This window comes from Leptodactylus fuscus, chromosome 1, assembly GCF_031893055.1.
Source record: "Leptodactylus fuscus isolate aLepFus1 chromosome 1, aLepFus1.hap2, whole genome shotgun sequence".
Classification (NCBI taxonomy): Eukaryota; Metazoa; Chordata; class Amphibia; order Anura; family Leptodactylidae; genus Leptodactylus; species Leptodactylus fuscus.
Window position 1 is genome coordinate 67,922,291 of NC_134265.1, and position 119,296 is coordinate 68,041,586.

General features: G+C 41.1%; 1 protein-coding gene across 1 annotated transcript; it reads left to right on the forward strand.

The window, feature by feature from the left end:
- Window positions 1-29,892: 29,892 nt before the first annotated feature.
- Window positions 29,893-76,858, forward strand: RGMB (repulsive guidance molecule BMP co-receptor b). Its single transcript, XM_075271939.1, has 5 exons — window positions 29,893-30,122; window positions 31,177-31,226; window positions 41,375-41,580; window positions 56,662-57,170; window positions 75,408-76,858. Coding segments are annotated over exons 2-5 (1,383 nt in total). The 5' UTR covers window positions 29,893-30,122; window positions 31,177-31,224; the 3' UTR covers window positions 76,074-76,858.
- Window positions 76,859-119,296: the final 42,438 nt, after the last annotated feature.

Below are 119,296 nucleotides of genomic sequence, written 5' to 3' on the forward strand. Positions count from 1 at the left end.
CAAATCCTGCACAACAATGAGTTTGTTGGCACCACTGCAGTTTTACCTTCAAACTCATGCTGTCATTGCCGCTGGCTTTTTGTCTACCGGTGGTGGGAACAGTGGGTGGCCATACCCAAATGAACACTAATCAATGTACAGTATATCCTCATAATAAATACATGCAATTAACCTATTTAGATGACTACAGATTATTTTACATACTACATGTTCAAAATAGTCCATTACCCAACAGATTGCTCCAGTATTTTGTTAGAAATGTTTCAATCCACTTGGCTATAGACTATAAAACATGTTCCCTTCTTCACGTGCCAAAGAAGCTGCTCGGATCTGGAACTGAATTAGTCAATCATTTTATCTGATGAATCATCGGCTTCTGGAAACAGTCATAGAAATCCTTCAGAGGCTGAACTGTCCGGGTAACAGCAAACGTAGAGGACATGAAAGCTTGTTTACAATTAATTAGGAATCTGTTTCAAGGCCAAACAAGCCGAGCTTTAAAGATCACAAATAAATTAATGGAAAGCCACATAGCCGATGACATCATAACCAGCAGGTGACTGCTAATAAAAGAGGGAAGACATGTGCTAAAAGAACATTTCTAGGTGGGAAGCCGTAGTTTTGCAGATTCCGAGGAGGCTCCAAACAGCCCTGCTGGGAAGTAAAAACAGTAAACTTCGCGGGGAACAATTCATATTCTGTGAAATTTTCAATAAAGAAAACAACTGAAGAGACAAAATTGTCAAAATTGTTGAAAATTGATGGATCTGATGATTTACGTAGCCAGACATAATAATGCAGGCAGATATCAATGTCATTTGTGAACATCTATGTAAATGGTTATAAGTGTCTTCGCAACTAAAGATATTTTTTATGAAGTTGTAGTCATGTAGTCAGACATTTTGTGATCAGTATTCTCATTGCTGTAAAAAAGGTCAATGTTAGACAGTGTTGGCTTTAGAACTAGCAAACCTAGACAGATGTCAGAGTCTAAAGTACTCAGATGACTCTGCAATAGTAGGCCTCATCACAGACAGAGATGACAGGGAATACAGAGACTTAAACCGGGATTTTGTGGTGTCAGCGGAACCACCTCAGGAATAATGCTAGGAAGACTAAGGAGATGGTGGTGGACTTTAGTATGCGGAGAAGTGTTCTGAATCCGGTGAACATCCAGGGGATGAGCATTGAGATAATCAAGACCTATAAGTACCTGGGTGTGTTCTTCAATAATAAGCTGGACTGGGCAGATCACCTGGATGTACTGCACGGAAAGGGTCACAGCTGGCTCTACCTGCTCAGGAGGCTGAGGGCCTTTGGAGTCCAGGGGCCACTTCTTAGGGCCTTTTTCAACTCTGTGGTGGCATAAGCCATCTTCTTCGGAGTGGCCTACTGGAGGAGTAGCATACCAGCTAGGGACAGAAATAGACTTGACAGGCTGGTTAGAAGGGCCAGCTTGGTCCTGCGAAGCCCCCGATCCAGTACAGCTGGTGGGTGACAGAAGGATGTTGTCTTTGGTGAATTCCATGCTGGGGAATAACTTCCATCCCATGTATGAGACCGTGATAGCACTGGGCAGTACTGTCAGTGACCGACTGCTTCACCCCAAGTGTGAGAAGTAGCGTTATCGAAGATCCTTCCTCCCAACCGCGGTCAGGCTGTATAATCAACATCAGGCTAAGCGAAGATCACTTCGCACAGAGAACTAAATGATCCTGAAGTCTTTCTTTTTCTTCTTAGTTGCTATGACTCCTAGCATCTTTTCTATCTGCTATTCTGAACTTGTATGTGTTCTTTCTTGTAATATATTACTGTATTATCCATGCTGCTGTTTTAACACACTGAATTTCCCCATGGTGGGACTATTAAAGGGGTTGTCCCATCACAAGGATCCTATCTATAATGCTTGTTAATGTGGATGTAAGACTTTTCCTAAATACACTGCTTCAGCAAAATTGCTTTGTTTGTCCACTATCTTACTTTATTAAATTTTTTGTGGCCACAGCCCTGACTTAGCTGCTCCTGAGTCAAATGATGTATCTGCCTGCTCTCAGGGGGGAGGGAGGAGGGGCTAAGTGCAGGGAGCGAGCCTGTGTATCTAGCTAATCCTGTGTCTACACCATGTGACCTAGGTCCTGCACTCAGATAGAGGAGCTGCTTTCATTTCTTCTGTTCTCCCAGTTATCAGGCTAGCTAATTCAATTGTGTTCATTATGGCAGAGACAGGCAGTCTCTGTATGTAACACAGAATGGAGTTGCTGCTGCCTGTACTTCATAGTCCAATGTGGGTGGGCGGAGCTACACGCGAATTTGGGGGCGGAGCTAAACGGCATGTTGCCTTGAAACCCCGCCCACCAAATGATGCAAGAAACCAGGAAGAAAGAAGATTTTACAAGAGTGAAGACTGCTGAGTATGTGAGGTGGGAATACCCCTTTAAGGGATTATCTTATCTTACCTTATTAGGCACGGGCGTAACTATAGGAGTTACAGTGGTAGCAGTCAATACTAGTTCCTGGAACCTGAGATTACTCCAACGTTCTCTCTGTCACATAAAATATGCCACTACAGTCCCTGACAAAAGTTCTGTCACTTATCCATGTTGTGGAATCAAAAGCTTATAACCTGACTTTAAATTCATCCATTGGTTTTAGAAATGACTCATATGAAAGCTGAAACCCTCCCAAATGTTTTTGTTTTTTTTTTTGTTAAAAAAATAGATTGGCTTCACTGCTGAAATATTGATCATTTAATGAACACAGAAAGGTCAGATTTTGGCAAGACAAAAGTTTTGTCGAACACATAAAGTAATGTGACCAATCAAACCAATAATTCAGTTCAAATACAAAGATATGTTTCCTAACATTGGTGAATAAATTGTGGTGCTATTAGAGCCATATTTAATATTTTGTGTGACTTCCATGAACTTGAAGGACGGCATCCATGCGTTTCAACAATGATTCATATAATGTTTTGATGAAGTCATCAGTAATAGCAAAGAATACAGTCTTACATGCCTCCCAGAGTTGTCTGCAAAGCTTCCTCTTTCATCCTACCCCAAACATGCCCAATGATGTTCATGTCTGGTGACTGGGCTGGCCAGTCCTGGAGCACCTTCATCTTCTTTGCCTTGAGGAACTTTAATGTAGATTAAAGTTCCTCAAGGCATGTTTGACGCCGGCATGCAAGGGGTTAAACCCTCTATCGGAGCTCGCTCTGATGGAGGATTAAGGAGCAGCATGTTAGCTGTAAGTTACAGCTAACACGGGCTCCTGATGCCGCTGCCGGCATCCACTATAGCCGGCAAACACTTAGGGTGCCGTGATCGTTATTGATCATGGCACCTTAAGGGTTAAACAGCGGGGATCAGTGCAATCACCGTCCCTGCTGTTACAGCGGGAGCCTGGCTGTCAGATACAGCCGGGCTCCCATGGTGATCACACTGGCTCTGCATCACGTACATGCACATGGGAATGCAGGAACTAACCACATTCCCTGACGTGCATGTATGTGAAATAGCGCTAAGGGGTTAATGCATAATCTGTTATTATTACAGTATTACATTTTGTGCACTTGTTCTTATATTTTTCCTTTTCATTCGTATTTGTTAACATGCCTGTTGTCTGTAAAAGAGAAAAAAAATTAAAAAAAATTAAAAGAAAATAATGTGAAACAGACAGAGATGTGTTTTCGATCTTTTCAACAAGCGTACAATGGAGTAAAATGGTACAAGAGGTTGTGCTAATTCAACCATCAGATATAGACATAAAGAAGCTGAGTGGCTCTTGTGGCAAGACAAATCAAGGATATCAATAAAATGAGAAAAAGGAATTAAATGAGTTTTTCTTTAGTAGAGACTGTAAAACTGACACCAATAAATTGAATTATTTGCTGTTTAACTATTTACATCAGTGTAAGCGGCTGCTTTATCATTACTGTACAGATAGGAGGTAAGTAAGGTCGTTTTACGGTCCCTGAAAAGTGGATGGGATGCTAGCGATTTCCATCTACACATTGCGGGAAAATATGTGCTGCAGCCATGCTCTGATTTGCAAAACTGGCGCAGTTTTGGACATTGCAGCATATCAATTATACCTATAGAAACGCCAGTGGTTTCCCTATAGGTATAATGGAAGCATAAAGTCTGTAGAGGAAACCTCTACAAACTTTCTGTGGCAAGTGCTGCAATGTGTTGCGCTGCGTTTTTTCCAGCTGTGCTTTTATTTTTATGGTGGCCCGCTACATGGGGCCTTAGCCTAAAGAATATCTAATGACGATCTGTCACCTAAATGATGTTTATGCACAAGCCATTTTAGTATAATATACCATATATACTCAAGTATAAGCTGAGTTTTTCAGCACATTTTTTGTGCGAAAAAGCCCCCCTTGGCTTATACTCGAGTCAAGCAAAAAAAAATTATTTTTTTTTGGGGGGGGAGGGGGTCTATGACCAAACACAATAGTAATGTATAGAATCTATAGAAATAGAATAGAAAAGCGTTACAGGAAAAACCATGATACATTTCCACCACAGTTTTTCCCACAGCGCTTTTTTGGCTGCGGCTCGCAACATGGGGCCTTAGTCTGAGTCTGACTTGACTTTATCTTTTAATTTAATCGACTGTTAACTGACTGAAAGTCCCCCTACATGCTTCTTGTGAATAAAGTTCCAATGTGCTTCACTACATGACCAGCCCTTCATTCACTACTATGGGGCTCAGGAGATTGCAGTTCCACCAGCCTCATAGCTGTGAATGGCACACATGTTCTCCGAATTGCTGAGAGTCCCGACATTGTGACATTTATCACTTATCCCCCCTTCTCCATGCTAATGAAAGGGGATGTGTGTGTGTAATAAGACAACCCCTTTAACATCCAAACAAAGTTTCCAGTTTTTTTTTTTTTTTTTTTTTATCACCACATTCCAGGAGCCTTAAGACTTTATTTGCGGGATAAGTTTTATTCTCCACTGGCCTCATTGTGGGGTGCATATAACTAATTAATTAAAGTGGTTTTCTCTCCCTTACAGCAATATTTATACTGATGACCTATATACAGGATAGGACATTGGCATCTGGACCAGCTGATCTGGCAGCCTCCGGGCACCAGAAGCTACTGCTGTCAATGGGACTGGAAGCAGCTCAGCCCTATTCATGTAATAGATGCAGAGCTTCAGCCCTAAAGTGATGCTCCGGGATACTGCAGTTGGGCATCTATTACTTCAAGTAGAGCTGCTTTTAATCCTGTCCACAGCAGTAGTTTTGGGGGGTCTTTTGTATCATGCGGGCCAACAGGGGTCATAGTACAACTGTCAAACCTATTAGATGCTATTGTTGCTATAGAGAATAAGAGGATCCCCATTTTCGATTTTTTTTTCAACTGTATAATCTTTTTAAATTGCTCCTTTTGCAATAAAGATGTTAATTTTGAGGTGGGGGATTTTTTGACATGCATACTTATATTTCAAGAGTGCATGTTAATTTCTCGGTTAATTAGATGCAATCTAGAAAAAAGAATCTAGAAGAAATCTTGGCGCTCCTTACATGCCAGAAATAAGCATTTTAAAGTTTTTAAAGATTAGTACGGAAACATTCCAATGGCAAGTGATTTCTCATTTGCATTTTAAAGACAGCTAGAGGTTACAATTACACACTATGGTAATTATATAACATGGGGACCCAGTTCCATCAAAGCTGAGAGATGTGGAAATGAAAGCATTATAAATTTAACTCGCTAGGAAAAATCCTTCAGATCATCAATTCAGCCTTTAACTCCTTTCATTCCAACATGTTCTGTACTTTAGAGAAGATGTTGCTTGAGTTATTTCTTGTGATTGTGATTCCATCATTAATCCCTGAGTGGACATGTGCTTAAACAATAGAACTTATTATTAGGATTAGATTGATGTATATTTTATTGACTGGTGTATTTTCTATTATGGAGCTGTACTCCCTACAATGGAGCAGCATTTTGGCTCTATAGTTAGCACTGGTTGCTGTGCAGTGTTGGTGTCCTAGGATCAAAGCTCACCAAGGACAACATCTGAAAGGAGTTTGTGTGTTCAACTTCTAAAAAACATACTGGCTAGGGATCAGAAAACTGGGTTTGTTACACATTCTCAAAAAAATTTGGCAATTAGATAAACCTGAGTTTTTTGAAGTTCGTCGACTTCTAATCATTATTGCACTCTGGGGTCTGAATAATTGGACAGGAGGTACAGAAGAGTAAAAATGAACTTATATTCATCTCTTCAGAGATCTGACAACATCCAGTCTTCATTCCCAGGTTTCCCCATTGTCTTCTAGACACCTAGGATTTTGATATCACAGAGGAGGCTGAAAGACAACAGGGACACCTGGGAATAAACACTGGACACTGTGGTAGAGCTCCAGAGAGTTGAGAAAAAAGACAGCATGAGTTTTAATTTTTCAGTGCCATCCAGGGCCTCTGAAACTTGTGGGGAAACCTTGCAAATATTCATAACTTGAATTTTGCAAGGTTTGCACATCACTAATACTAATTGGTTTGATGTAAGTGAGGAGATTCCTAGTACAGCATGTAAGAATATGTATGTGCTACATCAATGGAGGCAGGCATGTTGGAAATGGGTGTCAATTTATATGTCTATATACATGGTATTATGTTCAGGAAATATAAAAAAAATTGTCCATTATTGAATTTGCTCATTTTTTTTCTTACATGATTATAAATGTTCAGTTTTAAAGGGGATCTCCAGGATACCACATAAATACCAATTCATTGGAGAAACTGTTTGCATATATGCATTTCTCCTTGATGCTGAAGAAGATCGCTGCAAGTAGTTTTACTTATTACCTTGGATAAGTACACCTGCAAGTTACCTGTAAAAGTGGTGGATGCTACCAGTGGTCTTCACTTCATGGTGGCAGTGGCTGCCACCACCTTACCTCCATGCTCTGCCCTCTCCTCCTCTTTTCTTGCCTAGGTTGTTTTCAGCTTTTAACATCTCTTCTGTTACCTGTGTATTGACCCTGGCTTGTTTTCTGACCTCATCCTTGTTATCTGTTTTTGCTCTGTTGATTACTTGTATTTGAGCGCAGCTTGTCTCTGACCTGGCATCCTGTGCTGCCCATCCTGGCATATTGCTGACTTTGCATGAACTCTAACCAACATTGTGACCGGCTAGGCGTACCTTGATTTGAATACGTTTGCCCAAAAAGAACACTGTGCTAGAATTGACTAATAATAACTTGTTCCTTTATTGAAGACACGTAATAACACAACACTTCCCCTAGCGCAGGGGTAGGGAACCCTTGGCTCTCCAGCTGCTGTGAAACTACAACTCCCAACATGCTCCATTCACTTCCATGGCAGTTCTAAGAACAGCAGAGCAAGTATGCATGCTGGGAGTTGTAGTTTTGCAACAGCTGGAGAGCCGTACGTTCCCTACCCCTGCCCTAGCGTTTCAGGGCCAAAAATCTCCTTTCTCAAGTGATACACAGTAAAAAATTTAACGTTTATTCCGCTAAAATAAAGGAATAAAGGGTTTAATAAAGGAACAAGTTATTATTAGTCGGTTCTAGCACAGTGTTCTTTTTGGGCAAACCTTCTCAAATCAAGGTATGCCTTGCCAGTTACACTGTTGGTTAATTTCTTTTCCCCACCCGGGGTTGATGGGACAACTGCTGCTGGTATTTAACCCGACAAATCTTTTAGCACAGTCTCCTTAAGCAGAGACTCCCTTAATGGACTCTACCAACTGCTCCATTGATCAGCTCGGTGCACAAATTGCCTTAATTTTTCTGCATGAACTTTGGTAGCCCACGACTTCAGCCCATACCTACCCATTCTCTTGCCGACCCATGGTGCTCAGCACCAGCGTCTCATAGCCTTAGACCAGCCGTCATCAATACCAGGAACACTCTGGTATTGACTTGGTGGTCTCCCTGCAGAGAAGTCTAGATCCTTGTACAGGGGTGAAAGGGTGAGGACTAGGAAGGCGACTTAGACAACACACTTAGGAATGGCTGAAAGTCAAACTGGCTAGGAGACACAGTGGGGCCACATACTGCTGCTTGTTACATTACCAGTATTGATGAGCAAACACTATTCGAAAAAGCCGTTTCGAATAGCACACTCCCATAGAAATGAATGGACGTAGCCATTCATTTCTATGGGAGCATGCTGCTCGAAACGGCTGTTCTGAATAGTGTTCGCTCATCTCTAATTACCAATAGATCTATATATTATATCCATACATAGATATCTGGTACAAAATTCTGCCCCCCTCCCCCAAGGCAGCTATTTTTCATTTCTAGTTGTATAGAAAGGCTGATAACCAAGTGTACACAAGCATGTACTAAACCTTCATATCCTCTTTCCATTTTAGATTGGCAATTGAGGACCAGACTTAAGCAAACAGTTAGAGTCATAAAATATATCACAAAATTGCTTTTTGTTTAGTCACTTCAACTGGAAAGACACAATAAGTAAAATTTTTCAAAAGACTAAAACAAATAGCGGAAATTAGCATTTTTGCACAATTTAAGTCTATGCTACACACCCTGCTTCTTTCTTCTAATGCTACTTGATGACCAAGATTCCTTTGATCAATTAACTTCATCTTGCTGTCAAATACAAGCAATTAAGATTTATATCAAATTCTCACCAAGTCGAACCCCCTGTGCGCATTTCTATAATTATAACAGCTGAAGTGCTGCTCAGCATTCTTCACTCATGTCTGGATATCTGCCGAGAAAATGTGTTGCACTCATAATAATTGCTACTCCTGCAGATTCTCCATTGAGACCTATTTATCCTTTATTAAATATGAATTTGAGGCTAATTTATTTGCAAAAGGTTATTAGTCTATGAAAATAATATAAATTCACTTGTGTACCTGAGTAAGTCATCCAATGTCCCAGGAAGTTTTCTCTATGCACATGTATGTTTATGGACTTATACTGTAGTTATGTAAATGTTATTACAGACGTATGAAACATTGATTATTATATATATATATAACACAAACGATTTGGCTGCATTGAGCCCATTGATGTATAAATCCATCAACACAGATCAGTAGCAAACATATGACTTGTAGACCTCATAGGATGAGCACCTTGGCTGTTCACTTATACAACACTATACTAAGCTTACTATATATCATGCCCACCCAGTATATGAATGGGTGCCAGGTGAGTAAGAAGACCCGGAGATACATATACTAGACAGTCGAGTTCCATTCAAAGTATAAGGGACTGATAACGATAAAACTTTTTATTTTTGGACTGACCCACCAGCTTAAAGGGGTTGTCTGGGATTAAAAAATAAATTAGTAATATACTAACCCCTCCTCTCCTCCTTCCTAACTTCTAACAAAGTTACTTTGTCAAAAATGTATATTTACCCATATCTCTGGGGCAGTCATGGACCGCCCCAGGCACATTTTCTGATTTCTTGGTGATGTTCCGTTTCAGGAAATAGAACGTCTCCAATACTCCTTCCTCCACTCCATCATACTTACCTATCTTCAAGTCCTGATCTTCTAAGCACAAATTGTCAGTTCTTTCACTTCTGTTGGCACCTGCACAACAGAGTCATCAGCAGATAGCGCCAGCAGAAGTGAAGAAAGTGGAGAGAAGACGAGAAAAGGAGAAGAACAGAAGAATCTCCCATGCCCAGAAGATCCGAACAGGAAGACAGGTAAGTATGATGGCGTGGGGTGTGGACTGAGTTAGCTAGTTAGTTAAGTAGGGCTAGTAGTCCGCGGGCTAGCTAAGGAAACAGGGAGGGGGTATGAGAGAGGGAGGGTGAAAGAGGGGGATATGAATGAAAAGCAATGAATCATTGTAATTATAGGATGAGAACATGAAGCTACCCATGTAGATGCTAAGAGCTCCCAGAGAAACCCAGAAATCACTCAAAACATTGCTAAAGGTATTTGGGTGCACTTATTAACCCATTAAAAACACTAACCGACTTTTATAAAAAAAAACCCTTTAATTTGTAATCTTCAAAAACTACATGGTGCCATCCTGCATAAAAACAAGCCCTCATATATCTATTTGAATTGAACAGAAAAACCTTGTAGGTTATAGGGAGGCAGAGATGAAAAAATAAAAGGAAATAAAATGAAAAGTAGTTCTGGCACCAAGGGGTTAAACAAGAGTGAAGACTTACATACATCAGAGACAGGAGTCATAGATTTCTTTGATCTAGATTCTCTAGTTATGTAGAGCAATAGTTCTAAATAATTAAATGGCTGATTTTCATGACCTTATTGATATGTAGGGCTGTAGGGCAGGTTTCCAGCTATGTCTTACTGTAAAAACATAAGACAGGTCTACTGAGCTTCTGACATACATGAGTAAAGATAACACTGATGTGTCTGAACTGACAGATTCTTGTGGTATGCTGTGAGCTTGAAAACTGTTTGTTCTAGTTATTTTGTTCCCAAGAGTTCCCGTGAGAGCGCCCTATGAAAGTACCCTACTACTACAATCGCTGCCTCATAATACCATTCTTTTATGCTAAAAATCTTGTATCTAGGAGTTAAAGCTATACAACTGTCATAATTAAAGAGTGTGTCGCCAACACAGTATCTTCTACAAAACAATAAACTATAGACATAGAATTTACAGGTCATGAAAGTAAATTGAAAATCTCTCAATTAGAAAGATTTGGCAATAATAACATATTCAGTAAGATTGATCTGGTGATAGTCTAACTATGAGATAGCGGGCAATTTACGGGCAAGTAACCACCCTAGCAAATTCAGATGAAAAACAGAGTCAATTCCTGAATCTGTGACCCATTTCTAGGATAGGGTATATTGGATTTTAGCACTGGAGATAAGCAGCTGACTGAAAAGACTGGCCATAGCTTATTCCCCTCTCCCCACTGAATTTAACATGGAATTTCAGATACGTGTAAGGGTAGATTCACATAAAAGAGGTGCAAAATGGCTGTGAAAAACATCCATTTAACACGATTGTCTTGCATCTGAGGGTTACCCATTTTCACGGTTGCCCAAAGTTTTCAGTTTATGGAGGGATCCATGAAAATGGACAAAAGTAGGACATGACCTATATTTTGTCGATCCATGACAATGGACCATGGAAATAGTCATCATAACAATAGCCCCCATTTGCTGACAGAATCAAATTATTTTGATATTTAACAAGTTTATTTAATAATTGCAGGGATTTCAATGGTCAAGGAAATGGAAAACCATATATGTAGGTCAGTGAAGGGCATGGAGACAATACACAATATCATCCATATGCCATTTTCTCACAGACCTGTACATGCACACAAATGTAGAGTTTTGTGACTTACATATCCCAAATTTAATTACCGGGCTTTGTAAAGCTTGTTGAGCTACTAGTCGTGACACGGGAATTAAAAAAGTGTAACGAAGCTAAAATGTTTCACTATGAAGATGGTTAGATGCCAATTAACTGTGTTGATTGGACTGAGGAGATATTTTACAGGAAAGGGATTTGTATAGCAAGTGAATTTGAAGCAAGCCCCGGGATTAGAGGCACCTAGTGTTATGAATATGCAAATTGAGTCCCATTTGCTTTCCAATGCCATGTTTTAGATGCCAAAACTGAATATTACATTATGTTTGACACAGAATTAACAAAGTGCATGAGTTATTATTATTTCAATTTAAAAGCCAAATAAATGATAGCGTTTCCTCCCCCATTTGCCATCTCACAGAGAATCTCGATTAATTGCTATGGAAAGCTGTTGTTCAGACGAAAAGCTCTAGTGTCTCATAAGACATACAAGGGTCGCTAGGGAAGACATGGAGTTTGTTAGTTCCCTTGCCTCAATTTAGCCATTATTAAATTGTAAATATATCCAGTGGTCTGAAGACATAGGTGGTCTAAGCATAATATTTTACAAAATTTACAGCCCATCCTACACCCACAGTTAAAATATTGTATAGGACAACTTGGATATTTGTCCTATTCAAAGCTGGGGGCATTAGTTTGGGGAATGCTTTGTCCCAGCAGAAGTACCTATGGTAGCAGTGACTGCATAGAGACAAACCTACTAACCCCTTAAAGGGATCAATCACCAATGATATACCTTATCTCATCTGCTCAGTTACAGTGAGAATTTTGGGGTTTTGTTTATCCAAATCCATTCAGCCATTTGACAGATATAAGCCCTTTTAGTACTGAGGCACATTACAGTATTCCAGCCAAGTGGGCGGTCTTTTTTTCTAGGTGTGCTGTATGTCATGCAAAGTTACCACCCATTTGGCTAATACACATTAATATGCATCAACACTAAATGGGAGTGGCAGATCAGATATGGGGCTCAAAATCTACATAAAAAGAGAGAAAACAGTTTAAAAATAATATAAAAATAAATTAAACAGTTAAAAAAAATAATTTCCTAAGATGTGAACCCAGCCTTAGCCCCGCAAAAAATAGCTCTCACACAGCCCTATGTACCCCAAGTGCCCCAAGCAAATTTTTTTTATTTAGTGGCAAAATATAAAACCAATATAATTATGGTTTAAAAAAAACTGTCCCAGATAACCCTTGTAAGGTTATGCCAATGGAAAATAAAAATAAAAAAGTTGTAACTTTCGAAATGTTGAGATGAAAAAATGAGATTCTTGATCATTCTACTAAATAACATCATGTATTTATACCTGTACCACACGTGAATAGACATAAAGGTATGTATAAACGCTACTTTGTATAGATGTGTGAAAAGTATGGTTCCAATCAAAATCTGTAGCAGAAAGCAATTCATCATGTAACCCTTGAAGCTTAAAAACTATATTAAGTCAATATTGTGGAATGTCAAGAGTCTATTCTAGTGCTATTTGATATGTTGAACCTGTTTTGTGAGAGGGTTTCTAGTTGAACATTTAATCTCTCCTTACGTGTTCTCATTAATATCGTAAAATGTAGTCATAACACTTCTATTTCTCCAGGATTATGCCTATTAATATTGCCTAGCCTCTCATATGAAACTGTTATTTTACCATTTTGTAGTCTGCCATCATAAGAGTTACATGTGTTTAAAGGTAAGTTTTAAAGTAAGGTATATTGAAATTAAGTTTTTTTGGAATTAAGTGATTGATTAATTAATTCCTAACTTGTTAATTACTTTTTTTTTAACATCAAAGATTTAAAAAATGAGACCAATATTTAGGATTTGCATGTCTCAATGGAGAATGACCTGGAAGTAGGGTTGAGCGATCGGGATCAGAGAAGATCGAATCTCAATCGGCGATCAAGTAAATTTCACGATTGCGATCGGGTTCAGATCCTGCCTAAAAAAGATCAGGAACGGAAATCCGATCCCGATCGCTCAACCGACTTACCTGCACAGAACCACTGCTGCTCCCCGGAGCTCTGGGCCATTGTTCTCTCCTCTCCTCTCTTCGCTGTGCACGTCCCTGCCTCCCTATGCTTACTGCTTACTGCTGGGAGTAGGCGGGGCTTTTTGTGGCTTAGGAGAGTGTGGGCGGGTACAGGGAGGGGAGACACTCTCCTAAAACACAACAAACCCCGCTTTCTCCCAGCATCAGTCACACTAGCCTGGGAGGCAGGGGCGCACACAGCACTCTGCCAGTACGCGAAGAGAGAGAGGAGAGAACAACAGCCTGGAGCTCCAGGGAGCGGCATACACATCGGGAGAGGAGGCAGCAGCAGTTCTGTGCAGGTAATGGGGCGGATTAAGTAGCCGGCGGATTTTTTAATCACTACACAGCATGGAGGCTTCAATTTTTGGACTCCACACTGTGTAGTGAACAGGATCGTTTTTAAAATCCGATCTTTGATCATTAAAAAAAAATCCCATTGACTTACATTAGGATCGGAATTGGGATCAGGATTGGGTTCGAATGGAAAATGATTGGAAATCGGATTTTAAAATCGTTCCTGAAATCTCAAGATCGGCTCAACCCTACCTGGAAGACTTTAGGTGAGCCAGTAGCCTCACAGGCCTTAAGGCCAGAGCACCTTGTGGTGTAAGCGTCGCAGAAACGTTTCACAGTCACTCCAAAGTGGATAGGATTCTAGCAAATCCTATCCACACATTGCAGAAAAATATGTGCAGTGGAAATATTGTGGTTTTGGAAATCGCAAAGTGTCTATAGGTATAATGGATGCAGAAAATCTGCAGAGGAAACCATTCTGAACTTTCTGTGAAAAGCTTAGTGGGGAAGAACCGTGATGCATTGTTGCCGCAGTTTTTCCCGCAGTGCTCTTTTGCTGTGATGTGCTACGTGGAGCCTTACCCTTAGACTAAGGCCCTATGGAACAATCCGCAGCTCTAAAGCGCTGCGGGAAAAAACACAGTGGGCATGCATCGCGGATCTTCCCGCAGCGCTTTAAACAGAAAGTTTGCAGAGTTTTTCTCCGCAGACTTTCTGTTACGGGGAAGCTGCTGGTATTTGTGTAGATATATTTAACATGCAGCAATTTCCAAAACTGCGCCAGTTTTGAAAATCGCAGTATATCCGTGCTGCGGTTTTTACCGCAAAGTGGGCATTGGATTCTCAGGAATTCCATCCACTTTGCAATTACTGTAAAACGCCATGACTTTTCCAAAGGCGTTTATGCCACGGGCAAATTGCGACATTTCTGGCCCATGGGGCCCTGGCCTAAAGGAGTTTTCCTGGGATGGGGATGGTTTTTGGTACTGATGACCTATACTCAGTATAAGTAAGTGTTAGCTTGGTAAGTGTCCAACACCCAGGCCTTCAACAGATTAGGTATTCTAGGCAGCCTATACAGGGGACAGAGCTGAAAGTAGAAGGCTCTGTTCACCATAGAGCAGCTGTGCCAAAGTACCTCAACTCTGCTCCCATTCAAGTGAAGCTACCTGGAACAGCTGACCAGGTGTTGGACTTCCACTGATCTGGTACTGATATCCAAAGAAGTCACAAGTCATGTGATTTTGGTAGACAGTGTACTCCATAAATCACCACAGGATCAGGAGAATGAAATCTACAAGTTCCCGTAAGTGAGGGTGGATTCACATCTGCGCCCCATTCTCCGCTTTGCAGGTTTCCGTCTTCTGCCCGAGAAATTGAACAGGAGACGGAAAACCGGCAGTTTTCATACCCATTAACTTGAATTGGTTTGCAAATTTTCCACCCATGAGCGCCTGTGAGTGTCTTCTGCCTCTCTGCAGCGAAACGTTTTTTTTTAACCAGACACAAAATCAGACATGCAGGACTTTGTGTCTAGTTAAAAAAAATAGCGCTCACAGGCGGACAATGAATGCCAGGTTTCCATCTCCTGTTCAGTTTCTCAGGCAGAAGACAGAAACCCACAAAGCGGAGACCACGCGGAGGTGTGAAACTGCACTGAATAGAGTAGTGGTATTTAGGCACACGTTTATTCAGGGGAAACTTGCAGACAGCCATTGTTGTGAATGCCTGGAGTCTGAGGGGTGGCAGCAATCAGACATTTATCCCACATGCTATAGATAGGGGATTAGTGACTATAGTGAGACAACCCCTTTAATCAGCAAGAATATAAATCCTATATAATGGGTCACATGAGAAACATACGGACAGTTACATCACCGTTTTGCAGAGGTTGCTTCCTATCACATAACTCACTGCAATATTAACTTTTGTTTCTGATGTTAAAGAGGTCTGCTAAACTAACAAAAAAGTTGCAGCATTAAGTGGAGCACCATTAACAACCTTCTCAATGCCAGAAGCATTGGCACTGGCGCTTTGACGTCTGTCATTATTATTTTATGCACAGCACTTCTTTGTGCCGTGACGATGATGGCAGAGGGACTGAATAAACTCGGAGGATTTTATTATCAAGGCTAATGTCCTGCTTTACAGATTACTGCAGAGCTGTATTTCATAAATGAGAGCGCTGAGTAAATTACCAGCCCAAGTTAATATATACAGCAAGGAGGGATTTCTAAATCCTCCTTAATGAGAAGAACATATTCAATTGTGTGTCTCAAGCCCATCAATCCCAGGTCTGTTTAAGAAGGGCAGCGCCAGCCTATTATGTCCAGTAGCACTTGTTCATTTAACAGGGACATCATTACGAGGATAAATAAACCAAGCACTGGCTTCTCTCTGCAATGAAAACAGTTTTTTTGCTCTATGTACAGACCAGCGTTACCAATTTCTGGGGGGTTTTTACATCATGTTTATTACCTCAGATTGCAGAAATGTTAGCAAAATTGAACTGATCTGTGTCACTTTTATATGTACAGCACTAATAGGGAGAGGGGACGAGATATTGGGAGTCACATTCTGTTTCTGGAACTGAAAGCTATAAGGCCCCGCTGTTGTCTCAAGTTTTTTTAAAGATCAATAGCTCGGGTGAATGTAAGGAAGTTTGCATGTTAGCAGAAGAAAATAAGATCTCATCTGCTGGCGATACTGCTCGCTTTACTGCCAAATCTGCCTTCCCAGAAGACTAGTAGCAGATCATAGAAGTCTACAGAGAGAGTAGGGGAAGGAGGAGCAGGAGTGAGTCAGAAACAGATTATGATAAGCTATCTATATCAGCAGAGATGTATTCACTTTTATACTGTACAGTACTGCTAAAATCTGCTATATAAAGGGGCAACACGGTGGCTCAATGGTTAACACTGCAGCCTTTCAGTGCTGGAGTACTGGGTTCAAATCCCACCAGGAACAACATCTGCAAGGAGCTTGTATACTCTCTCCATGTTTGCATGGATTTCCTCCCATTCTGCAAAGACATACTGATAAGAGAAAAAATGTACATTGTGATCCCCTATATGGGGCTCACAATCTACATGAAAAAAAAAAAAAACTGCTAAATCTGCTTGTTCATTTTTCCTTCTATTCTCCTCCTCCCTCTCCTCTCTACAGAGCTCTGCATAACGTGATCTGTTTTACACTAGGTTCACACTAGCGTTTCGGCAGATCTGCTGGAGATTCCGCTTAAATCGACGGAGAGAAAAGTCCTGAAAAAAATGTACGGGGATACATAGGGTGTCTTTTTTTTTGCAGAGCCAGGTGTGCTTTTTAGTTGTACTATTTTGGTGAATGTCTATTGCTTTGATCACTTTTTTTAATCAGAGGCAAAACAGTGAAAAAACAATAGTTTGGCACTTTTTTTTTCATATTACATGTTCACTGTACGTAAAAAGTAGTTTGTAGACTGGGCATTTCCAGACACAAGGATGACTGATGTGTAATTCTAAAGTAATTCTAGGATTCTAGGGAATGAGGTGATTCAAAAATAAATTTATATATTTTTTTTACTTTTTTTATTGTATTTATTAGACCCTAATGGGTCTGATCACTAATGCAATTCACTAAAATGGTAATGCATTGAATGCATAAAGCAGCCTGTCATACAAATCATTACCAAACAATCCTGGTATCCTTCAGTAGCATCCCATCTGTCATGGCAATGGATTTCCAGCCCCAAATTTTGTTGCAGGCACCGGCGATCCTTCCCATAACACTGGAGGACTTATCTACTTGGAGGAGATATGGTATAAATGAAAACAAAATAATAAAAGATTCTAATTATTTCCCTTTCCTTGAATAAAAAGTAATCAAAGAGTTGCATTACATCATAATGTACTGATAAAAGCTACAGTTTTTTTCTGCTAATAAAAAATAAGTCCTCACCCAGATTTCTATATACTTAATATTGAATATTCAAAGGTGCCATCAAAACTACAACCCATCCAAAAGAACAAAACGCTGCGTGTCTTGCAAGGCAGGGATTAAAAAAATGTAAACTAAAAAATGAAATTTGTTTGTTTTCAAGGACTTGAAGGATTGTTTGTTAGAAACGTTGTCCAGTGCTGTGGTCTCTGGCAATGACCTGTATACTTTGTGAGAATGGGGGCCGACTGCTGGGAGCCATAGCTATCATGAGAAAGGGGTCCCTGAGTGTGACTTCTGTATGGAATGGGGTGCACATGTGTGGCCACTACTTCATTCACTTCTATGGGACTGACAGAAAGCTATACTTGGTAATCTCTGTCAATCACTCACTACAGCTCTATTCACATACTATACTGTCGACCGCCATTCTTGTGATCATTGTAGACATGTAACCATTGACCTGTGTCAATGAAAGCCATCGAGCTTACTCATTGTTTCCCAGGAGCACTGAGACATATTTCCCATTCTGTACTGTATATCCAATATCAGTAAAATTTACTTTAATGTAGCTTATACCGTATTCCGAACTCTATTATGAGAGTTGTTACATTATTGATAAGTTGTGTTCACATCATTATTTGGATCTGTTCAATTTCTACAATCCCGCCAGCTGCATATTGTTTGGAATATTGTTGGTTTTGTGAGAATTTTTCATAACTGAAAAAGTGCCAAAGTTCTGTATTGCATTCTGCTTGTATTAAGAGCATAATTTATCACAGTACCTGCGATATGACAGCTGTATGTTTACAGAATGTCAATATTTCTATTGGCAATATTCTGCTACTAAATCACTATGTCAAGAATTTAGAAAAACACGATTTGATGTAAGGAACCTGCTCAGTTGAGGTCTTAAAGTTCATGTACGTCTGTCACTACACCTGTTTTTGCATATGTGGATACGCATCAATAGCGAATAAAGATTCGTAAGCTAAACATAGAATACTTTTGTTCTAGTTTAAATCTATTTTGCACTTAGTGGCTTACATTACTGTTACATTGCTCTTTGCTGCCCTGGTTTTAGGAATGGACTAAGGCAGTGGCATAGCAAGTGTCTTGTGGGCCCGGGTGCAAACTTTCGTGCAGGCCTCCCCCCCAGAACCCCAGAGCCCCATACCCCCCTTCACCCCCCCCCCAGTAGTGCCCCCCCCCCCCCCAGTATTATATACCCACCAGTACCTATGTCTTGAATTTGGAAAAAAATCATATTTGATTTATCACTAAAGAAGGGTTCAGTGAATCTGCATATGAAATTGGTGGTTTCGGTACCTCAAACAAGTTTGAGAACCACTGACCTAGAATATAAGACATATTTTCAGTTGTTTCACACTTTTTTGTTAAGAATATAATTCCACACGTGTTAATTCATAGTTTTGATGCCTTCAGTGTGAGTCTACAATTTTCATAGTCATGAAAATACAGAAAACTCTTTGAATGAGAAGGTGTGTCCAAACTTTTGGTTTGTACTGTATATAGGAAAGACCAAGGTATAGGGACCAAGGTAGTTAAAGGGGCTCTATCACTGGGAAAAGTCATTTTTATCTAAACACATGCTTGCATAGGCCTTAGAAATGCTACTTCAAACTTACCTTTAGTATGTAGATTGCCTCAGTGGTGTCTGAATAAGTCTGTTTTTATTCATATGCTAATGAGCTTCCAGCCAGCTCAGAAAGTTCCCAGCAGCCTCCTCTCTCCTATTATCTCCTATGTGTTTGAAGTAAACAGGAAGCTGAGTCATCAGCAGCAGCAGTCTCCCATAGAAAACAATAGGAGAGGTGTGCACGATGTATCGTGCACCAGTCTAATTAGCATATGAATAAAAACGGACTTATTCAGAAACCACTGAGGCAATCTACATACTATAGGTAGGTGTGAAATAGACTTTCTAAAGGCTATGCAAAGGTGTGATTAGTTAAAAATGACTTTCCTAGTGATAGAGCCCCTTTAAGGGAATCGGTGGATAAAAGTATAAAGACAGATCAAACTTGGAGTTGTTCAGTTTGGAAAAGGACAGTTTAGGGGCAATCTAGTTACAATGTACAAATACAGTATATGAATGGACATATATACACCAATGGTCTCTTCACACCTAACCCTGTAACATGAAAAGGGGACATTCTCTACGTGTAGAGCAAAAATGATTAGTAGTCATAGATGGGGCTCATTTACAGTAAAAGCGGAAAGACTATGGAACTCATTGCTACAAGATGTGGTGATATACAAGTAGCACAAAGCACATAACTAAAAAAAAATCACTGGTTATGGGAACTTGAATTTGGGGGATAGAATGTTGGTCTAGGGAAAATTGGTATCTATCTCATGGGGGGGGTTTTGCCTTCCTCTTGATCATATTTGAAGGTTTATGGGTCGGACTGGATGGGATAATACAGTTTCGAGAAAGTAAGCATCTTTATGGCATTAGCACCTGCCTAGAAGTGAGAGTAGGAGATTTGTCCATCATTCAAGCTCTGAGTGGATTGTTCTAAACAAAGGGGAGTAGTTTAAGGTTTATGTCAGCACTGAATTCTGCCCTCCAAGTATGTGATGTGGTAGGTCTCAAACAAGTTGTATTGGTACACAGAAACACAAATTTTATTCGTACAATTGCTTCTGTAAACAAAGAACCTCACATTTCCAGAAAATAATTTTGAAGTTCGAGTTACTCCCAAAATGTTGAGTAATATTTATCACCTATAATCTATGGGGGTGTTTGAAAATGACAAAATGTCATCAGTAAAAAGAGTAACATTAATTATTCCCACTGTGGAGCAAGTAATACTCTGTGGGGCCACTATGGGGCATATTATACTTTGTGGAGGCCACTGTGGAGCATATAATACTGTCCCAGTGGCGCTGCGCTGCTCACTCACCATGTTCTTGATAACTGCAGTTGTGGGTACTAAAGCTCTATCACTTTCAAGTATCTGAGATATCAGTGCATCACCTGTAACTGGCACTTTCAAGAATTCGTTCTAGGGAGTGGATAGGGGGCCCGGACAAAATTTTGCACTAGGGCCCACAGGAGTTTAGTTACGCCATTGGCTGTAAGGCCTGTCTTTCTGATGGGGGGAGGGATATTAGTGCTGAAACTATCTGCCAAATCTGAAGAAATCCCAGAGTGTAATGTGACTGCCATTTTAGTTCGTTTGAGTCGAATCCCCCATTTGATTGGTTTTTGCAAAAAAGCTTCAACAATTTGGAATATTCAGTCGAACCCAGCTTGGTACAAACCGATTCCCCTATCTCTATGCCCTATATACACACATATGAATTGTGAACTTGTATGTCCATCACGTGACCACAGCAACTATAGCTATATTAACTGGAAGTAAATCCCAGTGAATGACAGAAACTATATTTAAAGATGAGACCACTTTACATTCTACAGACACTAACCTTTATTTGCTGCAGTGACAATACCCCAGTTGTTACTTCTAATTTGGTGTCTATGGCCTGATTTAGCCAGTCAGTCAAGGCTCTTTGCTTCTCTATTCTACTGGTGTATGTGAAATTAATTCCCAGTGGATATAGACTGGTGAAAAACAGTCAGGGTTAACAAGATCCTTACTGGCCCTTTGTACAAACTTCTCAATGTTTTAAATTAGTGTTAAAGCTACGTGCTGCCCCTGAAATGTCTGCAAATGAAAAAGCATCTATCACTCAATGGACAATTACATTGGTCCCTTGGGAAGAATTTACCATTTCATCCTATGTAACGGTACTTTTTTGTGGCAGATTTTTACATTCTAGTCCTTGCTATCACAACCTGTCTATGTCTGCAATCCCTAGCTGGAGCTTGGATCAGTGGCATTTATGTATAGATTTCAGAAAGATGGATGATGGACAGACGGACAGATAGATAGATAGATAGATAGATAGATAGATAGATAGATAGATAGATAGATAGATAGATAGACTAGACAAAATAAGACCGCACCAGTATAAGCATAGGGTGCTCACCAATGGGAAAAAGATCTGTCCCGTTCAATTCAACTCCAAAAAACAGGAGACACACCAAAGAGTATATGGTGAAAAAAAATGAAGGCAGTTTATTGCATGAGGCAATAAACCTTCATTTTTTTTTCACCATATACTCTTTGATGTGCTGCCTGTTTTTTGGAGTTAGATAGATAAATAGATAGATACAGGACTTTGCTGACTTTTATTTGAAGAAGAAAGCCACTGAGTTTTTGCCAATGCACCAAATGAGCATTTGTAATGAAAATCCATCTTAAGCATGTACTGTACATACCGACTACGTCACAATGTTACATGTAGAGTCCTCTTCTAACGCTGGTTCTGGAGCGGGCCACCTACATTCATGTAACTACATTCATCATCTTTACTGTATTTATTATTATTATTGTTTTCCATGGTGGTTTACATTTGGGGGTTACATACAATACACAAAATATACAGGTAGATATAATACTAACAGTGATCGGCTGGCACAGTAGGGTAGAGGTCATTGCCCGCAAGGGCTTACAATCTATTTCTGTTTCTCTCTGATTTTTATACTGACTGTCCTTACTGAACACTGACAGCCTGACCCTTCACTATTTCCCTAATAGTGACCGCTCCGGGAAATAGAGGATGGAGTAAAAACTGGAAGACAGAAAGTATAACAATAACAATAACAGTCCACCATGTTCATCATGTACAGTACACACTAAACACAGATTTTCCTTAGCAACATTCATTTAGAGCAGCAGTTCTATGGGTCGCGACCCACCAAATATTGCCAGGGGTCACAAGCCATCAGTAGGTTGTGCACAATAGGCTGTGCATTTCTGAGTAACAGTCCCGATATGGTGGCTGATAAAGATCAGCCGCTATATATGGAACCACAGCACTGCACAGCCTACAGAATTAAACCCAGGGGAGGTGAGTAAAATTACCAAACACTTATATTCATCTCTTCTGGGCATCATGCACTATCTTGTGATGTCACACACCCGGGAGACAGAGCTGATGCCTGTGATTGTCTCAGTGCTTACATGGGGTACACTAATGTGATAATGCTGGGTCAGTGTGTCAAGGCGTCAACCCCAGAGCCATGTGAGGTCACAAGAGGTCTGAAGATGATATGAGGTGCTAGCAGGATTCAGCCAAATGCTGAGAGGATACAAGGTGAGTATAAATGTTTGTCATACAATAATTCATTGAAACTAACCCTGGGGAGGGGGGGGGGGGACATCACAAATATTCTTCAAAACAAATATCATGAGATTCATCCATCTCTGTTAATGAAGCGACCCTTAGCATTATACTGTATGAGGCCACTGTCATGCATTATACTGTATGCGGCCCACTGGGGAGCATTATACTTTCTGGGGAGCATTTTATACTGTGCAGGGAGCTCTGTGGAACAATATATATATAGTTTGTGGGGGCCACATAACAGGAAACTATAAGATATATTATTGAGGAGGAGGGGGGCATACATATTATGCCGCTATGGAACCCAAAAATTTCTGATGGAAGAATGGAATTAAAGGGACGAATATAGTGCTAAAAGGCAGAATAAAGACTACAGAAGAATTTATTTTTCAAATGCTCCTAAGTACGGTAGAGGGGGGGTCAACACCAGAATTCTTATCCAAAAGTGAATCCCACCAAAAATACTTAAAATCACATCCTTGACACATCAAAAAATTGAAGTCGCAATTGTACTTTAATATACTTACTGGTCATAAATCCTACATTTATTACTCATTTCCCAAATACTGGTCAGCCATAAAGATACTACATGTACTGCACCTTGCAATAGTAAAATGGAATACCCTACTGTAAAATAAGACTAAATTTGAAGTTCGGAGCCTTTGGAGTTCAGCAGCCTTTGTGTTTAGACTCTGCAAGTCTATAGAATTATACTGAATTATTTTGCTTCATAGCTGCCCCCCCTGACATCAGCTCTATTCTGGGGTTTTGAGGATGCCATTAAAGCATGTCCCATGGGGAGCTTTTGACTTCTTCTGTCATTGCCGGGAAGAATGGGGCTCAGATGGAACTTAGCAAACAACGTGTATTATGTAAACCTAAGCTAACAAATCATGTGCTGATAGCATGAATCTGGTTGTATCAGCGGACAATGAAAAGTCAAACATAGCCAGAAGGAAACACAGGTAAAGTAATGACTTTCAGTCAATCCCTAGAAATTAAGACCATATGATTAAAAGATGTAGTAGAATAATGACCTTTGGGGATCAGAGAGACAGTGTATAAATATGTATAGAAGTAGATGAACATAGCAAGGATAGTAAGGTCATGGCATCTCAAGATAATGAGGAATAAAAATACAAAACAGACCAACACCTTTGTTATAAAGTGAAGTCAAGTTAATAACCAAGGATATAGAGCGTTTCATATATCTGGTTCTTCAAACTGTTATATGATGTAGATGCTCAATGACAATATCTTACAGCTGCCATCATAATCTATTTAACACATATGGTGGATGTTGAGTATTTAAAGGATCTGAGTGCCTGCCATAGCCATCTGGGCCTCCTCTGTATTATACAGCAGAGACCCAAGGACAATGCCTATGATCAGGAACTATTTTCCCAGCAGCGCCGTGGATTGCCAACTCTCATTATTAATGTACTAGAAATATAGAGTCTTTACAATATATTGCAATGCATTAGCATTGCAGGGCATTGTATCAGTGATCAGTAACCCAGCGGCAATGGCCACGATCAAGAGCCATTTTCCCATTAGCGCCATGGATTGCCAGCTATTATTACTAATGTAATAGAAATATAGAGTCTGCAAAATGCATTGCAATGCTTTAGCATTGCAGTGTATTGTATCAGTGATTACACTCCCTGGGGTTCAAGACTCCTAGGGGGGTATAAAAATGAACAGGAACATAAAGGGTATACCTGTGCTGAAAAACACCTGGTCTACAAACTTATAAAAAAAATGTTTCCTATATGGTGAACGCTGTAGCTGGAAAAAAAAAGAAATCAAAAGATCCAAGCCGCCGTTTCGTCTCCCATAAAAATTTTGAAAAAGCGACTAAAACATTAGACTTTCCCCAATATTTTATGAATGAAGAGTACATGAAGTACTGCAAAAAATGATGCCTTAATCCCCATACATAGAAATATAAAAAAAAGTTACATGTGTCAGAATATGGCCTCTCCAATAAAAATACATTTCTGCAAAATGTTTGATTTTTTTTTTAAGGGATTAAAACATTAAAAAAAATATATAAATTCAGTACTGCCAAGTATCTCACTAATCCACAGAATAGAGGCGACGTGTTATTTTAGCTGCACATTTAACACTGTAAAAACAAAGCTCATACGAAAGTTGTGCAAATACAGTTTTTCACAAATTTTACTCCGTTCTGAACTCTTTTCCAGCTTATTTCCTTGTAAACAATATTAAATGGTAACATTGCAAAGTACAGTTTGTCCCAGAAAAATGAAGCCCTCACATGGCTCTGTGAATGGAAAAATAAAAAAAAATTATGGCTTTTGGAAGGAACGGAGGAGTAAAAAACAAAAATCGATTAATGTTTGCAGCGAGAAGGGGTCAAGATTTCTATAGACATGGAGTGGACTTTTTTCTGCCCTCTTACCCTCTGGGTTCCTCTCAGCACCTTATAATGACCCAACAGTCCTCACAATTCTTTGTTTTACACAGCAGGGACCCGGCAGCCATATCTGTGATCTGAGACATTAGTTTCACTTTTACTTTTGTATGATCGGCGATGTTTGGTTGCCATGGCAACTAGCTTTCTGAAGGCTCTTATGTCTGCCACGGCTATCCTACCATTCTGCTATCATGTGGCAGGGCTCATGATAGTAGTATAGCTATTTTCCCGTAGATTACAATACTGTAGTAGTCTATAGTATAAGCAATTTAATATTAGCCAGCTTTGTGTTTGGACTTTTCAAGCCTATAGTATGGTATTATAGTATTATACTGGATTATTGTATTTCATTGCTACACCCAATGACATCAGCTCTATTCTATTCTTTATAGCCCCAAGGAGTGCTAAAAATGGGGGGGAAAAAAATCAATATAAAAATTAAGATCACCTCCTTATCCTAGAGGACATATAAAATAAAGAAATACATTAGATATCGCCATATCTGAAAATGAGTAGACTATTATAATAGAAGACTATAAAGAAGTAAAGACACAGCATGCAGTAAATATGGCAAGCCACAGCAAAAAAAAAAAAAACGCTGCAGAAAAGACTGGAAACGCGTCACGTTTTTTTCTTGCAGTATTTTTCATTGTGATCGCGCAGTTTTCCCCTGCAGAATTTCTGAACCTACTATACCCAAATGGAAAACACCAGATTAACATGCCACGATTTACAGATTTTTTTTATCGTCAGTGTGTTGTGGGATTAGCCACAATCCCATTCACTTTCCAGCTACTGTAAACATCTTCTGTATTTTGTTGGATGTCAACTATTTGCTTTGGGATTGTGAAGACGGTCTGACGGGGCTTCTGCATCTACAGTTATGCTCATATTTAATATAATTGCAATGTTTTGTTTCTTACAGTGACTAAATATAAAAATATTTATCCAAGTGGAAGTGAAAACCATAGAGGGAAAAAAAAATCTAAATGCCCAAATTGTCATTTTTGTCCAAAATGATATCAATAAAAACTACAACTTCCATACAAAAAAAAATCCTACACCGTTGTATACGCTAAAATATGAAAAATTTTAAGGGGATGAGAACGCACAGATTTTTTCCAAAAGTTTTATATTTATATTAAAACATTGAAAATTAATATAAATTTGGTATAACCATGACAGTACTGATCCAGAGAATATACATAGCATGTCATTTTTTTTGTTTGTTATGGGGAGGACCAGAGCCTCTGCAGCACTGTATGGAGGCTTCCAGCCCTCTCCCCGCTGCGCTCCCGAGTCCCTGTTTCCAGGTCTAGGGAGGCAGACCGGATCCTCCACAGCGTTGTGGTTGTCGATCTCCTCCTGAGCTGAACGGGTGATTTCCGGTTTAGGCCTAGCAGTGGACCGGAGCCTATTTAGGGAGAGCTCTGGCTCTGGACCGCCGCTGGCTATCTGTTGTACTTGTTAGTCCTGGTAGTAAATAACATGAATTTATGAAAAGTTGTTTATAACTATCGGTACGCTTTACACTATATCAGTAGATAATCTCTTAATATTTAATCAACTATTTCAACCAACAATTGGTTATAAAAAGGCAGAAAACATTCAGTGGGTTCATATGATGGCCATCTGTACTCTAGTGCAACTTAGCTTCTTTATGATGCAGCCTATTTTGGATTGAGGATAAATATGGTTATGGTGACATAACCCCTTTAAAGGCCTACAATTGGCTTATTTCTTGATCCCTATTGAGAGTAATATGCATGATGTTCCTATCATGCACATACAGTATATGGCGAAGTAAGGAGAAACTGCTATTATATGGATAGTCACACTATCCCCAGTATGGCCCATTTGGTCAGGGATATATTTATATTAATAATATTACTACCTGAAACATAAACCTAGTTTCCCCTATAAATAAACCAATCAACTGCAATGTAATGAATATGTATTTTGCAGTATGCTCTATTTCTTTTTACTCTCTTTTGTCTGTGTTAGTAAATACATGTATTCCCTGTAGGATAATAATTCTGGATCATCTTTTCTTAGAACTCTGCATTGTACTTTTCTGTTCTTAATTTTTTAAGAGTGACTCCAATTAAATAACAAATGTTCATAAATGGATAGTACAAGTGAACAGAACATTGTAATATATTTTATTAAAGGGGTCATGCCACTAAGAATATTTAGAGGATAAATGGCTGATTGGTGGGGTCTAACTGCAAAGTCCCCGAATGATCCTAAGAATGGGTAGTTGTAAGGGAATTGCTAGAGCAGCAATTGCCCAGTAGCTGTTGGTGAACCTTGGGGGGAGGGCACAATAGACAGTGAGCCCTAAGCTGAAACCCCCGCTGTCCCTTCCTGTTTGTCAGTCCTATCCTAAGTAATAGATGGCAAGTGGTCGACAGACCCTTCCTATATACAGTACAGACCAAAAGATTGGACACACCTTCTCATTCAAAGAGTTTTCTGTATTTTCATGACGATGAAAATTGTAGATTCACACTGAAGGCATCAAAACTATGAATTAACACATGTGGAATTATATGTTTAACAAAAAAGTGTGAAACAACTGAAAATATGTCTTATATTCTAGGTTCTTCAAAGTAGCCACCTTTTGCTTTGATTCCTGCTTTGCACACACTTGGCATTCTCTTGATGTGGCAACATAGAACACAGACAAGACAAACAACATAGGGAGGTCATCTAGCCAAGGGTCCAGTAACAGTTGAGCAATGCAGTACAGAATCTAAGTCCATTAGAATAGTCAAAGGGTAGAGGTCAAGAATAAGAATACAAGTAATAAACAGCAAGAGAAACGCCAGCAACACACGAGGCAATAGAAAGCACCAATGTGAATGCTAACCAAGAATAAATAGGGAGGAAAAACCTGCCCTGGACTTGATAGGAAGGTAGGCTGTCAATCACGCAGGTAAGTCTGACATTAACTATGAGGGTAAGTTCCACACAGAGTTTTTTGGTCAGGATTTTGAGGCCGTATCCGCCTTACCCTTTGGGTAAGTTCAGACGGGTTTTTTTGGACCAGAACCTGAAATGGAGGCCACCTCAGGTTCCAGTCCAAAAGACGGGTAGCCGCAACTGAATGCCGATGCACTGCACCGGAATCCAGTTGCGCACTCCGCTCCAGATTAGGTCCAATGAATAGGCCTAGTCTGGAGGGAGGGTGTGTCTTCAGGCCGAATCACGAGGCGAAACAGCCTGATGAATGAGCATCTCGCTTCTTTTTCCGGGAGCTGGCTTGTTCCTCCTGAGAGGCTCCCATTGATTTCAATGGGAGCTGTCTTATTGGTCAGGATTTTGAGGTGGATACGGTCTCAAAATCCTGACCGAAAAACTCTCTGTGAATCACAGCTGGACACCTCCTGTGCCGCAGCATTATTTTCCTCCCATTATGACTTCAGATTGACCACAGCCAGGCTGGACGCCTCGGTACTCCCATGCACTTCATCGGGAGAAGTGTCCCCCCCCCTTCGCAGGATCTGTGGGGGTCTCAATGGTCAGATCCCCACCAATCAGCTATTCATGGATAAAGAATACTTTTCATATAACAACCCTTCAATGGAGGTATCAACCTACAGAAGTCTACAGAAAGAGGAGGGGAGAGTAGCAGGCTGTAGGAAAATAACCTGATACTGCAGCTGCTAAGCACTGCTACACTTAACTCTTTTCACTCTATTATATCTTGTAAGATAATGATCTCCTACTGTACAAAATGAGACAATAAATCATTTACTAGCTGGAGACAGCCTCCTCCTCTCCTCATCCTTCTGTGTGGGAGGCTGGCTATGGATACAGGTGCTATAAGTATCAATGAAGGGAGGGAAGAGGAGAGCAACCAAGTGGAGAAGGAAACATATTTCTTTGATAAGATATATTACAAAGTTTTGTATATTAATGAAAAGCTTTTCATAAGTGAAGGTACGCTGTAAGAATACATTAACAACTGGGGGTTACCATTAACCTTCTCAAAGAGACATGTCCTTACAGTATGGCATTGGCAACACAGATTGCACATGTCAGAATATGTAGGAACATGCCCCCAAAGGGCACCCAGTTGTCAAAATTTTTTAGTAGGTTGTGAACAGAGTTATGGTACAAAGTACAGCTCTATGAAAAGAGGCAACATAATTGTATAATTGGGGGTGATGCATGGATTTACTAAAAATAGAAATGTTAGTAGAGGTGATGGGTCTGCTTTAAGCAATAACTAAACTCACAAATATGTTTTCCTTCCTAAAAATGATTCACAAGCTTTGTTTCTGTTATGCATATACAATGCACTTCCACCATATACTATTCATTCTTATATAATGTGCACAGGTTCACAGAACATTTACATCATATTAAGTTTTTTCTATCCATGTCATATATTACAGATGGTGTAACGTTTACTGCGACGGTCTTAAATACATGAAATACTAAGAGCTGAGGCTCTCGCACTGCTTTCTACGTGTAATCTGCTTTCAAAACAATAGTTGTAAATGTATTCTGCTTTCAAGCATGGTCCATCCTTTGTCTGTCTGGAAATGATACAGAGGGGTGAGTGTTACAGACATCACTGGCTTCTGTCTCTTTCTTTTTTGTGCCACCCATGCCATAATGCCACACCAGACAGTCTTTACTTCACGCTGTTAAGTGTCACAGTTTGCAGTGACAAGAACCTTCATTTTCCTCTTACAGCTGAGAAATAAAACACACACACAAAGAAGGGGAGAGCAAGGCAGGCAAAGCAGAGCAAGCACTTCCAAGTCCCAGATGAAGGCAGCAGCAACCTGACTTGTGTCTGCTATGTCTCAGCACCCCTCAACAGCTGGGCATCACACATAAAGCCCTCTTCTGTCCCCTGTTTGGTAAGTGCTTTGAATGCTCCGACTTTATTCTTTGCTTGTTTGTCCAGATGCAGATTATTATGATGGCTTAGGAGGTGGGAACACTTACATGTATTTATTCTTCTTTAGTCCATGCACCTGCCATTGCAAATAAATAAATGGGGAACATAGATGTACCCGTCATACAGTGAAGCTTTTCACTGTGCACTTATATATGACTGGAAATCTATTTGTTCATCTTGGCACATGGACATGCCAGGTAGGCTGTGTCCAAATACTGGACATAGAAATATCCTAGATACATATTGCCTAACTTGTCTATGTTATTACACCTTCCAAAAACTATCCGTACACTGGGACGAGCAATTAAGTATCATATATAGAGACTGATTCATATATTGGAACTATGTCTAGATAGAATAATTGACTTAGAAATGTCTCATGTATGGTTATAAAAATGTATGTTTTTTTCATTTATGCTTTTGTTATTTTTAATTTATACTAAAATTCAGAAAAATTCAGAAATAGATGAAACATAAAAGTAATTAAATATTCAATCAAAATTGTAACTTGAGTATATTATTTGACAAAAGGCATTGAGGTTGTGCCTGCTATGGTACTTTGCTATGGTACTGGGACAAGTAAAGATCACAAAGGCCAAAAAGCATCTGGTCCTTTTAGTAATGGACGTTACATTACTTCACCTTGAAAAGACATTATTGACTGAGTATTCTCACTGCAAAGCTTCCCTGAGTGCTTGGCTAATGGGGAGCTAAAAGTGTTTTAGGACTGGAGGCTGTGTGCAGTTTAGCAACTTACCTTAGGCAATAATAGGCTTAGAACACTTTGGATCTGAACTGAAGACGCAACATCCAAATCCTTAGCAAATTGCTATTATTGCCATTATTTATTAATGATCTGTCAAGCTCCCTGGCAGTGATCACTGGAAACCGGATGCTGGAGATGTTAGGTCTAATAATCTGCATGCTGGCCGAAGGAGCTTACAATCATATCAGCGTATAATAGCTTCAAAAAGTCAAAGCATCTCAATATTATCCCTAATATTGTTTTACAGTTTTAAGACTGAGATGACTCATTGAGTCACAGCATCCTACAGTATACCATGTAAGTATTGGCTTATGTTTGCTGTCTATCCACCTGTTACTATTGCTTGTCTGTTTAACCCTTTCATTGCACTCTTCCCTGCTCCATGTTGTATGTTCTCACATTCAGCGTCAACCCATGTTTATTGTTCCTTGTCTGGCTTTTCTTCACATATCTCCTCCCGCTTTGCTGGTCCTTACCTCCCCATTGTCTGTTTCTTGAGTCTCCTTCACCTCCACCCTGTTCCCCATGCCTCCCCCTACCCTTTCTATACTCTTTGTCTTCTCCACACTTTCTTTGTATCCAACTTTCCATTATATCTCCCTCCTTAAAATCAATTATATTGATTTTTTTTGTACTATAATAACCAGCAACATGTGAAAAGAAAACAGATTACACATTCCTCTGGAAAGATTTCTTAGGTCCTGTCGTATATATACAGTATACGTATATATATATATATATATATATATATATATATATGTATGGGATGACCTTCCTCTGAACAGGAGAAAGTCTTGGTGCTTCACACATGGCTTCCGGAAAAAAAAGAGAGAATTTATTCCCTTTAAAATCCATTAATGCATCTTGCATGTGTTTGAGCACATCCCAGCTGTATATCACTTCTGCTGTGTTCCCGACAGTCCCTAGGCAAAACTAAGGAAATGTGATGTGGCCACAAGATCATTGTTTTAACAATATCAGCCAAATGACACAGTCTAAAGATGTGTTGAACCAATAAAGGAAAATAGGAAAATATTAACATAGCTCGGGGGTCATAGAGGCTTACTGCTCGAACATGGCGAGAGTTAATCACTTAGTAGATTGTAAAATGATGGGCTTTTTTAATAACATGCCCAGAGTGTCACAAAGAGCGATAGTGTAATTGCATTGTAAAAACTGTGTAATCTTGAAGTATAGCTATGAAAATTAATATTTTGTAACAGGGCTATAAATGCATAATAATCATAAATATTCAGATGCAAGTACACTGAATTATTGCCAGACTTCCTTCTCCAGCTGCGCTCAAGCTGATTTGCTGCTTGTTACAGTTCCAGGTCTCATAACTCAACACTGCCCTCTGTTGTTTCTATATTGAACAAACATATATAGTTATCATAAAACTATATTGGGGCTTAGTTCACATTTCCGATCTTCAAATTGAAGAAAGAGCCAAAGTATAAAAATGTTACATGGAGACGAAAACTATCAATTAAAATAATATATTAGATTGTTTGTCAGGTCAAGACATCCAACCAAAGATACAGGCATGTCGCTATAATAGAATAATCTCATTTGGACATGTAGTTATACACCAGTCCACATGGAGATGTTACCCTTGGCACAATGTGGCCACAGTGAGCTATATTACAGCCTCATTTGGATATTCTCTAAAAGCTATGATAGTAGTCAATGACTAGTGACCAAATATAATGTTCGTCTTTATGGCCAAATTCAACCTCTATAACGTTTAGACCTTGTTCACATCTGCGTTAGGTATTCTGTTCAGGGAGTCTGCTTGGACCCCCCTCCCTTCCGAACGGAATACCAAATGCATTGACAAGCGGTGAGCTTATGAAAGCACACGGACCCCATAGACCAGGGGTAGGGAACGTACGGCTCTCCAGCTGTTGCAAAACTACAACTCCCGGCATGCATACTTGCTCTGCTGTTCTTGGAACTCCCATGGAAGTGAATGGAGCATGCTGGGAGTTGTAGTTTCACAGCAGCTGAGGAGCCGGAGGTTCCCTACCCCTGCTATAGACTATAATGGAGTCTGTGTGTTTACTGCGCGATGTCCACACGAATCGTGTGGAGAGAAAAGTACTCCAAGAACTACATTCCTCTCCGCATGATTCATGCCAATACCACACGGAAAACACACGGATTCCATTATAGTCTATGGGGTCTGTGGGCTTTCATTGATCACCGCTTTTTAATGTGTTCAGTATTCTGTGTCGGGGTCCCCAAGTGGACTCCCCAAACGGAATACCGAACACAGATGTGAACCAAGCCTTACAGGTTGTCCTTTTACAATTTCATTAATTTGTAATACATTAAATTGATACACTCTAGCGCTTTATTGTTAGAGTATAAACAGCCATATAAACCATAGAAACACAAGCGACCAAAATATTTACAATCAACAAATGTTTGGTTCTGCAAGTGAGAAGGCAAACAAAAAAACACACGCAGAGAGACAAATATCCCCCCCAAGATGTGGGATGTGCTTTGCTTCAGTAAGACCATAGAGAGAGTTAACAGATTTTGCAATGTGGAGATGGGTGTGGGGGAAGGGCATTGGCAATGTGTATTCAAGTGGCAGAGACCATTCATGTAGATTAGATGGCACTTCACACTTACTGATAACAAAACCCTCTAATCTGTCTTCACCACCACTTCATATGACTTGTGATTTATTGTAATGTATTATTTACAGAACATTTCCATATGAAGCAGCCTGTGCCTATACCTGAACTTGAAGCCTACAGAGAAATTTCCTAATAGTTTGCAGCAGACCAGTCTTGTGAGCCCCCTCCCCCTCCCATTACATACATGTTGTCACTACATTCCTCTCCCTTGGCTTCAACTAAAACTGTGAAGTAATTAGGTGAGGACAGGCGGCAGATAATAGGGACTAAGGAAGGGATAGCTGAGAGTGCCGAGTAAGCACCAGTGACAGGCTATGATGGTAGCCATATAACACTAGTACGGCTGATGCAAATGTGCAATTAAAGAAAATACCTCACAACTCATATGTAGTTGCGAAACTACCTAGTGATAGGACTTGGCGGCCACCTTGGATTTACAATATACAGACAGGGGAGCCATTACAAAGATGGGCATATATTTTATGGATGCACAGCGACCTAACCTGATATAAGTAGCAGACCCCATCAACATCAGTGCTTTGCAAAGCTGAACTGAGGCCCCATTCACATCTGCGTATGGGTTTTTGTTCGGGGAGTCAGCTTGGGACCCCCCCGAACGGAAACCTATACGCATTGAAAAGCAGTTACCTGGGAAACCCATGGACCCCATAGACTGTAATGATTTCCACTTGCAAGCAGCACTTTTCTCTCCACATGTTTTGTACAGAAACTGAACAGAAACCACATGGACCTCATTATAGTCTATGGGGTCCGTGTGGTTTCCTTAGGTAACTGCTTTTTAATCCATATAGGTTTCCATTCGGGGGTCCCGAAGCAGACTCTCCGAACAGAGACCCGAATGCAGATATGAACCAGGCCTGATAAACCACAAGTGCATCCTGTTGCAGGAGTCCAGCATGGCTGCAATTGCGCTACCATTCTGGTACTCTTCCCCCCATTCTGCTTAAAATATGAAACAGCATTTTTCTCTCTGCCAATTTTGGGAGGAAGCCCAGTAGACCCCATTACTGTCTATGAGGTTTTCCACGGGTAAAACACTTTTTTAAGCAGATAGGGTTTCCATTTTTCGAGTTCCCAAGCAGACCCAAAGAATAGAAATCTGAACATTACATAGAATTCACCTTTACTTAAAAAGTCCAAAAAATGATCATATTCACCAACCACAAAGTAACTATTAGGCATGAAAATATAAAAGCCATGAAATGACACTTAAGGTAAGGGCTTATTCACATGTCCGCATTTAACTCTAGATTAATATGTATAGTCACCAGTAGAGTAGCTCAGCCCCACAACATAAGGCTCTAAACCTGACGTTGCCTGACACCACTTCATCCCAACCTGGAAAAAAGGACCATGAAATGATTTATCTCTTCTTTTCCAGTCTTCTAGGGAACAGGTATTTCACATTTCCCCTGGTTTGCTAATCTTGAAGACCCTATGAAATCCTTCATATATTGAGGCTAGCCTAGACTTTAAAGGGGATCTCTGAGACTTACATATGTCATCAATATGTGAATGGTGGTGATTCGATAATTGGACCCAACTGATCAGCCAAGTGCCTCTTTCCTGTGGGTATAAAGTCATGTTCATCAGTCACATGACACAGTAGCAGCTCAGTCCCATTCAAGTGAATGGGCCTGAGCAGCAATACTAAGCACATACCCTACAATATTACTGCACTGTACTTGGTATTCAGTGAAGCAGCCTCTTCATTCAGCTGAACTCTGGGGGTCCCGAGTGTCAGATACCCACCAGCCACATATGGATGACCTAGACTAAGGACTGGTTATCAATATGTTTGTCCCAGAAAAACTGTTTAAGGCTAAGACCCCACATAGCTGGCCGCAGCAAAAAAAGCGTAACACATCACAGTTTTTCCTGCAGCAATTTTCCGTATTTATAATTGATATGTAATGATTTCCAAAACCGCAATGGTTTTGGAAATTGCAGTGAGTTTGCAGTGCTTATTTGTATGCTGTATGTGGATGGGATTCACTACAATCCCATCCACTATACAGTGACTGTAAAATGCCGTGTTTTTTCCCCGCAGACTTTCCCAGGGCGTTTACGACATGTGGGGTCCCAACTTTAATTTGTGCCACAAGATTAGAATCAGTGATACAAGTCCCTTGTAGTGCCTAAAAGTTATAAACAGATAATATAAGGTAATAATCAGACTATAATGTCCTTTTTATTAGAAAACCGTAAAGTCTATACTTTTATTTCAAGACTGTAAAGTCTTCATTATACAATATTTATAACGTATTTTACTACTGTGAGTATTCTGGGGCTTCCGAAGTCACATTCACTGAACACTGTCATATCACTCACCAAGGCGATGACAGCCAGATAATCTATTTTTAATTTATCATTTTTAGATACCAAACCTCCTGGCTATTATTCTTGCGCTCATGTCCATTATAAGGTTATTATAAGGTTATTACAGTGGGTTTATGAGGGATGACCTCTGCGCTTTAATAGTCTTGACTTAGCTATTAAATGGACATCAGAATATTGATATGAAATTCTGAACATTTGTCACAGAGCGCCTTTCAAAGCAGCAATAAAAGAGAAATTAAATGTTACTCTGCAGCATATTGGATTTTTACAAGTCAACCAAACATAATATAATATAACATAATTTATAATATAAAAATACAATAACATTGGGATTTTGTACTATATCAACACCACAAGAAAGACCGCAAGAGCTAACTGGCTGTTTGTAGACTAGAACAAGGTAAACTGGCATCTAACCAGTGTGCCATTTTTGTGTGGTAAGCTAACCACAGATAGTTCAGCCACCACATCTGTCAAAGAAGTAGATTTTGCAATAAATGGTCAACTTACAGCCACCTTGTGGTCATTGCTTCAGCCACATAAGATACCAGATCTGAATTGGGCCATTAACTGTTTCTTCTGTGCACCATAAAAAGTCTATAGTTGACCATACTGCCCAACGGCCATTGAGTCGACTTCCTTATACATATGCACACTTGGCTTGGTTGAATGGTGTACTGAATAGGAGATGGAGAGACAAAAAGGAAGTCCTACCACCCAATCCTGTTCTCCCTGGCATCTGCTGTTGGAGGAGAGTCTGGAGAACTCCATACACATTAGATGGTCCCAAAACTGGTGGGTTTGGCTATGGAATATCTATTGGGTATAGACTTCTTGACAATGGATGTATCCGGAAAGGACCACCTGATTTTAGTGAACTGACCCTGTAATGTCTATGGGCACCTGCCAACTATCCTCTAAGAGCAGATGTTGGGAGAAGAGAAGGATCAGGCTGTAGAATCTCAACATGCCTGGTCCTTTTGTTCTCAGGGAAATGAGCCTTCATTATAGTTGTCTGGAATTGACAACCTCCATTCACCCATTCAGTACATGTATATATTGGGGTTTTACTGATAGCCAGCCTCAGTTTATGGAGTTGTATCGCATAGAAAACTCTTTTGTGGATGAAGCCACCATAAATTCTGGCTATATGTTGCCCATGGAGTGGGGAGTACAAGACTGTTAGTGTTTTTCTGACCGTTAGAGTGTGTCCTAGAGGTAGAACCCATCTATGACTTCTATATACGCTAATAAACAATATGAACAGATGGTATTCTGAGAAGTAACCCCTTTAACCTGCCAAACTTGTTAAATTATAGCAAGTCTGTCAGCTCCTTTATGGCAAATAAATCAATAATGGTGAAAGGTAGGTGACTAAAACACATGATCCAACATATCTTTTAGGGATCATATAGATTTAACATTTCAAAGAAAAAGAATGTTGACTAGTTTTGGTTATATGTGCCCCAAGAGTGGTCCAAAATCAAGCAAGTGCTCTGGCTCTCCTTAGTAAACCCTACCCAATGCTGACCTCATGGTCTTGATGGCTCCACCATTTGGCTCATTTCATTGGTAACGGCACTGAAGTTTATATGGGACCAGAAAGGCATATCTGAACATGTGACTAAGCAGTTATGCCATGAAATTATCACTCTGCGCTCAGCTATCTCCGGCACTCCCAATAAATCAGTGGAGCGAGGGCACATACTTCGTATCTACCACTACATTCTCAACAGGAGTAAAACACCCCTGTTCTTGGTATCGGTAAGAGTCCCAACGGTTAGACCCCTCGATCAGCAATTTATTCCTTGTCCTAGGGATAAATAATTTTGATGGTATAGCCCCTTTATATCTCCTACCTGACACTATAAAAAGTTTAGTACTTGGCAGACTCTTGTGACCCCTAAGCAAGTGAATTGCTAGTAAGCAATCATGTATCCCCCTCTATAGTCAACATTTACAGCCAGGACATGTGTTAGGCCTGGTTCACATGTGCATTCGAGTTTTCGTTCAGGGAGTCTGCTTGGGGACCCCCCTGTACAGAAACCTATATGTATTAAAAAGCGGTTACCTTCAGGAAACCCGTATACACCATAGACTATAATGGGATTCGTGTGGTATCCGCTAGGTTTCCACACAAAACATGTGGATAGAAAAGTGCTGCTTGCTGGACTGTTCTCTCCGCATGTTTCGTGTGGAAACCAAGTGGAAAGCATCGGACCCCATTATAGTCTATGGGGTCTGCAGATTTCCCAGGTAACCACTTTTTAATCTGAGTAGGTTTCCGTTCGGTGGGTTCCCAAGCGAACTCCCCGAACGTAGATGCGAACAGGGCCTTAGCCTCATTCTTAAAAAGTGTTTCCTATGTGATTCAATCCCATTAATATCCACTGACCACACACATTAGATGACTGCAGATCCTGGTGGGTGTAGCAGTAGTTGTCGCTGAGGGGACCCCAAAGGTACTTCTTCTACATAAAATATAAAACTAGTCTAAATTGCACTAGGTTCAAATTACACCTTTGATCCTTGTTAAATATTATAGCATATGTAAAACAAATTATACAATTATAATATATACAGATTAGAGATGAGCGAGTACTCAGTAGAAAAATATTCCTTCAGCACAAGAGGTCTATAGTAAAACTTGACTTTTATTGGAAAAATATAAAAAATAGGTACCAGACATAGGAAAAAAAATGTAGAAAAACTTACATGGTCAATTCCAAGTATGCATGTATGGTTGAAGACAGAAAAGCCCAGACATGGCTTGTCTGTCTTCAACCATACATGCATATGTGAGCTGTGGACTGTGTTTTTTCTTGTGCATATGAGCGAGTACTGTTCGGATCAGCCGATCCGAACAGCACGCTCCATAGAAATGAATGGATGCACCTGGTACTTCCGCTTTGACGGCGGCCGGCCGCTTAACCCCCTGCGTGCCGGCTACGTCCATTCATTTCTATGCAAGCGTGCTGTTCGGATTGGCTGATCCGAACAGTACTCGCTCATCTCTAATACAGATGTATAATATGAAGATTATGGGCCTCAATATTAAATCTGTCACCGGTTCCCCATCTACCATACCATTTTAATGCTGGTGCTTCTTAAGTGACTTCGGCCTCCCTTAGACACCAGGGCCCAAATACACAAACATTTTACTCACTATAATATGTGTCTAACGTTAGAATTCATGTTTGCCTCAAGACAGACAAAACTAATATAAAAGCTGCAGAACATTGTGATTGCAAGCGTTCATGGCTAACAGGCTGCAGCTTTATTTTTTGCTTTCAAGCGAACATATTTTCCCTGGTTAGTAAACATGCATTTGGCAAAGTGAATATTAGTCTGTACTTGAACACATTAAAAGGAAAAGGACGCATTGTAGGTGGCAGTTGTCAACACATTCCTCCGGCAGCCCTGAATGGGGACTATTATAAGAGGTCTGGCCAGAAGAAAAAAGTGAGCACATAGCTGAGTTTACATGGTTTACTAGTGGCTTCCTCTTGGATGCAGGATAGCATGGAGAAGCATTACTCTGAGATAGCTGGAATATGCCAGAAATGTGTCAGTGTAAAATTAGATGAAGGACCACCCATAAATATTGGTGTTCACACTCCTCCACCACCACCACCCCCGGGCACTACAGAAACAAGTGGCCGCCCAACATTTCCTGTGTCTTATGTAATTCTGCCTCTTACCCTAATGTTTACAAGAACATCCAGAACGTAATACAATTTGGTATATTAATACAGTATAAAATATCTGCTTTCATCTAAAGGGGTCATTTGGAGCACAGCGTAGCCATATATTTTCCGGCTTCCTAATGTCAACTCACTTCATTTCCATTCACCAGCTCCAATTTTAGGGACAGCAGCTGCAGGGGGCTGGTTCATGTGGATCATACAAATAGACAACTGAGTGTCACCACTCCCCTTGACAACAGGGTCTTCTGACACTCACTATAGGTGTAGAATATACCACTAAATGCTGAATAAATTGGTAACGGTTCTGTTTGGACTCTCACTAATGCTGGATGCAAATGGCACAGCGTGCAGCGCTTTTTCCAGAAAGATGATAGACACCATGTCCAGAGGGGACTATAGACAAATGTAACTCCTATGATGGAACAAAAAACAATAAGTGATTAGTGCAGAAGTGACCGGAGTCTCCGGACTGATAGAGCCGATGTTCATCCATCAATAATGTCCATGAATCATTATATCTGAGTAATGGGATGGAGGACAGTGCCCAGTGCCCCTGTACCTCATGGATGTCTCACCCTAAAACCTCTATCACAAGTTTAATATGGAGATATTTTCCCTCTTATATTATATCCAGTTCCTGGATAATACAAATCTGCAGGCTCATAGATCCTTATACTGCTGTTCATTTTTATTCATTATATATTTTTATCATCAGTGTCATATATTATATTATAAAGTATACCATGATTATCAAAACCATATATTATAACGTGTATTATGATTAGTGCTGTATATGATAATGTATAATATCATCAGTACTGTATGTTATGTGTATTAATATACTATCAGTGTTGTATATTATAATATACATTATATCAGTGCTGCGCTGTATATTTTAATATATATTATCATCAGCGCTGTATATTATAATGTATATTAATATATTTTACGACCAGTGCTGAATATTATAATGTATATTATTATTAGTGCTGTGCTGTATTGTGTATTGGTCAACAGATCTGTATATACAGTACAATGTATCCTATTATCAGAGCTGTATATTACAATGTATACAATATCAGTGCTGCATATTACAATGTATACAATATCAGTGCTGCATATTACAATGTATATGATATCAGTTCTGTATATACAATGTATATGATATCAGCGATGTATATACAATGTATAGAATATTAGTGCTGTGTATTATTGAGTTCTGTATGTACAATATATAATATCAGTGCTGTATATTACAATGTATATTATTATCAGTCCTGTATATTACAATGTATATTATTATCAGTCCTGTATATTACAATGTATATGATATCAGTGCTGTATACACAATGTATATGATATCAGTGCTGCATATTACAAGCTATATGAGTTGTTAGACCGCTGTGTGTGCCCGCTGCTCTGCACTCCCCGCGTCCTCTCCTCCCCGGGACCCCAGCTGCACGGCCCGCCCAGTGCTGGGAGTGACTGCTGGGCTGGGGCGGTGGGGCTGTCAGCCAGAAGGAGGGAGCCGCCCAGTCTCAGCCTCCTCCCCCTCCTGCCTGTCCTGCTCTCAGTGTGGACGGCTCCCCGGGATCTGTACCCCCGCCGTGCCTGCCCGTCCCGTTCGCTGCCCCGTGTGCTCCGTTCTCACTATCAGTCTCATCCTCTCCGCTTTCTCTTTGTCTTCCTCCTTATTTTGCCTCCTGGAAACTTTCCCGCGATCGTTAAGGAAGAAAAGGAAGCGACTGTGCCCGGGTCCCGGCATCCTCGTCCTCCGCTGCCATCCCGCTGCTGTGCCCCCGAGCCCGGCTCTGCGACCTGGATGGATGGGTATGGGGAGAAGGGCCGCACTCTCCTGCCCCGGGGCTGACCGCCGCGGCACTCTGGGCCCCCTGCACCTCCTGCTGCTGCTGCTGGCCCTCTGGGGGGACACAGGTAAGGAGGGCTATACTGGGGTCTTGTAGGATGCTTCCAGATGTAGGGAGAAGGAAGTGTCCTGATGCTTGTCAGTGTGTCTGTGGTGCCAAGATGACTGGTTACAAATAATAGTAATAGTGTCCAGAGTACTGGAGCTAGGGGCCAACGTTACAACCTCATACCAGGAATGATGTTTATAGTACCGGGACTGGGCAATGCCAGTGATACCCCCCCATACCGTAATGATGTCTGTAGTACTAGGACTGGGCAATGCCAGTGATACCCCCCCATACTATAATGATGTCTGTAGTACTAGGACTGGGCAATGCCAGTGATACCCTTCCCCCCCCCCCCAAACCGCAATGATGTCTGTAGTACCAGGACTGGGCAATGCCAGCGATACCCCCCCCCCCCCATACCGTAATGATGTCTGTAGTACCAGGACTGGGCAATGCCAGCGATACCCCCCCCCCCCCATACCGTAATGATGTCTGTAGTACCAGGACTGGGCAATGCCAGCGATACCCCCCCCCCCCCATACCGTAATGATGTCTGTAGTACCAGGACTGGGCAATGCCAGCGATACCCCCCCCCCCCATACCGTAATGATGTCTGTAGTACCAGGACTGGGCAATGCCAGTGATACCCCCCTCCCCTATATTGTAACGATGTCTGTAGTATCGGGACTGGGCAATGCCAGTGATTCCCCCCCCCCCCCATACTGTAATGATGTCTGTAGTACCAGGACTGGACAATGCCAGTGATACACCCCATACCATAATGATGTCTGTAGTACCAAGACTGGGCAATGCCAGTGATACCCCCCAATATTGTAATGATGCCTATAGTACCAGGACTGGGCAATGCCAGTGATACCCCTGCCCCCCTCCCCCCCTCTTTAATCATGTCTGTAGTACCAGGATCGGGCAATGCTAGTGATACCCCCCTCCTCAATATTGTAATGATGTCTGTAGTACCAGGACTGGGCAGTGCCAGTGATGCAGCCCTCTCCAATATTGTAATGATGTCTGTAGTATCAGGACTTGGTAATGCCAATACTATAATGATGTCTGTAGTACCAAGACTGAGCAATACCAGTGATAAACCTCCCCTCCCAAAAATGAAGCCCCTAACAGTAATTTTTCCCATGGTACGTGGACTTCTCCATGTCAATATTGAGCCCCCCCCCCAAAAGTGATAATGCCCATGGCACCAGAACCAGATCAAGTCCATAATAAACACTTCTTGCAGTAATTTTTCCCGTGGTACCAGATCCCAATGACACCAGAACAATGCCCATAATGAGCCCTCAGTGGTAATGTCATTGTCACCATAACTTGTGGTCACTGCTGTGTCCTCTTACCATACATAATGAGAATACTATGTATGCCATGGGAGCAATGAGCTGTGACCCACATTAGTATGGAAAATGTTTGTATGATATATTGGACTTCTATAATGTTGTTATTGATCCTGAGTGTGGCCCGACAAGTGATGGGCTCGGTACTCCTAGTGCTCGCTGGGGGTGGATGGTGAAGTCTCGGCTATGCCATGGTGCATCTGTTATGGGGCTAATGAGAGAAGCTGGGATCAGTATTAGGAAGAGTTGTAAGATCTGTGGTTCCATTGTAAGATGAGGGATATAGTGTCAGCAGGGGTGATTATAGGTCATTAACCCTACTGACACTGAGGATGATACTGGAGCAGCTGGATCTCCAGTTAAAGTGATAACAAGACAGTTCTTATCTATATCCTGGATGGTCTATACAGCAGAGCTGTCAAGGATTGGAGGATGATGGTGAAGGTGCTCCTTGAGGGTCTTCTACAGACCATTCATGACATTCACTGTGTTCCTGTGGAGATGAAGACTCCATCAGCAGATGAGGATGGTGACTTCTCCTGGAGTCACATCCTTCCTCTACTTCAGGTCTCTATTGACCACTTCGCCTTTTATCTTAATTATGTATTGATGAAATGCCAGCATGCTCAACATTGTTAGGCTATATACAAAGTGGCATAGGTTAGACGTCACCTAATTCTGGGACCACCACCGTTTGCTTTTTGTAGAGGGTCTGATCGTAATGTTTTCTTTGGACAGTAGATGTGAGATTAGAACTAGTGGGACCTTGGATATGTATTTTCACATTAAGCCAGAAAGCATTGACCATGACCGACGGATGACCAGTCTGACATTAGCATTGTTCAATCTTTTATAAGAGAACATTGTATCTATGATAGTGCTGCTTGTAGTATTGTCTCAGATGATTGAGGATTGTGAACAAAAGTCCTGTCAATGCTCATCTGATAGCTTTGACAATTTGGACGTTCTGCATTACTGGGCATATAAGATAATATAGTCACTTATCACTGACCACTTACCTATAGAAATTATAGGGCTATCACATAGTAACAAACATAGCAGTTGTAACAGTAGCAGATATAGTTGTGGGAAGTACATAGGATTGATATCATTTTATAGAACGGAATTGTCTGTTGTGTGTGTGAAGATCTGACCGGCTATCCTATCCGCTATGTGTGCAAACATAAGGACGATGGCATGTCAATTAAAGGGATGTCACATTACACTCTACTATGTGAAAAAGGAAGCCAGAGGTGTCTGTAGGTGGCCAGAAATGGCATCATCTTATCATATACATGGCGCTTTTAAGCCTATTTTATGGAGTGCGGTGTGATGATACATGTGCCCCATGGTGCTCAAGTGTTGAGCATACACATCATTATTTTGATGTCTGAGCATCTGTGTCCTTTGTACTGCATATTGCGAGAGGTGTGGAAATCTGGTCCCATTGACATTCACAGCTGGTAAATAGTCCCCAATGAGGATTGTACTGCGAAGCATCTGTGATTTCCCCAAGGTGGCATTGCATCAAGAGTCCAGGGTGTAATGACTCAATGGCTAAGATTCGGTGTGTTTATTGCATTGTATTTATTTATTGTGTGTGTATATAACTATTAGGTAATCATGTTTTGTATACTTTACTTTATGGTGTTTGTGTGCGTGTCCTATATTGTTATTTATTGTATAAAAGGAGTTTTATATTAAATTTGATTTTAAGTTTTGTTGCTTTTACTTATTCCTATTTGACTATAGATGTCACTTTGTGGTGATCCTCCCTATGTGCACAGGATCAATGTTCATTATCTGACTTACCCAATAACAGATCTGATCAGTTATCCAGACTGAAATCTCTTTTGTGTACACCTAAATGTTATCTTTCTTCCCTTATACGGTATGTGCACTTTATTGCAGACATGTAAGAGTTAAGTCATCCTTGTTAGGTATATGGTGTGTAATGATCCAGATGTCTCCCCCACCCCCCCAATTCCTTTCCTGGTGTTTGCTGAGAGTCAGGCTGAGATCAGGTTTCCAGCTCCTACAAGGAGAAAGGGGAGCCTTGTGCTGATTCTGCTCTGAATGGGAGTCGGAAAAAATTAACCCCTGCAAAACTTGTGCGCTGATGCCCGCTTATCAAGTGCTAGTCAGGTATCAGTGTGGGGTATTATGGGCTGGCATTGCAGGCCACATCTAGTAGGCACTGCTGCTACTCTTGCTGTTTATTCCTAAGCTTTGTGAAGCTAATTATGGCTGTAATTGTAACAATTGATGTGTGCAATGATATGTGGTTTGCAGCAGCCATTCACAAGGAGCAGATTGGATTACATCCCCAAACTTACTTCCTCCCCTCTGGCAGTGAATGGTTAAGTTGGGGTTGCTCCGGAGAGGTTAGAATTGCATACTGGAGTTTTTGAGACATGCAGGGTCCACATATGTGATTTGACCTTTGCATAACGTCCTAATATTTGTGGCTTGTGACTAATTTGAACAGTTTGTATGGGGCTGGATGGCTGAGAGGTGCTTTTGTTCAAGATCATTACCTTGAATAATTCCTGCAGCGATTAGCCGGGGAGAGGTTGAGGCCGGCTAATCTAAATCTGATCGACAAAGCCTGATTATCTATTAAATGTTTACATCTGGATTTCTATCAGCAAGTTATTAAGTAACCACATTGGTAGCTCCAAGATTAGTAGTTTGTGACGATCAATCTGTAGATAGCGTTATTGTTATAGTGGATGTGTGACTTAATACTAAAGGACTGTCCCACTTTATTAATTGAAATTAAAATGAATTGTCCAATAAGTTATGTCTGAAGACCCCCCTACACATTAGGGCAAAGTCCTAACCTATTGGTCCTAGTTGGACTAGTAGTACTGGAGTCTCTCGACTCTCTCCCGAAAAATAATGTTGATGGATAAAATGATTGGGCATGTGGAATTTCAGTGCCCAATTCTTCTGCTGTCAGGGAGATAAAACGCCGCTGCCAGAGTTGTCTAGTTTAAGACCTTTATACACAGGCCGAGCCGGCGGGCAGTGATTGGTAACGGACATTCCTAGGAGAATGTACTCCCCATCCTTTATCACTAAAAGCAGCAGATCATTGTTGTATGGGATGAATGAATCTTTCCTCCCCATACAGTTCGCATTTGTCAGTAGCACATCGCCCTGCTGCATTGTTTAAAGGGGTGCCATCAAGATGAATGGCAGAAAGTATTTTAGAGCAAAGTTTTGTTAAAAAAAAAAAAATCCTTGTAATAGCCCCTCCTGGTGTTCAAAATGTGTTGGCCTGTACATGCCATTCCACAGAGACTCTAGTCGGTGACAGTTTCGTCCATCGTAGCCAATTATTCTTATCTCTGTCTCTGATGGAGAGCTGTATGGAGTGGTAAGAATTGTTTTTCCCCTTACTGCATGAAGTCTCTATCATGATTGTTAAATGCTGTTGCTCATGGTGGACTTTCTTTCTGCCAAGAAGGACGAAAGCTTATGTCCAGTCTAAATGATAGCCCTATTTCCTTCACTGAGAATTCCGCAGAAGCTGTACTGTATTCCACTGGGCACGAATGGCTAACAGTTCTCATGAAAATGGCATGCAGAGCTTCTCTGACAAGATGTATCTAAGCACGTTAGACGTTATTATTTCCTAAACCAACAATCAGTGGTTACTGGCTTGAAGAAAAAATACCTGATAGACATTTACATCCATACTGTCATAAACTGGACTGATAGACTGCACAATCTCTGTAGTAAACCTCTTTAATCAAATATTGTATTCTACCAATGGGCCACCAATGTCAGCCCTGAGACAAATGTTTCAGAGGGGTTTTCAATAATGGTGGCCTACTCTAGGTGAGTTGGGGTTCCTACACCTGGAATCATTCCCTTTATTCTTTACCAGGGACAGCTTTGTACTCATGGTAGTGGCTGTGTCTGGTACTGCAGCTTATTCTCATTTGTTTGAGTGCGACTGAGCTGTAGTATCCACTATAGCTGTGTATGCTGAACTAAGAGCAGATCATAGTCCCCATCAGTCATCCAATTAGTAAGCAAGCCTAGAGTTCAGCCGCATGCGCAGTGAAGCAAGATACAGTCCTCGGCTACAACAGCACAGTGTACATGCGCCCCAAGCAGCCAGACATGAATCTATGACTTTCTTCAAGAAGGTTAAACCTACCCTATTAATGGCATATTGTCAGGGCTCGATATTGGCAGGTTTGGAATCCTATACCCCACAGTCAAGTGTTTTTGGGGCCACAAACCTGGTATCAGGTTGCCTTTAAGCTAAAGAGAATGGAGCACAATGGAGATTATCTCGATTTTAGTGAAGAATCCACAATATTGTGTAGATATCAATGATAAATCCTGCCTTTATCTGCTATTAAATTTCAGTTTCCCAAGGAAGCGTTATATGGAAATGCTATTTTGTTAATGAATATAAATATGAGAAGGAAAGCTCATTTACATAGGCCATAAATATTTCTCCTTTTAACAGCCACTTCCTTTTGACTCTATTTAGTTTTGCATTATTTATTGCTAACTTCCTTTGCGGACCACAGCAGAATATCTTTCTGTTGTTAAGGCCTTGCACCCCGGCAGGAACTGACTTCTGCATCCCATCCATCATTTGTGTAGTTCTTCATGGATAAGCCTTGGTAGTGAAATCATAATACCAATGCAACTTTTGGATGCCCGTGGCCAGTGAAAAAAAACTGGGTGAAATGCCATGATACGTCTCCACAAGACTGGTGTAGATACATACAGTTTTTTTTATTTTTTTTTTAAGTTATACATACATTTTTCTTTCCCACAGAGACCATAACCAGTCATCCTAAAGCAAAAGGAAACACTCATACAAAAAAGTGCATGACTCAATGTGGAGAATGTGTTCTTCCTTTTAATGCTAAGGATATATCCATCTTCACAACCAGTTTCTTTTGTCCCAATAAATCTAAAATAAAAAATTAAGCTACTTTGCAATAGGTTTGGATTAAAATATTCCAATTGTATCGTGTTTACAGCTACCATGTGGACAATGCATCTCCATGGTAACAGACAGCAAATGTTTTCTATGTAGTCTTGATATTACTTTAGTTAGATTAGCCAAAATAACGCATAAAAATAGGTTTTTATCATCGGGTGCAAATCCCCCCCACTCTATGCTTACTAGGTCCCTTCTGGTATCTACTTCCTGGTCCTATCTTGACACACAGGGAATATCCACTTGGGCAGATACTGACTGCAGGGGTGACCCACGTTACCCAGTAATTGGCCGAACGGGCATTGCCGGAATTTTCTTTGGGCCCATTTTTAAAAAAAATATCTCCTTGCCAGACAATTCTATTAAACGCTGGTACAAAGCTTGCCTGTATAGGAACAGTATTCAGTGTCAATGAATGAGGTCTATGAAACCTACCATTGTACCATACACCCCTCGAAATGAAATGCAGTATATTAAGGTATTATTAGTTTCCCAAACACCATATGTATAAAGTTCCTGTATGACATTTTATGACACTTTTTTATTTGGAAAAGTGGCAGAAACCAACCCTAGGTCAGACCTTGCATTGTTTGAAGCCTATGGATTAGACACCACTCACCAGTGTGAATGAGTATCACCAATGCTTGTACACAGTACATCTATCGGAGCTGTGACTTGGACAAACAGGTGCTCTATTCGTTAAATTACATGACCGGACAGATTTTATCCTTTGGACGTAAACAATGAAGCTTCCTTTTAAATGTCATGTAACGGTCTTGGAAGCCATGGATATGGTAATATTAAACATTAGAGTAATATTAAAATAAAAAATAAACATTAAAGTAATATTAAACATGTTGTAACTTTGTATCACAAAATGACAACTTTAATTTGCTAAATACTGCTTTTTAGATATATTCAATACTGTGCAAAAGTTTTAGGCATATATGGACAAATTGCTGCAGAGCTCTCAATCCTACTATGCCAGTTGGTCACTGACAGTGCTGTATTTGTATATTTTGTGCATTGTATGTAAACCCTCATACGTAAAGCACCATGGAATTAATGGTGCTATATAAATAATAATAATAAATAATAATAATAACTATGTAATAATAAAAAATGGATATGTTTATTTTTGTCAACAAAAATAAATGAACAAAAGAGAAATCTAATTTATTTATTTATTTATTTTTTTGGAGATTGTGAGCCCCTTATAGGGCTCACATTGTACTTTTTTTTTTCTCCTTTCAGAATTTCTTTGGAGTATGGAAGGAAATCCACACAAACACAGGGAGAACATACTAACTCCTTGCAGATGTTTTGTCCTGGACAGAATTCGAACCCAGGACTCCAGTGCTGCAAGACTGCAGTGCTAACCACTGAGCCAAAGTGTTGCCCCTAAATGTTTGGTTTGACCAAAAAGTATACATTTTCTCAGGTAGAATTCTACACAAGTTTTGAAGGAACTCTAAGTTGTTCCAAACATCTTGGAAAACTACTGACAGATCTTTTTTGGGTATAGGCTTGACCAAATCCTGACTGGATGATGTTGCGATCAGGACTCTGTGGAGTCCAGTCCATATCATCACTTCCAGGACTCCTCTTCCAAAGGGTGGTCACACCAAATGTTGATTCAGTTTAGATACCTCTTTTGTTCACTACAAAAAAAAATTAAAAAAATTATTAACCCTTCTATTTTTTAAGGTATTTTTCCATGCCTGCTTAAAGTTTTTAGCACAGTACTGTAGATAGTGTTAAACATTACCAATGATACGTAGACACTGTGAGGAAAAGTAAATGGCACAACACCCCTTCCAGGCATAGTATCCAATACTGATTAAGATAGATAAAATAATAGAATTACTGAGCCGCTCTCAGCCATTTAGAAGCTCTTTGTGTTAGGTAATGCATGGTGTTTATTTCACATTCACCACGTTGTCACTCAGAAAATGCCCAACAAACAAACCATTAATCTCATCTCGTATGGCCAGAAAGCACATTTAAAAGCAGAATTCCATTAGTAGGTGCATCTATCTCAGGAATCATGAGCAAGTATGATATGATGTATAGCACCACAAGCTCTAGGAAGAGTGATGCCTGCCACGTCCCGATAAGACAAAATGACCATTTCACCTCCGGCAAATAAAATAAGCTATCGCTCCTTTCTGTAATACAAAGAAGGGCACAACTTGTATGACTCTTGGGATATAATTGTCTGCGGTATCACATGGGCAGGAGGCCTCTATAGTTTGTTGTCAGTAGGACTCATAGAATGGATTGCATGTGATACTTGTCTTTGGAACTGCAAAGTACAATTCAGACTCCACTAGGATTTTATTCCGAATAAGAGAATGAAAAAGATTATGCAAATTTACTGTGATGTTATAGGGAACCAACTATCCACAGGTGATTGCTGAAGGTCTTCTCCTATATGGTATGAGTGGAGATGTGATCACGCATACATTCTAAGGGTAGGTTCACATCTGCATATGGGTTTCCATTCGGGTGGTCCATAAAAAAGCGGTAGGAAATCCACTCACCCCATAGACTATAATGGGGTTTGTGTGGTTTCCATTTGGTTTCCACCCGAATGGGGGCAAAAATGCAGGGAGAAAAGTGCTGCGGAGGGGGGAACGGAATTCCCGTACAGAGTTCAAGCACTGATGTGAACTGAGCCTTACCCACTGAAAAGTTCAGGAGCGGGGTAGTGGATGGAATTTACATGGGGCCTTAAAGTAGATTTCCAGATGGGAAAAATTATTTAGAAACCATCTTAGAATGTTGTGAAAAAACATAGACAGTAGTACTTGTTTTGTGGATTCACTGCCGCTCTCGTTCCGGTGCTGGTCAGTTCATTGGTGGTCTCTTTTTGGTCTATCAATGACTTGTCGACACCAGACATGTTATTACTGAGGCTCTAGTTGGAAAACCACAGCAATTCTTTGTCCCATGACATTTTGGATAGATATGCCCTCTACATCGTGTGAGAAGACACAAAATTGCAGGAAGTTCTCATGAAACTGCTTCATTTTTTATTTTATACATTCACAGGAGCAGTAGTACATGGGTGGGGGGGGGGGGGGGTTTGGACTCGATAACACCTAGAAGGATACAATTTTTATTGGTGAAATCTCCCCGTAAATAAATCACGGATTGTCTAATTTCTAAATAATTGGCTTGCCAGTCTAATTGGAATATAATTGTAAGGTGTAAACCCGGTGTTGGCCTCCAGAAAGTATAGTATTGCCTAACTGGGTCTACGATATCTGCCTGCTTAGTAGCAACAAGGGGAAGGAAAAACCCAAACTGGAACTGTAAATCAATGCTGAGCATTACCTACGTGTAATCTTATCCAAATGCCAGGTAGAGGCTTCTGATTTCAACAAAGCAATGCATGCATTTCCTGAATGAAGATTGAATGGAGCGTAGGCTGCTTACTCATACACTTCATGGCTGTTCTTGGCCGGCTCCCCAAGCTGGTTTTACTAAGCATTGCTCTGGCATTCTGTCAAGTGTTTTTTTTTTCCTTTCCTATTAGGCACCCTGTCTAACCAAAGTGTGTGCTGTCATTATAAATTTATGAATAATGGATATTTCTGGGTGTAGGCAGAACAGGATGTTCAGAAAGCAATGAGGTAAAAACCTATTTGCAGGAATTAGAAGGGGCTTCATATGGAATGGCTTCTAATATACCTTACCTAGCTATAGTAACTTATCTTCATTGACTGTTTGGGCTATAAATGTGTAATATGCATAAAAATAAAATAAAAGTATACTGTAAATCTACTTAAAGGAACACTCCAGGTAAAATAATACACTGGTTTATGCCTGGAACAGGGATTGCGATACCTTTGGTGTTCTGTCCCTTTAGGTACATTGACATTTATCATATATGATAATAGAGATGAGCGAACACTTATCGGAACAGCCGTTCCGAACAGCACGCTCCCATAGAAATGACTGAACGTAGCTGGCACGCCGGGGGGTTAAGCGACCGGCCGCCGGCAAAGTGTACGTGCCAGCTGCTTCCATTCATTTCTATGGGAGCGTGTTGTTCGGAATGGCTGTTCCGAACAGTGTTCGCTCATCTCTAATGATAAACATTTGGACTAGTCATGTTAGTGTCTGCCATACAGGCGCTCATCCCAAAACACCCACAAGGTTCAGTTGTTTGTACAGGGAGCCAGTTTGCCATTTTTTGGAATGTGGGAGGAAACCCTCACAAACACAGGGAGAACACACAAACTCCATGCAGATGTTGCCCTTGGTCAGATTTAAACCCACGACCCCAGTGCTGAAAGGCAACAGTGCTAACCACTGAGCCACCATGGTGGCAATGCAGACATGGGAAAAGCTGCTAGGGTGCTATTCTGGGTGTAGTAGAATTGAAAAATGCCAAATAGATGCATACGTTTATACGTTCACCTGAGAGTGTTGTGCCAAGTCCAAGGCACAATTTCATGTTTGGTGCCCAGTCAGGCACCCAGCTCATGGAGAAGTAGTGGGTGAAGCAGTCAAGGAGACATAACAACAGTAATGCTTTGCAAGATAAACCAGGATGGGACCAGATCGATCCTGGGTCATTGCGAGTTCTCTGGAGCAGCACTGAGCTGCCATCATTTCTTCTTCTTTGCTTCATCCTCTATTTATTGTGTTGTGTTTTTTACTGATACATTGAATAAAGAGGAACTTTAGCAGTTACGTTTTTTTTGCAGTGATAAATAACCTAGCAGTTTCCAGCCATAAACCTGACAAGTGTTTGCTAAGAAGACACTTATCAGCATATGTTTGTCCCAGGTATAGTATGGAAATGTTACACTGTGATTTTTTGTACTTTTTTGAGGGTGATCCCAGGCTGATATCACAAGGACATGCTTATATAAAATTTTCGTAATATGTGTTTGTCAGAATCTGATTTACAGATGATACAGATAGCATCTATACTGGGATATGAATAAATCTGCCTTCGCTTGCTGGAGCCATAAAACTCTCTATGCAAATTGTGTGAGACACACCCATATAGCTATAATGAATTAATGCTGTTTGACATCCAATAAGTTATGTTCACACGTCCCAGATCTGATGAGAATTTCAGCTTGGATTCTGTTCTTAAAGGGAACCTGTCACCAGGTTCAAGACACTTAGGCTGAGGCCCCACGTTGCGGAAAAACAGTGTTTTTTTGTTACAGATTTTGCTGATTTTTTTGAGCCAAAGTCAGGAGTGGCTTGAAAAAACCACAGCAAAAACTGTAACAAAAAAGCTGCATTTCTGCAGTGTGGGGCCTTAGCCTTAAAGAGTTATCAAGTTTCTAACATTGTTGCTCAATCCTTAGGATAGGCCATCAATATTGTATCTGCCTGGTCAGACACCTGGAACCTCCACAGATCGCTAGTACCCAGACAGCTCGGCTCTCAGTATTGTTTACAAACCACAAAGCGCGCTGCTCACTTGCCGTATAGACTATAACGTCAAGTGTAGGTATCGCAGCATTGTCCCATAGATTTACTTTAAAGGGATTTTCCGAGCAAAAAAAATTGTTTGTTTGTTTTAAAAAAGGTCTGTTAGTGCACCCATAAATTCACCCGTATACCTTTAGCAGTGTTTTGAGTGACTTCTGGGTGTCTCTGGGAGATCCTGGTATCTTCTGCATTTGTTTACAGGTTCAACTTCCTGCTATGTGACTTCCATTCAAGCTACCTCTGCCTTCACTCCCCCTCTCCTCTCCCTCTCATACACCCCTCCTTGTCTCTCTAGCTATCCTGCTCACAACTACTAGCCTTTTCCTACCTACTCAGCTCAACCTCCAATCCCATTGTGTAGATACCTGTCTTCCACGTGCAGGATGCCCATCCTTCTTTTCTGACTGCTGGTGTATGCTATAGACCTAGCACTACTGTGTAGCGGACAATCTCCCTGCATAGGAGCAGCATCACAGACCTGCGCAGTAGAGGTGGATTATTCGCTGTGTAGAGCAGCGCTGGGTCTGTAGCACGTGCCCGCAGTCAGAAAACAGGGTGGAGCTGTCCCACAGGAAGAAGCCTGGTAGGAAGAAGATAGGTAAGTATGATGGAGTGGATGGGGCGGGGGAGGGGGGAGTAGTAGTGACGTTCCATTAACGTCTCGTCAATGGATAACCAGCAAATGTCCCTGTGGTGGTCATGTGGCTGTCCCAGGGATATGGGTAAATATACATTTTTGATAAATTATTTTATTTAGAAAGTAGGCGGGGGAGGGTGTTTAGATTATTGTAGGGATTTAATTTTATCCCAGATAACCCCTTTAAGGATTGATAATGTCATGTCTAAAATAGACTATCAAAAAAAGGACAAAGGCCTCAATGTGCATCCGCTGAGTTCTGGCTTCATCTCTGGCGAATATGCAGTGCTCCATTGAACCTTAGGACAATACACCTTGCTTCATCGCACATGCTCAATAGAGGGTTTTCTTCCTTCCGTAGGACGTGCTATTCTGTATACATTGTATGGGGAAATAGTTTATATAGCTTTTTCCACCAGTATACGCAATCCAATGAGATTTATTTGGCCAACCTTCAAAATGATGAAAGCAGCAGCAGATTCCTTGTTTATAAGGTTAGACATAGTAAAGGATTTTCTATATAGAAAATTCCTATGTTAAAATTGGCTGAATTATTATTTGTTTGGAGTATTAAAATTTGATTTTAAAGAATTTTTCCTAAATTTTATCAGGTCCAAGTTTATTTATTTTATGTTTCTCAGTCCCCTGGGCTGATGGCTTCCTTGTTTTCTCATATGCAAAGTGTTCATACATATTTCCGTGTATCACCTGTACTTGTAGAAATACCATGAGCTCCTGTAACCACGATGCCCAAGATTAGAAATGAGACCCCAGCGTCTACACTTTGTCTCCTAGTCTGAACCATTAGTGTAGTCTGAGAACAGATCTCGGCTAATCTGGATTTGGGCCTATATTTGTCATACAATAGATTAGCAGGAATACGGGGCCTGTAGACGCTGGATTAAAAGTTTCACTCTTCAGTGCCAGAACTAGAAATGCAGACGACAGACGCGATGGAGTTCACCGTGACCTTATTTTACTCCTGACAAATATTCTGTCAAATTTTCATTGTTTGTACGATGTGGAAATTGTGACTTTGTATATCTCGGGTTTCTGCAGACACTCTGAATGTGACAAGAGTGGAGTGAGACTTTTCAGCTCAGGGCCTATTTTAGCCAAAATGTTCAGCTCTCCCAGCGGTCCAATTTTCCAGAGGAAAGCCCTCATTTAATCAGGGGAGGCCGCTATGTGGCCAGGCTGTTTGTTTGGATTTTTGGTGACCTTTGAAGAAGTGACAGGCTACAAATTTATCTTGTCTGATTGCGGCATATGTTGTTTTTCTTCCAAGACGTCTTGTGAGAGGCAGAACAGGCTTGAAATTTGATTTGCTCCAGGCAGGAGAACGAGATTGTTCTGTCTGTGAGAAGTGGAGCTAGAATTTTCGTTTGCATAGTCTGAAATCTGATATTCATTTTTTTTCTTTCTCTGTATGTACATGGATTGGAATATTAGCTTACCACCTGTGTTTTCCTGGCAGGGTTTCCCAGGCTGTAAAGTAACATCGGGGTGGTCAAACCTAATAGCCACAAAGAATGTATGTTTAGTAGCATACTTCTCCTCCATCAGCTAGTCTGGCTTTTTCTGTTGCACCACACTCTGATGATATAAATCAGACAGGATCATAAAATATTCAATAGTGACCATGATATGGGATGTATGAATCATTTTGCCTTTGCATAGAAGTTGCAGTCATTTATATTGCAGTGCAAGCGAAAATGTAGAATTGTTCTGGTTATTAATGCAATGTGTGAACAGGAAGTTATATTTATAACTTAGATTTAGAAGACATGTGCTGTGAGAACACCCTATGTACTCATAGGGGAATGTGTATAGGCCCCCTATAATATAGGCCTAGTGACACAAATAATTAGAACTGACCACAGACATCTGTCAGATAGGATTGAATGATTCTTCTCCTCACCCCCCATACACTAGCCAGACACCTTATTTCCATCGGGAACAAAGGATATGGAAAGATGGAAAACAACCTGCCTGATCTTTCTTCATGTCAGATAGTCAGCTGGTTCCACCCAGATTGCCAAATATGTCGACTTTGACATCTAGCAGTGGATACAGGTGTTGGGGAGCAGCATAAAGCTAGTTGTCCTCTCGTTTGACCTTTAGCTATTCCTCCTGATTTTCCCATACACATGCACACTTGGCTTGGCAAAGCATGTGTGTGGTTTCAGTAAGCATCCGGTGGTGACTGTATAATATCTTAGAGGTTAAAGGGCATTTCCCATGAACATATCTATATAGAAAATTTGTAGACCTTTTAATATGTTTGTAATTATAAATCATTTTTGCTTAGTTTTAAAGATTTTCTCCAACCCCCTTAGTGCAGTCTTTTCTGTTGAGAGGTTGTCAATAGCTATGACTGTAATGCAGGAACTTTCTATGGTCTGGCACTTGTCAGAGACCCAGCGTGATTTCCTTATTATAGACAGTTTATCAGGCAGGGACAGTGCATGGACGAGGAGATAACCGGCCACAATAAGGAAACCATGGCTGCGTTTTTGACAAGTGTCAGACATTGGTGCAATGAGTATGCTTGATATTAAGATATTTTGAGTATTTTGTTCCATTGTATGAAGTCTGTCAGTTTCTGTATATAAGTTGCACACTACTAGTTTATAACGTTTCCATGTATCTCTTCTCCAACAGGTTACAGTCAGCAGCAAACACAATGTCGCATTCAGAAGTGCACAACAGACTTTGTATCCCTCACGTCACATCTGAATTCAGGGAGTGATGGCTTTGACTCTGAGTTTTGTAAAGCATTGCGGGCTTATGATGGCTGCACGCAGAGGACTTCTAAAGCTTGTCGTGGAAACTTAGTATACCATTCCGCTGTGCTGGGGATCAGTGATCTTATGACTCAACGAAACTGCTCGAAGGATGGGCCTACATCTTCTACAAACCCAGAACTCTCCAATGACCATTGTAACTTCCATAGCAAGGTGACAGCAAGAGAACCAGGGGCGGCAGAGAAGCCTCAGCCCAATTACCTCTTTTGTGGCTTGTTTGGAGATCCACATCTCAGAACTTTTAAAGATCATTTTCAGACTTGCAAGGTGGAAGGAGCTTGGCCACTGATAGACAACAACTATTTGTCTGTGCAAGTGACCAACGTGCCTGTAGTCCCCGGATCCAGCGCTACAGCTACTAACAAGGTAACTCAACAACAAGCCATGACTTGCTTTGGCTTTGTGGGAGGTGAGATGTATCAGAAATCAATGGGAGAGCTTTGTCTCAGATGTTGGTTTTGTTTCACAGCTAACAATACTTACTCAATATATTGCCAACCGTGAAGTGACGCTTCAATGATCTGTAGTGTAGGCTGCCATTTTGTAGCCTGAATTCATGAAATTGCTGCCCACCATTTTACTAAAGATGTCTGTATATACTAGCGACTCAAGAAGCTGAATACTAAATATCCAGCTAGTCAATGTATTCTGGAAAGAGAACACATCTGAATCATCTAGCATAACACAATATTTCCCTATATATATTGCACATTATCTATCTATCTATCTATCTATCTATCTATCTATCTATCTATCTAATCTATCTAATCTATCTATCTCTTTCTTTGTGGCCTTTCTATTTCTCTGCATGTTAACCTAAAGATTTTGCTGTGTGTATAGATATATAGACGCACACACAAATATATATAAATATATATGTGTGTGTGTGTGCTTCTATATATCTATACATACAACATCTTTAGGTTAAAAGGAAGAGAAATAGAAAGGTCACAAAGAAATTTCTGCCTATCTCTGACTTGTCAGACAGAACTACTGAACTTTATGCCAGTAAAAGGATTATTGATCTCTGAAGCTTTTTGCACATTGTTGCTTATGTGCAAACTCCTATTTCAGTTCCTAAATACTTTATGATCTGTAAAACATTTTGAGCAGAAGAGACTGTTCCCATGATGGTATTTTACGGCTTGCCGAGTTTAGCACTTTGTGTTTTCCACACCTTTACTTATAACAAAATTAACTGGTGACTATTTGTTGTTGAGAATAGACGGACCCCCGTGATCTGTGACCTATGGCAGGTGTTGTACAAAATACTGTAGACTTCTTATGAGTTGGTCACTATAGTGGTGAAAGACTGTATAGTATATTTCGGACAACTTAAAGGCGTTCTCTTTGTTTTAATAATTATTCAGATTGCTGAATATAGCTTACAGCCGGTCATATGCATGCAGTCACTTCTGGTTAAAGTCGGGGGCAAAGGCCCAAAGTTGGATCTTGCCTAATATATAAATAGATTAGAGAGTCTGTCACCAGAACCCAACATATAAACCCAGATGGATAGGTTACGCTCCCCTAACTCACACAGTGTTTTCCTCTTGGGAATCTGAGTCTTCATTGCAGAGGTAACAAAAATAGTGATATCAATGGAGATATCGATGCACATCGAGGGAACACCATTTGATTCAGGCGAAGCCAACCTATATATGTGCAGGGTTGGATTGATATGCTGGTTTTGGCGACAAACTCCCTTTAAAGGAGTTGTCAAGAAATCTTAAAGTACATCTGCTTTGTTCTTTAAACAGTATTAACCTGTCCATGGATTGTGCCTTGTACTGAAGCTCAGCCCCATTGAAGTGAATAGTGCTGAGCATCAATACCTTCCACAAGTTATAGACAGTTGGTGGTGGCATTTTTGGAAGAAAGCAGTCTTTTGCCCCTATTTGCAGAATTATTTTTGGTCCATGTTCCTGTCTGATTTTCCTATCACAAATTTAAATGTGGCAGGTAAAATCCCAAGGTTCATCTGTTCCCTGTCTGTAATACACCAGTACTTAGACCATTTCTATCCGTTATTATTAATCATCAGGTTAGCAGCTTAGTATCTGTAATACCGTCATCATGTTGACTCATCCATGATTGCGATACTGAGAACCTGAAGTGTGTACAGTATAGTATGATATCGGACATGTACGGAACAACTGCCATGAGACATAGTGCTATAACATAAAGTATATTTTCCTATATATTTTAGTAAAATATCTTACGCTTTTGCTAAGTGCATTAGAAGCTTTCATTTTTTAAAAAACAAGTACCGTACATAGAATTGTAAGGTTGTAGTTCTTGTAATGCTGGGACAGATGGGGCCCTGGCGGCGGTGCACAGATTGTGCCAGGATGTATAAAACTGTACATTTTACTGAAGTTCTTAAAGAAGTTGGTAGCAGCGGAGGAGAGAAGAGCCTGTAAATGACTGCTCTCCTGTGAGCGCGGTGCGGCGGGGGGAAGAGCAGCCACACGGAACAGCCATTAATGAATAACCTGCTCTGTTATAGTGTGTCTCATAGTATGTGCTCCTGTATATTGGTTACTAGGAAGGAGCTTTGTCACATATAACATTAGACGTAGAGCTCCTGCTATCACGGCCTTTATATAGTTAATGCCCTGTGCCTGGAGCCTGTATGGCAGTATAGAGGCTGTATGTCTTCTGGAAACAGAGTTGTATAGCTTGTCTCAGACTCTCTTCTCTTCGATATGCCTATGTACATATGGAGTCTGGTGGAACATATTAGGTTTTTTTTTTTTCTGTCAGAATGGAATGTATAAAAAATAAATACATTTTGTAGACGTATGGATGTACAGTAGAGGCGTTATGGATATGAAGCTGAAGTATGAACTTATACTTGTGAGCCCCTTATTCTTATAGTTGTGACAATGTTTAATGCATGACTTTGGTATATACATGTATGGCTGGGTTCACATCTGCATTGGAGTCTCCTTTTGGAGATTCTGTCACAGTGACTGCCAAAAGTCGCCAGTAGGGTTGAGCGATCGGGGTCGGAAAAGAACGGATTCGAGTAAATTTCACGATCATGATCGGAATTCTGATCCTGATCTTTTCCAGCGGGATCGAGGTCGGAGGTTATCTCAAGATCGGCTCAACTCTAAAAGTGACTTTTCCCATAGAGAAGCATTGACTAGGGTTGAGCGATCGGGATCAGAAAAGATCGGATCGAGCAAATTTCACGATCGCGATTGGCTGGAAAGTGATCGGAAATCGGATTTTAAAATCGATCCTGAAATCTCAAAATTGGTTCAACCCTAGTCGCCAGATGAAAAAGTCCTGCAACTAAGGCTTTCATCAAGCGGTTTCAGTTTTAAAAACGGAGACCCGACGAATCCCATTATAGTCAATGGTGTCCACTGTTTTAGTAGACACTTAATGGACCAGAACAATGGGCACACCAGGATCAAATGTAAGAATAGCTTAAGGAATTATTTTGATGACTGTGTTTGAAATCGGCCATGAAAAACGCATGAAACAGTCCATTTTTCAAGACGCGATTTGCTTCAGTGGCGCCTGGTTTCACACATCCTTCATAAACATGAGCTAAATGGACAAACACAGGACAGATTCTGTTTTTCGGCAGTCTGTTCATGGACAGTCCATTTTAAAACCAGTCACATTACTAGACCCATAGATTCTCTTACTAGTGAAAATAGCAGTGCCATTGCAATTCATAAACTGCCATTTTTAACATTGGTGTGAATAGATCCTAACATTGTGGAGCAATGAGCCGAACAGCAGAGGCACCTTTGAAGGTGGTTCCTAAGAAACCCTGCCTAAACAACAGACTTTTCAGACTTATTGTCAGACAGCTATCCTTAGCAACCAAACTGCTATTAGTACAGAGAAGTATTTCTATGCATTAGCTGAATTTTTCTACCCAGTAAAGTGTGATGTGGCAAGTGAAGGGTTATTCTCCGTGGCAGCTAATAACATGTATTTTATTCAAGCCTCTCTGTGTAAAGACTGAATGCAGCATTCATGCTTTGTGGGCACGTAGCCCATGCAAGGTGTGTGTCATATGTAAACTCTGCGGCATCTGTTGCCTTGGCTGGCTTGTACATTGTATTCAGCAAACAGGCGTGTTGTTGCAATGGGCTTTGTAACATGTTTCAATTTGTGCACAGTTGTGTATCTCAGCGAGGTTTATGACAAGTGTTTCACAGCGTCTACCTGCTTAATATGACTCACTCATGTTACATCACCTTTATATTATGTTGACCTTTTTGTGGGCCATGATGATAATGAAGAAACCTATTAATATGTATATAAACTGGTAATTATTCAGATAAGTAAGGCTGTGTTCACACATGGCTGGAATCGTAAAAACACACAAGTTGGCTCAGTTTTTAAAGTGACCACTGAAAACTTATTGACTGTTTAGTATTACAGCTAATACCCACAATACTGTACAGCCCTTTACAATGAAACTGCTTCTCGGCTGTCTCCATGCTATTGTAGTTCTGACCATGAAACAGCCACATCTCGGACTCTGAACGTGGCCTACAGCTGTCCGTGGTGAGCAATAAAAACTGTGCACACTCCAAACTAAGCTGATGGTCCATATGTAAGTGTTTGACGTACTGTATCACATAGGCGTACATAGAAGCTTTTTATTTTTTTTTTTGCATTCATTTGTTACAATCAGAAGTTCTAAAGGGATTTTCCGAGTTTAGAAAGTGAGATTTATTTTCTCCCCCCCCCAAAAAACAAAAAGAAAACTTTATCTATATCCATTCATCAGTCCGCCCCTTCCCACTTCCTTCACTAACAGAACCTATGTCCAGGGAGGGGATGGATCATCAGCCTCACACACAGAAGTCTATGAAGAGGGACAGCTACTGTATACTGTACACACACTGCTGCTATTTCTCCTATGTCTACAGAGAGGTACCTTACTTACTAAGCATTATAAATCTAGCAGCAGCCTCTTCTGTCCCCCTCCATACACTTCTTTGTGGGAGGATGTCAGTCTGTCTCCACTGCCAATATGGGTTCTGTTAGTGATAAGAGACTGAGTGAAGGAAGGGGGAGAGAAAAAAAAAGTCTGATAAATAAAGAACAAGCTGATCAGGCCGAGATGAAAGGTCAGCATGGAGTCTCCAGCTTCACACTCCACGGCATGATTGCGCAGGAGGCTTATTTTTTCAGAGTCCTGCTATAATCTCTGCTATCCATTGAATACAATGGGAGCTAGAATCTGCCACTGATTTTGAGCGGGAATCAAAATCGAGGCCTGATAAGATTTACAGTATCTGGCATATATAGGTGATATTGTGGTGCACATTTGACCCAAATCCCTTCCTTATTCTTTAGGGTACACCACTTTCAGCAGACTTGGACAGAGAACTGCACTTGATATATAAAGAGGCTGGAGTCTGTTGATATTTCAGGCCTGCCTTATTCCTGCTAGGCCTTTACTTAAAACCAGTGTAGAAACGTAGTCTTCATAAATCTGTCCCATTGTGTCTGATTACGTCCAAGAAGAAGTGAATGCACCAAGACTTCACTATGGTAATTGCTCCTTGGTTCTCTCTGTTGGTTGAGTCCCGGGACTAAATCGCCATCAATCTGATTTAGCTATGCACCTTCAATAGCTGCCATAAGAACGCTGATCCCTGTTGGCTCCCCCATACATATGCACACTTGGTTTGACCAGCTTGCATGCATCATCAGATGAGAAGTCCTGTAAGCTGCCTCCTCACATGCCTCTTGAGAACACAGGATTGGGGTGTTAAAACTGAACATGCCCGATCTTTTTTCAGTACCTCCCCATACACATGAGATGTGACTGCCTAATCTGGCAACCAGTTGATTTACTGTTATGTTTATGGGAATTCTAAACATTCGTGTCCATCATTGGTCATTGATATCTTGTGTTCTTTTTTGGTTCTTTATGTGTAAGAGTAGTCTGTAAAATAATGTAATTAACTGCTTTTGATGAAAGCCAGTCTCTCTGGTGGAAAGGCACAAATGTGATTAGAATATTGGAATCTATTGATCTCATGTCTGAGCGTAATTTATAGTCGCCTGGCAATTAAACATATTATCTAACATCACCTTCATGCCGGGTAAGAAGAAAAACAAAATGCCTTTCATTACTTAGGATAAAACAGCAAAGTGATTCAGAACAGGACCTGAACGTTGTGTTCCACCAGTGACAGACGGCCAGATCCGGCAGCATGGTGGTCATCCACTTTGGCCATATGAAATTATTGGGGAACTCATAAAATTTGCAGATGATACGAAGATAGGAGGAATAGCCAACACTAGAGAGGAGAGAGAGTGTATTCAAAAGGACTTAGACACACTGGAACAATGGGCTGAGGCGAACAAAATGGTATTTAACAGGGACAAATGCAAAGTTCTACATCTGGGTAACAGAAATGTAAAAAACATATATAGTATGGGAGGAATAGAACTAAGTGATAGCATAGGGGAAAAGGACTTGGGCATAATAGTAGATCACAAATTCAACATGAGCCAACAGTGCGGTGCTGCTGCAAAAAAGGCTAATAAAATTCTGGGTTGTATTAAGACAAGCATTGACTCTAGATCAAGAGAGGTCATTATTCCGCTGTACTCTTCCCTGGTCAGACCACACCTGGAATACTGTGTACAGTTCTGGGCGCCTCAATTCAAGAAAGGCATCGATATATTGGAGCAAGTCCAGAGAAGAGCAACCAAAATGGTGGAAGGTCTGCAAACCATGTCCTATGAGGAGCGGCTAAAAGAATTGGGATTGTTTAGTTTGCAGAAGAGAAGGCTGAGGGGAGATTTAATAGCAGTCTACAAATATCTGAAAGGTAGTCACAGTGCAGAGGGATCTACCCTATTCTCATTAGCACAAGGAAGTACAAGAAGCAATGGGATGAAACTAAAGGGAAAGAGATACAGATTAGACATTAGGAAAAACTTTCTGACAGTGAGGGTAGTGAGAGAGTGGAATAGGCTGCCACGGGAGGTGGTGGGCGCTCCATCAATGGAAATCTTCAAGCGGAATCTGGATAAACATATAGCTGGGATGATTTAGGAAAACCTGCACTCGCAGGGGGTTGGACCCGATGGCCCTTGAGGTCCCTTCCAACTCTACCATAAGAAAAAAAAAATAAAAATATGGTAAAAAGAGACAAGAGCTTAACCTGAGGTCTCCTACTACAGTACACTGGCAAAAACAGTGCTATACACATGGACCCTACATAGAAGATCCTTCTTATGGACTCAGGTACTCCATGCAATGCTATATGGTACCTTGTGACATACCGAACTGAGTGACCGAGGTGGGATCCCATAGAATAGTCACATGTGTGCACCGCTGCTCCAGTTGACTTAAAGGCAAGTACCCCAATACTAGGACACTTCTAATACACTAATATATTAAATATTGCTAATAATAAAGATAATAAACCTAATAATAGATATACGAAGCTAATATTTAAGCCAAGGTACACCAAAGATAAACATATAGCTTTTTTTTTTTTAAAAAAAAAAAAAACCTCATGGTTGATACATTTGAATGGAATGACCTGATTATTTAGTATTTCTAACAAAAATTCTATAAATATTTTATTAAATCAATACCTATATAACTACAAAAAAAACTTGGCAGCCAATAGGAGTTAACCTGTTTGCCCATTGTTCTTTATCAATCCATACTAAAACATTATAGTGAAGTAGAAACCATCAAAGTTTCCATCTTTAGTGGCTGTTTACTGAATGTCTTGAGAAGTCTTCTGCTTACAGCACTTGTTTTTCCTTTAATGACATGTATGAAGTGCTGTGACGTCTATAAAGTATAAGACGTATTCCGTGCCCTACCGGCCCTTGCGTTTACAGGAGTCAGTGTTATGCTTCCCAGCAACTCGTCTTTCGTTCTATACTGAATGGTGGTTGTCAGGTTGTACGTGGCAGAGCTAAAAAGTCACTTGGCCTTAACAGGTGAGCGCTCTGGACTGCACAACCTCCTCTGTGTCTGGCACAAGAAGGAGATTTCATGTAATGTAATTATAATGTTCAACAACGCAGAGCATGCAGGATGCCAGGAGAGCTTTGTTATTCCTAGGGCCAGCCTGGTGCTGATGTCTCGTCTTCCCTGGTGTCTACCTGACTCAGAATTTGATGTAATGGATTATAAGAAATACATAGTATTTTGTGGCTATATTTGTTATGCACTGTTAAATCCTTTTTTTCGCTCCTCTTTTGTAACTGGCGGTTTATGGGCACAGTGCATGAAATTGTGGAATTTGCTTCGTCCTCATAATAAAAGTAACTGTTATATAGGACTAGTTAGATCAATGGAGAAAAGTCACTGCCAGAGAACAAGTAGCCATAGGGCCTCCTAGCAAGAATTGTACTTGGACCTTATCCAGCAAGTTCAGAACTTGTAAAATGTGATTACAGTGATGTCACAGTACAAGGATAATGTACACAGTGATATCACTGTACAGGGAATGTACACAGTGATGTCACAGTACAGGGATAATGTACACAGTGATGTCACAGTACCGGGATAATGCACACAGTGATGTCACAGTACAAGGATAATGCACACAGTGATGTCACAGCACAATGATAATGTACACAGTGATGTCATAGTACAAGCATAATGTACACAGTGATATCACAGTACAGGGATAATGTACACAGTGATGTCACAGTACCGGGATAGTGCACACAGTGATGTCACAGTTACAGGGATAATGTACACAGTGATGTCACAGTACAGGGATAATGTACACAGTGATGTCACAGTACAGGGATAATGTACAAAGTGATGTCACAGTACCGGGATAGTGCACACAGTAATGTCACAGTTACAGGGATAATGTACACAGTGATGTCACAGTACAGGGATAATGTAACCAGTGATGTCACAGTATAGGCATAATATAAACAGTGTACAGGAATAATGCTCACAGTGATTTTACAGTATAGGGATAACGCACTGTGATGTTTCCATACAGAGATAATGCACACAGTGATCTTACAGTATACGGACAATGCACAATATGACATTGAATAATAAAAAGCACAAAAAGATAATCAACATCACAGTATATGAATAAAGTAATTATAATGATATCACTTACAGTCATTATGATGTCCTAGTAATGGAGGTACATTCAGTTTTCGACATACCTTTCCATCATCTATAGTTATAGCAGCTGCTATATTGGTCTCTCTGGTAGTTATACACATGCATAAGAGCTTACAATCTATATGAAATAGAGCAAGTAACACAGTAGGGTATGCAGTAGAGATGAGCGAGTAGTACTCGATCGAGTAGGTATTCGATCGAATACTATGGAATTTGAAATACTCTTACTCGATCGAGTACCACTCGCTGTTCGATTGTAAAAGTTCCATGCAGAACCAGCAATGATTGGCTGAATGCTATACAGTCGGCCAATCAACGCTGGTTCTTCTCCTACCTTTAGAAGTCTTCTCCGTGCAGCGTCCCCACGGCGTCTTCTGGCTCTTTATTCACTCTGCCAGGCATCAGGCCTGGGCAGAGCCGACTGCGCATGTCCGCTCGTAGTGCGGGCATGCGCAGTCTGCTCTGCCCAGGCCCAATGCCTGGCAGAGTGAATAAAGAGCCAGAAGACGCCGTGGGGACGCTGCACGGAGAAGACTTCTCAGAGGATCCAGCCGGACCCTCACTCGTGGACTTGGTAAGTATAATTTGATCAAACGTTGCCTACCCCTGAAACGAGCATTTTCCCCCCATAGACTATAATAGGGTTCGATATTCGAGTAGTTGAATATTGAGGGGCTACTCGAAACGAATATCGAACCTCAAACATTTTACTGTTCGCTCATCTCTAGTATGCAGTGCTAATAAACTCTATTGTGTTGGTAAATTTACAGAGCTATTCTCCTGTCTACACACTGCCACTCTCATACTGGAGACATAGGGCCCCTGTTTTCTTGGACCTCCCCATTGTCCCCAGTGGATAGCATATGATTTATTACTGTAAACCTGTATCAACCAGTTACTTAGCCAGTATCTTAGCCAACATGGATATAAAGTGAAATGTTATTTAGAAAAGATAGGGTGTTGAGAGTGAAGTGCATCCATTTTAGGTCATGGTTTATGATTGTACGGTTCCTTGAACATATACCATGCATACTTAATCTGGAAATGATGGGAACACTTCTGTATGGATGGTAGTGTCTTATGAACTCATCGGCAGTGAATTCAACATAATGGGTGCAGCACGGGAGAAGTTCTGCAGGTGGGAGTGAGAAAATGTAACACAGCAGGGTGGGTGAGGGGTTGGTCATTGGAAAAGCAAGTGAGCCATGTAGGTTAGTAGAGGTAGGGGTTTTTTTATTTATTTTTTTAGGTCCGTAAAGTGTGTTTTTTTTTTCCCTTCATTGTATATTGTGTACACTTTTGTAATGGATTGTAATAATTAAAGGCGCCAAGGATTTACTGGCATACATCACACCCACGCAGTTATGTTACCAGATGCGCTTTCTCTCTCTGTAAATAACATAATGCTGTTTACCAACCCAGAGGACCCCATACAAATCATTTAATGGTAACCAAGTTTTAATGGCAATTAAAGTCTCATCAAACCAAATGGCTTATATAAACCACATGACACAGTTTGAAGCTCATTTGCAAATTATATTGGCTCTAAATGGCGAGTCGTATTCCGTTCCCAGGTTCCCGACACATGTACACTGTTAAGAATTTATAGCTCATACACAGAAGTTTTAATTGAGCACCCTAAAGATTTCATTTACCAGATGGACGCGAGATACTGGCTGCGCCTGACAGCGGCTCTGCCGTGCAAGACAAGCCATTTGCCGATTTCTGTTTGGAAACACACGATGCACATATATATTTCTGGAAGGAGTGATTGCATTACATGGCATGCTAATGGTAACATATGAACAGATGTCTTGCTTTAATGATTCTAATTGAAGAAAATGAGCTTTTCTAATCATCCTGGGATACAGCAGTTCTTTTACTTTACAGCTGGCTTCCTAACCCCGTTGTGATGTGTAAGTAATTACAGAAAAAAGACATTCATTGGAACTTGTTGATCACTTATCCAGTATGGTAATTATGGCCAGATGGAGAAGACATTTCCTGATATTTAATGACTGGGCCAGCATGTCTACACTTTGTTAGAGACTCTGCGTACACCGTATTTCACGGAAGGATGAGACTTGTGATGTTCCAAACCTTATGCTTGTCTGTCACCTTAAAGGGGATTTGCACCCAAAGTAAAATTGGCTTTATGTTAATGAATCAGGTGCTAAGAAGCAGCCAATGTTTGGTAATTAGCTTTCATTTTTTTGTTATGGCGGACATTTTTCCGCCACGGAAATGTGACGCCATATTGGCTGTTGCAAGTTTAACGTCTCAAAAACAGGATAATTCAGGAGTATGTGAGGACACATGCACAAAACAAAGAATTAAATCTGACTTACTGATAAAATATATACAGTGAAAAACAACCTCTTTGAAATGTCCACCTCTTACCCAGACCAGATTTTGAGTTTCATCTTACACGTTCATTGAACCACATCCTAGAAGATCACTTTAAGGGTAAGTTCAAACGGAGTTTTTTGGTCCGGAACCAGAGGCGGCCTCCGCCTCCACACCAAAGTACGGGTAGCCGCAACTGAAAGCCGGTGCATCCAGCCGCGCACTCCGCTCCGGATTGGGCCCAATGAATGGGCCTAGTCTGGAAGAGGGTGTGTCTTCAGGCCGAATCGCGAGTCGAAACGGCCTGAAGAATGAGCATCTCATTTCTTTTTCCGGGGGCCGGAACAAACTGGCTCCCAGAAAAAAGACCTGAGCGGCTCCCATTGATTTCAATGGAAGCCGTATTTTTGGTCAGGATTTTGAGGCAGATACGGCCTCAAGATCCTGACCAAAATACTCTGTGTGAACTTACCCTTAGGCTAAGGCCCCACGGGAGGTTTCCTCAGCTGACTTTCTGTTACAATTATACCTAGGGGGAAACCACCAGCTTTTCCATAGGTATAATTGACATGCTGTAATTTCCAAAACCGCGCTGTTTTTGGAAATCGCAGACTGTCCGCACCGCAGTTTTAACCGCAAAGTGGGCATGGGATTCACTAGAATTCCATCCACTTTGCCCTTACTGTAAAACGCCACGATTTACGACGCGGGCAAATCGTGGCATTTCTGTCCCGTGGGGCCCCGGCCTTAAGTGCAATTTTGGGTGGTTGTCTCCAAGAGTTTGCACTATAAAAAAAAAAAATTAAATATATAATTTAATAATTTAAAAAAAAAAAAATCATTCATTTACTCTGGTAAGGTCAAGGTAGGCATTTTTGGTCTCTTGATCTTCAGATCATTTGATTGTAGTGAAGGCATCAAAGGGGCGCTGCTAAATTCTGGGGTGTACAGAGTTTAATCTAGGTTGGACTCTGGGTTGGGAGCTTATTTCTTGCACCTCAACTCGGACTGGAGTGCCAAAATTCTCTACGCATTTGAAATTGGAGACATAGAGGTATAGTCAGGCCTCTTAGAAGCCTATAGTAATGCAGCCATACGAGTGAGGTTTTAATGTTTTAGATGAAAAAAAAAAATCCTTTTTTCTAGACCTATTTATCTGCAGATCATGGGGGTGCCAGGATTGGGCCCTGCCAACATGTCGTCAATGTCCTCTCATAAGGATAGGTCAACAGTATTAAAGTCTTGGAAACTCCCTTTAGGCTGAGGTCACATGTTGCAGAAAAGCTGCTTTTTTTGTTTCAGAGTTTGCTGCCGCATTTTGAGCCAGAGCCAGGAGTGGATTTAGCAGAAGGCAGAAAAACTAAAAGTTTTCCGCAACATTTGGCCTCATCCTTAAAAACATTATAGTAGTAAAATATATTCCGTGCATGTTCCAGCTGACCATTTGTAGGTATCAGAGAACATAATAGTCTGTAGAGTACACATAGACGGTAAGACCTACTGGGTAGTGTGAACAGTTGTCTACTTGTGAAGTTCATTCATTTGCACTATGGCCGCACACGCTGGATCTACCCTTATTTTTCACTTCTCACTTGAGTTCTCTTGCACCGCAGCCTGTTTTCATCAGGGCTCGAGAACTTTATGTAAACTTTTCCATCATGTTTTGTGCCAAGTTTAAAATGAAACGTCCCCCCCCCCCTCTGCCCCCCACAACCCCGGCATTTTATGTGCATTTATTTGGTTTCACAACCATGTGTAATACATGAGTCTCTTAGCCGTACGCAGATAACAATAACAATTGTGTGAAACTGACAAGTCGCAGAGATTAACAAAATGTTTTCTTATTGTGTCCTGGTAATGTGCGCGCTTACACAAACACTGCTCTCCCAATGGAGACTTTCTGGATTCATTGGCTCTTTGAGAAAATAACTGATTTCATTCTCTTTGGGCTAAGTATAGTTCTTTTATTTTTTTTTACATTTTCTAAATTTTCCGTAAAATATGTTGTTTCTAATAATGGCAAAACTGAATCTGGTGGTGTGAGCGGGCGAGGCTGAAAAACTTCAGATTTGTAAAGATTATTAATGGAATTGTAAGAATTTACAGCTCATTTGCTCCTTGTGATTTAGTTGCTATATTAGGGCATTTGCCATAGAGGTTGACATTGAGTTCTGGGGCCTGGAGCATTACTGTGTTTTGTACCTTGATGTTACTGTTTTCACAGCTGGTGAGAAGCCAAGGAGCAAATTGTTTAAAAATGGATGAGTGCAGCAGCTCGTCCGGGAAAGAAACTTAACATAAGCATCGATGTTTTAAATACACAGCAATTCTGTTTATCAATAATAAATGACCCGGGGAGGGCGCAAACGTGCCAAATACCTGAACATTTGTCTAATGAACAAGGACACCATAGGGGTCATATATGAGACCGTTAGTCTAAACAGGAGAGAGACAACTTTGAGACAATTTTTTTGGAAATCAGCTAAGTGCATGTTACAGGGTAATTAGGTTTCAATTTTGGAAACAATGATAGATAGATAGATAGATAGATAGATAGATAGATAGATAGATAGATAGTATGTTATAATATTTAAACTATTTCTCCAATTATTTATAATAAAAAATCTTTGTGTATTCCGCTCCTATGTAGTCTTTTTTTTTTGTCTCCATGGTTACAGACTACAACGGCCCCTCAGTAGCCTGACCCTGTAGTCAGACTACTGAGGGGCCTTCGAAAACCTGCCAGGGGGACCACAACTCTCAGGTTGGGATTATGCCTTCATTCAACATTATCTACATCCATAGGACAGTTTTTTGTCCTTTATTTGGTATTGATGCCCCAAGAAATTTTTTTCTTCTAGGGTTGCCTCATCTGAAAAGGTTATGTAACACTGCTCTCCGTCCTTGACCCTCCCCTCTAAGGATGGGTATATGTACTAAATGAAGGAGAGGCCAAACCTGTTGTTTTTTCCCCCGGGATTGGTCCACTATGTAATGTGTATGGATGGTAGTGCCCCGGGAAAAAGAAAAGAAAGATCAGACATGTCTGGAACGAGAGGGATCGAAAAGGGGCTTATTCCTATCTCCCTTTTGTTATCATATATATTTGTCAAAGCCAAGAATGCACAGATATGGGTAAAAGAAGGCAAGGTGAGTCCGGAGAGATAGCTGAGTGTTTGGCTGACCGCTATCTTTGGTGTATAACCACCTTTACGCACCTACGGATAGTAGAATAGGGGTCATAGGTAAGATAATTCATTACCGTGAAATAAGACTACACCAGATTTTCTTGTAATTTGTAACTTAAAGAAATCTAAGTCTGCTTGGAAAGGCAGAAATACACTTAAAGGGATACTGTGATAAAATAGGTTGCCTATTACAATTATTCACTATGGTATTTGTCAGACCCTTTATTAACAGTACTAACATACACAGTGGGCCAAATTTGTGAAGAATGACTTCAAGAAAATGTCTTTGCTGCCCATAGCAACCAAAACATTGTCTAGAATATATATATATATATATATATATATATATATATATATATATATATATATGGTTTCATAAATGTCCCCCAAGGTTTGCACCTACAAAATGTTTGAGCTGTTGCCTAGTAACAAGCAGGCCCGGCATTGAGATCCGGTTAGTCGTCTTCTATATTACGTAGGAGAAGTTCGGCCTCGGGCCCCAGTAGAGTTACTGACATATTTAGTATTATCGATGGGCAGAAGGAGAGACCATCATCCCCCTCTAGTTTTTATGGTGCTTGAGGTTTTTCCATGAATATGTTTATTATTATTTTAACGAATAAAACCTCAGAATAGTCCCGATTGGGATGATTTGGCCTAAAGAAGACTTTTAGTGTAATCCTGCCCCAGGCATTTGTGTCTGCAGACAGGTTAAATGCTGTGCCCTAGTAATACGACTGTAAGGTTATTGAATATGGTTTGCAGCGCTCATATCTGTATCTGCTTGCCGTAGTGTAACAGGAAACTGGCAGATAGCTTCCATCAGGCAGCTCCCTAAGGAAATGGCGGGATATGTTCATCCATTAACCTAAATAGAAAGGACTTAAAAATGGAAGGTGCTAGTGGTTATTATTTTAGGCACATTGGCTTCCTGGCTTCTCAGATTATCAGAGAATCACAGAGGGTACTAAAGATGGCGGCGGTATCTATCGCCTTCGTAAGATATTTATCAACAGCGAGGAATATGATACAAATATACAATAAAAACAATTATTCTCCTATGACTTTGTTAGTGTGACCTTGCATTACCTTTGTAGCTATTGTAAATTTTCATCAGGCAAATCTTCCGAGTACTAAAAGTGTGTGTGTGTGTGTATGTACCATATATGTATAGGTATATGTATATATATATATAAATGAATGGTGTGCTACATGCCTTATGGAATGAACCCGTCATTCCAGGTCTTTTTTAGCATGATATGCCGTTAAATTCTGCAGAATATATGTTGTTGTTAAGCCAAGCATAAAGTCACATTCTGTCTTTCTGCGGAGTCTCCAGCCAGCTGGATGTGCGTTCAGGCAACCTGATTGTTCCCCATTTGGTAATTTGGTTACTTATAAGAACTAATTTTATCTGATTTATTTCCAAGTATAAAACCCTGTGTCCATGTTAGAATGTGTGTCCTGCTGCTCTCGACTAACCTCTATTTCAGCAATAGGAATACTCTTGAGAGACTTTTATGAGTCACGGCTGTCAAACAGACAAATTGCTCAGCTTTGTAAGAAGAGTTGATTCTCTAATTTAGAGCGCTAATGTTATGATTGTGGCTTGCCTAAGGTACCTATTAAATGGAGAGACCTGTCATTTGCCTCTCATTATGACGGCTCCTGTTAGATCACTTCACTCTCCCAGGTGTTGAGTAAACCTGAGCAGAATGTTGCAGGTCTTGTATCTTTGATGCGTGCAAAGACATTACTGTAGGCTTCTGTCTACTGAAAAAATACAAAGTGTGCACTTCTCTGTACACCTGTTTAGGTCGTGCTTACTATGGGCCTCTAACTATAGGCCAGAATGTAATGTTCTTCTATGGAAAAATGTCTGCCTCAATGATATTGTATTATGTCGTCTGTATCTCTGGTCCCTTCTAGCCTTCACATGTACAATGTTATTTACATCCTTATATGTCATAATGGCAGCAACAACCATTTTACGATACCTTATTAGTAGTATTAGAACATTATGGCACCTCCATAAGTTAGGCAGAGAGCTGCGACACAGAGCTTTCATCTGTCTGTAGGACCCAATATATTTGTACAAGACAACTAGTGATGGTCATCATGTAATACATAACTTCCCCTGTGGTGGCGCTGTAGGGGAATTAAAATATTACTGCCATGTTCCCCTTCTGTATAGCTGAAAACTTTTTTTTAACTAGAAGGAGTTTTTCTAGAATTTTTTTCTCTAGCCCCCACCATCAGCGATCATTGCAGTCAGTTTTGGTGACTAATATGCTAATTAAAGAGGCTCTATCACTAGATTTTTGTGTGTTTAGCTAAAGATATGCCTGAATACCTTAAAAGGCTATTAAGGTGCTTCTAATCGTTAGTAGAAAGACTTCCCCCTTCCCCCCGTTTTTGTGAATTACCATCGATATGCAAATCAGCTCCAGGGTGCACAGTGAGCGTTCCATGCACCCCCTTGTGTCATAACTTCTGGATGCCCACCGCTGCCTCCAAGCCCTCCTCCTCCTGCTTATTCACTGCCTCCGGTGTTGGCAGTTTCTATTTAAGTCACGTGTGTGCACAGTAGTGCTCCCTCCGGCGTACTACTGCACATGCTCCAGCGTCAGCTCGCAATGTTATCTACGGAAAAATGCATATGATTTGCATATCGATTTCCACGGTAATTAACAAAAACAGGGGGGTCTTTCTACATACGATTAGCAGCACCTGAATAGCCTTTTTAAAGGTATTGAGGCATATATTTAGCTAAAACGCAAAAATCTAGTGATAGAGCCCCTTTAAGCGCTCTACTGTCGAATGGGTAGTCTTGGATCAGAGAAAACAAGGGGGTAAGATTCTGAACTCTGATACTGCCTGCCTTTGATTGGATAGTGTCAGAAAATCCAAAATTTTACCTACCTTCCCCCAAAGACCTCACACAATAGAAATATCATCGACATTCCAGGCATCGAAAGATCCTCTTTAAACATGTTATTTAAGCCTCATGTCCTGGATTATGTGGATATATTTTTGGAGAGCACATTTTCCATATATGTATGAAACAAGACAACTGGTGGTGATGGGCACTAAGTGAATGGAAAACATAGAAAAACTTGAATAGTAATAGGAAAACCAATGCATATGGACATTTGTAACTGGGTTACAATCTTTAGTGGGGCCACCAGTAAGTGACACTGACAACTAACATGCTGATAGAGTTTATAGGCCCTTAGAGTTAAATGGGTTGTCTGATAGTTTGGAAAAAAAGTAGATACCAATATTATGAAACTAAATTTAAGAAAATTAGAATTGATACAACTGGTAATGATACAAAAACACAAAGCAGTTTATTGGCTAAAGTGGTCTTGTGCCGGCTGGTAAGGCTGGTGCATCTGTGTTGGATTCTACACCCGATATACTCCTCTTGTCCACACACAGACTGCATGTTCTGTAGTCTCCTGATCTTCCATGAGACTCCATTTTCTTTCAGCTTTCACACTGTGCAGCTTCATCCTATATAGCTCCACCCACAAAATATTGTGTAGCTCCACCCACTGCCTAGCATGATCCTATCCTAGAATGGCTCAAGGACCTGTGATGATCACAGGTCCTTTAGTGTTGTGTGAACATACATTCCTTCACTGCGATCGTGTAGTGATGTCATTTACCGGGATAAAAAGTAACCTATGTTTTAATCGGGGTTCCTATCTCTGTATGTGGCAAATTTCATGCAAATCTGTTCAGCCGTTTTTGCGTGATTGAGGAACAAACATCCAAACCCACAAACTTTTTATAATATTAGTAGGATTAGTAAATATTAGTAGGATTTTGGGTCCTTTTTTTTTTTGTTAACCTGTTAAACAACCCATTTTAATGTTTTTTTGCTTTATCTCTATTTCATGCCATTTTAGTGTTACTAATGTTTTATGTGTGTCTGCTCTGTTCTAGATAACCATAATCTTCAAGTCTTACCAAGATTGTACGGATCAGAAGGTATACCAAGCGGTGACGGACGATCTCCCTGCAGCATTTGTGGATGGCACAACCAGTGGTGGGGATGGTGACTCGAAAACCTTGCGGATTATAGAGAAAGTCAGTGGAAAGCATGTTGAAATGCATGCCAGATACATAGGGACAACCGTCATTGTGCGGCAGCTTGGAAACTACCTAACTCTAGCAATTCGAATGCCGCAGGAATTGGCTATGGCTTATGAGGAAAGCCAAGATTTACAACTGTGTATGAATGGCTGCCCATCCAGTGAACGCATTGATGAGGGTGGACATCTGCCCCTCCCGGTGACAAGTAACAATTCACCCAGCGCATCAACCGGACAGTCACGTCCAGCATACACACTGGAAAGTGCCATTGCCAAATGTCTTGAAAAATTCCAAGTCAGGCACATCTATTTCCATTCTTGTGTTTTTGACTTGCTTACAACCAGTGACGCTAACTTTACAGCGGCCGCTCAGAGTGCTTGGGAGGATGTGAAGGCCTTGCACCCCAGAAAGGAGCTTTGGATAATCTTTCCAACGAATGGAAACCTGGGCAGAACCCCTGCTTTGCCTGCTATCATTCTTGGGCTTTTGTGCTTGGTCTTTGTCGCTCTTTTGTAGAAGTTTTCTTGTGTATAAAAAAAAAAAAAATGTAAAATATATATTGTTATAATATATTGAGCAAGGATTACAGCATATATGTATATACCGTGTATATGAAGGGATGTTTGTCTCGGGATGCCCATGAGATTGTATATATTGTGTTATTGTTTATACTTAAGCTGGATGTAGTATTACTTGTTTTATTTTGTCTTGTTTTTTTTTTTTTAGTTTTTGTTGTTTGTTTTTTTTCAGTTGTACAATGTTTTATATGTTCCTTTGCTGGAACCTTTTAGAAAGCACTTTATTTTTTATAAAATATTTATGTGTCTATACAAGTGAGATATGCTATGTGTGAATACACACATTCTAAGCTCTGTTTATGTATTGTGTTTATACCTAAGAAAGTTTTGTATTGTGTGACTTGGCAGGTTAGACGTAGTTTCCATGTAATGGCAGTAGGGTTGCCATGGTTTGTCATGGAATTTTTTTTAGTAGCTCGTTGAAAAGAAACCATATGAACAGCTCTCTTCTGTTCTAATGGACCACATGAAAGGTTAGTAGTGATGATTAAACTGTATGACGCTGTTCACACAGGTTTATTAGATGCTTTCTAGAAACGAAAAATAAATCTAGAGAAATTTGGTGTCCTGGTTGACACCTTCTTTCTGTGCCCAGTTCCCCGTGTGAACAGCCATATAGGCCATATTCTCAAAATTGGTATAACACAAAAAAAATTTAATTTATTTTGTAGCAGTTTATGCAAATTTTTTTTTTTGTTTCTAGATAAATCCTTTTTTTTTTTTTTTTAAGAGCCCCTGGTTTTATCGTAAAACGTAATCTCCTACAACCCCTTTATACAGGAATTTATCTCCACCTTTTGCATGAGTCCTGTCAGGTATTACAACATAGCCCCACATTCAAGGGAAAGGGACCAACCTGCAATACCACATTTAGCCTACAAACAAGAGTGGCGCTGTTGCCTGTTGGAAAAACCACGTTAGGGCCTGTTCCCACGGAGTAACGCCGCGCTCATTCTGACACGTAAACACATGTCAGAGTGAGCGCTTCAAAACAGAATCCCATTGACGTCAATGGGTTCTGTTTAACGTGTGTAATACATTGAAATCAATGGGTTATGGGTTAAAAAGCCTCCCATTGATTTCAAAGTGTAGCGCGTGTAAGACAGAACCCATTGAAGTCAATGGGATTCTGTTTTTAAACGCTCACTCTGACAATGAACGCAGCGTTACTCCATGGGAACAGGCCCTTAAGGTCCCATGTTGAGGAATCGCAGCATTTTTGGCTGCTGCAGAAATGCAGAGGAAAAAAGTTATATATTTACAGTACCAGCAAAGTGAATGAGATTTTGGTTAATCTCATCTATACATTGCGGGAATGAAATTAGCAAAATAGCAGCATTTTCCCAAAAAAGTGTGCGTATTTGAAAAACTCAGATTTAAAATGTGAAAAATAGAAGAAAAAAATTCTACAAAAAATGCTGCAGATAAAAAAAACACATTTTCACTGTGATTTTTTTTTTTCTGCAGCGATTTTTAGCTGTGTTTCGCAATGTGGGACCTTAGCCTAAATGTTATTTGGTTCGATCCCCATCAACCCTTAGTATGTCACACTTGAAAACCAGTGCACCATCTGAATTGTCTGTGCCACATTATAATATTTAAGTGACTTTCTTCCTATTTATTGCCCTTTTACCATAAATAGTGGTCGAACTAATAATACTTGTTGTGATTCATCGGAGATGGCATCTTTCCCATCCTTTACCCAGAATTCTAAACATTTATATTGCTGTTGTGTCCTATTAAGTCATTATTAGAAACTGTTCATTTATACTAAGGCAGGAAGAAAATGTTCATCTTATAAATTGATTCCCTAATTTTGGCTGCCCCCCAAACCCTGCTGCCGGAGACAGCTGCCTCCGATTTCCTCATTATAGGGCCACTTCTGCTCAGAAATTATATTATTTTAAGATATTTAGACAAAAAAACACATAATTGTTCCTATGGGTATTTGGCGTTTTAAAAGCAGATTTCCATTATGCCATTTTGAGCGTATGACCTATAGGATATAAGTGATCCCATTACAGCTGCATGCATACTCTGGTAAGAACACATTTGAGATGTTAACTTTACTGTCTTTCCTTGCTTTTCAGAACTGTGAATTAAACACAAACCTCTCGTCTGTTCTAGATAGGACTGCTTGTGCAAGCAATAAGCCGTTTTACCTATTACTGTTATTCTGGACAGTTGCTTTTGCTTTCATGTGGGCGAATCCGAAATCCTGTGCACCTCCAAAAGCTTAGCTGCCTAACATTTGGGATGGGAGTCATAGGCACTGCCCTTGTTCTTGTAAGGCTCACACAATTTCCCTGCCTATTTCTATCTAAGGATTTAAGAAGGCAGGATGGACTTGTTTGGCTTTTATCGAAGGATCTTCCATTTTGGGTGGAAGCCTTTTTATATTTATGGTAGGTTTGGTTGTTCCCGTTAGATGTATAAAACCCTTTGTTAGCCAGAATAGCGCCGTGTCAGGTTAGTTCAAGTTTCATGTTTTCTTCTATAGAGTTTTATTAGATATAGCAGACAACTCTGCAAATTCACATTGCTATATAGGAGTCACCGATAATTTATATCAAAGGCCAATCAAAATTTTACTTGTTACTTTCTACGGTATTCTGTAGCTTCCCTAATAATAATAGACGGCTGTAAGAAACACAATGGGGGGGGGGATTATTCAAGACTGGTGTTTCCTATGCCAGTCTTTAGCCACTGTATGCTACGATGGAAAGGCTTCTATCTCTTCTGCTAAGAAATGGAGCTAAAATATAATCTAAGCTAGTTTTGGGAATAAATAACAATCGTAAACCATCCCACTCATTAAGCTCCTCCCCTATTCACTTTTTTGCGAAAGTGGTGTTTGGGAATAAATGGCCAAAAAGTTAAAAATTTTGGCACAAAAACTTTTGTGCACAAAAAAATTGCAGTATAGATGCTTTAATAAATCCTAGCTTCCAGTTCTTTAAGGCTAAAGTTCCACGTGGTGAAACGCAGCTATAAAAAGCTGTAGACAAAAACGCAGCATTTTTTGTGTTTTTGGTATTTTTATTTTTTTTTCTAAAAATGCTCAGAATTCAACAGCTAAAATGATCATGGTGCGTTCTTTCCACGCCCTTTTTGGGTGAGATTAAACAGAATCTCATCCACTTATGGTACTATAAAATGCTGCATTTTACCTGCTGCGTTTCCCCAATATGGGGTCTTAGCCTTAGAGTGGATATGTCAGCTCTATGGACATGTGTCTAATAACACTTATAAGGCTGGTCTTACACGACCGTAATTTAAGTCTGTAATTGAGGGTTTTCAATTACGGACCATTTGTGGACACCTTATATTCAGTGAGGCCTCTTACAGCACCGGATATTTTATCCGTGGTGTGCCGGGCCTCCGCACTGAATAGAGCAGGTCGGCAAAGGCCGTGAATTTACGTTACTGCATGGACTCGCCCATAGAACTCTGTGGGCGAGTGCGGTAGTCCACGGGTGTCTGTGGTGTCTATGTTGCTGATCAGCAGACCGCAAAACAGATACGATCATGTAAGGCCAGCCTAATTCTTAATACTTTCTAGTAATCCTAGAGCATCTGTTTTTAGAACTATACATTGAGGTGGACCTCTGTTATTCCTTTCAGCTATTTATGAATAAATTGTCAACTGGGGGTGTGTCCATGCACATCCGGCCAGCACTGATTGGATGATATCAGTGTGTATGGACACACCCCCAACTGGCATCACCCAGTTGACAATTTATTCATAGATATACAGGAGGAATAATATAGCCATACAGCATAGTTATGAGAAAAGATGCTGTAAAATTGTTATCTCATGGGGAATGTCTTTACTAAGAAAGACACATCAAGATTGCTGACAGTCCTCTTTAAAGGAACTGTAATATGGAGTGGGTCATATGATCCTTTGTAAGCGATCAGCCAGGTGGGACAAGCTGTTTATCTTACAGTACATGTCCTATGAAGACATCACAATGGATGCTAGCATATCAGGCCACATAGTAGATACTTTTTTTTTTTCCTGTTTGGTGAAAAGACATTTCTTTAAATATCCTATCAAAACCCACAGGCGGCCATCGCCTCAGAACCGTCACGGTAACACTGTTGCTGAGGGATTAGCACAGGTTTCTACTAAACTTTATTTTGTAATCTCATTATGGAAAAAGAGCAGAGTCCGAACGCTCAAACGTGCCCGGAAAACTTTAACTAACTTCTACATCTTTCTCTTAGTTTAGCACTTCTTAGTTTTTTCACTCTTGGCCCAGCTCTGGGAATTGAGAAAATGTTATTTGCACATGTTCTTGAAGGCTGTTGTGGCAAATAGAGCTTTAGATAATGCCAAACATATGGATATTTAGAACTTAGTAAATGCTCTCTAGGGAGAGCTAAAAACTTTGAGAGGATGTGCTCAAAATGGCTGCCCCCTCTCGAGCTTGAAGAAACCCACAATGTGTCTTTGCAGAAACTTTTAGATGTGGTTCAAAGTTATGCCAATAAGTATCTGTTTGTGTAAGAGTGACTGTGCATTGTGTAAATAGTTTAACTTATTATGCTACAAGAATAAAGTTGGTTACCCTAAAAGTGAGACGTCTTTAGTGTGGTGTTGTAGCGACCTCCTCTGTGCTCGGAGCAATCGCTGGGATCTCCAGACAAGGTGAGAGGTGCTGGTGGGGCGGGTGGTTAACAAGTCCAGATAAGTTGTTACGCACCTTGCAGATATGCTGTGACTCACTTCTCAGCAATGCATGGTAATTGGAACCATGTGTGTGCTTGATAATCACGGATCTCATCATTTCTCTGACTATAAATGTGAGTTATGCCTCCCTGGCTTTGGATGTGTTCAGAGCCTCGCAGGCGTCGTGCTTCTTCATGCTAAAGTATTTACTTGGCCTTTTCTGGAACTCGGGGGAGCACTGTAGCTGCAGCGCAGAAATGAATTCATATCCTCGTGTTTGGACCTGTGCTTTAGCGAAATAACTGTTTCACCTAATATTTGTTTCGAGGAGTTCTACTTTTTCCTTGGTAAGTTATTGGGGCTGCGTTTTCCTTAAAAGGAAGGTCCAGCAAAATACTGCCCTTCATTAGAAATGGTCAAAATAGTGTGTGGATAATGCACCAAAGAGTCCAACCAAATATTGTTGCGTCTACATAGCCGGTCGATTTTGTATCAGATCTTTCCGAATATCAATATGCCAGGCTGAAGTGGCGGATAGTGCCCCAAAAGATTCAGGAGAACCAATGCTACATATAGTGAACATATCCGTACTTTCCTATGCAGGAGCAATTCTGCTGGCAGAGTTCAGTAGGGGTTCGGAGAGGCGTTCCAATGAATTGTATGTACAAACTTTAGTTCATATTTCATAGTCATTTAGTGGGCCACTTACAGGGGTATTTCCATCTCCAGGAACATCTTTAAAGTTGTAGCTTAAGCTAACTGAAATGTGCATTGCTTTATCCATCTTGCCCCATTTGTCAGATATTGCTGAATATGCATTCTCAGGGCTTACAGCTCATTGCCTAGGCTTCTGACCACTTCTGCAATTTTCCAGCAATGGCTAGGCTAGTATTCGTTAGAATCCCATCCACTTTGTCCTGACTGTAAAATGCTGCAAATTTTCCAGGGCTTAAATGGTTATCCTGGACCTTGATACTAAGCTTTTTTTTTTTCTAAGGAAAAGCTGCACATGGAACTGGGACTGAGGTGCAGCTTGGTCATGTGACTAACGGACATGATGTCATCATTTTAAAGAGATCTACCAGGATCATATTTTTCCTGATACCCCATGAAAAACTGGCACTCAACATGTGGCTGGAATTGTTCCTCAGGGTCTACTCAATTGCATCGGGTTCAGCTGAATTACCAAACACAGCCCATAGACAGCATTGGTGCTGTTTTTGCTTTATAAAATAAAAAAAAGCTTAAAGGGGTATTCCCATAACTCTTGTTCTGCAGCCTGCAGGGCTCTGTGCTCTCTTCACTTCCTGGATTTCTCAGCACATTGGTGGGCGGGGTTTCACTTGCTCTGCTATCTGCTATGTTTGCAGTCAGTAATGAGGGATTGGTTGTAAATGTATTACCACAGTATAAAGCTGATGTGGAAACTGATGTAGCAGAGCTGGATTTGAGTCAGCTTGCATTACATACAGAGGTAAAGGACTCCTTATCTCAGCCCTTATCAGCCAAATTAAATTAAACTGGCTGATAAGTGGAAAAGCTGAAGATAGACAGCACGGAGCTCTCACCTCCCCTATCTGAGGAGCTCTGTTGCTTGTCAGCCCCTCCCTCCCACCCTCCCCCTGAGAGCAGGCAGCTACCTCACTTGGGAAATGAGCAGATAAGCCGAGTGGTCATAGAAACGCAGTGTCAACAATGAAGTGAATAAATTAAGATAGCGGACAAACAAAGCAGTTTTGATAAAGCAATGCATTTAGGAAAAGTCTTAAATCCACATAAACTAACAGTATAGATAGGATGCTTTTCATGGGACAACCCCTTTAATGTTTTTTCCCTGTACCCCTTTGAGTAGAAGAAATGGAGTTCCTGGATATTGAACATGGCAATAGAAAATAGCTGCCAGATACCTCTAGTTCCACTCCGCTTCAATGGAACAAGGGTCAGGCATGTTAAAACAACATGTCTGATCCTTGTTTTCCCCAGTCAATCAGTGTCCGTTAGTTAAGGGGTCCAATATCTGGGATCCTAGTCAATCCACAGAATAAATGGGATATTGCAATTCACCTAATGTTTACATTGCCCAGGCACAGCATTTTTGGGTATCTGCACCTGTTACAGCTCATCGTATTCATTCCAGTGACTGGACCTGAGCTGCAGTACCATGCACGGCCACACTCTAACTGCGGGAGTGTACAATGTGTAACCAATGAAAAATATACAGAGCTCGCGAAAACTCCTATCCCAATTTTCTGCTAAAATGGTCCTAGTTACTAAAAGGTAAGATGACATTTATGTCGCTTTTATGTATCCCTTGCAGACTTTTGAAGTTGAGAATCTGTAGCTTGCCTGTAAATGATGTGGGTATTGAAAGAGAGTAAAAAGCAGACAGGTTTTCTGAAGGGCATACTGAATCGATTGCAGATGTTTTTTCAAAGGTGGGGGAGGGAACATACTGGAAGCGGGCTCAGCTGCTGGATTAGCCGAGGTTGTAACCCTCAGCTTCCCACGACTCTTATTTAAACATTTTTGAGTTTGAGATTTCAATGAGAATGATAAATGATAAATAATTGTCCCATCATTTTCTGCTATTTGTAGGACATGATGTCCAGCAAGGCGGTCCAACATGTCTATAGACAATGCAGCATATTAGTAATAAACTTACAAGACTGATCTATTAGAGGATACAATGTTTTCCCACATCTTAAAGAAATACCGTTACTAAAACACGGATATATTATAACTTTTTATAGGAATCAAATTCTTACTTTAAGCATGACGTAATAATTCTATATTCATTTATCTATACATTGTTTATTTCCTAGAGGTGGTCTCAAGTGAAAGGGCCCACCTCTCTTCGCAGCAGGACAGGGATGCTTTACAGCTGAAACAACTGAGCAAGGAACTTGGGATAGACTATGATGACATCACCAGCAATCCTCAGATAAGCCTGGCTTCTTACTCTGCTCTGTTTCTATTGTCTACACTTATTTGCTATTGCACTGTAGACCTGACCTTCTGCCATACTAAAAGTTGGATGAACTTGCTGATTTCAGTGAGTCCATCTTCTGTGTATGAGGTTCTTCAACTCTCCCTTAACTGCATATGGGAAAAAAAGGATTTTAACATACATGATACTCCCCCCCCTCCCCCCACTGCTAGAGCCAAATGGGCAAGTATATGTAGGAGCATGGAGAAATAGCTATCTAAACACATACATTAAAATAATGCCTTTGAAAAATGCTATACATGGCACCTGTCACTCATAAGGTTCCATTGGAAGAAAGAGTGGTCTAGTGGATACTGTTGTAGAATAACAGATTTTTTTTTTTGTGGCCAGATGGAATCCAAGTGGATACTCTTTAGACCTCTGTCAGGTTACAGGGTTTTTGCAAGCTAAGAATATTAATGATGTAATATAAACCTCTGGACATGTTTAGTATGTACATTGCACGTTTTTCTGACATATAAATTAAACTCGTCTGCCTGCTAGTTATAACGGTCCAATCTTTAGAGCAGTCTGTTAAAACTTCAATATTTCCTAGTTAAATGGGTATTCCAGTTCCAACAAGTTACCCCCTATCCCACCGTTGGGACCCCCACTGATCTCTATGACCAGAGCGCCTGTGCCACTCCATTTATTTGCATCGGAACTGCTGGAGATAGCTGAATGCTTACTCAGCTATCTCAGGTGATCCCCATTCATATCAATGTAGCGGGGCACCCTGGTTGTAACTGGGGTGCAAAACAAAACACTTCAAAATAAGTGGTAGTCCTATTGGCGGTACACCCACCAGTCAGCAAGTTACGCACTATTCTTTAGATAACTGGAATATCTCTTAAATTTTTACATATTTACACCAAGTTTTTAAAAAAACACCAATATAAAAGACATTACATTACATATACATACACATATCATACATACATGTCAGCCAGTAGGGGCCTTCATTGTTCACTCACAGAGGAAAGTCATGGACACAGGTGCAGGGAATGTACAGAGCTGTTTAATATTGGATGAACCAGCCATTTTTGTCACACTAGACAATCCTTTAATGTGTATGGTGGCTTCCTAATTCTCCTCCAATACAAGATGTTGGGAGAGAAAAGAAAGCGGCTGTTGGATTTCAACATACCCATTCTTTTTATACTCATAAGTCACCACGAGAGGTTGCTGGTAGCTGTTTACAACCAGAGATATATGGTGATCAGGAGAGATAGTTGATGGCTGGCTTGGTGTTAGCCTCATATGGATCGATGGACTGCTTTACTGTATAGGTGCCTGCTGTCTTGTATTGAACTTGTAAGGGTCTGTGGCCCACACTCTGGATCAGGCCCAATTTACCCAAGGACAGGGCATCCAGATGACATCTCGCTTCTAGTCACACAGGCACTTTTTCACCAGCATTTACTGTGGTAAATATATTCGACACAGATTATAATTAGTTGCCCAGCAGTTAGGAACCATCAGAATCAACATCAGAGTTTCGACCCCAGTTTGACCACAAAGTGTCAAACTGTAGTACGCAAAGACTGAATGTCAAGGGGCCAAAGAGACGTCACTTGCTGCACAGCCAATGAGTGCAACTTGATTTTGCCTGTTTTGGATACTCATTGAGCCACCCTTCTACAAGAAACACCATACCATGGTAGACCCAATGAACACAAAGTGACAGTGTAACATCATCCTGTCCAACAAGTCATCAGAATATTGAGCAAAATACACATCATAAAATGTACAAAGCACAAGTAAATATATACAACCATTAAACAGGACAAGTTTGGGTAAGGACCTAAAAAGTTGACCATTTTGTGGAAGTTGATGGCTCCTACCACCTTACAAACAGACCATCTGTGTGATCATCAAATATCCAGGACCAAAAGCAAACAGAGATCTTGTAAACACTGAAGAATTGATACCGGTTTTGCCAACAAAATTCCCACTATAGTTGTCTACATGGAAGATATGAGTGGAGCGTAGACTGGAGAACGCCTTACATTTTAGTATGTGAGAGAATAAAGCATATAAAATTCCTCTCCGCTCCTTGAAAATTCTTTGTTTCAGGATGAACCTGTCTTTTTCCAGAGACCCACAAAATAGGAAATTTGGATTGCCTAGGAAAGTATTACTTTCACAAAGTTACTAAGATGCATATTGTATCAATGGCCACTAACAAAAACGATGGAGAAAGTCAGAAAGGCCTGCGGAGACCTATAAAATATCTAGTATATTTGCTAAGCAGTAGGAGGGAAATGTCTTTTTTTTCACCAACAAAGCCGAAAAGTGAAATACCAGAGTCCTCTAAGGGATAAAGTAATGAGGGCCAGCTCTCTACAGAGAAATACTTGTGGAGAACATGTTCCAGTAAGGACTGATAGAAAAAAAAAGGACTCAAGATATTTGAGGATAATGGATGGAATTGCAGCTGTTTCCACTAAAGTAAAGAAGGAAATAGAGTATTTCCCACTAAGGATTTTGGAAATTGCAAATATATTGCTCTACTTGGCCCCTATGTTTAGTTTAGTTTTTTTACATTCTATGGCTTTTGAGCAGTTTTCCATACTTTTTTGTTTTAATAAAAAAAGAAAAGAAGTTAAGCTGAGCTTAGCTGACTATACAGACTGTATCATGGCTGTCACAGTTTGCCGAGTGTCCCACGTCAGTGTCCCCGAGTGTAATTAATAGGAAATATAGAAATTAATCTTATCTAACCTAGTAACTAGGGTTGAGCCGATCTTGACTTTTCAGGATCGATCTTAAAATCCGATTTCCGATCATTTTTCATTCGAACCCGATCTCGATCCCAATTCCGATCCCAATGCAAGTCAATGGGATTTTTTTATTAATCGGAGATCGGATTTTAAAAGCAATCCTATTCACTATACAGCATGGAATCTAACAATTGAACGCTTTAATTGTTAGAATCCACGCTGTGTAGTGAATCACTAAGTAGCCAGAGGATTTTTTTTAATCCTCTGGCAACTTAGTCCCCCCTGGTGTCCACTTACCTCCAGAGATGGCTGCTCCGGTGTTCTCGCTGCAGTCTTCTTTGCCTCGCTGCTCCCTGCCTCCCAGGTTAGGAGAGTGTGGGCGGGTACTGGGAGGGGAGACGTCATGTCTCCACGCCCTGTACCCGCCCACACTCTCCTAAGCCACAAGCCTTAGCTCTTTAAACACTATAGCTCTTAGTCCTAGCTCTTTAAACACTAACCTGGGAGGCGGGGCAGTGAGGCAAAGAAGACTGCAGCGTGGAGTGGCAGCGAGAAGAACACCGGAGCAGCGGATCAGCCATCTCTGGAGGTAAGTAGCTAGGAGACATGTTAGTTTAGTCTCCCTTTAGAATGAATGGAGGCAGCTGGCGCACAGGGGGTTAAGGCTGTGTGCCGGCTGCTTCCATTCATTCCTATGGAACTGCAGCGGAGCCTTCACACTGAGTATACACTATATACTCAGTGTGAAGGCTAAGGGGAAATAATCCTCGATCTCGATCCCACCTAAATAGATCATGTTCGGAATTCTGATCGCGATCGTGAAATTTTCTCGATCGCCGATCGGAATCTGATCTTTTCCGAACACAATCGCTCAACCCTACTAGTAACTTGTGTGGGCCCAAATTAGAAAGCTTATAGGGTGCAGTATATTCACAACTATCAATATCTGAAATTGAAAATGTATTCCATATTTCTGAATGTAGTTGTTGCTAAATTTCTGAAACAAATATAAGCGTCTGCAGCAGGAGCCTCTCCCCTCTGCCCTGACTACATTAAGACTAAATTATTGTGAGGTCCCAATGGAACAAGTCAGCAGACGTTCTACAAGACTATTAGTTTCAGGACCATAGAAAAATCATAGCGACTGTCAAACAGTAGAGTAACTTTATATTCCGCTTAATTTAAAGAGGACCTTTCATGGTTTGGGGCACAGGCAGTTCTATATACGGCTGGAAAGCTGACAGTGCGCTGAATTCAGCGCACTGTCGGCTTTCCCAATCTGTGCCCCGGGTGAAGAGCTATTGGTGCCGGTACCGTAACTCTTCACAGTCAGAAGGGCATTTCTGACACTCTGTCAGGACTGTCCTTCTGTACAAGCAGCGCCAATAGCGCTGTGCTCTGAGACCGGGGAGGAACGCCCCCTCCCCTCCTGATAATACTCGTCTATGGATGAGTACTGTGAGCAGAGGGGGGGGTCGTTCCTCCCCACTCACACAGTACAGCGCAAATATCAACAGGTTCAACAGGCTTTTAGAGCAACTCATATAGTTGAACTTGAAGGAACACCTTGCGCTGGCACTGCTACAGTCTATGGTCGCATGCAGATAACTGAGGATTCATCTGAGCCCAAAGTAGAGTTACCCTCCAGAAAGCAGTCTAGAACTGCCTCAGGACACTTCCAGAGGCTTCCTCAGACTGGCAGTCCCATTCAGGCTGTAGAAACAAATGCCAGGATTGCAGGTTACCACCCCAGAGGATCTCAGAATCATGAGTTCTTGTATAGCTTACTGGCTAGACTCAACTCCACTCTCATAGAGGTGATCCTTCAGTCCAGAGTACTGCTAAGGCAGCATACCAGAGCAATGCTGCTATATGTTTAGTGTTTGTCCCATGTACCCCAGAGTTGTCTTGTGTGTCTTGTCTGTGCATGTGTACATGTCTGCCATTTTACTGTACATATGCACTTATCTTTGCACCTTCTTGTTGTTTGAATGATGCACACTACCTCATGACCAATCACAGGGCAATAGGCCAGTAGTGCAGTTCAGATCTAGCTGCACTGTTCCAGCACCAGACCCCTTGCTGAGTGAGACAGCAGGAGAACTCACCCTAGAAGCTAAAGACAAAAGACATCTTATTTCAAGGTACAACCGGAGGCTGCCCTAGAGCTAATGAGAGAACTTTGGGGGTTCCCGAGAGACATTGTTGTCCCTGCCATTAGGAGCTATAGAGGTACCTTGGCGGCTCAGGACCCTAAGCCCCTTACAGTCCCCTATCTGCTGAGTTAGGGAGTGGTACGAAAGGATGAGAGGAGAACAATACGTCAAGTATGCAGTGTCTATATTAACGTGGCCAAACTCTTGAAGTCTTGGACATTGTGCACTGAACTGTATGCTGTCACCATCTTGCAAAGCTGCTGCAGTAACTGTTGGCGCTGTTCAATAAAAGTTATATGGTTTACCTTCAACTGCTTGGACTCCAGAGTCATTGCCTACATCACCATCAGGGCCTCCTGAACAACATCCACACGGCTCAGTATTGAGAGGTCCCCTCTCCTACAAGGAGTTCCCCGGGGAAAGACAAGAACTGCAGGTATCCCCGTATACTGCACAGCCTTGTGGAGGATTCGGAGTGTATGAGTAGCGCACTAGTACTCAACCAAACCAGTTTTGATGCTTCATTAACTCTGTAATACCCATGTTGGTGGAACATGCCTGACAATATACATTTTTCATGCTTTAGGAGGACAAAATTAGAAGTTGATAGAAATTTCTGATATAGGTTGATGCTGCCTTGCCTCGGAATATACAGTATATACATAGATGTATGCACACCCTTTGTTTCTGGTACCTGTGTATATACTAATTCTAATAAATGCTGGACGTTTGGCTGAGGAAGGAAGTTGGTGATTAGAGTAGTTGGATTTCCTTGAGTAAAACAGGTGAAGTCCATTGCTTGAAGTCATTCTTGCATGGCCGTGTGTCAATCACAATTAACCTATTAGCATTCCAGACATGCAAAGGGAACTCATTCTTGTTTTGATTGAAAGGAGTTTTAGTAGTGGCTTTTCTGCTTAGAAAGTGCACTGGGTCTTTCTCTGGACCCTTCTATATAGATGTATTTACTTCCAGTTGGTAAGAATCTAGTATTTATAAGAAATTAATATTGCAATGTTCAATTATGGCCATTGTACAAATTGATTTTAGAAAATTTTGGTAAATTGAAAATACAGCAAAAAATAGAAATTCTAGATTTCTTGATGCCTTGCTATTACAGCATGTCAGGATGGATGTAGATGTGGAAGTAAATGTTTTGTTATTGCAGATACCATTTCTGGTTTTCAGTACTTTTGGAGCACTTGAGTCCAGGGTTTGAATTCAACAAAGAGTAACTTGTGCATGGAACGTTATGTCTGTGCAAGTTTTAGATATTCCTGGTTCCTTCTAACATGCCAAAAACATACACTAAATGGCCACTTTATTAGTGACACCTGTCCTTTCACAGTTGGAGTTTCTCTGTATGGACATCAGACATGTGACCCAGGAGTGCAGAGTAATATCAAGTGAGTAAGGCTGGGTTCCCTCAGCATTCAGTTTCCATCTATGGGGTTCATGGGTTTCCGTAGGTAACCAGTTTTTAATTGGATTGGGTTTCCGTTTTTCGGATCCACTTGGAACCTGAAGAATGGAAACACGAGCGCAGGTGTGAACCTAACGTAAAATCAAAAGATCCATGATGCGGGGAGTCCCTGCCTGTCTGCGGCTTCACTGTCCTGTACTGTATATAGTACTGTATATAGCATAGGACAATAGAGCTGCATGGTGGCAGGGATTTCTAGCATCATAGATCACTATTGTGCTCATTCTGGTTTCCTGACAAGGTATGGCCATAGATTCCAGATAATGTACGGACCAGATTTTCCATCATAGCTTCCACCGATGTTCATGAGATCTAATAGTGTTATGTGAATGCATTGATACGTTTAAATACTACATGTTTCTTTATCTCTCATTTATTTACATTCATTCTCTTGTATTGTGACGCCATAATATCTGTTATTTGTTTTCCTTGTTTAACGTATTTTTCTATATTTGGGTTACATGCAACAGTATACTAAGAACGATGTGATCAAGGAAAAACAGCCAGTGAAAGGAGATCATGTAGATGTAAACAGCGTATTGACCAAAAGGATCAGAAGAGGATCTCAAGAATAGTTCTGACAAACAGGTGGTGCTTAGTCAAGCGAATTGAAGCCAAATACAGCACTGTCAATCCAAGAGTCCAAATACACAACCCGTTGTTCTTTTGCATGGGCCAGTTCAAGAGCCATTTCTGGCTACGGCTACATTCACATTTCCATCAGAGACTCCATTGGAGATTCCTTCACAATACCGCCTGAAATCGTCGGACAAAAAAGTCCTTTCAGTTTTAACACAGCAGATGTAGTCATATGTCGGGCTCCATATGTAACCACTATATTAGCAGTCTGATGGACCAGAACAATGGAAAGATGATGCTAATGTGAACTTAACGTAAAGGGAACAGATAGGCAAGACTCTAGTAGACAATAGTGCGCAAATATTGTATCACTGGGGGCCACACGGTGGCTCAGTGGTTAGCACTGCAGCCTTGCAGCGCTGGAGTCCTGGTGTTCAAATCCCGCCAAGGGCAAAAAACCATCTGCAAGGAGTTTGTATGTTCTCCCCGTGTTTGCATGGATTTCCATCCCATGTTCCAAAAAAGACATAATGATAGGGAAAAATGTACATTGTGAGCTCTATGTGGGGCTCACAATCTACATTTAAAAAAAAAAAATAAATATTGTATCACTGAGCAGTGGAAAAATATCATCCGAAGAGATCATTCCAGATTTCACAATGCTGATGATCTTCTGATACCTGTGGATGGTACCTATGTAGGTCAAGGCAAACTGCTGCAGTTCCAAGGGCCAAAGGAAGTCCAGTGCACTGCTACACTGATGTCTCTAATAAAGCAGCCATTCAGTGTTCCTATAGGTTAAGTGGCTTCCCAGGAAATTGTTCCTGGTCTGTATTGACCAGATAACAAAATTAGATCGTGGGCCCTATTAGAAAAAAGTGACCATCTATGTTTTTATTGGAAAGAGAAGAAAAACAAGGTTCCCGGCACCGAGCCGTTCTTTGTGTAATACCCTTGGTAAAATGGTGAATAAATAAATAGAGACAAACAGGTGTCCGCTCACCTGGCTTGGTTGTGTTGAACACAACAACCAATAAACATAATAGGCAAGAACCAGTGGGGAACTGGAAGGCAGCTGCTGATGGCAGTCACAGGGACGTCAATCTGAGGCAGAGGGAAGGACCAGCCTTGCGGAGGACAGGCAGGAAATCAGCGCTCACCCAATTTTATAAATGGAAGTCAACTTTATTAGGCACCACGCGTTCCGGGCAGGCAGCCCTTTTTCAAGTGCAATATTAATCTTTTAAAATGAATAATCAAAATTACATTCAACCTTAAAAAACTCCAAAAACACAAATCGAAATCCACAATAAGTGCATCATATGTATGCACCATTAGGAGCATAAATGTACATGTAAAAGCCCCCATCGTGATAGTATAAAGTCCATTATATGCATATACAGTATATACACACATGATGATCATAAAACGATAATATAACAATATTAAATGAGTAACAAAAAAATATATATGGATGGATACATGCATAGATAATAATTGAATGAATAAATAAATAAAACAATGAATAAATAAATAGAGAGTAGTTACTTCTCCCTTTTTTCGACAAGACTACCAAAAACAACCAAATGAATATGAGTAATGGTATCAAATGTGATTAAAACCGTTAGGTATATAAATCCAAGTTATATGACATGTATGGCCAAAGAAATGCCTATTGAATATCCACAATAAGTCCATGCTATACTGCCGTACAGCCTAAAAAACACATCTGCATATGGCCACTACTTAAGCCACAGTTGACCAAATATCAATATCAATAAATGAGGCTGCAACACACTTACCCCGTAACTATGGACAGATTACCTGTCCTGTTAGGGCGCCCCAGGGTTTATAAAGCGCTAGTAAACATCATGTGTATGGCAGGAAGGGACGTCACGCGCCAAACCGCCGATACACACTCCGTCGGGAGCCGCGTGTTTGCGGCGTTCGGACCAGACGTATGCGCATGGGTGAGGACAAATATCAGGCGCATGCGCATGAATGTAATTTTGATTATTCATTTTAAAAGATTAATATTGCACTTGAAAAAGGGCTGCCTGCCCGGAACGCGTGGTGCCTAATAAAGTTGACTTCCATTTATAAAATTGGGTGAGCGCTGATTTCCTGCCTGTCCTCCGCAAGGCTGGTCCTTCCCTCTGCATCTATGTTTTTATAACATTTATATAACTGGTAATATCTGAAGTTCTACAGTCATGGCCAAAAGTTTTGAGAATGATACAAATATTAATTTTTACAAAGTCTACTGCTTCAGTTTTTCTAATGGCAATTTGCATATATTCCAGAATGTTATACAGAGTGATCAGCTTAACAGCAATTACTTGCAAAGTCAATATTTGCCTAGAAAATGAACTTTATCCCCCAAAACACATTTCAACATCATTGCAGCCCTGCCTTAAAAGGACCATCTAACATCGTTTCAGTGATTGCTCCATTAACACAGGTTTGGGTGTTGATGAGGACAGGACTGGAGATCAATCTGTCATGATTAAGTAAGAATGACACCACTGGACACTTTAAAAGGAGGCTGGTGCTTGGCATCATTGTTTCTCCTCTGTTAACCATGGTTATCTCTAAAGAAACACATGCAGTCATCATTGCACTGCACAAAAATGGCCTAACAGGGAAGAGTATCGCAGCTAGAAAGATTGCACCTCAGTCAACAATCTATCGCATAATCAAGAACTTCAAGGAAAGAGGTTCCATTGTTGGAAAAAGGCTCCAGGGCGCCCAAGAAAGACCAGCAAGCACCAGGACCATCTCTTAAAAGTGTTTCAGCTGCGGGATCGGGCTACCAGCAGTGCAGAGCTTGCTCAGGAATGGCAGCAGGCAGGTGTGAGTGCATCTGCACGCACTGTGAGGCGGAGACTCTTGGAGCAAGGCCTGGTCTCAAGGAGGGCAGCAAAGAAGCCACTTCTCTTCAGAAAAAACATCAGGGACAGACTGATATTCTGCAAAAGGTACAGGTATTGGACTGCTGAGGACTGGGGTAAAGTCATTTTCTCTGATGAATCCCCTTTTTGATTGTTTGGGACATCTGGAAAACAGCTTATTTGGAGAAGACGAGGTGAGCGCTACCACCAGTCTTGTCTCATGCCAACTGTAAAGCATCCTGAAACCATTCATGTGTGGGGTTGCTTCTCAGCCAAGGGAATCGGCTCTCTCACAGTCTTGCCTAAAAACACAGCCATGAATAAAGAATGGTACCAGAATGTCCTCCAAGATCAACTTCTCCCAACCGTCCAAGAGCAGTTTGGCGATCAACAATGCCTTTTCCAGCATGATGGAGCACCTTGCCATAAAGCAAAGGTGATAACTAAATGGCTCAGGGAATAAAACATAAAGATTTGGGGTCCATGGCCTGGAAACTCCCCAGATCTTAATCCCATTGAGAACTTGTGGTCAATCATCAAGAGACGGGTGGACAAACAAAAACCTACAAATTCTGATAAAATGCAAGCATTGATTGTGCAAGAATGGACTGCTATCAGTCAGGATTTGGTCCAGAAGTTGATTGAGAGCATGCCAGGGAGAATTGCAGAGGTCCTGAAGAAGAAGGGTCAACACTGCAAACATTGACTTGCTGCATTAACTCATTCTAACTGTCAATATAAGCTTTTGTTACTCATAATATGATTGCAATTATATTTCTGTATGTGATAAAAACATCTGACAAACACACATAAAAACCAGAGGGCAGCAGATCATGTGAAAATATAAGATTTGTGTCATTCTCAAAACTTTTGGCCATGAGTGTACACTGAAGATTCTAGGCCATTGAGTTCAGTAGAACAATGCTCAGACTAAAGACTAAAGACTGATGTGTCCACGGTTTATCGGTCATTTACCATGAAATTGTGTGATCACGCACCATGTTCTCCATAGTGATTAACTGTAAGTAATCTGTGGTGTATTCAGCTAGTACAAGGGTGTTTAACATGCCTCAGATCATAAGACAAGTGAATGGAAACCACATGTTTAGCAGTATCTCCCCTGAAGATCACGAACATGAGTCATTTGTCAGTTTATCATGGCATGGTTTATAGTGTTTATGTCACAGTCTTCTATACTCTGAAGAAGACAGTGTGCAAAGTCTTAACTTTTTTCAAATAGGTTGTCAGGATGGAGTATGAATCACACAAGGTATGAAGAGTACCATTCCATCACTTACACATGTATAGACAGCAACAATGGATAAAGGTAGCCATACACTAGATGCTTCAGATGGCTATAAAAAACTGATTTAGACCATTTCTGCTGACTATTGGCACTTTTAGTGACAGATGATGGACACTAAAATCCGATATTTGTGGATCAGATAGGATCAGATGAAGTTGTGCTATGGGCAAGGTTTACTAATACTGTTACTGCAAACTTAGACTAAGAAAGTCTTAGGGTGCATTCACACTGAGTAAACGCACTCCCCATTCACTTCAATGGGACTGCACGGAGTGAAAGAAGCAGCCCATTCATTTCTATGGGGAGCGCTCGTATCCCCGCTCCCATAGAAATGAATGGAGCTGCTTTAGACGCCGCTTATTCTGAACGTGTTTTACGTTCAGAATAAGCTAGCGTTTACTCAGTGTGAATTCACCCTTAAAGTGTACCTAAACTTTCAAGATTTTCTGCCATTATTTGTGATGTTGTTGTATTATAATTTATTAATACATTTTGGATTCTTTCATTCTTTTACCTGTTCCTCTGTTGCAGATGAGATATCTATCCTACTTCTCAGGCTGGGAAGGCTCTTTTATAATGCAAGGAAGCTAAGGCAGAGGTTTCAGTTCAAACAGGGATAGCTCAGATTTTCTAAAACTTAGAACAGTGCTTCTTGTGTCAAATGAAAGATGAGATTTTCACCAAGATTGCAGTTCTGTCTGTATTATTTCCACACAGTTGGGATAGGGAGCAGCTGCATATACATATTTCAGTACTGTGTATTCAAGTGGAGATATCTCTGGAAATAATACAGGTAGAATGACATTTTATATTTCCCAAGATACAATTGTTTGAAGTGACTTCCAGCCTCAGCTTTCTGTATTATATAAGAATTGGTACACCCCAGAGAGCATCAGTGCATAGATTCAAGCAGAAAAGAAGAAAGCAGGTACAGAAGTGGATTCAGTGCAGGATTTCACCAAAAGGAGCCAAATTTTAATAAAGTGTAGTACTGTCACAAATTCTGCCAGAAAATTAAAAGTTATTCAAAAGTTTAGGGACCCTTTAACCCATGCCAGATTTAAAGAGGACCTTTCACATCCTTTGGCACTTGCGGTTTTATATAATGCTGGAAAACTGACAGTGCGCTGAATTAAGCAATGTCAGCCTTGACAGTACATGCCCGAAACTAAAGGCATCGATATTCCTTCATTGTCAGAAGGGCTGGCCTTAATGCTCAGCGAAATCATTGCCCAGTGAGGAACACTAACTCTGACTGTATAATGTAATGAAACAATACCGTCTGGGGCACGGGCTGGGAAGCATTCCTTACTGCCCAGTGAAGACTCTGAGCATTAATGCCTCACCCTTCTGTCAGTCAAGAGATATCTCTGATACAGTATCTCCTGCACCCGGGCTCGCATCTGGACAGCTTACAGTGTGCAGAATTCAGTGCACTGTCAGCTTTCTATTAGTATATAATATCGCAGGTGCCAAAGGACGTAAAAGGTCCTCTTTAAGTGGCTGATACTATTTTATAAGTTTGGTGTATCTGTAGACTATCTGGGCCACCCCTTTTCCAATAAGCTGTGTCCCCTTTTCTCTAATCTATGCCCACTTGTCAAACAAGGCACAGAAACTGTCAGAAAGCAGCTAAAACACTTAATAAATGGGGTGTTTAGTGTGTACACCAATTTTATGGAGCAAATATACTCCACAATTCTAGTGCATTTCCTTTAGTAAATCTCCCAAAAAATGATTTCAAATACTATGCTCACATTCTATGGGAACATATACAAAGTAACCTGCCTGACTGAAAGAATGTTAAACCATAATAATTGACTATTAAAATCCTGGAGCCAACGACAAGTCAAAAGTGTATCAAATATTCAGGACAGCCCAGACCAGGAGATCAAGGGTGCTACCCTTTATCCCTAGTACCAGGTTTGGGCCCCACATTAGATTTATAGCTCTTTGTTGGCCCCACAATTTTAATATTTATTTAACAAATATTTTTTAATGCTCTTTCAATCAGGCAGATTATTTTTAGTAGTAAATTTACCCTATGTTAATGACTAATGACATGTGTACCATTGAAGGTGCGCAAATACAGGGTGTCTTGGGTCCGCAGGTTCCTTACTTCATCAATAGAAGTTCCACCCATATCACAGAACAAGGCACAGATCAATCCTCCAGTTGGCGATCTACTGTATTGCATTTTAGGAAGCAACCATCTAAATCAGGGGTCTCAAACTCAATTTACCCCTGGAGGTAGAGTCTGGGTGAGGCTGGGCCGCATCAGGTTTTCCCAATTTTTTTTTTCTAAAAGTCGCCATATTCTATTTATACGTCCATGTACGGGGATGCATAGGGCGTCTTTTTTTGCGGGGCCGGGTGTACTTTTTAGTTCTACCATTTTTGGGAAATGTTATTGCTTTGATCACTTTTTATTCAAATTTTTATCAGAATCAAAACAGTGAAAAAACGGCGGTTTGGCACTTTTGACTATTTTTCCCGTTACGGCATTTACCTACAGGAAAAATATTTGTATAGCTTTGTAGAGCGGGCGATTTCGGACACAAGGATACCTAACTTGTATGTGTTTCACAGTATTTAACTACTTTTATATGTGTTCTAGGGAAAGGGGGGTGATTTGAATTTTTAATACTATATATATATATATATATATATATATATATATATATATATATATATATATATATATATATATATATATATATATTTTTTTTTTTTTTTTTTATTTATTTATTTTTTGCATTTATTAGACCCCCTAGGGGTGATGAACCCCAGGGGGTCTGATCATTAATGCAATGCATTACAATGCTTATGCATTGCAAAAAATCATCATTTCTTTTGCAGGCTGCATAGAGCAGCCTGCAAAAGAAAGAGATTGCAGACAAGCCTGGGAGCCTTGTAAAGGCTCCCGGTTGTCATGGCAACGTGACGTCGGCCCTGGAGCTTGCTCCAGGCACTGGCGATCACCGGCAAAATGGCGGCGCCATGCGCCGCCGGGAAAATGGCGCCTCCGGCACCTTTGACTGTGGTGCCGGAGGGGTTAATGCCTCTGATCAGTCCCGGGACCGATCGGAGACATTAGCGCCGGTGATCTACTGCTTAAAGCAGTAGACACCCGGCAGCTATGGCGGTCGCCATAGTTACACACCTGGCATGCGCCGTACTATTATGGCGGATGTCGGGATGTCGGCCTCGAGTTTGAGACCCCTGATCTAAATTGTACTGCTTGACCAGACAGTCCCTGGTGCAGGATTCTGTTGGCCAAACTTCAATACTGAACAAAGGTTGGTTAGTAGGGAAGTTCTGTGGTTTTTCAATGTTACTTACAAATTCTATATATCTATAGACCCAATGATGAGCCAACTGCTCACCATGAACAGTCAGTGAACCATAATCTTTCCATCTTAGAAGCGGTCATGTGTACAACAGGTAAACAATAGCTGCCTGAATTCACTCTAACTAGTTAGTAACAAACTCATTGTTTAAAACCTTCACGGCACAAATCCCAGAGATCCTTGGAGAACAATGGAAGAGAGCTAAATCCCTCTTTATGGGAAGCGACGCAATGCGAGATGAGCCTAATTCACTGGCTGGAGATCAATGTGTAAGGCCAACTAAGATCCGCAATACGGAGTGGTCACAGAGGGATGTAACTAATGAAATCAAACTATTGACATGAAGTAACTGATAAGTAAAAGAGAAAAAAGTCACTCAAAGCTTTTTACAACAAATATCTTAAACAGTGTATAAGCAAGTGGTGCTGAGTCTATATATCAAAAAACCTAGATGTAGCAAACAATATGCCGAAATGTCCAATCCATCCAAAGTCAGTATATGAAATATACAATTGTTTCACTTTACAGGGATCCAGATACAGATCAAGCAGGAACAGGCTGTTTCTTCTGACCTATAAAATTGACAATTCATACCTACCGATTCCATACTAAGCCTCACATCTCCGTACACTAGGGATGATTTAGGGCGGGTTCACACCTGTACCCAGTCTCCGCTTTGTGCGTTTGCGTCTTCTGCCTGAGAACCTGGACAGGAGATGGAAACCCGGCAGTCAGTGTCCGGCCGTGAGCATCTTCTGGTCTCCGCAGCGAAACCGTTTTTTTTGTAATCGGACACAAAGTCCTGCATGTCCGTCTTTGTATGTTAAAAAAACTGGTTTTGCCGCGGAGAGGCAGAAGACTCTCACAGGCGGACACTTTACAAAAGCATTAAATTCAATTTTCTAGCATACAAGACGTCATTCTTTCATTTGTTTCTCAAATGACCAGTCTGCATTTGAGAGAGTAAGTCACAGCAGAGGTGGAGATCGGCCCTGTTGGGATTCCATAAAACCCTCCTAGTAGTAGCGTCTACTACTAGGCTACTACTAGGAGAGTATTGTAAAACCCGGCAGTGCCAGGCCCCTTTCAAACCCCGGGGGAGGTTAAAAATAAGAATTAGTTATACTCACTTCTACTGGATTTCTGACGATCCTGGCATCCTTTCCTGGGCTTTCCAGCATGTGACTGAGGTCCAATCACAGGCCCCAGCATTGATGTCTGGGGTGCATGACCTCAGTCACAGACTGGAAGATGTCCAAAAGATGATGTTGAAGAGAGTCAGATGCCCAGGAGAGGTGAGACAAGGTGAGTATAAATGTTTGTTATTTTTTAATCACTTCCCTGGGCCTCTACTTATTGTACTCTGGGATCTGAGGAGACCGTAATAATAGTACCAAAGCAGAGGGACAAACCTTAGAAATATTCATTGAATTTTTTTAGGGTTCACCTGATGTGTATCTAGGGGGCTCTTGGGAGCATATTATACTGTGTTGAGGCAATGGTGGAGCATATTATACTGTGTTGGAGCCATTCTGGAGTATATAATACTGTGTGGGAGCCATTGTGAACCATATAATACTGTGTGTGGGCCATTATGGAGCATATAATACTGCTTTGGGTAACTGTGGAGGATGTTATACTATATGGGGGCAACTGAGCAGGATATTACCACGCTTACCCCTGTCCCACAGGTCCGTTGCCTTGAAATAACCCTGGACTCTGACCTAGTCTTCAAGTCATGTTCAAACCCTCAACACCTCGTGCCGCCTCCAACTCAAGAACATCCATCAAATCCGCTCCTTCCTCAGCTCAGAAACTGCAAAAATGCTAGTCCATGCCCTCATAAACTCCCGCTTTGATTGCTGTAACACCCTCCTCCATGGCCTACCAGTGAATATTCTCGCCCCCCCCCCCCCCTTCAGTTTACCTTAAACTGTGCTGCTTTCTTAAAGGGGTATTTGTCCCATGATGCTTGTTCACTAACCTGCAGGCTGTTGTGCTCTCTTCACTTCCTGCTTCTCTCGGCACATAGGTGGGCATGGTTTCTTTTGCACGGGATTGGTTGGAAATGAATTACCACAGTGTGAAGCTGATGTAGCAGAGCTGAATTTGAGTCAGTTTGCATTACATACAGAGGTAATGGACTCCCTATCTCAGCCCTTATCAGCCAAATTCAATCAAACCGACTGATTAGAGCTCAGAAATCCCGGAGCTCTCTGAGAAGCTCTGCTACTTAAAAGACACAAACAGCTCAGAGCTGCTCCCAGCCTCTCACCCCCACCCCCCTGAGAGCAGGCAGCTACAGCACTTGACAAATGAGCAGATAATCCCAAGGGCCAAATTAAGTTAGCGGCCAAACAAAGCAGTTTTGATAAAGCAATGCATTTAGGAAAAGTCTTAAATCCACATAAACTAGCAGTATAGATAGGATCCTTGTGACGGGACAACCCCTTTAATACACCTTTCCCCCTGTTCTTCATTATCCACTCCCCTCTGCCAACCCCTTCACTGGCTACCCGTTGCCCAGCGAATTGCGTTCGCTGGGCAACCCTTTCAAGTATCTGAGATACGGATGCAGCACCCATAACCATCACTATCAAGAATACACTGTAGGGAGGGGCCCAAAAGTTTGCACTGGGGCCCACGAGACTAGTTACGCCACTGTTGATAATGTAATGCTGACTATGGATGGCATGTCCTGTGGTCACACATCTGATACACTCTCCAGTTTGAGGACTTTCTTCTTGGGCTTACTGTATGTAGTTTGTACTTATAGACAGATCGCATTACATGTCTCAGTAAAGAGCAGGTGCTTGGAGAGACATGGATAAGGAATATTTAGGGTCTTCTGGGATATTCTGTTGCTGGCACTATGATTTGTTCTTTAGGTAGCCCTGCAGTACTGGAAGCTGCCACTGAGGTCCGACTTCCATCGCTTGTCCACACTATACCACAACTAAAGCAAGATATACACCAGCTAATAGCACCAGTATCATTTATATCAGTTTTCTGGTAGAGATTTCCAGCTTTATTTAAGCATCTTTTGGTGTAAGTGTTAATAAATCTGGCAAGGTTGATGGCTTTCCATTCAGTAGATTCTCACCAAGCCCCACATTTTATGGTGGAAAGTGGCATGAGCAGCTGAAAAACGGCAGAGTGGAATGACAGTATACGTCTGCACTAGGGTTTAAAAAGTCACAAACCTTGGGAAACCTGACATGGAATAATTAAGTATCTCCCATAGAGTCTGAACCAACTCAACTCAACTTCTTGTCTTGCTCACGTTGCTAAGGGTTTGCTACAATGTACCAGTGTAGGCAGAAGCTATCAGACTATAGGGGAATTTCTGCATCAGTGTCTGTAGCTTAGGTAATTGTCTACAGTAATACACTGAGCTGTGCAAGCAAGGCTTGATTTAATGGCTTGATTTTGCTTAAAGACTATGTGTGTCTTCAACCACTTCTTTACTATTTATTATTTGCATATCGAACCTTAAAAAATAAAGTCACTTTGCAATAGGATTTAACCAGGTTTTCCAGGATGATGATTTTGATTTCTTTTTCTTGAATTTCCACCAATGGTCAGCATTACTGGCTAGTTAACTGAAAAGCCACTGAGGAAATATTCTGAACTGGGTTGGATTTCTACCAATCACAAAATGCACCACCCAGAATCAAATAGAACCACCCATGTGTAGGGTTGAGCGATCAGGATCGGGAAAGATCGGATGTCGATCGGCGATCGAGCAAATTTCATGATTGGGATCAGCTGAAAAATGATCGGTAATTGGATTTCAAAATCAATCCTGAAATCTCAAGATCGGCTCGATCCTACCCATGAGGTAATAACCATTATGAGCTGTCAGCTGTTTGGCTCTCCACCAATCAGAAAAGGGCACTGCTCACCTTTCCACCAACCAGAGAGCAGCACTGGGTATAAATTCGCTGCCACCACTACCTATTCTCTTCATCCTTGTGTATTGTCCTGTATAGTAGCCATTTTGTTCCTTGTGAATGTGAGAATACAGCAGAATAAGCAGGATGAACAGAACATTCAAAGCTGGCCTGAAGTTTCCAGTTGGCCGTATGCATTGCTTTCTGAGGATAGTGAATTATGCCAAACCCTTGAGTGCTAATGCTCCAGTATTCCTGGCTGTTGTGATGGACTATTTGACTAAGCAGATCTTGTTCTTGGCAGGGTACAAAGCCCAGGCCTGGACCTCTCACCATATAATATCCCATCACTTACAGCTGGCAATGCATCAAGATATGGAACTGGATGAACTGTTTAAAAATGTCATCATACCCCAGGGGTTCACTGTCACCCATGCTCCAATCTGGGATGTATACTACTGAATCACACAGGTAATGTCACCTACAAATTTCTAAATGCCTCTCTCACAGATCCAACAGCCCTTTTACGGGTCACCCAATGTGTCCAAAAACAGAACTAATAAACATCTTATCATTAAACCTGCTAGGGTAAGCTCACAGAGGTGTAGATACAACAAGGCTACATTCAGCTGACTGAAGTGCAAAACAGGTGTCACTACCGTCTTGCACAAGAGGGGCACCCGTTATCCCCATATATACGGTGTATGGAGGGATATGTGAAAACAAACAACAAATAGGACATGACTTATATTTTGTTTTTATTTCAGTCCATTACAATGTGAATAAACCTTATTCACTGACATTGAATTTAAGGCTTCCGCTTGACAAAAAAACCTTACATAACGCATGAATGTAGCTCAAGAATCTGAACCACTCTTTTGCTTTAAAAAGTCACAAACCAGACTATTTATAATTTCAAGTGATGTTTTTACACCAGCCTCGCCACCTTCCAAAAGTTGGGCATGGCAGGTGTGGGCGGAGGCAAAGTCCTACCAAAATTTACTTTTATGGAGTAAATGTTAACAGCAATCTATGTCAGCTATGAGGTTCACGGTCTAGCGGAGGATGCATCTGCACCTCATCATGAATCTGGCGAATCCTCTGCCACTGTAGAGTTAATCTGCCCCATGTGGTACTTTGCCATAGATTATGACATGTGTTCTATAATGAAATGTGTATAAAAAATGGCTACGTACCAGTTCCATTCATTTCAATAGGAAACTGGGGCATCATGCGAACCTCATAGAAATTTTTTTTCCAATTGTGGAAGTGTTGAAATGTGTCTCGAGAAGGTGGCAAAGCTATCAGTCAATAAGAGATGATATGTACAGACACAATGAGGAGTCCAATGAAGAATTAACAGGTCAGGACTCGCAGGAATATCCTAAATAACACTGGAAAACCAACAATATGGCCGGATTCTGATGAAGTGCACGTGTCAGAAACATTCACAATGCTGCTCCAACACAAGCAATGTGGAATTTACTTGGGCTGTTTTTTATTAGCAGATAGAGGTTTTTTGCTGGAAACCTCACTACAAATTTGCAGCAAATCCACAACAAGATCTGAATATGTTGTAAGTGGAGTTTGCTGTAGATTTCAACCCATGTAGTGAAGAAATGGAATCTACAGGTAAGATGAAAATGCTGCAGATCTGAAAGTCTCCTGGATGCTTGTTTCTCCCTGTGCAAAATTTTCACTACAAGAAGGTCGACATTTTCTAAACCCCCATCCAGATGTCCACATATGCAGAATCTGTAAGACAAGTGACAGTACGGATTGGTGTATTTATATGCAGAATCTGTAAGACAGTACAGATTGGTGTATTTATATAACCCCTTTGAGGAGAACTACACATTGGACTTACAAACGCCTTTATACCAATATGGACACAGGTCAGTGCTATGCCACATCACTGGACTGTAGCAAGCAAGAAGAGCAAGACTTGAAAGGGACATCAGGGGAGAAAAATGACCAACATCACACCATCAATGCAATCTTCTACTGAGATACCAAATATACATGCCAACAGTCCCAAATTTGCCAGCACACTCTTAGGAACTGGGTCACAAAAAGGGATGGGTTTTATATATCCCCTGGACTAAAATGGGCATTCTTAGGGTTCTGTAGTGCTAATCACTGCATTAATTGCCTATTCACTATAGAATACAATATAAACTTATCACAATGCTCCATCTAATGCTGCACCTCCCTACATTTCCTTCCTGATATCTGTCTATTACCCAACCTGTGTTCTCCATTCCACCAATGACCTCCTCTATTATCAGAACTTCCCACTCCTGTATCCAAGACTTCTCCCTAGTTGCACCACTTCTCTGGAATGCTCTCCCCTGGATAATCAAATTAACTCACAACTTCAAGTGCATCCTAAAAACACATCTTTTCAGACAGGCCTATCACATTTCCTAATCTATACCCTTCAGCAGTTAGGCTCCCTAAAACTATCCCTCCTTTGATCACACTCCCACAATTACCCCCTAGGACATGATACCTTATCAGACTGTGACCTTGTATGGTCATCACTTTGGATCTGCACATAACAGGACAATGAACCACTCACCTCAAATACCTATTGTCCCTGAGGGTAATAAAGTTATTACCCTTATGATACTATTATATTTAAAACACTGTAAGCATGGAAACTTACCGATATAACTAACTTTAGCTATATCATAAGTGATAGTGAAATTAAGCTCCTTCCACATATGACTCATACAAAGTAAGTTCTTTTAGACACAACGGTGGCTAAATAAGGATACAAATTGCCCATTTGTCTAAAAGAATGTAATTTCTGAGATGATGTAAAATAGTGGTTCATATGTATACAGTGGCAAACCTAGCCCCTCTGCTGCTTGAGGCAGATGATCAAAAGACGCCCCTCCCACTATGATCACTTCTTCCAGCTGTGACTTGACTCTGTAAAATTTGCAGCACAGACATCTTGGACTCCTCACTTCTCCACACATCTGACCCCCACAGCAGCTGTGGTGCATAATAGAGGTTGTAGGGGGCCAATGTGGGGCATAATAGAGGTTGCGGGGGGTACTGTATTATACCACATAGTGGCCCACCCCTGAACTATTATTATACTCTGGCAGGGGTCCTCAAACTTGCCACATGCGGCCTGCCAAGCACTTCTGTCTGGCCCCGCCAACAACGCCGGTAGACGTGCATATATAATGAAGCTCCTGGGGAGCTCGGGCCAGGCCATGGAGCACACTTCACTTTACCTATTGGAGGTCACCGCTCCCGATGTCTGTGCGACCTGCTCTGCCTCCGGCCCACTGTTTGAAAAGTTTGAGGACCCCTATACTCTGGGGTCTTTTCAGACCCTGGAGTATAATAATCAGAGACCCAGGGGGGGGGTGAAGAAATATAATAAACAGTGTTACTTACCTCTCCGGGATCTAGTGTTACTCCTAGCAGGCTTTGGCCCTGTATAGTATAGTCCCAGACATCACTTGGTCTGGGACATTACCATACAGGCTCCAAAGCCTGCTAGGATTAACATCAGATCCAAGCGAGGTGAGTAACACTGTTTATTATGTTCCTTCATTTCCCCTGGGTAGACAAATAGAAGAAAGACCAATGGATGAGGAAGAACTGCGCTTGCTCCAAGAACGTTGTTTACACACGCACTTTTATTATGGTTCTTTAGTACACGACGCAGTGAAACCACGCTTTGGGGCTTCCCGTTTATCAAGTGTAACACCAATGTACACACTTATCCTTGCAGATAGATGAATAAACGAATATGCTGCAGGAGTTAACAGTATGTGATGGGCGTGAAGTAGATAGCGTGTATCCAAGAGAACCTGACCACCTCTGAGGACTATAAGGTCCATAAATATAATGCAATAAATAAAGTGAAGACTGACACACAGGCACTGAACAAGTAGAAGAGAGGGAAGCTTAAAGAACTCCGAATTGGATACACGCTATCTACTTCACGCCACTGTCCTTTATCAGAAGGGGAAGTAGGGGGCGGCCATGAGCAGGCCCAGGGAGGTAGATAAATAGGCCGCTACCTGCTGGGGATACTCCAGGACAGGGCCGCTCAGTTTGTTTTCAGAGCGACCCTGTCCTAAGCTAGTTTAAGTAAAAAAAATACAAGTCCTGTGGCCGCCGCCATCCCCTCTGAAAGTGCCGCCTGAGGCAGCCACCTCACCTCTCCTCATTAGAGGTGTGGCCCTGTATGTATATTTTTTAACTTTTGTGTTTTTGACTTCATGTTTTAGAAACACCAGAAATCCCTTTTTGGACATACAGCAGGGTAGATATCTACCTGTCCACTCCATATATCACTGACCCGATCCCCTGCTACCTCCCAACACATAATCTCTGCTCCTCACAGAACCTCCTTCTCTGCTCTGTCTCAATCTACTCACTGCTACGACTCACATGACTGACCCCACAATCACAACCTTCGTAAGCAACATGAAGACCCACCTCTTTAGAATGGCATACAACGCTTAACCCTGCTGCCACTACATCACCATAGGAGTATCTGTTACCCACACCTGAAGTCTATGTGGGCTCTATATAAATGAGTAATGAACTGACGCCAAACAGCCATGAAAAAACAGATTGTTCTCCACCGTTGTGTGAATATAACTTGTAGCAAACTGTAATAATAGGAAAAGAATTGAAGGACAATCACTTATGGCAGTATACTTAGCAGAATCCAGGGTGCTGTCCACTTATGGTCCCCTCTATTAGCCAAGGACCAAGCCCCAAAGCTTCTGAGAACCATTGGTATTATATGCAATGCTGCCTTTTCTGCATTGGTTGCTGCATATTAATAACTTACATCCCATAGGAACAGAACGTATTTGTGAAAGCTTCCATTAATAGGATCACCCATCTTATTTTCTGGAAATCCATTATAGGGTGTAAAACTACAATTGCAGCCTAATACATTTATTTCTATTTTACTTCTATAGTGGTAACATATTCCACAGCGCTTTAGTATTATTAATAGAAAGCAGGAGACGAAATATCAAAGAAAACAAAATATTGTAAGACATTTCCAAGCCATGTGGAACCATAAATGTGTTTGCAGCTTTGAAATGTATAGCTGGATATACCTGTTTCAAAGAAAATATGGTGAGGATTTCTAATCCCGAAAAGAATGTTTGGATTACTGTGGAGGATAAAGCAGACACTAACACAATCCTCCAGCTGTAACAGAAGGAGAAAACAGACGGATATTTCTAGAAGTGCACGTGAATGAGGTGAGTAGACCAGGGCATCTATAAGTAGGGTTTATTGATTTTGTATGTATATTGAGGAGGACATCTTATTCTAGAGGTATTTTCATGTCTTAGCTATGTTTCCACATACATGGTTATGTTCTCTTAGGTTATGTTCAGACAGTGGATTTTGGAGGAGATTTTAGGCTAAGGCCCCATGTAGCGAAACGCAGTAAAAAAAAAATCTTGCAGAAAAACGCATCAGAAACGCATCTTATTTTGATCCACAGCGTTCTTCATGTTTTTGCAGACTTTCTGCCCATGACCTAAGATTTCATGCACATGACTGAGTGACCTATCCAAGTTTTCCGTGACTGTGTATTCATTCCGATGGATCCGAATAGGACCTGCTCTAAACATATTGTAACAGAAGGGGAGATGGAAGACTGTTGAACTGCATGTGCATGGATAAACTTAAAATGAGGCCCAGTTTTCTCTAAGAACTCGGCCACATGCACTAGTTTATTAAGGCTAATATACACCATTCTGTTCTATGTGCAAAGTTTTGTGCTGATCCATTTCAGCCCAACAAATCCAAGAGCACCAAAGAGTATCTCCTGACATGCTTGCCAATAATACTCAATATGTTAAAGCCAAAGGGGTGAAAGATTGCACTAAAATAGGTTTTAGTGCGTTTCCCAAGAAAAAGGAGCAATTTGTCAATTACCAGTGAGTATCCATTCCAGCCTCTAAGACGGGCACCAAATGTATCAATGAAATGGACAAATCACAGCAGATCCCCAAAACGTCACAGTAAGTTGCAACTAATAATCCAGTCATGGTTTTACCATTTCAGAGGACCTCATTTTTTTTAGCGTGGTGGCTGTCGAGCCCCTTCAGGAATCCCTCTAGACAAGCATTGTGTGGGTGAGGTCTCATGCAGTGAAGTGTGTGGTTTGCTCAGGTGATATGTATAGTCTAAGGGTGCATTCACACTGAGTAAACGCTAGCTTATTCTGAACGTAAAGCACGTTCAGAATAAGCGATGTCTAAAACAGCTCCATTCATCTCTATCGGAGCCGGCATACGAGCGCTCCCCATAGAAATGAATGGGCTGCTTCTTTCACTCCGAGCAGTCCCATTGAAGTGAATGGGTAGTGCACTCCCCATTCACTTCAATGGGACTGCTCGGAGTGAAAGAAGCAGCCCATTCATTTCTATGGGGAGCGCTCGTATGCCGGCTCCCATAGAGATGAATGGAGCTGCTTTAGACGCCGCTTATTCTGAACGTGTTTTACGTTCAGAATAAGCTAGCGTTTACTCAGTGTGAATTCACCCTAAAACAAGGTATACGGGAGTGGATGGTTTCTGTCCCTAGTAACGCACTACCAAAGTGAATATTAATAGAGATGAGCGAACAGTGTTCTATCGAACACATGTTCGATCGGATATCAGGGTGTTCGCCATGTTCGAATCGAATCGAACACCACGTGGTAAAGTGCGCCAAAATTCGATTCCCCTCCCACCTTCCCTGGCGCCTTTTTTGCACCAATAACAGCGCAGGGGAGGTGGGACAGGAACTACGACACTGGGGGCATTGAAAAAAATTGGAAAAAGTCATTGGCTGCCGAAATCAGGTGACCTCCATTTTAGACGAATAGTGGATTTCAAATCCGGGTCATATGAGAATGTGAACTTTGTGACTATGAGACAGGGATAGCTGTACAGGCAGGGATAGCTAGGGATAACCTTTATTTAGGGGGGAATGTTATTAAAAATAACTTTTTGGGGCTCTATCGGGTGTGTAATTGTGATTTTTGTGAGATAAACTTTTTCCCATAGGGATGCATTGGCCAGCGCTGATTGGCCGAATTCCGTACTCTGGCCAATCAGTGCTGGCCAATGCATTCTATTAGCTTGATGAAGCAGAGTGTGCACAAGGGTTCAAGCGCACCCTCGGCTCTGATGTAGCAGAGCTGAGGCTGCACAAGGGTTCAAGCGCACCCTCGGCTCTGATGTAGGAGAGCCGAGGGTGCACTTGAACCCTTGTGCACCCTCGGCTCTGCTACATCAGAGCCGAGGGTGCGCTTGAACCCTTGTGCACACTCTGCTTCATCAAGCTAATAGAATGCATTGGCCAGCGCTGATTGGCCAATGTATTCTATTAGCCTGATGAAGTAGAGCTGAATGTGTGTGCTAAGCACACACATTCAGCTCTACTTCATCGGGCTAATAGAATGCATTGGCCAGCGCTGATTGGCCAGAGTACGGAACTCGACCAATCAGCGCTGGCTCTGCTGGAGGAGGCGGAGTCTAAGATCGCTCCACACCAGTCTCCATTCAGGTCCGACCTTAGACTCCGCCTCCTCCGGCAGAGCCAGCGCTGATTGGCCGAATTCCGTACTCTGGCCAATCAGCACTGGCTAATGCATTGTATTGGCTTGATGAAGCAGTGCTGAATGTGTGTGCTTAGCACACACATTCAGCTCTACTTCATCGGGCTAATAGAATGCATTGGCCAGCGCTGATTGGCCGAATTCCGTACTCTGGCCAATCAGCACTGGCTAATGCATTGTATTGGCTTGATGAAGCAGTGCTGAATGTGTGTGCTTAGCACACACATTCAGCTCTACTTCATCGGGCTAATAGAATGCATTGGCCAATCAGCGCTGGCCAATGCATTCTATTAGCGTGAACTGAGTTTGCACAGGGGTTCTAGTGCACCCTCGGCTCTGCTACATCAGATTGCTACATCTGATGTAGCAGTGCCGAGTGTGCATCAGATGTGTAGTTGAGCAAAACTGACTCAGCACTGCTAAGTCTGCATTCGCATAGGAATGCATTGGCCAGCCTTCGGCCAATCAGCGCTGGCTCTGCCGGAGGAGGCGGAGTCTAAGGTCGGACCTGAATGGAGACTGGTGTGGAGCGATCTTAGACTCCGCCTCCTCCAGCAGAGCCAGCGCTGATTGGCCGAATTCCGTACTCTGGCCAATCAGCACTGGCTAATGCATTGTATTGGCTTGATGAAGCAGTGCTGAATGTGTGTGCTTAGCACACACATTCAGCTCTACTTCATCGGGCTAATAGAATGCATTGGCCAATCAGCGCTGGCCAATGCATTCTATTAGCGTGAACTGAGTTTGCACAGGGGTTCTAGTGCACCCTCGGCTCTGCTACATCAGATTGCTACATCTGATGTAGCAGTGCCGAGTGTGCATCAGATGTGTAGTTGAGCAAAACTGACTCAGCACTGCTAAGTCTGCATTCGCATAGGAATGCATTGGCCAGCCTTCGGCCAATCAGCGCTGGCTCTGCCGGAGGAGGCGGAGTCTAAGGTCGGACCTGAATGGAGACTGGTGTGGAGCTATCTTAGACTCCGCCTCCTCCAGCAGAGCCAGCGCTGATTGGTCGAGTTCCGTACTCTGGCCAATCAGCACTGGCCAATGCATTTCTATGGGGAAAAGTTAGCTTGCGAAAATCGCAAACTGACAGGGATTTCCATGAAATAAAGTGACTTTTATGCCCCCAGACATGCTTCCCCTGCTGTCCCAGTGTCATTCCAGGGTGTTGGTATCATTTCCTGGGGTGTCATAGTGGACTTGGTGACCCTCCAGACACGAATTTGGGTTTCCCCCTTAACGAGTTTATGTTCCCCATAGACTATAATGGGGTTCGAAACCCATTCGAACACTCGAACAGTGTGCGGCTGTTCGAATCGAATTTCGAACCTCGAACATTTTAGTGTTCGCTCATCTCTAAATATTAAGTCTAATCTCAGGGCGGCCATCCTAAACAGGGACTGTCCTGATTCACCCTAAATATAAAAAAAAAAAAAAAAAAAAGTTATCTGCTGCCCCTTGGCAGTAACTACATAGGTCTGTGAAGTCACAATGGGATTGAGGTGCTGCATATTGCAGTAAAAGACACAAACTGGGTATAAAAAAAAAAAAAAGAAATAATTCATTTCCAAAGCCCTTCTATCAAGCTATATGATCTGATCACGGTGAAATCTATAATGCCACGATAACATGTTGATCCAGGGTTATATACTGACTGCCAGATTGGAGTCGGGAAGTATTTTTTTTCCCCTGAAATGGGGCAATTACCATAAGTCTCATGGTTTTGTTTTGCCTTCCTCTGGATCAACACTGTAGGGGATTGTAGGGTGGTTATAGGTTGGAATTGACGGACTGATGTCTTCATCTAACCTCATCTACTATATGTAACTAAGAATGGTCTAGGAGTCAGATCTGGGTCTTAAACATAAAAATTAACAAGCCCGGGCCCGGCAGACGCCTTCTCTGCTCCTGTCCTTGGATGCGGAGAAGGCGTTTGATAGGGTACATTGGGGATACCTTTTTGAGGTTGTACGTAAATTTGGCTTATGGGGCCCCATAGCTGTTGCAATTTCCGCACTCTGACCCATCCCCACACAAGCTGGAGAATGGGGTTCTGTCTCGCCTCTTCTCTATCATGCACAGCACAAGACAGGGGTGTCCGCTATCCCTCTTAATATTTTCTTTAATGGTGGAGCCCTTAGCTGAAAACATTAGGTCACATCCCGGCCTTACTGTTGTTAAGTTGGGTCAGACAGACCATAGAATTAATTTGTTCACAGATGATGTGATCCTGTCCCTTTCTTATTCTGAGAGCACACTACATACTGTATCCCAGACCCTGTCGGATTTTGTTGTCTTCCCTCGAGAAAGAACGTAATGTTCTAATTAACTTCGAGCATGGCTGGATGGGGAGAATAGTATAATATAAAATGTTGATTCTTCCTAGGATACTTTACTATTTAAGGACTTTAGTGATCCCGATACCCAAGTCTGTTTTCCAGGGTTTCCAAAAGCATATGATGGCTTTTACATGGAATGGATGAAAACCCAGAGTAGCTTTGGATACGCTAATTAAAGAGGTCCTTTCATGGGTTTGGGCACAGGCAGTTCTATATACTGTTGGAAAGCCGACTGAATTCAGCGCACTGTCAGCTTTCCAGCAGTATATAGAACTGCCTGTGCCCAAACACATGAAAGGACCTCTTTAAAACGAGACAACTGAGGTATGGGAATAGCAAATCTGCACCATTACCACTTAGCCACAACTTTGGGTCAACTTAAATTTTGGCTTACATTGAACCATGATAAATTATGGCCAGATATGGAGGCTCAAATGTCTCAGATTACCGACTGAGAGGGTTTCTTTACAAGGGGATATGGCCTCAAAATCCTGACCAAAAAGACGTCTCCCATTGAAATCAATGGGAGCCAGTCAGTTCTTTTTTCCTGGAGCTGGTTTGTTCCGGCTCCCAGAAGAAGAGGCGAGATGCTCATTCTTCAGGCCATTTCGCCTCGTGATTCGGGCCTGAAGACACTCCCTCCTCCCGACTAGGCCCATTCATTGGGCCTAATCCAGGTCGGAGTGCGCAACTGAATGCCGATGCAGTGCATCAGCTTTCAGTCATGGCTACCCGGTTTTTGGTCCGGAGCCTGAGGTGGCCTCCGCCTCAGGTTCCAGACCAAAAAATCCCGTATGAACTTACACTTAGGGTCAGGACCTGCCAAACGTTTACCCCTCTCTGCTCCACAGGCTGCACAGGCTACATTTGGGGTGTGGCGTGTCCTCTGTGCTGTTTCGGACAGTGATATCCCTGGAGTTACTTTGACTTTGCCTCTTACAACGCTCCCTCACAAGGCCCTACATTTGTCCCCAGATACATGGCGCAGCTGTGGGATAAGGTGTACTGTATTTATGACCTATACCGAGGCGATACCATTGTGCCCTTTTCCACAGCCGGCCGCTGACCTTTTAGGGTAAGTTTACACTAGGTTTTTTGGTCAGGGTTTTGAAGCCGTATTCGCTTCAAAATCCTGACCAAAAGGAGTGTTCTCATTGAAATCAATGGGAGCCAGTCAGGTCTTATTTCCGGGAGCCGTTTGTTCCAGCTTCCGGAAAAAAGAACGGACATGCTCATTCTTCAGGCCGATTCTCTTTGCGAATCGGCCTGAAGACACTCCCTCCTCCCGACTAGCCTAATCTGAAGCAGAGTGTGCGACTGGATGCCAGTGCAGTGCATCAGCATTCAGATGCGGCTACCCGTTTTTTGGTCCGGAATCTGAGGCGGACCAAAAGACCCCATGTGAACTTACCCTTACACCCACAGACTTCTCCAGTTGCTTATAACACTAAGCATAAGGAGTATTTGGACACCATTTTGTACATGCAGATTGTGAAACCATCAGTGTATTCTTGTTTTGACTTCCTGTATTGTATTCATGTAAAAATTCAATAAAAAAATTATTGATACAAAAAAAGTGAAAAACCGACACATTTTTATTTCTTTTTTTTTTGTTTATATTTTCCCAAATTGAAAAAAAAATAAACAACAACAACAAAAAATAAAGAAAAATGTGTCTGAAATTAGTTTACTAACCCAAATGATAAAAATGTTATAGCCCTCAAAGCGGAACATACAAAAAAAACCCTGAAAATGTATCTGGTCCTGAACCAGAAATTGGCCCGATACAGAAATGGTTAATCTAGTTTAACCAATAAGTATTGGTGACCGGGGATGTCGCTGAAGATTGTGCAGTGGTAACAATCACTACCAGGCCCAGATCATTTTGGCGCTTAGTTTATTCCAATCTGTCCATCCAAAAATATAAGCACTTTTAGGCTAAGGCCCCATTTAGCGAAGCCCAGCAAAAAAAAAATAATAAAAAGCTGCGTGAAAAAACGCAGCGGAAACACATTACGGTTCCTTTCCACAGTGTTTTTCATTGTGATTTCTGCCCCTATTATACCTATACGGTAAATTTTACGGTATAATATGGTAGTATTTTACTGTGGGGAGCACTTTCTGGGGCCACTGGGAAGAATTAATATGTGTCTGAGGGCCACTAAGAAGCATATACTGTGTGATGGGCCACTGAGGAGCGTGACACTATGGGGGCCGCTAAGAGAATTTGGTGATGGTAAAAGGTGAATTTTTTTAACTACTGGGTGGAAAGTATAGGATGATGTAGCTTTGAGGACGCATTCACATGGTGCAGTTGTGATGTGGTTCCAGCTGTAATTTCAAAAACTGCGATGCCCTGAAGAACTTTCTTTTTTTTCCCAGGGGTGCCCATAGTCTGAACAGGTTGGGAAACACTGTCCTACACCCTAATAATTGGTGGTGAAGCATGGTGGAAAGACAACTCACAAAAAATTTATAGGAAATTACAAACATTCATGAGTACTTTACTCCATCCTTATCTTAAGACACGCTGTAGTGTATAGATATTCTTTTTCTGATCTTATCCTGTAAGTGAATATCATTTATTGTTGGAAGTAAGAGGACGTACTGATAGAGGATTATCTGACTACAGTAAGTGAATAATAAAAAAAAATCCACGATTGTTTTCCATGCTAGAAAAATCTAATAGATTGGATGAGAAGTTGAGGTTGAGAAGTGATCTTTGGTAAAAGTGTGAACGTGAATTTTCACTAAGTGACCCAGAGGCTAACAATACAGAATAATTAGCATTTGTCACCCCCTAGTGGTGACATTTAGATCTTTCAGGTTTCTGACCATAGTAGGTAAAAAGTTTAGATAATGGGACACAGGGTGTCTTATATATTAGTCTGGTGAGCTGACCAGAGAGAGACTATTGAAAATGTTACGTGTTATGCATTATGGCTTTTACTAATACCGTATTAGTGAATGCTGAGTTCATAGTGCAGGATAGTCATCGACAAGTGGACAGCAAATCTCTTGGTCTGGAGAACAAAGATCCTACACTACGTATACGTCAAAAAGAAAATGTGAGAACTTAACTTTTAATAAATATCGTAATTAAAAAATGGTGTGCCTTTTATGGATATATCCTATAGGGTAGGACTAATAGCGGTGCCAGCACTTATCCTGTCCAGGATCAAATGCCTAACAATAATTGTATCGTTATCTTAGTGTATAGTCACTTGCCCCATTGATCCCTAAAAACCAATGAGTATGTACCAACAACCATCCATATAGACTAGTGTATATATATGGATATTGTTAGGGACCTGCCGGCAGGACGTGTATGTCCTGCCCACGCCGACCAATATCATAGATACATACGGAAGTGCCCTCCACCCACAAAATTGGAACTCCACCTTGTATTAGATCAGTATATAGACGTATTGGCTGCTTGGCGGCCACATAAGCGTTGAGGAGGAGACGCTGATGCATTGCACTGGATGGTGGAAGCCCAGGCTCCCCTAAAATAGATTTCTTAGCCCAGAAAAAATCCCCTGATGATGCTAGAAATGGCAAGAAACATAGGGGCCACACGGTGGCTCAGTGGTTAGCACTGCAGCCTTGCAGCGCTGGAGTCCTGGTGTTCAAATCCCGCCAAGGGCAGAAAACCATCTGCAAGGAGTTTGTATGTTCTCCCCGTGTTTGCATGGATTTCCATCCCATATTCCAAAGACATACTGATAGGGAAAAATGTACATTGTGAGCTCTATGTGGGGCTCACAATCTACATTAAAAAAAAAAAAAAGAAATGGCAAGAAACGCGTAGGGCTATTATACAAGCGTTTAGGGCTAGACAAGCTCTCCAGAGTCTGCATTAGGAACCACTTTACAGCAAGGTTCAGTGGGCAGTACATGTGTGAGACGCTCTCCCGCACATTGAACAGTGTGCAGGCGTATGTGTGTTGAGAGAGCGAGAGACACTGTATGACATAAGTAATAGTCACATTTTCTTTTTGACATATTTAGTACCAGTGAGAATATACCACGCTATAGTATATCTTGTGTTATTTTTACACTATGTGTACACTGATTTTAATGAAGACTGTTAATGCTCCATTTCTCCTGTGGTGGCGCTTCTAAGGAATAGACAATTTGTTGCCAAATTTCGCCATAGATTATACTTGGTAGCTGAATGTAAGGCTCATGTCGCACCCTTAAAAGGTTTGCCGTGTTTATTGTACATAACGCATGATCCTCATGTCAGATTAAATAACCGGTGCTGATAGCAGCCATGATAGTGAATTACACAGTTATTTAAAATTGCACAAATCTCCATGTACATATAGTGTTATATATCGGACAAACTTAAAGGGGCTCTATCACTGGGGAAAGTCATTTTTAGCTAATCACATCCTTGTATAGCCTTTAGAAAGACTATTTCACACCTACCTTTAGTATGTAGATCGCCTCAGTGGTTTCTGAATAATTCCATTTATATTCATATGCTAATGAGCCTCCAGCCAGCACAGGAAGTTCCCAGCAGCACTCATCCCTGTTATTATCTCCTATGTGTGTGTGCAAACGGAAAGCTATGTCGTCATCATCAGCAGCAGCAGTCTGTGCTGTATACACCAATAGGAAACAGTAGCAAAGGGGGTGCACAATGCATTGTGCACCAGTCTAATTAGCATATGAATAAAACAGACTTATTCAGAAACCAATGAGGCAATCTACATACTAAAGTTGGGGGTGTAATAGCCTTTCTAAAGGCTATGCAAGGATGTGATTGGTTAAGGCTGAGGCCCCACGTTGCAGAAACGCAGCATTTTTTTGCTGCAGATTGTGTTGCGTTTTTTTTGAGCCAAAGCCAAGAATGTCTAGAAAAGGAATGGGAAATATATAGGAAGCTCTTATACTTCTACCGTCTGTTCAATCCACTTATGGTTTTGGCTTAAAAAACTGCAACAAAAAAAAAGCTGCATTTCTGCAATGTGGGGCTTTAGCCTAAAAATGACTTTTCCCAATGATAGAGCCCCCTTTAACCCCTTACCTCCACAGGCACTCTGATTTTTGTTTTTGATTACCCGCCTTCCAAACCCTTTCACTTTTTTTTTTTTTTTTTTTTTTAAATCTTTCCATTTACCGAGTCGTATGAACACTTGCACACATTGTACTGTATGATAATGCCCCAGCACACGCTTTGGGCCTGTATGGCAACAGGCTGCCCGGGACATTATCATACAGGCCCAAAGCCTTGGTAGCAGTAGCAGCCTGTTGCCATACAGGCCCAAAGCCTGTGCTAGCAGTAACAGGCTATTACTACCACCACAGGCTTTGGGCCTATATGGTAATACCCCAGACCACGTGACATCTGAGATATTACCATATAGGCCTGAAGCCGGTCAGGATTAACATGAGCACAAACAGAATGTCATGCATTTCCCCCCCTCGGTTTATACTCGAGTCAATAAGTTTTCCCCATTTTTTGTGGTAAAATTGGGGGGTCGGCTTATATTCGGGTCGACTTATACTCCAGTATATACGGTATTAAAGAACTATATTAAAAGGTCCCATTCACACAGTCAGTAATCTACATCAGTATTTGTAAGCTAGAACAAGGATTATAACCTAAACACAGAAGATGTACAAATCTTTTTCCATTATATTACCTTCCTGGTTTATGTTCCATTCACTGTTTCGGCTTACAAATACTGACAAGGATGCTGAAATGTGAACCAATCCTAAAAGGTAGCAGTTTTAACAAGGAAAAGGCTAGAATATCAGACAAGAGGAAAATGGACAAATTAATAAAAAGCCAGCCTGGCCACCAGGACCCACATGGCTTTCTGAGATGAAGTTCTTAAAGGGGTTGGCCACTTTCAGACCAATAATGACAAACAAATGTACAATAAAAAGATATACAATTTTCCAATATACTTTCTGTATCAATTCCTCACGGTTTTCTAGATCTCTGCTTGCTGTCATTCATTCTGTAACTTCTAGAGGATAAAACTCTGACCATGGTCATGTGATTTACGTTCCATGGTCATGTGATGAACACACAGGTACCAGAATGTAACAGAATGAATGACAGCAAGCCGAAATCTAGAGTACGCTGAGGAATTGATACAGAAAGTATATTGGAAAATTGTATATCTTATTGTACATTTGTTTGTCAATATTGGTCTGAAAGTGGCCAACCCCTTTAAGCACAGAACACTAAAAAACATTCCATTTGCCCCAAGATGCCCCAGTACACACTCTGCCCACCACCTGTCTCAGTAATGGAGCACTTTCAGCGAGAGCTTTATCCAGCTACACTGTTGCAGTGAAAGACTCATGAAGTCACAAAGTCAGAGGATTGTTGACAGTACTCTACCATTGGGGGGAGGACGACGTTCCAAACAGCCCAGTGATGACGCTAGGCTGTAAGGCCCACCAATCTGATAGTGGGAGATATTGATGCCAAAATTAACAGCACAAATACAGTATCTCCACGACCGGTGTGCATTACCAAACTGCACTCAGTTAAATGTTGTGGACTTTTGATTTTTCTTTTTTTACATGGGTTGTTTATTATCACTTGAATGAGACAATGCTGCAATACCACGCACCGCCACTACTGCATAGACAAACACGTAAACAATGGACAGGCCGCAGAGCTTATTCTGGCCCGTTCACCTACTGAACTGCTACATTTTTGAGGTTTTTTTCCCTGCAGTTTTTCTTCTTAGTCCAGAAAAAATTTCAGTTTCACCAATTATCCATAAACAAAAAAAATGGATAAAATTAAAAAATTGCACTAGAAGAGAAGTTGCGGATTGAATGTCTGTATGCGCTGATGCTAATCTGAGACATGCTTGTGTCATGCCGGATGTGGTGGCTCTGAGGTTTGCACTTTGCTGTGCAAGATAAACTTTTTATATTGTGTTTTAATTTTTATTATAATTATTTTTACAGGTTTAATCCAAAAAAAGTAAATGGAAACATAAGGTTAAGTTCACAGCACAAAAAAAACCAAAAAAACTTTTTATCCATTTCGATGGGTGTCAGACTATTTTTTTTTTACCCTCACTAATTGAAAAAAGTCACCTAGAGAAAAAAAAAAAAAAAAAGCATTCGGCCCAATTTTGGCCAAACCTCCTAATACTCCTAATAAAAGTGAATGGGAATAGGAAAGTAG

Excerpts from the sequence above, each read along its gene's own strand:
- RGMB (XM_075271939.1), top strand. Across the intron at positions 41,581-56,661 it reads GGCCCTCTGGGGGGACACAG|GTTACAGTCAGCAGCAAACA; the intron begins GTAAGGAGGGCT and ends CTTCTCCAACAG. Across the intron at positions 57,171-75,407 it reads GCGCTACAGCTACTAACAAG|ATAACCATAATCTTCAAGTC; the intron begins GTAACTCAACAA and ends GCTCTGTTCTAG.